General features: G+C 37.5%; 6 protein-coding genes, 2 long non-coding RNA genes and 2 pseudogenes across 21 annotated transcripts; all 10 read right to left on the reverse strand.

Moving 5' to 3' along the window:
- Positions 1 to 5269: 5269 nt before the first annotated feature.
- LOC145908733 (chymotrypsinogen A-like) lies at positions 5270 to 8912 on the reverse strand (annotated as a pseudogene).
- A 1806-nt stretch (positions 8913 to 10718) lies between these two features.
- Positions 10719 to 11822, reverse strand: LOC145909105 (uncharacterized). The gene is made up of 4 exons (XR_014403092.1): positions 11805 to 11822; positions 11485 to 11691; positions 11287 to 11380; positions 10719 to 10852 (listed from the first exon to the last, which is right to left on the reverse strand). It is a non-coding gene; the product is annotated as an uncharacterized LOC145909105 (long non-coding RNA).
- A 4296-nt stretch (positions 11823 to 16118) lies between these two features.
- LOC145909088 (chymotrypsinogen A-like) lies at positions 16119 to 20587 on the reverse strand (annotated as a pseudogene). The gene is made up of 10 exons (XR_014403062.1): positions 20458 to 20587; positions 20207 to 20349; positions 19538 to 19701; positions 19160 to 19264; positions 18966 to 19095; positions 18336 to 18454; positions 17831 to 18025; positions 17574 to 17674; positions 16888 to 17001; positions 16119 to 16548 (listed from the first exon to the last, which is right to left on the reverse strand). The product of XR_014403062.1 is annotated as a chymotrypsinogen A-like (transcript).
- Positions 20588 to 25099: 4512 nt separating this feature from the next.
- LOC145909093 (uncharacterized) lies at positions 25100 to 29380 on the reverse strand. Its single transcript, XM_082996414.1, has 7 exons — positions 28677 to 29380; positions 27308 to 27412; positions 26942 to 27031; positions 26263 to 26355; positions 25684 to 25919; positions 25337 to 25501; positions 25100 to 25251 (listed from the first exon to the last, which is right to left on the reverse strand). Exons 2-7 carry the CDS (start codon positions 27312 to 27314, stop codon positions 25186 to 25188), a joined length of 657 nt encoding a protein of 218 aa, XP_082852540.1. The 5' UTR covers positions 27315 to 27412; positions 28677 to 29380; the 3' UTR covers positions 25100 to 25185.
- A 1235-nt stretch (positions 29381 to 30615) lies between these two features.
- On the reverse strand, positions 30616 to 67249 carry LOC145908831 (NACHT, LRR and PYD domains-containing protein 1a allele 5-like). The gene is made up of 4 exons (XM_082996153.1): positions 67046 to 67249; positions 66661 to 66868; positions 30693 to 31981; positions 30616 to 30639 (listed from the first exon to the last, which is right to left on the reverse strand). The coding sequence occupies exons 1-4, from the start codon at positions 67094 to 67096 to the stop codon at positions 30616 to 30618; spliced, it is 1572 nt and encodes a 523-aa protein (XP_082852279.1). The 5' UTR covers positions 67097 to 67249.
- A 2662-nt stretch (positions 67250 to 69911) lies between these two features.
- Positions 69912 to 74425, reverse strand: LOC145909100 (uncharacterized). Of its 5 annotated transcripts, XR_014403082.1 has the most exons (6): positions 74270 to 74425; positions 73441 to 73611; positions 72954 to 73118; positions 72465 to 72655; positions 72139 to 72208; positions 70583 to 71062 (listed from the first exon to the last, which is right to left on the reverse strand). It is a non-coding gene; the product is annotated as an uncharacterized LOC145909100 (long non-coding RNA). The 5 variants fall into 5 exon arrangements; XR_014403081.1 differs by having other exon boundaries at positions 72139 to 72655; XR_014403080.1 differs by lacking the exons at positions 72139 to 72208; positions 72465 to 72655; positions 72954 to 73118; positions 73441 to 73611; positions 74270 to 74425 and adding exons at positions 69912 to 70321; positions 71715 to 72127 and having other exon boundaries at positions 70913 to 71062.
- A 320-nt stretch (positions 74426 to 74745) lies between these two features.
- LOC145909139 (uncharacterized) lies at positions 74746 to 75834 on the reverse strand. Its single transcript, XM_082996456.1, has 3 exons — positions 75623 to 75834; positions 75277 to 75441; positions 74746 to 75191 (listed from the first exon to the last, which is right to left on the reverse strand). The coding sequence occupies exons 1-3, from the start codon at positions 75785 to 75787 to the stop codon at positions 75162 to 75164; spliced, it is 360 nt and encodes a 119-aa protein (XP_082852582.1). The 5' UTR covers positions 75788 to 75834; the 3' UTR covers positions 74746 to 75161.
- Positions 75835 to 76200: 366 nt separating this feature from the next.
- Positions 76201 to 85203, reverse strand: LOC145908834 (NACHT, LRR and PYD domains-containing protein 1a allele 5-like). Its single transcript, XM_082996156.1, has 8 exons — positions 85019 to 85203; positions 82736 to 82847; positions 78740 to 80071; positions 78607 to 78669; positions 78308 to 78415; positions 77880 to 77963; positions 76770 to 76874; positions 76201 to 76298 (listed from the first exon to the last, which is right to left on the reverse strand). Exons 1-8 carry the CDS (start codon positions 85049 to 85051, stop codon positions 76201 to 76203), a joined length of 1935 nt encoding a protein of 644 aa, XP_082852282.1. The 5' UTR covers positions 85052 to 85203.
- A 128-nt stretch (positions 85204 to 85331) lies between these two features.
- Positions 85332 to 102801, reverse strand: LOC145909092 (testisin-like). 8 transcript variants are annotated; one of them, XM_082996413.1, is made up of 14 exons: positions 102571 to 102801; positions 102121 to 102283; positions 92327 to 92497; positions 91843 to 92003; positions 91024 to 91521; positions 90781 to 90926; positions 89690 to 90399; positions 89440 to 89576; positions 88123 to 89013; positions 87532 to 87714; positions 87232 to 87426; positions 86976 to 87076; positions 86287 to 86405; positions 85332 to 85952 (listed from the first exon to the last, which is right to left on the reverse strand). In XM_082996413.1, the coding sequence occupies exons 10-14, from the start codon at positions 87555 to 87557 to the stop codon at positions 85692 to 85694; spliced, it is 702 nt and encodes a 233-aa protein (XP_082852539.1). In that variant the 5' UTR covers positions 87558 to 87714; positions 88123 to 89013; positions 89440 to 89576; positions 89690 to 90399; positions 90781 to 90926; positions 91024 to 91521; positions 91843 to 92003; positions 92327 to 92497; positions 102121 to 102283; positions 102571 to 102801; the 3' UTR covers positions 85332 to 85691. The 8 variants fall into 8 exon arrangements, 1 of the variants encoding a protein (XP_082852539.1); XR_014403068.1 differs by lacking the exons at positions 85332 to 85952; positions 86287 to 86405; positions 86976 to 87076; ... (7 more) ...; positions 91843 to 92003; positions 92327 to 92497 and adding exons at positions 98408 to 99257; positions 99818 to 100055; positions 100127 to 100321; positions 100579 to 100699; positions 101104 to 101188; XR_014403067.1 differs by lacking the exons at positions 85332 to 85952; positions 86287 to 86405; positions 86976 to 87076; ... (7 more) ...; positions 91843 to 92003; positions 92327 to 92497 and adding exons at positions 98408 to 99257; positions 99818 to 100055; positions 100127 to 100321; positions 100579 to 100699; positions 101096 to 101188.
- On the reverse strand, positions 93923 to 95591 carry LOC145908935 (uncharacterized). 2 transcript variants are annotated; one of them, XM_082996256.1, is made up of 4 exons: positions 94710 to 95591; positions 94509 to 94633; positions 94164 to 94328; positions 93923 to 94078 (listed from the first exon to the last, which is right to left on the reverse strand). In XM_082996256.1, the coding sequence occupies exons 2-4, from the start codon at positions 94542 to 94544 to the stop codon at positions 94049 to 94051; spliced, it is 231 nt and encodes a 76-aa protein (XP_082852382.1). In that variant the 5' UTR covers positions 94545 to 94633; positions 94710 to 95591; the 3' UTR covers positions 93923 to 94048. The 2 variants fall into 2 exon arrangements, with proteins under 2 accessions (XP_082852382.1, XP_082852381.1); XM_082996255.1 differs by having other exon boundaries at positions 94509 to 95591.
- Positions 102802 to 121850: the final 19049 nt, after the last annotated feature.

Raw genomic sequence — 121850 nt, forward strand, 5'->3', positions numbered from 1 at the left:
TTGCCGCAACTTAGCTCTATGTTGCGGCAAGATAATTTTTTTCAAAACGGCGCCCCATACTTTATAGCCAAGTTAAATAATGTGAGTAATATTTTTCATTATTGTTGAAACTTTCTATTAGTTATGTTCCTCAATCGAAATCATAATCACTCAGCAAAACATGGTGAAACAAGTCAGGTTTTTTTACAAAGTTGTGTATTTTGTGCTTTTTCAGAGAAAGAACTCTCAGCGATTGTATGAGAGTGTTTCCGTTCCACAGTCAGCAAAAAAACTTAATCGTAGACAAACGAAGGTGTTTCAGCTCCAGTGTTTGTTTTACATGTTGGCCAAACAAGCGTGAAGAAAATTCCTCACTTTCTAAGCCCATGTGATTGGCGTGAAGATGCCTTGGACTTACAGGCACCGTAGCTTCATTTGACAGTTTGGCTTAACACTAGATACAGTAAACTGGAATCTTTTGTCCACCGTAATCCATATTGGAAATAGCTGTCCCTGTACTGTGGTATCTACCAACTGATTTAAACGTTTTCACAAACACTTTACTTCCCGTATGTTTGCTCAGTTTCGCTTGTCACAGCTACAAAAAAATGTTCCACACTTGTCCTCAAGTGGTTTGTAAAATGGTTACGTAGGTTGTTTGTGATGTCACGAGGTTATGAGTTGAGAGTTAACTATCAAAACATTAATGGCTTGATGCCACATAACCAAAATGTTTGCAGTGGCAACATATAAGCGCATGTGTAGAATGGTTTCATATCTCCGTCGAAACTATTTTATCAATTTTTCGCGGCACACAGTTTGCGAAACCTGTTAAACGCATTATTCTGACTAGCTGTAAAGTGCACTATTCGTTCAAGTAGACAAAAATGATCGCATGATCATCATGATTCTACAAGGGAAGTGAGAGCTCCCGAGCATCTGGATCCAAACACAAATTACTAAACACATTAAAGTATCTGGAAACTTTTTTACACCTTTCACGCAAAAAGGTCACGGACAGTATGGTTTCGTCCTAAATGCTGGAGTCAGACACATTCTTATTTCAATCGGAATATGGCCTTCCTTAGAAGCAGAGGTCGGTATTGTGACAACCAAGATATGCACACCCACAGCCTTCTAGTATCATGCTGAACGACAGAACTTTTTGCTCGCACTTGCATTTCGCCCCAACAACTACCGTTTGATGGTTGCGGCTGACGATGCGTAGCGGTCGCCGATTTTTCCGCGCTTTTGGAAGCGGCAAGAGGCTTTTCACTAGCAGTGCGGTTGTCGCCACCGCGGCAAATCATTTCAATATCTACAGCGTCTTTGTGTCGTAAAAACGTCAATAGGAAACTTATATGTATTATTTGGTTCGCTTTTACTGGTGGAAGAGCAAATGACTATGTTAGTGTCACTGATCTACAATATTTCGTGATCTACAATAAAAAAAAAACGTTTTCCCATGTCCAAAAATTAAATACCGCAAAATAATTTGCGCCATTTTCAACAATAAATCTTATCACCAAACACTCAATATAGGTACAAATAGAATTGTTTAAAACCACCTAAAATAAATCATAACTAGCCAAATACCGAACGAAAACAAGCTTCGGATCATTGCGGCTGACGGAAAAGTTAATCAGATTTAACTCCGCCGTCAGAGGCTTCGAGCGAGAAAATCACGCCGTCACTGCCAGTCGCGTTTGGTGTGAATCATGCTACAGACAGTCACTATCTTCGTGGTATATGTTAATTGCTCCTGCTCAGTAACTTAACACATAAAAGCCAACGATGTACATTTACATGAACTTGCGTTTCATGACATAGAACCAGATTTCCATAGCAATGCATGCATGACCTAACTGATCATTGGTAGCAAAAATGCTGGCAACCATAAACAAAAATGTAGAATTCAGTGAAACATTATCTGCAGTGACAATTTAATGTGATGATGTCCACGTCATTTAATAAGAGTCTAACTGTCCAAGTCACATAATATGTTCAATTAGATTCTATGTTGTCGTTGGGGCTAGACACAGATATTGTTAAATGAGTCGCAATTAAGCTAACAATTTTGTCGTCTCCAAATGGTCGAATATAAATGCTAAATCAGTTTGGTTTCGACTTGAATACAAGCATTTGTATTCCAACCCTTCCCAGTAAAACTCCCATACCTCGTTTTTCTTCTGATTCTGAACTGTTTGTTTTCGGAGGATGATGATGATGTACGTCACCAATATGTACGTTCTGGAATGGAACCAGGAAACGTTGGCAAACACACAAATATTAATCGTCCAAAAAGACAGCATGGTCATTGAAATATTTAAAAATCTATTACTATTTCTAAACTGCCCACATGCGTGCTTGACTTTCTCCAACCCCTACCACCAGTACAGCAAATCTTAATATTCAAGAACAACAAGCTTACCTCGGCAACAATGTTTTGTGAGCTTTCTCCTTCTGTTTGTCGTTCGGCCATTCTTGGATTAGCAGTTAGCTTCGTATCGCAAGTACAGTATAGATATATATCACACATATATACAAGCTGTGTGAAAATGTGTATACAGTTAAGATGCAACAAGGATGTAAATTGTTTCTGCTCCAGTTCATTTGTCACACAGTTGGAAATACTCATACACTTTGGTATATATACACACATATACTTATGCATGTATTTAAAACACACATACTCATGAGCATAAAAGTAAACTAATGTATTGCAGATGACAGAAAAACAACTAAAGTACACATATTTGGTCACTACAGTAAGCAGTGCCAGGCAAAGTAAGCAACAATATGGTTGATTTATTCAAGCCAGTATTGAAGATTGCAGGCAAGAAAAAACGTTTGTTTCCGCCGTTTGGCATCTTGCGTTGAAATAGCGGAACTGACTGCTTGTAACTTGCTATAGTTTTACAAATTATTCTACAAGCAACACCAGGATTTAATGTGAGTAGTTGTAACTATGGGAATTCAACTTGTGTCAGTTCTCAAAGCAGGCACCGCATGTAAGAATGGTAGATGCCCTATAACCACCATACAGACGGGCGATAGGGATTTTCCTATTTCATGCGTGGCTACTTTAAGAATGGTCCTCGTCCTTTCAAGTAATTGAGACGGGAAATGAGTCATGCGATTGGCAGCATTCAGTCAAAAGCAGTGGTGGAATTCAATTTTTTTGTCAGCCAGTTCTATCACAAAAGTTATATTTTTCAGCGGGTTCTGTTACAAAAAGTCATGTTGACAGCAACCAGTAATGCTAACCGGTTCGCTGATCTCATAAAATTTCGTGAGACGGTTCTATGAACCGGTGCGAACCGGCTGAATCCCAACACTGGTCACAAACCACAAGTAAATACATGTGGAGTTATCAGCTGTGTTGGTTGGGTAATCCCCCGCTGGAACCACGTATACAATGTCGAATAAATATTCGCAACCTGAATATTTATCACAAAATCTATTCACCAAGGTGACAACTCTATGTATTAAAACATTAACAAACTTCTGTCTACGGCACAACACATGCTTACCGACCTAAGACACCATTCGTTAACATCACAAATTCGTCCCATTCCCTAATGACGCAACAAACAAAAAACTACTGCACGCCATACGAAAACACAGCAGTGGTGACGTCACAAAGCGCTATGTTTCGCTTTCAGTTTGTCGTGATTCGAATTCCATTATGAAACTGAATCTGACGACGAAAAGAAACGAATAAATTTGATATCTTTATGCATGGACTTAAGTATAATTTATACCAAGTACTGATGGTAGTTTAGCATTAGAAATGTTTGTGCGCAATCTGTCAGGATGTTGTTGAGCTTGCATATTATAGCTGAATACTGAATTTTATACTGGCCTACCATCTGCACGGACAGTGTGAAGTTCTTAACAGTGCAATTCACAAACAACATAAATAACAAACTTACTTGTCAGCACAAGAATATCAAAAACGACTGTTAGCATAGGGTAATCATATTTGCATAAGCGCAATGTCGGACACAGTTATTTCAGTTACGTTAACAAATTTTGGCTTCAAAAACCATTTAAGACCTTTCAGATTCTCGAGCATCGCACCTAAAGAATGATACTTAGTTCAGATGTTATCATAAGAGGTTGAGAGGTGCCGTCTTAAAAATTCCGGTCATTTTCACGTACACAGGAATTAAACCGTCAATTTTCGTAAATTTCCGAACGACTGGGAACTCTAAACATACAAACACATATTACACTGTACTTTGTTATATTATTTAATAATGTTTTGAAGTAGCCTAGTTTTTGAGACGCAATCACAAACCTTTTAAACGATGGTTTGTTTAAAGTTGATATTAGAAGAGATACATTGACTTTTTGCCATTTAACTCCATCAACGCGTACTGCTCCGTTAACCTGTGTGGTATTTCCAATTACCTGTGGTGGTAAATATCCGTCAACCTGTATGCGCCCGTGCAAAACACGGAAATTACGTTTATTTTTATGTGTAAGGCAGTTTACTTGTGATGCGTCATTGCAGAACATCTACAGTGGCAGAGTTAGAAAACATATGCAATAGCACATGTAGCCGATGAACATAGTGGGCAATTCTAACGTAGGCGCCAGGATGAGGAAATCAGCCTACCAGTGGGCGTTGAAGCTATGAATGACTAAACCTGCTGGAGGCATAGCAACAAAAACAGAACTCTTTTAACAACTAATTTGTGGTGAAATAACATCACGTCCCGACCCAACACTATTGGTTCCCAGTTGCTTTGCTTGGCCATAATGTAATCTCTACTGTGGTTCGTCACCATTAGTTCCTACCTATTTTGGTCCCTAACGAATCGACGTCAAATGCAAAGAACCACAAAGTGGAAAATTTCCTGGTTAGTTAACCGGCAAGATCACATCGCAAGCTGCACTTCGGAATGGGACGATCACGCCTTGTCATGCAAGAGCATAAAGGGTTGTCTGATTACGGTTGTAGAGATCCCCTACGTCAGTGATTACCAACCTTTTTGTGGTTGCGTACCATTTTGGGGATGAAGTAACGAACATTTTGGGATCATTTACGGTTTTTTGAATTCGAACAATATCCGTAAATTGCGAAAAGGTGCTCGCGTACCACCTAGAATGCCGTCGCGTACCACTAGTGGTACTCGTACCACCGGTTGGGAAACACTGCCCTACGTATATGTGAAGGTCGTCTGGCAGTTACGCTCTAGCGCGTCAGTGCATCCTGACAACATTACGCGCGTCGGTTTCAACAAAAATTCCCCACATATATTCAGAGAACAGTTGCCGGAAAAGGAACATTACAACGAAACGGCGATAGATAGAGCACACCGGTTTAGTTGTGTCAATGCAGACAAGAAGATCCTGTTGATCCAATCTTCAACCACAAAGCTTTTGTCAATAAATTTTGAACACACGTGAATAGAAAGTGGATCCTTTGCAAATAACTTTGATTCTGATCTCACTTCATCACGGTTGTGGCTTAAACGTGTATAACACGAAATGCAAAAAAACAGGACTTAAGAGTTCGGTTTTATTCGGTAAATATTATGTCGTTGTAGCTGCCAAGAATAATATGTTTTAATTAATCTGTTCTTCTGGCACAATTAAACGTACACTTTTATTTACCGATGTTTCATCTGCTATCCAGCAAGGCTTGCTCAGGGTCAACAAAAGTTACGTTTTATTGTGCCAAGAAGAACAGATTACTAAAAAAGTAGTTTGTAAAGCACAATTAAAAATCTTTGGATGAAAGTCAAATACACGAGTACAAACGCACACAGACACAATCAGTAATGTTGGCAATATTTGTCAAGCACTCGGAAAGATCGAACGTCGCTCATAAACTGTTCATCAGTTGGTCTCAGTCGCATTTTGAGGTAAAGCCAACGAACATAGCTTGACACCCTCGTGTAAATCCCAGGTTTGTTTACGTTTCCACAACCGATTCCCCAACTTGTGATACCCCAGATAGTGTGACGTGTCGTGTTGGGGTCTAAACATGCCAAAGGACCCCCACTGTCACCCCGACACGTGTCAGTGCCATCTTTCTGGAAAACAAAAGTGCCAACAGTTTATAAAAAAATGCGATTTCTAAGTTAGAAATTTTTTTACAGTTGCCTAAAGTGTTTATATTACACGTGCGAGTCATAATAACCGAAAATGTACGTTTGGTTCAATTGCTGAACAAACAACACGAAAAATACACAAGTGTTTCTAGCAAAAAAACTACCTGTAAATGAAAAAGTTAAAACAGACATCGAACAATCGCAACAACAAACAAATTACAAAACGTTGCATTCTAAACTAAACAGGAACGCAAGAGGTGTTTGGTAAATTAACTTTAAAAGGCAGCATGGGTATTGAAAATTGTTGTTCTCACCGCAGCGCACATCATGGAGTGCTTAAGGTAGTCAACACCGAGCAGTCGGCTGCAATTCTCGTTGGGAAATATGCTCACTGGCGCCTTCTGGAGGCAGGGTGGATAATCCATGGGGTTAACTGCCGAACAACAAGCATGTTGTGATGTGATTCTTAAAGGTTGTGGTTGGCAAGACTTTTGCAAGTTTCGTCAACACCGCATCACAGTGTTCGTTGTTGTAACTGACAAATGTTATATATGCCGACCGTAGATTGAATGCGCTGTACTATGAAATTGTACCGACAGAATACAGAGGTTCATTCATAACGCGCAGGTGTTAGAGATGCTTCCATATCGGTTTGTGGAAAGATTTGGGAAAAGAAACTTGAAGTTTTCAAAAACCCTTGTCTAGGTGCAAAATACTGAAGTGAATAACCTTGAATTAGAAGCCAAAACCGAAATTGTTAAACAGACATTTGAAACACGACATGTGTTTATCATCAGTGCTGTATTACATGATTATAAGCTGCATCGAATACATCGCCTACATTGGCAGGCAGGCGGATGGAAAGGCAATTTTGAAACGTGTTTGAAAATAGTCCAGCATTCCAGTTTTTACTGTTTTATTCAAAAACCCTTATCTAATGACGTAACTGTCGATAAACATCTGATAAAGCGACTCATGCACAGAAAAACATAAAAAACTTACAGTGTCTGGGACCATGCGCCCCCACCCAGATATTCCACATCGAGATTGTGACGAAAACTGGTTTTGTCCGAGAGGCAGACATGCTGACCGCACAAATCGACTGCAACCATAGAAATAAGTTTAAAATGAAACACTGATATCTCCACATGATATTTAATAACTCCTTGCTTCGGGCGTATTACGTTTACGTTGTATAAAAACCAAGGCAATGCATTCTAATTTGGACCAGGACTCTTGTGAATTTATCTTACTTGAATGAAACGCATTGTCTCAATTTAATCAACGCCAAGTCGTTGGTTGGACTCGAATGATACGAGTAGTAAGGATGTCTGTAAACCTCTTCAATATCTAGGTCACGTGAATCCTCTACGCCCTCTGATTGGCTGAATTGGAGTCCGTCACGGTTGTAGTAATCGCCCACCCGAACGATCGTCTCATTGGTGAACCTGTAACCATGAAAATGGTTTTCATGGCAAATTAAAAGAACTTTGGAAATTACTCACGATTTCGAACTGGATTCGACACAATGTGCGGCTGTGAGGACGTAACATCTGTTGATGAGAGTCCCTCCGCAAGAGTGAGGGGTGCGGCCTCTTAATGGATACTTCTTACGTATGGAAACCTGTTAGAATGATAAAAATACCTCGTACGCTTGATGTAAACATGAAGATATTAAGCTTATAGTGGTTCTTAACCGGTGAAAAATTTACTAGTAGGGGGAAATTACGGGTTTGTATGTTGGTGATTAGTCGGCACCGAAATATACAAAAGTAGTTACAAGAGAAATATTATGATCTGTATTCACTGTGTGTCGTGTGGTTTTTGGCAATTTGTCATGCCATGCGGCCGAAAAAGTAAAAAAAGGATAACAGATATAGAGAAAAAGCAATCGTTAAATACCAGCACTATTACAGACACACGTGCACATGGAAGTAAGCTTTTATGAAAGCCGGCATCTGACTGACAGCGAATATAAGACATGGGTTTAAATGAGCTCTCCTATAATTGTACGTTTCAACATAACTTTGCAAATCTCCCATAAAATCATTTACCTGCCACGGCTGACTCCCGGGGTTGGCGTTGACCCCTTCCACTATTCTCAACCCGTCTTTGACCTCAGGACAGAAAGCCGGAACAGGAATATCGGTGGTGGCTTCACCGCAAGATTCTTCTTGCAGTTTGCTACCTGGGAATATACGAACACAAAGCACTGGCTTTAAACAACACGATCAGCCTGGATGTTGATGAGACGTTTTTTACATCATGTTATTGCTGTGTTTACTTTCAGGGAACTGATGATGCCCACAGGGCGAAACATATGTTCCTAACAACTGTGTATTGTGCGCATATTGCCTTACGGTTTTTTATTATTTGAAGTCATATGGGGATATACGACGTACACTCTACATGAATAAAAATGTTTCATGGCATAGTGATACAAGCGTTCAAATCCCTCTCGTAATTTTTAGGTTGTAATATTGTCCAAAAAATACTTTTCATGAGTTTTAATCATAAAGTTTACAACACAAATGACACGCTTGACCGAGTTGTGCATCCCCGTAATAAATTGTGGAAAACTTCGTACAACTAACCTAAATCTTAGTCAGTTAAAAGCCGAAAATGTTCCGTCCTTTGCGAGTTGTAAACAGCAATGTGGTTGGTTTCTCCAATGGAAGGCAATCTTCTCGTAATTCTGAACAGCAGAGAGAAACAACACAATTACATGAAAATCTGTTTGAAATCTCAAACTTTTACCGAACAAGTTAACATTGTTGAATCTTCATCAATTAGTATTAGAAGTATTGAATATAAATTGTCTTTACACATCACAAAGCCAGTTATCTTTTGGTAGAAAGCATTATCCATTCTTTTCTAGTTACAAATGCATTACTTTTTCGACCCAACATTTAAGCATAGGCAACACGTATATATTTTGCACTATATTGTATAGAATAACAAACTAATGTTAGCTTACGGTAAGACGTAGGTAAGAGCTCCGTTGTAATATATCATGATGGATATGGTGTGAATACGAATAATGATTTGAAACTTAGTCCCTCTGCTTAATCTTGCCCTGCCCAGACGACAAAAGGGCCTTGCACTCCATTCATTTCCAGTTGGTCCGTTCTTGATGATTAGCTGTGTGTTACATACAAAGCGAAACCATTACAACCAGCAAGTTTATTCAATTCAATGTTTTACAGTATGATAGTTTGTATTATCATAATCTCCTGATAGCAATATACCCAACAGAAACACATTCTACTTGAATAAGCTATACTTATGATGTTTAAAGCATAGGCGATATATATATTTTTGAAATATATCAATTGAAAAGCTTGTGAAATACCGACTCCGGATTTATTACAGAACTTGCTACAGTAAGTTGAAAGTTTGTTCAATTTATTGTAACCTTTTCCACCGACCAATGGCATATTAAATTAGAATGGCTTGACAGCGCCGTCTAGCGGATGAACCAAAAGAAGGCACTAAAACATATGAACTTTTAATTCTTGCTGATTCTTTTTAAAAATGGTTTGTTCATGCCAAAATAATGATTTTGTGAAGTACATTGTTAGTTATCTGACTTAATCTTGCATGCCTCGTGCTATTACACTAGTGACCTGTAGTAACCCAGACGGACTGTACTGTTAGGGAGGTGGTTTGAGTTTCTTCTCACTAAAAGATATGTTTGGGAGATAGTTTGCTTATCAAGCTATTAACGGACGTTACATCGCTGCTTTTCTATGCCGTGTAAATATGTTTTTTATGTCGTGTTATTTTATGAACAATAGTGTATATCGAACTGCTAACTCACAGCTAGGGTTGAAGCAAGGAAAATGTTTAAACCCTTCTGGACTCGTGCAAGCAAAGGAAACTTTCGGCACAGGAAATGCATGCAGAGCATAATGGATTAGCGATCCATCGTCTTAACCACTCGGCCACCTCGTCGTCCAACACCTGTTGTTAAATGAAATATTTCTGTGAGATTTGTTTGGAAAAAATATTGTCTTGTAAAAACTACTTTAGTTTGGTTTAATATTGTCGGATACGATAAATTGCACTTAAATAAACTTGATAGATGGTTTCCCACATCCTTCGATAGTTCAGTTGGTGCGGCGGTAGAGTTTATCACAAATACATCTGAAGTACACAGCATTTTAGGTAAAAGTACTTCTGAAAAAGAATGCATTAAACTAACTGGTTTTACATGGTTTCTTTCTTCCTGAGTATTACAAATGCCTTCACTATCTTTAGTAAATGGAAAGCATGGAAGCTTTCCATTCAAGGTTAGCAATTGTTACAGGCGTAAACAAATTTTTTGTGCTTTTCTGGTAAAATCTTAAAAAAGTACCTGTAGTACATAATAAACGCGCTGCGTTCAGGTCGCATTACCTCAGACAACTCGGCCATCCTGTCTATGCACTGTACTTTGTTATATTATTTAATAATGGTTACAAGTAGTTTTTAAGGCGCAATTACAAACCTTGTAAACGAAGATTTGTTTAAAATTATTTCATCCTGGTCAATTAAATGCCTTGTTGGTTTTTGAAACTATAAAACTGTCAAAATCACATGAAAAATATAAAAAAAACACACAAACCGGCGCAGTCTCAATCAATAATGTTGGTAATATTTACCAAGAATCCGATAAGATCGAACAAAGCTTGACACCCTCGTGTAAATCCCAGGTTTGTTTACGTTTCCACAACCGATGCCCCAACTTGTGATATCCCAGGTTGTGTGATGGTTTATGTTAAGGACAACACATGACAAGAACCCCCACTGTTAGTGCCATCGTTCCACTGCCAAAACAAGATTGGAAATTGTTTGTGGAAATATGTTTAGATAAGCAAGAATGACTCGATTTTACCATACAGTAACTAACAGTGGAAAAAGAAAGTTTCCACTCTTACTGCAGTAAACATTGTCAGGTTCAAACAGCCAAGTAGGCGACTGCAATTCTCATTGACGAATGTGCTCACTGGCGCCAACTGGTGGCTATTTTTTTGTAAAATAGAGATTTCTTCATTCTTATAAAAATGAAATACGATTTTCACTTTCATTACTGTTGTCATGGATAACACTTGTATCTTGTGCAGTGTTAATACATAAAGATAAAAGAAATAGGGTAAGTTTGTACAGCGCCGAAAAGTTTTCAAGTAACATGTGCTTTGTACAATTTCACCTTTTAGCATTACCACAATGAACAATTATATCCAGAAACATAGAAAACTACCTGCATCCCACATTCCTCAACCAGATATTCCATACTCATATTGTGACGAAAACTGGTTTGTCCAAGAGGCAAACATGCTGACTGCATAAATCGACTGCAAACATAGAAATAGGTTGGTAATGGAACAGAAAAGTGCATGGATTACATTTGAATAAAATTGTGATTGTTCACAAAAATCCAAGTTGACATACTGCTTACATGGGAGAATTCGGAAAAAGTGAGATCATGTGTAGAACGACATTGTCCCCGTGGACTTTCCACTTGAATGATTTGCAATAGTATATAGTTGGGAATGATCACATAGTGAGGTTTTCCTCTTCAATAATTAGGTCATGTGAATCCTTTGATTTGTAGTAACCTGTAACCACCCACCCCAGGCCCCGATCGCTGGTCTCATTGGTTAACCTGTCACCATGGAAACAGCTCAATAATACTATTTGTTGTTTTAAAAGTTTATCAGGAAAACATGAGCAAATCTATGCTCTTTATGAAACAGATTGCACACAAGAAACACTTACATTTGAGCTGAATTTAACACAATGTGAAGCTGTAAGAAGGTAATGTCAAGTGTGGGGAGTACAGCATCTTAATGGATGTCTCCAATGTATGGAAACCTGTTGAATTGAAATCATAAAAGTAAATTAGTTATCTTGATGATATGTGAATATCACATGTCTTGCACACTTGCACAGAATGTCACCATTAACTAACTTAAAAGTGTTCTTCGGTTTGACGTTGTAACACTTAAATCATTTTAACCTGTTGTCATTTTTGACAAACAAGTTGCAGATTTTAACAACTTCTTGTTGGTTTTTAAACTGGGTTAAAATATAATCAATCATATTATTCATCAATACTTCATTATTTTGTAACAATTAAATAATAATGACTTATGTCAATGGTGGGGAAGGTCAACTATAAGAACATAACCTTGTCTCAGACAATTTATAAAATTTTATTTATGCAAAACTTATTGAGTTAATTAAAAGCAATACTGCTTACCGTATGTTTGTCATCTTTCATTGTAATTTTCTGTTATGAGTAAGATTGCATTCTATCGGAGTTTAACTTCTAATATTACAATTAGTGTGTTTTTTACCCAGGATGTCCTTGCAGAGAAGTATTGGTGTTTACAACAACTCAATTATTTCCAGTCGTTATTTTCCAATACATGATTTGCACCAACGCCAATGCGCATGCGCGAGAATCGGGGTCATAGGTTAAGTTGTGCTACGCGCGTTTTGTTGTGTAGAAAATGATAGGACTTGGTTGGTAAATGTGAAGTATAACAACAGTTTTGGGGTGTTTTTAATTTTTTTTGTAGCAAAATGGAAAACAAAGACCCTAAGTATGACATAGGCGTTGCGGACGTGGATAGTTGGGAGTTTGCGCGAACATTGTAAGCTGTTTGGTTTGCAAACCAATAACAAAACAAAGTCGGAACATTTTGGTCTTTTCCTCAGATGTTATGGGTGTAAAATTAAGTTGTTAAAACCAGCAAGGGAAGTAGCCTACATAAGTATTTTATGTTTTTCTGAAAAAGAGCAACTCCTTGACCCATGTGATGGCATTGCAAAGGACAATCTGCTGTGTCTAAATGAAAACGATGTCGATTTACGTGGGCAAAAAGCTCCTAAATGTCAACCTATAAGCAGAGCATTGGAATACCTGGAGTCTCATTATATTAAACCTTAAAAATGCTGCCTATTGCTTGAGTACTGATTTTTCGCATCCAAAAGTGTACACCATCCAAAAGATTCTCCTTGCGTTAGACCATGTGGAGAAATTTTGCGGGCATTCTGCATCTGTACAGGTAAGTTGTTTGGGTAGTCCTATTAATTGTGAAGTAGCCTAAAATAGAAAATCAATATATGCCTTGAAACCATAGCATTTTTTTAGATTAAATCAAAACTGCAATCACATTGCAGCATCGAGCCGAAGCTACAGCAACAAAATTAAGAGAAATCGTGCACTTCACTTCTCTTTCAGAGGAATGTATCAAACTCAAATTTTATAGGTTCATTGAAAGCTAAAGAAATAGATTTCTAGCAATCTGGCTTAGACAAAACAAGTGATTATTTTTATATATTTAAATGCACATTGTTAAACTGCCCTTTTTATGTTGTACTTTGTTCAATGCCTTTGTTTGTTCCTTTCAGTTTACTGTCATATTACCTCGTGTAATTGAAAATTCTTGTGTTCACACAGTGGTCCTGATTTATTAATGTTATGTGCAAACATTTGTATTAACACTCAAGTACGTTTCTTTGTGACAAAAACTTTTAAGTAAGCAACAACTTAAAATAAATCATGTGAACAATTTTCTTCTGACTAAATAGTTCTGTTAGATTACACATATCATGACAATATCAGCAACAAAATAAAAAACATTTTCAACATATATACGATGATCGGCCAATTGTTTAGTTTTCCGTACTTCCTACCATGGCTTCAATAAATCACAATGTCTGACAAGAAACTCCTCACAAATGTGAAAAATCCTGTCAGCCATAACAAAGTCGCCAAACAGTGGTGTGTCGATTGCCTCTTCCATCAGAAACAAAATTTGCAATTACATTTTTAGGAGTTTCTGTACAGTCAATAATGTTTTAACTTTGTTGTAAAGAGGTTTTTGAAAAGGCTCGGATAGGTCAACATTCAAGTCAATACTATGACTTTTTAGTTGCCTCGAAATAAATTTTGTTAATGCTGTTATGATTCTTGAAACCGATGAGCAAGAAATGCCAAATCTCAGTGTTAAACATTTTTCCAACAGTTCAAATCAAAATCTCATGAATGTCATCACCAACTCATCATCAAATAACAGACATATGCAGATTTGTTTGCTTCTTGTTGCATTGAAGTTTGAATCTTTCCAGTAATTCATCCCAACAGATCTCTTATCTAGTAACTTGAAAAAATTCATTTTTTTTCAATTTTAACATCTCAAAAGATGTCAGAAAGTTAAATTCACATCGACATCATTGCAATACATTTGTTTTCGGTTTAATGAGTTCACTTACATCTGTGTAAATTAGGAAGTGCATTTTGTGTTGTTGGCCTGCCTTTAACAAAGTGTTGTTTGGAGCAATTGTGAGTCAATTTGCGTTTTTTCACGACCTTCACACAATTCACCCATCGATCATGATCTTCTTTATGTTTTGAATTCGTTGGAAACGGGTGAAGCACGAATGGAGAATCACATACGCACCGCGGCACCGACTACATTCAAGATTGCATTCATGAATTTCACCATGTCACTGTTTAGATCTCCACCGACGCAGTTTTCTTCGATTGTTATTGCAACCAATTACGCAACATCCAAGTCCTGACATTCAGTTTAGAATCAACGCCGTATAACAAACAAAATAAGTGATTATTTCCAAAACTTCCTATCACACCAAACAGCATTTCGCTCGCGTAGCACAACTTAACCCCTGACCCCGACCTGACACTAGAGGCGCTGTTTTGGTGCAAATCATGTATTCCCAGGTTGGCATCGCTATGACTCTGCAAAAACATCACAGATATTTAATGACTCTGCAAAAACATCACAGGTATTTAATGACTCTGCAAAAACATCACAGATATTTAATAACTCTGCAAAAACATCACAGGTATTTATAGGTTTCCAATCAAAAACGTTTATGTTTGTAAAAGAGTTTTAGATAAAGACATTTTTCCTGATGGTTCTTTTGCTTTTGTCAATAAATTCGAGAAACAACAACTACAGTCAGACCTTTTTAATCTAAACTGCTTCGTTTCGTCTAATATGTTCTAGTCTACATAAAAAGCCATCCAGCACATACTTTTATTAAATTCCACTTAACATTCTACTTGAATAAGATATACTTATGATGTTTAGAAGCATAGGCGATATATATATTTTTGAAATATATCAAATGAAAAGCTTGTGAAATAACGACTCCGGATTTATTACAGAACTTGCTACAGTAAGTTGAAAGTTCGTTCAATTTATTGTAACCTTTCCCATCGACCAATGGCGTATTTAAATTAGAATGGCTTGGCGGTGCCGTCTAGCGGATGAACCAAAAGAAGGCACTAAAACATACGAACTCTTAATTCTTGCTGTTTCTTTTTGAAAATGGTTTGTTGTATAGTCAGATAACTAACGTGATTAATTTACAAAACTATTGAACAATAGCGTATACCGCCACTGAACCGCAACTCACAGCTAGGTTTGAGGCAAGGAAAATGTTTAAACCCCTCCGGACTCGTGCAAGCAAAGAAAACTTTCGGAAATGCGTGCAGAGCATAATGGATTAGCGATCCATCGTCTTAACCACTCGGCCACCTCGTCGTCCAAAACCTGTTGTTAAATGAAAGATTTATGTGGGATTTGTTTGGAAAAAATATTGTCTTGTAAAAACTACTTTAGTTCGGTTTAATATTGTCAATTGCACTTACATAAACTTGATATTTAACTGGTTTGCCACATCTTTCGATAGTTCAGTTGGTGCGGCGGTAGAGTTTATTTGCTTGGCCATATGTTCACTCTACTGTGGTTCGTCTCCATTAGTTCCTACCTATTTTGGTCCCTAACGAATCGACGTCAAATGCAAAGAACCACAAAGTGGAAGATTTCCTGGTTAGTTAACCGACAAGACCATATCGCAAGCTGCACTTTGGAATGGGACGATCACGCCTTGTCACACAAGAGCATAAAGCGTTGTCTGATTACGGTTATATAGATCCCCTACGTATATGTGAAGGTCATCTTGCAAGTCGTGCGCTAGCTCACCAGTTTGACAACATTACGCGCGTCGGTTTCAACAAAAACTCTCAACATTTATTCAGAAAACAGCTGCCGGACAAGGAACATTATAACGAAACGACGCTAGTTAGTGCACACCGGTTTAGTTGTGTCAATGCAGACAAGAAGATCCTGTTGATCCAATCTTCAACCACAAAGCTTAACCATTTTGTTAATAAGTTCTGAACTTTAATTAAATTCACAAGTACAAACGCACACAGACACAATCAGTAATGTTGGCAATATTTGTCAAGCACTCGGAAAGATCGAACGTCGCTCATAAACTGTTCATCAGTTGGTCTCAGTCGCATTTTGAGGTAAAGCCAACGAACATAGCTTGACACCCTCGTGTAAATCCCAGGTTTATTTACGTTTCCACAACCGATGCCCCAACTTGTGATACCCCAGATAGTGTGACGTGCCGTGTTGGGGTCTAAACATGCCAAAGCACCCCCACTGTCACCCCGACACGTGTCAGTGCCATCTTTCTGGAATACAAAAGTGCCAACAGTTAAAAAAAAATGCTATTTCTAAGTTAGAAATTTTTTTCTGTACAGTTGCGTAAAGTGTTTATATTACACGTGCGCGAGCCACAATAACCTAAAATGTACGTTTGGTTCAATTGCTGAACAAACAACACGAAAAATACACAAGTGCTTCTGGCAAAAAAAACTACCTGTAAATGAAAAAGTTAAAACAGACATCGAACAATCGCAACAACAACAAAATTTACAAAACGGTGCATTCTAAACTAAACAGGAAAGCAAGAGGTGTTTGGTAAATTAACTTCAAAGGGCAGCATGGGTATTGAAAATTGTTGTTCTCACCGCAGCGCACATCATGGAGTGCTTAAGGTAGTCAACACCGAGCAGTCGGCTGCAATTCTCATAATATGCTCACTGGCGCCTGCTGGAGGCAGGGTGGATAATCCATGGGGTTAACTGCCGAACAACAAGCATGTTGTGATGTGATTCTTAAAGGTTGTGGTTGGCAAGACTTTTGCAAGTTTCGTCAACACCGCATCACAGTGTTCGTTGTTGTAACTGACAAATGTTATATATGCCGACCGTAGATTGAATGCGCTGTACTATGAAATTGTACCGACAGAATACAGAAGTTAATTCATAACGCGCAGGTGTTAGAGATGCTTCCATATCGGTTTGTGGATTTGGGAACAGGAACTTGAAGTTTTCAAAAACCCTTGTTTAGGTGCAAAATACTGAAGTGAATAACCTTGAATTAGAAACCAAAACCTAAATTGTTAAACAGACATTTTAAACACGACATGTTTTTTTATCATCAGTGCTGCATTACATGATTATAAGCTGCATCGAATACATCGCCTATATTCACAGGCTGGCAGGCGGATGGAAAGGCAATTTTGAAACGTGTTTGAAAAAAAGTACAGCATTCCAGTTTTTACCGTTTTATTCAAAAACCCTTATCTAATGACGTAACTGTCGATAAACATCTGATAAAGCGACTCATGCACAGAAAAACATAAAAAACTTACAGTGTCTGGGACCATGCGCCCCCCACCCAGATATTCCACATCGAGATTGTGACGAAAACTGGTTTTGTCCGAGAGGCAAACATGCTGGTCGCACAAATCGACTGCAACCATAGAAATAAGTTTAAAATGAAACACTGATATCTCCACATGATATTTAATAACTCCTTGCTTCGGGCGTATTACGTTTACGTTGTGTAAAAACCAAGGTAATGCATCCTAATTTGGAATGTACCAGGTCCCTTGTGAATTTATCTTACTTAAATGAAACGCATTGTCTCAATTTAATCAACGCCAAGTCGTTGGTTGGACTCGAATGATACGAGTAGTAAGGATGTCTGTAAACCTCTTCAATATCTAGGTCACGTGAATCCTCTACGCCCTCTGATTGGCTGAATTGGAGTCCGTCACGGTTGTAGTAATCGCCCACCCGAACGATCGTCTCATTGGTGAACCTGTAACCATGGAAATGGTTCCCACGGTAATTTGTTTTAACTCTATGGCACTCCATACCAACAATGAAATTTTTCAAGACCTTATTTCGTGATATCCTTATGTACAAAATGAACTTGATAGCTGAAAGCATTATTGTTCATAGGAGTCCTGTGGACCCCAAGTGGAAAACCTTGTCGTAGAAAATCAAACTTAAAATCGACACCAAATTCACACAACGTGCACCGAAATGCAAACTTTTTACGAGCCTGAATCTGTCTGGAACTTTGTGCTAATTTATTCCATCACGAAAGAACTTCGGAAATTACTCACGATTTCGAACTGGATTCGACACAATGTGCGGCTGTGAGGACGTAACATCTGTTGATGAGAGTTCCTCCGCAAGAGTGAGGGGTGCGGCCTCTTAATGGATACTTCTTACGCATGGAAACCTGTTAGAATGACAAAAATACCTCGTACACTTGATGCAAACATGAAGATATTAAGCTTATAGTGGTTCTTAACCGGTGAAAAATTTACTAGTAGGGGGAAATTATGGGTTTGTGGGTTAATAGTCGGCACCGAAATATACAAAAGTAGTTACAAGAGAAATATTATCATCTGTATTCACTGTGTGTCGTGTGGTTTTTGGCAATTGGTCATGCCATGCGGCCGAAAAAGTAAAAAAGGATAACAGATATAGAGAAAAAGCAATCATTAAATTCTACATTTAAATATTTGAATACTGGTGGGAAGTAGGGATTCCGATTAAATTTAAGATAGGAAATGAGATGAAAAATGGTTAAGAACCAGCACTGTTACAGACACACGTGCACATGGAAGCAAGCTTTTATGAAAGCCGGCATCTGACTGACAGCGAATATAAGACATGGATTTAAATTGAGCTCTCCTATAATTGTACGTTTCAACATAACTTTGCAAATCTCCCATAAAATCATTTACCTGCCACGGCTGACTCCCGGGGTTGGCGTTGACCCCTTCCACTATTCTCAATCTGTCTTTGACCTCAGGACAGAAAGCCGGAACAGAAATGTCGGTGGTGGCTTCACCGCAAGATTCTTCTTGCAGTTTGCTACCTGGGAATATACTACCGAGTTGTGCATCCCCGTAATAAATTGTGAAAAACTTCGTACAACTAACCTAAATCTTGGTCAGTTAAAAGCCGAAAATGTTCCGTCCTTTGCGAGTTGTAAACAGCAATGTGGTTGGTTTCTCCAATGGAAGGCAATCTTCTCGTAATTCTAAACAGCAGAGAGAAACAACACAATTACATGAAAATCTGTTTGAAATCTCAAACTTTTACCGAACAAGTTAACATTGTTGAATCTTCAGCAATTAGTATTAGAAGTATTGAATATAAATTGTCTTTACACATCACAAAGCCAGTTATCTTTGCTTAGGAAGCATTATCCATTCTTTTCTAGTTACAAATGCTTTTACGACTAAAAACAACATTTAAGCATAGTCAATACATATTTATTTTGCACTACAATAACGAAATAACGTAAGCTTACGGTAAGACGTAGGTAAGAGCTCCGTTATAATATATCATGATGGATATGGTGTGAATACGAATAATGATTTGAAACTTAGTCCCTCTGCTTAATCTTGCCCTGCCCAGACGACAAAAGGGCCTTGCACTCCATTCATTTCCAGTTGGTCCGTTCTTGATGATTAGCTGTGTGTTACATACAAAGCAAAACCATTACAACCAGCAAGTTTATTCCCTTTAATGTTTTACAGTATGATAGTTTGTATAATTAAAATCTCCTGATAGCAATAAACCCAACAGAAACACATTCTACTTGAATAAGCTATACTTATGATGTTTAGAAGCATAGGCGATACATATACATATGAAATATATCAATGAAAAACTTGTGAAATAACGACTCCGGATTTATTACAGAACTTGCTACAGTAAGTTGAAAGTTCGTTCAATTTATTGTAACCTTTCCCACCGACCAATGGCATATTAAGTTTAGAATGGCTTGACAGCGCCGTCTAGCGGATAAACCAACAGATGACACTAAAACATACGAACTTTTAATTTTTTTTAAAACTTTTTGTTTTAAATGGTTTGTTCATGCCAAAGTAACGTTTTTGTGAAGTACATTGTTACAAGCGATAGATATCAAAAACTATTGAACAGTAGCGTATACCGCCACTGAACCGCTACTCACAGCTAGGTTTGAAGCAAGGAAAATGTTTAAACCCCTCTGGACTCGTGCAAGCAAAGGAAACTTTCGGCACAGGAAATGCGTGCAGAGCATAATGGATTAGCGATCCATCGTCTTAACCACTAGGCCACCTCGTCGTCCAAAACCTGTAGTTAAACGAAATATTTATGTAAGATTTGTTTGGAAAAAGTATTGTCTTGTAGAAACTACTTTAGTTTGGTTTAATATTGTCAGATACGATAAATTGCACTTACATAAACTTGTTAGATGGTTTGCCACATCCTTCGATAGTTCAGTTGGTGCGGCGGTAGAGTTTATCACAAATACATCTGAAGTACACAGCATTTTAGCTAAAAGTACTTTGAAAAAGAATGCATTAAACTAACTGGTTTTACATGGTTTCTTCCTAAGTATTACAAATGCCTTCACTATATTTTGTAAATGGAAAGCATGAAAGCTTTTCCATTCAAGGTTAGCAATTGTTACAGATGTAAACAAATTTTCTGTGCTGTTTTGGTAAACTTTGCCCATCTTAAAAAAGTACAGTACATAATAAACATGCTGTGTTCAGGTTGCAGTACTTTAGACAATCCTGTCTATACACTGTACTTTGTTATATTATTTAGTAATGTTTAAGTAGTTTTAAGGCCCAATTACAAGCTTTGTTAAATGATGATTTGTTTAAAATTATTTCATCCCGTTCAATTAAATGCCATGTTGGTTTTGGACACTATAAAACTGCTAAAATCACTTCAAAAAAAACCGTGCAGTCTCAATCATTAATGTTGGTAATATTTACGAAGAACTTTACCAAGAAAGATCGAACAAAGCTTGACACCCTCGTGTAAATCCCAGGTTTGTTTACGTTTCCACAACCGATGCCCCAACTTGTGATATCCCAGATTGTGTGATGGTTTATGTTAAGGTCAACGCATGACAAGAACCCCCACTGTTAGTGCCGTCGTTCTGAAAAACAAGATTGGAAATTATTTGTGAAAATATTTTTAGATAAGCAAGAATGACTCGATTTTTTGCCATACAGTAGCTAACAATGGAAAAAGAAAATTTCCACTCTTACTGCAGTAAACATTGTCAAGCTCAAACAGCCAAGTAGGCGACTGCAATTCTCATTGACGAATATGCTCACTGGCACCAACTGGTGGCCATTTATTGGAAAATAGTGATTTGTTTATTTTTGTTAAAATTTGTTCATTCTTATAAAAATGAAATACGATTTTCCCTTTCATTACTGTTGTCATGGATGTCACTTGCAGCTTGTGCAGTGTTAATACATAAAGATAAAAGAAATAGGGTAAGTTTGTACCACACCGAAAAGTTTTCAAGTAACATGTGCTTCGTATAATTTCACCTTTTAGCATTACCCCAATAAACAATTATATCCAAAAACATAGAAAACTTCCTGCACCCCGCATTCCCCAACCAGATATTCCATACTCACATTGTGATGAAACCTGGTTTTGTCCAAGAGGCAAACATGTTGACTGCATAAATCGACTGCAAACATAGAAATAGGTTAGTAATGGGACAGAAAAGTACATGGATTACATTTGAATAAAATTGTGATTCTGTACTAAAATCCAAGCTGACATACTGATTATATAGAGAGAATATTCAAATTTAGAAAAAGTGAGATCTTGTGTAGAACGACATTGTCCCCGTAGACTTTCCACTTGAATGATTTGCAACAGTATATAGTTGGGAATGATCACATAGTGAGGTTTTCCTCTTCAATAATTAGGTCATGTGAATCCTTTGATTTGTAGTAACCTGTAACCACCCACCCTGGACCCCGATCGCTGGTCTCATTGGTTAACCTGTCACCATGGAAACAGCTTAATAATACTATTTGTTGTTTCAAAAGATAATCAAAAAAATATCAGCAAATCAATGTTCTTTATGAAACAGATTGCAGACAAGAAACACTTACATTTGAGCTGAATTTAACACCATGTGAAGCTGTAAGAAGGTAATATCAAGTTTGGGGTTTACAGCATGTTAGTGGATGTCTCCAATGTGTGGAAACCTGTTGAAATCACAAAAGTAAACTAGTTTTCTTGATGTTATGTGAATATCACATATCTTGCACACTTGCACAGAATGTCACCATTAACTAACTTAAAAGTGTTTCTTCGGTTTGACGTTGTAACACTTACATCATTTTAACCTGTTGTCATTTTTGACAAACAAGTTGCAGATTTTGACAACTTTTTGTTAGTTTTTAAACTGGGTTAAAATATAATCAATCATATTACTCATCAATACTTCATTATTTTGTAACAATTAAATAACAATGACTTATATCAATGGTGGGGAAGGTCAACTATAAAAACAACATAACCTTGTCTCAGACAATTCATAAAATATCATTTATGCAAAAGTTTTTGTGTTGATTAAAAGCAATACTGCTTACCGTATGTTTGTCATCTTTCATTGTCATTTTCTGTTATGAGTAAGATTGCATTCTATCAGAGTGTGTTTAACTTCTAATATTACAATTTGGGTGTTTTTTACCCAGGATGACTTTGCAGAGAAGTATTGGTGTTTACAACAACTAAATTATTTCCAGTCGTTATTTTTCAATCCTCAGGTTGGCATCGCTATGACTCTGCAAAAACAACACTGGTATTTAATGACTTTGCAATTAAAAGCACCAATGTTTGTAAATGAGTTTTAGATAAAGACGTTTTTCTTTATGGTTCTTTTGCTTTTGTCAATAAATTCGAGAAACAACAACTACAGTCAGACCTTTTTAATTTAAACTGCTTTTTTCATCTAATATGTTTTAGTCTTCATAAAGAGCCATCCAGCACATACTTTTATTAAATTCCACTTAACAAATGTAGAGGTCAACATAAAATCAAAAATGGGTTTGCTCTTTCTTTATTAACAAAGTCAATCTAACCTTTTTTGCACCAACTACAAGGATTCAATGTAGGGCAGGCATGTTGTTGGTGACCTTGTGAAAATTAGAGGTCATGACATTTATTTTTCTGTTTGTTTTGACCACACAGGGATTTGAATATTCTTGACGTTGCCTTGGTGATGTTTTATTCTTCAGTGCAACCAGATGGATAAATGAAAAATGTAAGGTTTTGGGACCACTGGCGACCCGCAACTAGAGTACCACTTCAACTTGGCAAATCTAAAACAAATGCATAATTATGACAGCCAAACATAACATGGTTTTAATGTAATAAAACAAAAAAAATAGTTGTCTAATAATGCTACAAGAAATTACTGTTGTAAAGTTTATACAGCAAAATAATGTTATATAGGCATAGTTACGCACACTTGTGATAATATAGCAATATCAATACCAAGGAAAAAGTATCACATAAGTTTTCAGTATTTCTTTCAATGAAATTTACATACAACAAAGTTAAATACCGCTTGTGGGAACCCAACTTTTTTGAATGTGACCTCTTTTTTTAGATCAAAATTTCCTGGGATTCGTTGTGTTGGTCAATCATCTGATTCAGTGACTCTAGACCTCTTTGTCCTGGCATATAAAGCTGTCAGAAAAGTCATTGACCTCTTTGATGTTTTGATAAATCTGTTCCTGCCAAGATTAAAGTATGGGGTGAAAGTCATAATGTGTTTTCCATATAACCAGGTTGTTACTTGCTTCTACTGTTTTACATATATCCATGCTCATATTGTAAACTGCACAAACATTTTATGAAAAATAGGGGTTTATAAATCACTTAGAGTGAGTATTTAGAGGTTGTGGCAGACTCCCTGACAACACTCTTTGAGGGATCGGCAACCCCTGGCACACGAGGTTAATATTCATGGCATGCCAAGTGATTTATCAGTTCATACTTCAGTACTTTTACATGCGTTCGGAATTGGCTTGCGTTGCAAATATTTGTCAAAAAGATAAATGCCGAAGAATTACACAAATTTACACAATAAAATTTATATAATGATATAAGTAATGAGGCGGTGGCAACACAGTGGTAACACGATAAGGACAACATACTCTGGTTTGCACGTACATAATTTAAAAACACACATGTAATGTTTAAAACGTTGCTGCACTGACACTGGTTAAGGACCACTGGTCTAAGTTTAAAATTTCCCAAAAAATTTAGCTGTGACATAGGGTTTTCACCTCGATTGGCTTCAGAGGTTTGCACCCAGTTTTTGTGAAAATCTTCGACTGGTTGTTTGGCGAGAAAGATTGTCACGAGCCAACATCAAGCTGCACTGATGAGATCTAACAGATCAAAACATTCGCCCAGTCGTCCAGTCTGCAACTCATTTAATATGATTTCTGTTGACAAAAGTTACGAATCAATTTAGTTTGGGGTCAGCATGATGACTAGGACTAATTTCAACAACAATTCATTGTGTGGATTAGTGATGTTGTTGGAGCTGACAAGATTGGTCTTACTAATGTTTTGTATTCAAATTTACAACAAAATTTATTCTGGGATTATATTTTTTATTTGGATTGACTCGAGGATTCATTTAAAATAAACCCAGCAACTAACTTTTAAACAGAGCCCAACTAAATTGCAAGTAAGTACTTGTGTACAACAGACCAATACAAGACATACACTTACTTCATTAACCAACATATTCTCTTGTAACTTGATTCATGGGCGTTGTCAGTTTGTGGGAGTTTCACTCTTCATTTGCAATGAGATTTCTTGCATTTAAAACCAATACATTTAAAAATAAGATATTTTGAGACAGTTGAAGTTTTAATTTTATTCCAAGACGAAGTAGATCCGTCTGTTACATTCCTACATGACAACATTCTATTCCACAAACAACCCCTGGTATTCTTTCTTCTGAAAACTGGAATAAAAATGTCGGAAAACTTTCGTCTCACTTTCTGCTCCAGACATATTTCACTTTATATATTTCGTAGCAATTTTATTTACAGTAAAAAACATTTATTTTGAACAAATCACAAAAAAACACAAATAATTCTGGAAGTCTCACGTTTTGTTTTAATCCGAACCACAGGAGTCTTTATCGGATGCGAGGAACTGACGATCCAAACCCAGAACTATCGGCTGAAAAAAAATCACAAAACTTTTAATTTCATTAAAATTAACAAAACCATGTTTTAATGTAAATATAAATTAAACAAATTCTTACCGGGTTTTTCAGTTTTTTAATCTCTTCTTCCAAGACTCGAATAGATTCGGAATCCAATCCGCATCCACTCAGCCCCAACCACTCATCCACTTTAGGGAGAATCCGACAAATATTTCCAACATCTTTTCGTTCCAACTTGTTGGAACTCAGGTAGAGTTTTCTCAACTATTTAAAATATAAAAATTGGTCGGAAATCTTTGTTTCAAACTTTTTTTAAAACAGATTTTTTTTCTTTAAACCGGATTAAAATTAACTCCATGTTTTCACTTTTGATTAAAAAAAGTAAGTTTTTACAAAAATATCATGGATTTAAACAAATATTTATTCTCAAAATAATGAAAACCAACCTTGGGTTCCATCTTCATAATCGCTTCAAAGATCATGTTTAAAGTTTCGGAATTAAGTCCGCATTTCTGCAACCACAGCCACAAACCGGGTTCTCGAATCCGTGGGAGGAAATCCGCGAGAGCGAAAACATCCGAAATCTTCAGTGGGATTCTGTCTAAATCCAACCTCCAAGGACAAGAGAGGGCGATTTCATCTCTAACTATTTCGTCAACTTCCTGTAAATCTACAAGGAAATCTGAAACAGGGACAAGTTTATTAAAACAAACATGGCGGAAGTTTTATTAAATCACCAAAACTTTTTATTGCAAACTTCAAACAAGATTTCTTCACTTTTAATCGGATTTAAACAAGACAAGATCCAACAAATTAATCAAATACAAAAACATTAACTTACTGGAAGGAAAATATAAACTTTATCCGACAAAAAATATGCGACCTTCCTTTAAAACTTTCAACCTGAACATTTTTATTCCATTCTCTTCTATAAGAACAATGGAATTGCGACGTCACAATACTTACTGTGACGTAACAGTTACGTTTACAAACACGCATCACACAGACTGGAAATAAATACTAACCTCGTAACTCGTATCTACTTAAATTGTATCCATCAGGCCTTTTTTCCCGCAGGTATTTCGAAAGTTTATTCAACAACTTTTTCGCATGTTTGTCTGAAAATAACAAGATCAACATTTACGGCAAAAATAGAAGCCATGTATTTGGATGGGAGAATTATTTAAACTCCCAATGTGCGTTTTCCACAAATATAACCTGCGTATATTAGATGCGTAATGAGATGTGAGACTTTCTAAACCACGATGCCTGTTTACCCAATATAATGGTAACTTGTAGTGGAAAGTATGTGAAAGTTTAACAGCAAGCTTTTCGCGTAAAGCAACGTTGTGTAACAAATTGTAAACATGGTTTTGCAAATCGTTCAGGGCCGGTCAATGCAGACAATCCTTTGTATTACTTTGCTGGTAAAAATTATTACAGCAGAATGATTTTCTTATGATTAGATGAGAAAAAAAAGGGGTCACAGTTATTACACTTGCAGTTGATCCTAAATTTGCATCATTTTTTCAGAGCAATTTAGGCGACCCCTCCCTAGGACATTTCATAACAATGATAAAACGATGCAGTGGCAGAATATTTTCCATCGCACTAGCGTGCTTTTGTCTGGAGCAAGTTTATCTTCTCGTCCAGCGCATGGAATTGCCATTAATGCATCATAATGAATTTTGGATAGTAGCAAACCTTGTCCTGCATGTTTTGGTTGTTTGTGAAAAAGATCTAAAAACAGCTTCATTAATCCTCTGGGTTTTTCTGTGGTGGAATTAGAAGCAACTGAAAAGTAAAATTATGTTGTTTCAAATGTTTGTGTTCATTATCAGTGCAAGACTGACTAATTGCAAGAAAGGCAGGCAGGGTCAGTCAATGCAGACAAGTGCAACAAAACAAATATGTTAAATAACAGCAGCATCTTAACTTTGGCATCAATTAGATGGTCCCAGATTTTTACACTTAAATGCCTTGTATTACTTTACAGGTTACAAATGTTACTGCAAAGTTTTTTTTTCTTTTTGGATTAGAAAAAAGATTGTTTTTATTGTAACTGACTACCATGCATTTGTTCCTCATTGTTAAGTGTGGAGGATGCTGGATCACTGGAGTCAGTCTTGACTGAGGTTGATGGCAAGGTTTTTAGACTGGAACCACTTCCATCACCTGTAAAAAACAATCAAGGTGATAACTGTAATTTAATGGCACTTATGTACACCATAAGGGTTAACCAAATACGAAGGCCTCATTTGATAATTTTGACAATAAATAAATTAGGTTACAGGCCGCAACTCTGTATTTCTGTGGAAAGGAGTTTCTTGGTTGGGAAATGCAATGGGTCATGCATGGGTGCCAGTGTTTTGGATGAATGAGCGCAAATGAACAGGTTGTTGCCAGGGCGATTTTCAGCGTGTTTGGGGGCAGTTTTACTATGGTTTTCAGGGTTATTAGTCAGGCAATAAATTGGTAGAGGGTGCTGTTGAACATGTAGCTGAAAAACTACCCAAATATTGAGGTCGATTTTGTGGAAAAATGAATCACAGAAAGTATGCTCAGTTTGTGATTTTCTGTTAGTCCCGACCCTTGTCTAAATTCTGGTCAAAATTATATTCGAGATAACTACTTTAACCACTCCCCCAGGGGCATTTTGTCCCCCTGTTGGCCATTATTTTGGCTAAAAAAGCAGAAAAAAAGTGTAGGTTTGTTTTGTGAAAAAATGAATCACAGAAAGTACCCTCCATTTGCGATTAAGTGAAGTCACCAACCCTACTCTACACAATTCATTAAGAATTAGATGTCTTGTAACTGTCTTGGGGGCCACTAGGGCTGTTTGTACACCCCCTAGGACTGGCAGTTTAGCAGTTAGCCTTTGCAAAACCACCCATGTGTCTTAATGCATCTCTAATCATTTTTTTTCTGTTCAGCAATTGCAGTCTTCCTTCATGAGTCATCAGACCTGGTAATTGTTTTTGACAAACAAGAGAAACTGTCACCAGGTGAACAAAGGCAAATGACCTTTAAAACTCAATTTCTAGGATTTAATTGTGAGTTACGGCCTACAGTGGCTGAACAACCAAGCTGGGCCTGGGCATTCCAGGCCACTGCTCTGTCTGTGGGAGTTTGCCAGTTAGACTTTACAGCAGGGATTCACCACACGAATGTCATATTTGGAAATCAGTGTGACTGCTAGTGTAAAAGCTAGCAGTCAACAACTGCACTGATGAGACCTCATAGGTTGAAATGTTTGCATTTGTGAAATAATGTAATATTCATACCATTGGACAATTAATTTAGGTGCCCAAATCCACAGGTTTATGTGAAACAATGGATATAATATATACCAATGGATATATGTGTTACAAAAATGGTATACTTCGGTACTTGCGATAAAAAGCACTTTAGCAGCGTGTGTATATAGGGCAGAACTTACTTTTTACATGTCCTAGCTCACCACCATCTATTTGATGTATTCTGGTTGCCTCAAGTTCAGCTGCAGCAGTGGAGGCTTCACCAGCTGTAGAAACAGGTGTTAAATTTACATGAACAATACATGAATGTTTAAATTAACACAACAAATGGATTGAGCTACTGTCGCATGCTTACAGCACTAAAACGTTGCACACCAAGTAACAGCGGCATCACAGCCAAGACTGGTAAAGCTTCTTTTCCTGACAGCTCAAGATATAAAAAAGCACTGGAGTTTGAACTTATAACCCTGGTCATTAGGAACCATAGTTCTTCCAGCTAAGGTATGAGAGTTCAACAAATTGACTGCGATGTCACTGCCGAGAAGCAGGGAAATAAAATTCAAAAATTTAACCTTTTCCTGCATGTTTTGGATGTTTCTTTGAACGTCTTGAAAAAAGTCTCGCAAAAAAACCTGTTTGTTTTTTTGTGGCAGAATTGGAAGAAACTAAACAAAAATACTGAGTTTATCAAGTCAAGCATAATAATGCTATGACACATAATACACTGTTAAATCTTATGAAGCCCAGTTTAAAAAAGAAAGGATTGTTGTTATGTTATGTTATCTGCTTTGTATATATTTATCACCATTATCCAGCGACTGTTTTGAATGTTGGGCCTTGGAAGTTGTTGCGCCACCTAATGTTTTGGATGAAGACGATTCGATATTTGTTGAAGCCAAACCATCCCTGAAAGCTTTAAAACAATGTGTTGAAATATATAGTCTAGCATATATATATATATCATTTATTTCCATTTTTTGTAGACTTTAGTGAAGTGTTTTAATATTCATACCATTTAACAATTAATTTATGTGCCTTAAACCACAGGTTTATGTAAAACATTGATTATAATAAATAACAAGGAATATATGAATGCAAAACATGGTGGCAACATTACACTCCAGTTTGTGACGTAAAAATGTTATACTTCGTTACTTGCACTAAAAATCAGTTAAGCAACATGTGTATATAGGGCAGAACTTACTTTTTACATGTCCTAGTTCACCACCATCTATTTGAGGTATTCTGGTTGCCTCAAGTTCAGCTGCAGCAGTGGAGGTTTCACCAGCTGTAGAAACATATGTATTACAAATCATAAACAAGATATAATAGGATACCATTTGTTTACAAGTGCCTTGATGAAACAGCCAACAAACATTGGTTGAAATTCTAGTAAAATTTTAAATAATTGTTCCAGTGGTTCTCAACATGTAAGGGGTTTTTAAGTGGTGTGCATAAAAAATTGCAACATAGACAAATTCCATCCAAAAATGCCAATCGTTGTGAAATTGCATGCTGCGACATGTGTCATGAACTTTCAATGGGCATTAAATCCTGTTTCTGGTTGTTAATTGGCATTTTGATATTCAGTTAAATTACAACACAACCATGCTTTAACACATAATACACTGTCAAATCTTGTGCAGCACAGTTTAAAAATGAAAGCATTGTTGTTGGATATGTTTCACTCAAATAGTTTTCCGCTTCAAAAACATTTACCACCATTTTCTGGCGACTGTTTTGAAAGTTGGGCCTTGGAATTTGTTGCGCCATCTAATGTTTTTGATGAAGTAGATTTTACATTTGTTGAAGCCAAACCTTCTCTGCAGGCTGTAAAACAATGAGTCACAATATATAGTATAGCATATATCTTTCTTTTTCTATCAACTACATTTTAAGTTCATTGCTAAGTAATCAGAAAAGTTTTGTCAGCAAAAAAGATAACAGAAACACATTTTTAATACACAAATACCAAATAAATATAGTACTGACGGATTTTATGCATCTTGGAAATTGTCGTACCGCTGACAGCACTATTGACAGGATCAGATTCTGAACTGGTTTCATTACGTCCACTTCCAGAGGCTTTGATTGAAAATTATAAAATAAAAATAATGGTCATTAAAGCACAAACTTTCCAATGCGCTGCACATACCTGGTTTGTGTCCGAGCAAAAGGCCACACACAAAACGACGAACCATTGCCCAATGGGGTTCATTAATCAAATCGTCCACGATTTGATCAAATTCTTCATCTGACATGAACATAGAAATGTAGTATGCACCAAACATTTCCTGCAGAACTTGATGAAGGTAGTAGAAGAGAGCATCTCTCCCATCAAAGATTCTACGACTGGGAAACCGGGAGAACTTTGCCATTTTGAACACTACATCCTGTACTTTTACATCTTCTAAACCTACTTTTTGAAGGTCATCATGTGTGAACACAACGGTTTTACGAACCATGCCTTCATATGCCATTTGGCTAAGTGGCAACTTGAGGTTTTCTAAATTCTCTCCTTTTGCATGCTCAGAATGACCAAGTTGTTGCAAAACTTCATCAAATACATTAGTTATGGTGGAAATACTGTGCACCTCACCAAATAATCCAGCATAAACAATAAATTGTAAAAGCATTGGATTGCGGCATAAATCAAGCAATTGTGGAGATTTAGTTGCAAGTTTGTTCCACAGTTCATTTGCTTTATCACCTGAGTAGCTATCAAACAGTGTCTTTGCATCCTTAGGAGAAAGATCACTGACATAAAGTGTTGGCTTAGGTCGGAGTCCTAATGGTATTGATAGCAATGAGTGGGGTCGAGAAGTAAAAATCAATGTAGATTTTGGAAAAAATTGCCTGCTGCAAAGGTTTGCAACAAGCTGTTGTACTGGCAAGGGAGTGTGATACTTCTCATTTACAGGTGCCATGTTTTCTAGTGTCCAGGTTGCCTGATCTAATCCATCAAAAATAAAAGCACACTTTTCTGGGTTCTTTATCATCCACTGGAAAACCAAACTGAGTGTTTCCTGTGAAGCATGGTTGAACTGGTTATCCAGCAGAAGCTCCTGCAAAGTAAGCTTTCTATCGCCGTAGTTTAAATACATGAACCGAAGATGAAGCACTAAGTGATCTTCTGTTCCTAGTTGCCTGCATAATCTCTTTGAAAGAGTAGATTTGCCACATCCAGCCGGCCCAAGAAAAGCTAGAAATATGCCTTGCTGGTTGTGTTCTTTGAAGCTTGAAACTAGTTGCTGAAATTTGATGTGTTCACCAACAAATCGATCATTGCCTTGCTTGCTTGTTGATGGCTGAAACTCATTTTTCATTTGAGGATGAAATCCTTTGTAAATATCAGTATCTATCAGTGTTGGTTGAACCTCTGGTATTTCAACCTTTTGCAACACTTCACTGTAAGGGACAACATCTGGATCAAGATTTTCAAGCTGATACTTTTTGATTTCATCAACTGCCTGTTGCAAATTTTCTTCTGCAAATTTTAAACAGGTTTTTCAGATAATAAATCTATGTTACTGTGGTTTTTAGACAAAACAGTGAGCTCTAGCATCTATGTTTGGCTGGTTTATTTTTAGTGCAGCATGCTGCATAACCACAACGTAAATTGAGGATAAGCATTTATCAGTAAAATTATATTGTGATGGTAACGTCTAATGCCACAGAAAAATGATAAAATCCCAAGTACAAAAACGGGAAAAATTTGTTCTGCTGTTTAGTTTTTTAGCCATCCGTATTATGTATCATCATATTTTCTTTTCAAATGCTTGTTTCCAAAGTTTTAGTTGATGGAACTTCTTTTCTTCGGAGTAGGAACAAACATAATTTCAGATGACATCAATAAACATCACAGAGTATATTTAGTTGCAACAGGCAAATTTCACCACCGTCATTTCGGCGAAATGAAATTTGGTTAAAACCGAAATTATTTCACGCATGAATGAACACGGCTTCAAACAATTGTGTTCACACAAAATAAGCATTAACTCACGAAAAAAACAAAAATGAGTTGTAATAACAAACATTTCAATCAGCAAGGTGTCCAATATTTGCAAAACAATATCTACACTTTAAAATTGCAATTTTTGAACACCTATAAAGTATATAACAACGAAATGGGTTTGACTGCGGTGTCGCTGTGTGAATCCCAGCATTCGCGTATTTTCGGCGCTGCATACAAGTGCCAATTTAATGATGTTCCGGGCCATAGGATTTTTTATAAATTGGTGTAGAATAGGCTCAGAACATGTAGATCACATTACAGTAGCGTTTTTTGAACACCTATAAAGTATATCGCAACGAAATGGGTTTGACTGCGGTCACGATGTGTGAATCCCAGCGATCGCGTATTTTCGGCGCTGCATACAAGTGCTAATTTAATGATGTTCCGGGCCATAGGATTTTTTAAAAATTGGTGTAGAATAGGCTTAGAACATGTAGATCACATTACAATAGCGTTTTTTGAACACCTATAAAGTATATCGCAACGAAATGGGTTTGACTGCGGTCACGCTGTGTGAATCCCAGTATTAGCGTATTTTCGGCGCTGCATACAAGTGCCAATTTAATAATGTTCCGGGCCATAGGATTTTTCAAAAATTGGTGTAGAATAGGCTTAGAACATGTAGATCACATTACAATAGCGTTTTTTGAACACCTATAAAGTATATCGCAACGAAATGGGTTTGACTGCGGTCACGCTGTGTGAATCCCAGCATGCATGCGCATTGTTCGTCAAAGGCTTTGACTCAAACAGAAGGCAGTGAGCATTTGCGGCGCTGCATACAAGTGCCAATCTAATAATGTTCCGGGCCATAGAATTTTTTAAAAATTGGTGTAGAATAGGCTCAGAGCATGTAGATCACATTACAATAGCGTTTTTTGAACACCTATAAAGTATATCGCAACGAAATGGGTTTGACTGCGGTCACGCTGTGTGAATCCCAGTATTAGCGTATTTTCGGCGCTGCATACAAGTGCCAATTTAATAATGTTCCGGGCCATAGGATTTTTTAAAAATTGGTGTAGAATAGGCTCTGAGCATGTAGATCACATTACAATAGCGTTTTTTGAACACCTATAAAGTATATCGCAACGAAATGGGTTTGACTGCGGTCACGCTGTGTGAATCCCAGCATGCATGCGCATTGTTCGTCAAAGGCTTTGACTCAAACAGAAGGCAGTGAGCATTTGCGGCGCTGCATACAAGTGCCAATTTAATAATGTTCCGGGCCATAGAATTTTTTAAAAATTGGTGTAGAATAGGCTTGGAACATGTAGATCACATTACAATAGCGTTTTTTGAACACCTATAAAGTATATCGCAACGAAATGGGTTTGACTGCGGTCACGCTGTGTGAATCCCAGTATTCGCGTATTTTCGACGCTGCATACAAGTGCCAATTTAATAATGTTCCGGGCCATAGGATTTTTTAAAAATTGGTGTAGAATAGGCTGAGAACATGAAGATCACATTACAATAGCGTTTTTTGAACACCTATAAAGTATATCGCAACGAAATGGGTTTGACTGCGGTCACGCTGTGTGAATCCCAGCGATCGCGTATTTTCGGCGCTGCATACAAGTGCCAATTTAATAATGTTCCGGGCCATAGGATTTTTTAAAAATTGGTGTAGAATAGGCTGAGAACATGAAGATCACATTACAATAGCGTTTTTTGAACACCTATAAAGTATATCGCAACGAAATGGGTTTGACTGCGGTCACGCTGTGTGAATCCCAGTATTCGCGTATTTTCGACGCTGCATACAAGTGCCAATTTAATAATGTTCCGGGCCATAGGATTTTTTAAAAATTGGTGTAGAATAGGCTGAGAACATGAAGATCACATTACAATAGCGTTTTTTGAACACCTATAAAGTATATCGCAACGAAATGGGTTTGACTGCGGTCACGCTGTGTGAATCCCAGTATTCGCGTATTTTCGGCGCTGCATACAAGTGCCAATTTAATAATGTTCCGGGCCATAGAATTTTTTAAAAATTGGTGTAGAATAGGCTTGGAACATGTAGATCACATTACAATAGCGTTTTTTGAACACCTATAAAGTATATCGCAACGAAATGGGTTTGACTGCGGTCACGCTGTGTGAATCCCAGTATTCGCGTATTTTCGACGCTGCATACAAGTGCCAATTTAATAATGTTCCGGGCCATAGGATTTTTTAAAAATTGGTGTAGAATAGGCTGAGAACATGAAGATCACATTACAATAGCGTTTTTTGAACACCTATAAAGTATATCGCAACGAAATGGGTTTGACTGCGGTCACGCTGTGTGAATCCCAGTGATCGCGTATTTTCGGCGCTGCATACAAGTGCCAATTTGATGATGTTCCGGGCCATAGAATTTTTTATAAATTGGTGTAGAATAGGCTTGGAACATGTAGATCACATTACAATAGCGTTTTTTGAACACCTATAAAGTATATCGCAACGAAATGGGTTTGACTGCGGTCACGCTGTGTGAATCCCAATATTAGCGTATTTTCGGCGCTGCATACAAGTGCCAATTTAATGATGTTCCGGGCCATAGATTTTTTATAAATTGGTGTAGAATAGGCTTGGAGCATGTAGATCACATTACAATAGCGTTTTTTGAACACCTATAAAGTATATCGCAACGAAATGGGTTTGACTGCGGTCACGCTGTGTGAATCCCAGCATGCATGCGCATTGTTCGTCAAAGGCTTTGACTCAAACAGAAGGCAGTGAGCATTTGCGGCGCTGCATACAAGTGCCAATTTAATAATGTTCCGGGCCATAGAATTTTTTAAAAATTGGTGTAGAATAGGCTTGGAACATGTAGATCACATTACAATAGCGTTTTTTGAACACCTATAAAGTATATAACAACGAAATGGGTTTGACTGCGGTCACGCTGTGTGAATCCCAGCGATCGCGTATTTTCGGCGCTGCATACAAGTGCCAATTTAATGATGTTCCGGGCCATAGGATTTTTTAAAAAATGGTGTAGAATAGGCTCAGAACATGAAGATCACATTACAATAGCGTTTTTTGAACACCTATAAAGTATATCGCAACGAAATGGGTTTGACTGCGGTCACGCTGTGTGAATCCCAGCGATCGCGTATTTTCGGCGCTGCATACAAGTGCCAATTTAATGATGTTCCGGGCCATAGAATTTTTTAAAAATTGGTGTAGAATAGGCTCAGAGCATGTAGATCACATTACAATAGCGTTTTTTGAACACCTATAAAGTATATCGCAACGAAATGGGTTTGACTGCGGTCACGCTGTGTGAATCCCAGCATGCATGCGCATTGTTCGTCAAAGGCTTTGACTCAAACAGAAGGCAGTGAGCATTTGCGGCGCTGCATACAAGTGCCAATTTAATAATGTTCCGGGCCATAGAATTTTTTAAAAATTGGTGTAGAATAGGCTTGGAACATGTAGATCACATTACAATAGCGTTTTTTGAACACCTATAAAGTATATCGCAACGAAATGGGTTTGACTGCGGTCACGCTGTGTGAATCCCAGTATTCGCGTATTTTCGACGCTGCATACAAGTGCCAATTTAATAATGTTCCGGGCCATAGGATTTTTTAAAAATTGGTGTAGAATAGGCTCAGAACATGAAGATCACATTACAATAGCGTTTTTTGAACACCTATAAAGTATATCGCAACGAAATGGGTTTGACTGCGGTCACGCTGTGTGAATCCCAGCGATCGCGTATTTTCGGCGCTGCATACAAGTGCCAATTTGATGATGTTCCGGGCCATAGAATTTTTTATAAATTGGTGTAGAATAGGCTTGGAACATGTAGATCACATTACAATAGCGTTTTTTGAACACCTATAAAGTATATCGCAACGAAATGGGTTTGACTGCGGTCACGCTGTGTGAATCCCAATATTAGCGTATTTTCGGCGCTGCATACAAGTGCCAATTTAATGATGTTCCGGGCCATAGAATTTTTTATAAATTGGTGTAGAATAGGCTTGGAACATGTAGATCACATTACAATAGCGTTTTTTGAACACCTATAAAGTATATCGCAACGAAATGGGTTTGACTGCGGTCACGCTGTGTGAATCCCAGTATTAGCGTATTTTCGGCGCTGCATACAAGTGCCAATTTAATGATGTTCCGGGCCATAGGATTTTTTATAAATTGGTGTAGAATAGGCTTGGAACATGTAGATCACATTACAATAGCGTTTTTTGAACACCTATAAAGTATATCGCAACGAAATGGGTTTGACTGCGGTCACGCTGTGTGAATCCCAGTATTAGAGTATTTTCGGCGCTGCATACAAGTGCCAATTTAATAATGTTCCGGGCCATAGGATTTTTTAAAAATTGGTTTAGAATAGGCTCAGAACATGTAGATCACATTACAATATCGTTTTTTGAACACCTATAAAGTATATCGCAACGAAATAGGTTTGACTGCGGTCACGCTGTGTGAATCCCAGCATGCATGCGCATTGTTCGTCAAAGGCTTTGACTCAAACAGAACAGAAGGCAGTGAGCATTTGCGGCGCTGCATACAAGTGCCAATCTAATAATGTTCCGGGCCATAGAATTTTTTAAAAATTGGTGTAGAATAGGCTCAGAGCATGTAGATCACATTACAATAGCGTTTTTTGAACACCTATAAAGTATATCGCAACGAAATGGGTTTGACTGCGGTCACGCTGTGTGAATCCCAGTATTAGCGTATTTTCGGCGCTGCATACAAGTGCCAATTTAATAATGTTCCGGGCCATAGGATTTTTTAAAAATTGGTGTAGAATAGGCTCAGAGCATGTAGATCACATTACAATAACGTTTTTTGAACACCTATAAAGTATATCGCAACGAAATGGGTTTGACTGCGGTCACGCTGTGTGAATCCCAGCGATCGCGTATTTTCGGCGCTGCATACAAGTGCCAATTTAATGATGTTCCGGGCCATAGAATTTTTTAAAAATTGGTGTAGAATAGGCTCAGAGCATGTAGATCACATTACAATAGCGTTTTTTGAACACCTATAAAGTATATCGCAACGAAATGGGTTTGACTGCGGTCACGCTGTGTGAATCCCAGCATGCATGCGCATTGTTCGTCAAAGGCTTTGACTCAAACAGAAGGCAGTGAGCATTTGCGGCGCTGCATACAAGTGCCAATTTAATAATGTTCCGGGCCATAGAATTTTTTAAAAATTGGTGTAGAATAGGCTTGGAACATGTAGATCACATTACAATAGCGTTTTTTGAACACCTATAAAGTATATCGCAACGAAATGGGTTTGACTGCGGTCACGCTGTGTGAATCCCAGTATTCGCGTATTTTCGACGCTGCATACAAGTGCCAATTTAATAATGTTCCGGGCCATAGGATTTTTTAAAAATTGGTGTAGAATAGGCTCAGAACATGAAGATCACATTACAATAGCGTTTTTTGAACACCTATAAAGTATATCGCAACGAAATGGGTTTGACTGCGGTCACGCTGTGTGAATCCCAGCGATCGCGTATTTTCGGCGCTGCATACAAGTGCCAATTTGATGATGTTCCGGGCCATAGAATTTTTTATAAATTGGTGTAGAATAGGCTTGGAACATGTAGATCACATTACAATAGCGTTTTTTGAACACCTATAAAGTATATCGCAACGAAATGGGTTTGACTGCGGTCACGCTGTGTGAATCCCAGTATTAGAGTATTTTCGGCGCTGCATACAAGTGCCAATTTAATAATGTTCCGGGCCATAGGATTTTTTAAAAATTGGTTTAGAATAGGCTCAGAACATGTAGATCACATTACAATATCGTTTTTTGAACACCTATAAAGTATATCGCAACGAAATGGGTTTGACTGCGGTCACGCTGTGTGAATCCCAGCATGCATGCGCATTGTTCGTCAAAGGCTTTGACTCAAACAGAACAGAAGGCAGTGAGCATTTGTGGCGCTGCATACAAGTGCCAATCTAATAATGTTCCGGGCCATAGAATTTTTCAAAAATTGGTGTAGAATAGGCTCAGAGCATGTAGATCACATTACAATAGCGTTTTTTGAACACCTATAAAGTATATCGCAACGAAATGGGTTTGACTGCGGTCACGCTGTGTGAATCCCAGTATTAGCGTATTTTCGGCGCTGCATACAAGTGCCAATTTAATAATGTTCCGGGCCATAGGATTTTTTAAAAATTGGTGTAGAATAGGCTCAGAGCATGTAGATCACATTACAATAACGTTTTTTGAACACCTATAAAGTATATCGCAACGAAATGGGTTTGACTGCGGTCACGCTGTGTGAATCCCAGCATGCATGCGCATTGTTCGTCAAAGGCTTTGACTCAAACAGAAGGCAGTGAGCATTTGCGGCGCTGCATACAAGTGCCAATTTAATAATGTTCCGGGCCATAGAATTTTTTAAAAATTGGTGTAGAATAGGCTTGGAACATGTAGATCACATTACAATAGCGTTTTTTGAACACCTATAAAGTATATCGCAACGAAATGGGTTTGACTGCGGTCACGCTGTGTGAATCCCAGTATTCGCGTATTTTCGACGCTGCATACAAGTGCCAATTTAATAATGTTCCGGGCCATAGGATTTTTTAAAAATTGGTGTAGAATAGGCTCAGAACATGAAGATCACATTACAATAGCGTTTTTTGAACACCTATAAAGTATATCGCAACGAAATGGGTTTGACTGCGGTCACGCTGTGTGAATCCCAGCGATCGCGTATTTTCGGCGCTGCATACAAGTGCCAATTTGATGATGTTCCGGGCCATAGAATTTTTTATAAATTGGTGTAGAATAGGCTTGGAACATGTAGATCACATTACAATAGCGTTTTTTGAACACCTATAAAGTATATCGCAACGAAATGGGTTTGACTGCGGTCACGCTGTGTGAATCCCAGTATTAGCGTATTTTCGGCGCTGCATACAAGTGCCAATTTAATGATGTTCCGGGCCATAGAATTTTTTATAAATTGGTGTAGAATAGGCTTGGAACATGTAGATCACATTACAATAGCGTTTTTTGAACACCTATAAAGTATATCGCAACGAAATGGGTTTGACTGCGGTCACGCTGTGTGAATCCCAGTATTAGAGTATTTTCGGCGCTGCATACAAGTGCCAATTTAATAATGTTCCGGGCCATAGGATTTTTTAAAAATTGGTTTAGAATAGGCTCAGAACATGTAGATCACATTACAATATCGTTTTTTGAACACCTATAAAGTATATCGCAACGAAATGGGTTTGACTGCGGTCACGCTGTGTGAATCCCAGTATTCGCGTATTTTCGACGCTGCATACAAGTGCCAATTTAATAATGTTCCGGGCCATAGGATTTTTTAAAAATTGGTGTAGAATAGGCTCAGAACATGAAGATCACATTACAATAGCGTTTTTTGAACACCTATAAAGTATATCGCAACGAAATGGGTTTGACTGCGGTCACGCTGTGTGAATCCCAGCGATCGCTTGAAGTTGTTGGTTTGGTCGCAGTCAGTGTAGTCAGTACAAGCCCATTCTGTAATATATGCGAAGCCGTTTGTATAACACTATGCATTTGTTACAAAATGACGTCAGGTTGTGCTGGTAAGACATCATATATATATTGGTTGTGACCACATCGCTCAACGTTCAACATGGCTAGCGGCCAGTCACGCGTGTCTATCTAAGCGACTGACGTAAGTAAGCCTTTCTTGCCTGGTTCCTCTTCATTTAGTAAATTTCTCGTTTGTGCATAGTTTTGAATCCACACTATACCTAATAAACGCGACGTAATATAGACAAATATTTGGATCAATAACATGAATTGTACTATTAGAACTAGTTTGACGTGATAGAGGTTGTCTTTGTCGAGTATGATTATGCTTCCACTGTGACGTAATAATGAGCATCTGAACTAATATTGCGATGAATGTTGCTTCGTGGGTCGTTCGAACTCTGGTAATTTACTTCATGCGATGCAGAGCGTTACATACACGTCAACTATGATATTACACCAGAGGTTTGGAACCATCATATCGTTCGTTGAGTCCATACTTCGCATTTCTACTTGAAATATATTTCTTGAATGTTGGGGAGCACAGATTGAAAGTATTCGTATGTTGTCCCTGGTTAGAGTGGGTTTGCTGGGTTATGCTTCAGTGGGTGAGGTACCGTATTTACTCGATTGTAAGCCGCCCTCGAATGTAATCCGCCCTCGAATGTAAGCCGCATTTGATTGTAAGCCGCACGGTAATGTTAAAGACAAAGTTAGGTGCCCTACAACAATAATTGTCAACAAATCTGTCGTTTAAAATAGTCAGATACGCTGACAACCTTGGGCTATAAAACATATTGGTACGATGGAGCGAGTTGATGGTAAATTTCTTTAAAAAACAGAGCGCAGACAAAATATCGGCGTGACATTAAATAATGTAAGCCGCCCTCGAATATAAGCCGCCCTCGCCATATCGTATTTGTAAGTGTCGGTTTTACTGACGACTAGCTAACCGTGACGTCGTTACTCTGTGCAGATTTCCACTGCAGCGACGTTAGTAGATGCCGATATGAGCTTGGGTTTACACATTGGTGTAAGAAAGTTACAGCATCGAACGAGCTATTTATGTTCAACTAAGCAAAAAATAAATATAATAAAATGGAACGATGCTTTACGTCTATTGCGAAGGCAAAATGTTATGTTTGTTTTTGGTGATATTTAGTTTATTCTAAACGAAACATGCTAAAATAAAAGAGACTTATATAATTTTGGTATCGTTAGAAAGGTCAGCCTATGAACTATAATGCGTTACAAAAATCATGGCGATACCTCGTGAGGTGGCCGAGTAACCCGGGTCCGAAGTTTTGTTAACTTTCTTCTTACGTTGCTGATTCCCTCTGGTAACAATTGCGTTTGGATTTGGCTAATCGCAATAAACTCTTCACGTAATGAATTTACCATGGGTATTTATGAAAACAGGAGATCTGTCTAAAGAGCTCAAAATTTATTCAACAATGTATTATTGGGTTAAGATACTTCGTTACGTTGGTTACAGGAAACACGCTACAGTCAGCGCTTAGAAACAGCTTTTGAGTCGTATCACAGAAAGGTTCAATTTGTCAGTTGTTTCAATCCGAGAAAAAATTGAGCCTGCCCACGTCGATGAAGTAAGGCAAACGTTCAAGTTGTGAAAGCGACAATTTGGGCGTGAATAGGTTTACTTTGAATTATAGATTATTGCTGAACCAACAAGGTTTTATCTTAAGTTGCGCGATTAAATATACATATTTTGTGTTTAGGGTAACAATAAGATGTTTGGAATATCAAATCAGAAAAATGGGTAAATAAATTTTGTCAGAAGTCTGCTGTCTGGCCTGCCAATTCACTGTACTATCAGTGAAGTTAAAGGGTTATGCGATCGAAGTCTGCGGGAAGAAAAAAAATAATCCTTGCCAAACCAAAGGGAGCAATTGTTCAATCGATTCATCGCTTCCATTGTTTTTGTTGACGGGTTTCAAATTTGGTTTTCATTTAGTCGCCTGTCTGACAATATAGAAGACATCGAAAAGTCCAAGTTTCTCAGCAAAATTTCAGAAAAATACATCTAGGACAAGTTCATTTCGTTGCGATATACTTTATAGGTGTTCAAAAAACGCTATTGTAATGTGATCTACATGTTCTGAGCCTATTCTACACCAATTTTTAAAAACTCCTATGGCCCGGAACATCATTAAATTGGCACTTGTATGCAGCGCCGAAAATACGCGATCGCTGGGATTCACACAGCGTGACCGCAGTCAAACCCATTTCGTTGCGATATACTTTAAAGGTGTTCAAAAAACGCTATTGTAATGTGATCTTCATGTTCTGAGCCTATTCTACACCAATTTTTAAAAATCCTATGGCCCGGAACATCATTAAATTGGCACTTGTATGCAGCGCCGAAAATACGCGATCGCTGGGATTCACACAGCGTGACCGCAGTCAAACCCATTTCGTTGCGATATACTTTAAAGGTGTTCAAAAAACGCTATTGTAATGTGATCTTCATGTTCTGAGCCTATTTTACACCAATTTTTAAAAATCCTATGGCCCGGAACATTATTAAATTGGCACTTGTATGCAGCGCCGAAAATACGCTAATACAGGATATGGTGGCCTATACATTTTTCCATCAGAAAAAAAAATTCGTTTCGAATTTCGTTTTCCCGAAACAAATTTTGTTTTGAAATTATCAATTTTGTTTCCAAAAGCAAAATTCGAAACAGAGTTCAAAACGAATTTGAGAAAAGGTGGATATGGTGGCCTATACATTTTTCCATAAGAAAAAAAAATTCGTTTCGAATTTCGTTTTCCCGAAACAAATTTTGTTTTGAAATAATCAATTTTGTTTCCAAAAGCAAAATTCGAAACAGAGTTCAAAACGAATTTCAGAAAAGGTGGTTATGGTCAAAAACGAAATTCGAAACAAATTTTTTGGAAAAACTTTTTTTTAAAAGTGAATATCGCTTGATGGAAACAAAGAGCTGATATTTAATATAATGACGTCAGTATTCAAAAACATATTTTTGTAAACAAATTTTGTTAACAAATCAAAGACCGTTTTGAAATGCCCAAATTTTGAAGTATCAAAAATGAAACTGTGAAAACAAAATTTGTTTTCGAAACAAAATTCGTTTACAAATGCCTTTAGTACGTTACTCACTATGTTGTAAACAGTGGGAAACAAATTATGTTTTCGAAACAAAATTTGTTTACAAATGCCTTTGGATCGTTAGTATCTATGTTGCCCATAGCGGAAAACAAAATTCGTTTCCGAAACAAAATGCGTTTAAAAATGCCTTTGGATCGTTACTATCTATGTTGCCCACAGCGGAAACAAAATTTGTTTTCGAAACAAAATTCGTTTACAAATGCCTTTGGATCGTTACTATCTATGTTGCCCATAGCAGGAAACAAAATTTGTTTTCGAAACAAAATTCGTTTACAAATTCCTTTGGATAGTTACTATCTATATTGCCCATAGCGGGAAACAAAATTCCTTTTCGGAACAAAATTCGTTTACAAATGCCTTTGGTTCGTTACTCACCATGATGTCTATACCGGGAAACAAAAATTCGTTTTCGAAACAAAATTCGTTTACAAACGCCTTTGGATCGTTACTATATATGTTGCCAATAGCGGGAAACAAAATTCGTTTTCGAAAAAAAATTCGTTTACAACTACCTGTGGATCGTTAGTATCTATGTTGCCCATAGCGGGAAACAAAATTCGTTTTCGAAACAAAATTCGTTTACAAATGCCTTTGTATCGTTACTATCTATGTTGCCCATAGCGGGAAACAAAATTCGTTTTCGAAACAAAATTCGTTTACAAATGCCTTTGGATCGTTGCTATCTATGTTGCCCATAGCGGGAAACAAAATTTTTTTGCGAAACAAAATTCGTTTACAAATGCCTTTGTATCGTTACTATCTATGTTGCCCATAGCGGGAAACAAAATTCGTTTTCGAAACAAAATTCGTTTACAAATGCCTTTGGATCGTTTCTATCTATGTTGCCCATAGCGGGAAACAAAATTCCTTTTCGAAACAAAATTCGTTTACAAATGCCTTTGGATCGTTACTATCTATGTTGCCCATAGCGGGAAACAAAATTCGTTTTCGAAACAAAATTCGTTTACAAATGCCTTTGGATCGTTGCTATCTATGTTGCCCATAGCTGGAAACAAAATTCGTTTTCGAAACAAAATTCGTTTACAAATGCTTTTGGATCGTTACTATCTATGTTGCCCATAGCGGGAAACAAAATTCGTTTTCGAAACAAAATTCGTTTACAAATGCCTTTGGATCGTTACTATCAATGTTGCCCATAGCGGGAAACAAAATTCGTTTTCGAAACAAAATTCGTTTACAAATGCCTTTGGATCGTTGCTATCTATGTTGCCCATAGCTGGAAACAAAATTCGTTTTCGAAACAAAATTCGTTTACAAATGCTTTTGGATCGTTACTATCTATGTTGCCCATAGCGGGAAACAAAATTCGTTTTCGAAACAAAATTCGTTTACAAATGCCTTTGGATCGTTACTATCAATGTTGCCCATAGCGGGAAACAAAATTCGTTTTCGAAACAAAATTCGTTTACAAATGCCTTTGGATCGTTACTATCTATGTTGCCCATAGCGGGAAACAAAATTCGTTTTCGAAACAAAATTCGTTTACAAATGCCTTTGGATCGTTACTATCTATGTTGCCCATAGCGGGAAACAAAATTCGTTTTCGAAACAAAATTCGTTTACAAATGCCTTTGGATCGTTACTATCTATGTTGCCCATAGCGGGAAACAAAATTCGTTTTCGAAACAAAATTCGTTCACAAATGCCTTTGGATCGTTACTATCTATGTTGCCCATAGCGGGAAACAAAATTCGTTTTCGAAACAAAATTCGTTTACAAATGCCTTTGGATCGTTACTATCTATGTTGCCCATAGCGGGAAACAAAATTCGTTTTCGAAACAAAATTCGTTTACAAATGCCTTTGTGTCGTTACTATCTATGTTGCCCATAGCGGGAAACAAAATTTGTTTTCGAAACAAAATTCGTTTACAAATGCCTTTGGATCGTTACTATCTATGTTGCCCATAACGGGAAACAAAATTCGTTTTCGAAACAAAATTCGTTTACAAATGCCTTTGGATCGTTACTATCTATGTTGCCCATAGCGGGAAACAAAATTCGTTTTCGAAACAAAATTCGTTTACAAATGCCTTTGGATCGTTTCTATCTATGTTGCCCATAGCGGGAAACAAAATTCGTTTTCGAAACAAAATTCGTTTACAAATGCCTTTGGATCGTTAGTATCTATGTTGCCCATAGCGGAAAACAAAATTCGTTTCCGAAACAAAATGCGTTTACAAATGCCTTTGGATCGTTACTATCTATGTTGCCCACAGCGGAAACAAAATTTGTTTTCGAAACAAAATTCGTTTACAAATGCCTTTGGATCGTTACTATCTATGTTGCCCATAGCAGGAAACAAAATTTGTTTTCGAAACAAAATTCGTTTACAAATTCCTTTGGATAGTTACTATCTATATTGCCCATAGCGGGAAACAAAATTCCTTTTCGGAACAAAATTCGTTTACAAATGCCTTTGGTTCGTTACTCACCATGATGTCTATACCGGGAAACAAAAATTCGTTTTCGAAACAAAATTCGTTTACAAACGCCTTTGGATCGTTACTATATATGTTGCCCATAGCGGGAAACAAAATTCGTTTTCGAAAAAAAATTCGTTTACAACTACCTTTGGATCGTTAGTATCTATGTTGCCCATAGCGGGAAACAAAATTCGTTTTCGAAACAAAATTCGTTTACAAATGCCTTTGTATCGTTACTATCTATGTTGCCCATAGCGGGAAACAAAATTCGTTTTCGAAACAAAATTCGTTTACAAATGCCTTTGGATCGTTGCTATCTATGTTGCCCATAGCGGGAAACAAAATTTTTTTGCGAAACAAAATTCGTTTACAAATGCCTTTGTATCGTTACTATCTATGTTGCCCATAGCGGGAAACAAAATTCGTTTTCGAAACAAAATTCGTTTACAAATGCCTTTGGATCGTTTCTATCTATGTTGCCCATAGCGGGAAACAAAATTCGTTTTCGAAACAAAATTCGTTTACAAATGCCTTTGGATCGTTACTATCTATGTTGCCCATAGCGGGAAACAAAATTCGTTTTCGAAACAAAATTCGTTTACAAATGCCTTTGGATCGTTGCTATCTATGTTGCCCATAGCTGGAAACAAAATTCGTTTTCGAAACAAAATTCGTTTACAAATGCTTTTGGATCGTTACTATCTATGTTGCCCATAGCGGGAAACAAAATTCGTTTTCGAAACAAAATTCGTTTACAAATGCCTTTGGATCGTTACTATCAATGTTGCCCATAGCGGGAAACAAAATTCGTTTTCGAAACAAAATTCGTTTACAAATGCCTTTGGATCGTTGCTATCTATGTTGCCCATAGCTGGAAACAAAATTCGTTTTCGAAACAAAATTCGTTTACAAATGCTTTTGGATCGTTACTATCTATGTTGCCCATAGCGGGAAACAAAATTCGTTTTCGAAACAAAATTCGTTTACAAATGCCTTTGGATCGTTACTATCTATGTTGCCCATAGCGGGAAACAAAATTCGTTTTCGAAACAAAATTCGTTTACAAATGCTTTTGGATCGTTACTATCTATGTTGCCCATAGCGGGAAACAAAATTCGTTTTCGAAACAAAATTCGTTTACAAATGCCTTTGGATCGTTACTATCTATGTTGCCCATAGCGGGAAACAAAATTCGTTTTCGAAACAAAATTCGTTTACAAATGCTTTTGGATCGTTACTATCTATGTTGCCCATAGCGGGAAACAAAATTCGTTTTCGAAACAAAATTCGTTTACAAATGCCTTTGGATCGTTACTATCAATGTTGCCCATAGCGGGAAACAAAATTCGTTTTCGAAACAAAATTCGTTTACAAATGCCTTTGGATCGTTACTATCTATGTTGCCCATAGCGGGAAACAAAATTCGTTTTCGAAACAAAATTCGTTTACAAATGCCTTTGGATCGTTACTATCTATGTTGCCCATAGCGGGAAACAAAATTCGTTTTCGAAACAAAATTCGTTTACAAATGCCTTTGGATCGTTACTATCTATGTTGCCCATAGCGGGAAACAAAATTCGTTTTCGAAACAAAATTCGTTTACAAATGCCTTTGGATCGTTACTATCTATGTTGCCCATAGCGGGAAACAAAATTCGTTTTCGAAACAAAATTCGTTCACAAATGCCTTTGGATCGTTACTATCTATGTTGCCCATAGCGGGAAACAAAATTCGTTTTCGAAACAAAATTCGTTTACAAATGCCTTTGGATCGTTACTATCTATGTTGCCCATAGCGGGAAACAAAATTCGTTTTCGAAACAAAATTCGTTTACAAATGCCTTTGTGTCGTTACTATCTATGTTGCCCATAGCGGGAAACAAAATTTGTTTTCGAAACAAAATTCGTTTACAAATGCCTTTGGATCGTTACTATCTATGTTGCCCATAACGGGAAACAAAATTCGTTTTCGAAACAAAATTCGTTTACAAATGCCTTTGTATCGTTACTATCTATGTTGCCCATAGCGGGAAACAAAATTCGTTTACAAATGCCTTTGGATCGTTACTATCTATGTTGCCCATAGCAGGAAACAAAATTTGTTTTCGAAACAAAATTCGTTTACAAATGCCTTTGTATCGTTACTATCTATGTTGCCCATAGCGGGAAACAAAATTTGTTTTCGAAACGAAATTCGTTTACAAATGCCTTTGTATCGTTACTATCTATGTTGCCCATAACGGGAAACAAAATTCGTTTACAAATGCCTTTGTATCGTTACTATCTATGTTGCCCATAGCGGGAAACAAAATTCGTTTACAAATGCCTTTGTATCGTTACTATCTATGTTGCCCATAGCGGGAAACAAAATTCGTTTACAAATGCCTTTGGATCGTTACTATCTATGTTGCCCATAGCAGGAAACAAAATTTGTTTTCGAAACAAAATTCGTTTACAAATGCCTTTGGATCGTTACTATCTATGTTGCCCATAGCAGGAAACATAATTTGTTTTCGAAACAAAATTCGTTTACAAATGCCTTTGGTTCGTTACTCACCATGATGTCTATACCGGGAAACAAAAATTCGTTTTCGAAATTAATTTCGTTTTCAAATGCTTTGGTTCGTTACTCACCATGTTGTACATAGTGGGAAACATAATTTGTTTTCGAAACAAAATTCGTTTTCAAAGGATTTTGATCCGTTACTCGCTATAGTGACCATAGTGGGAAACCAAATTTGTATTTGTGTTTAAAACTTCACGTCAATTGACTTCAAAATAAAGCAAAGGTAGGCGGCCAACCATCAGAATTTGACAGTAGCCATCATGCCTTAGCAGTTTTCACTGCTCGTTTTGTTCTGGCATCTAGTATTTGTGTGCAAAACTTCAAGTCCCCTGATATTAAAATGTTCAAATCACAGGCGGGCAACTCTCAAAATTACATAATTCCGCCGAACCTTAGCCACCGTAGTGCCAAACATGCGTTTTCGTTCGCGAATAAAAAACTAAAGGACATAGGCCAATTTGGTTCTTATTGTTCGTTTTGCACTGGCATCTAATATTTGTGTGCAAAATTTCAAGTCGCTTGATATAAAATTGTTCAAATCACAGGCGGGCAACTCTCAAAATTACGTAATTCCGCCGAACCTTAGCCACCGTAGTGCCAAACATGCGTTTTCCTTCGCGAATAAAAAACTGAAAGACATAGGCCAATTTGGTTTTCACTGCTTGTTTTGTACTGGCATCTAGTATTTGTGTGCAAAATTTCAAGTCGCTTGATATAAAATTGTTCAAATCACAGGCGGGCAACTCTCAAAATTACGTAATTCCGCCGAACCTTAGCCACCGTAGTGCCAAACATGCGTTTTCCTTCGCGAATAAAAAACTGAAAGACATAGGCCAATTTGGTTTTCACTGTTCGTTTTCTACTGGCATTTACTATTTGTGTGCAAAATTTCAAGTCGCCTGATATAAAAATGTTCAAATCGAAGGCGGGAAGATCTCCAAATCAGTTAATTCCGCCGAACCTTAGCCAGCATTATAGTTTGAGCATGCGTTGTTGTTCACCAACAAATTTCCAAAGGACATAGGCTAATTTGGTTTCCACCGCTCACTTTGTATTGGCATCTAGTATTTGTGTCCTTAAGAATTTTATTGGTGAACGAAAACGTATGTTCGAAACTATGGTGGCTAAGAATCGTCGAAAATAAGTCAAATTGACAGCTGCCCGCCACCAATTTGAACATTTTTATATCGAGCGACTTGAAATTTTGCACACAAATACTAGATGCCAGTATACAAAACGAGCAGTGAAAACCAAATTGGCCTATGTGTTTTAGAATTTTATGGTGAACGAAAACGCATGTTTGAGACTATATGGTGGCTAAAGTTCGGCGGAATAAATTGATTTTAATAGTTGACCTCCTGCGATTTAAACAGTTTTATATCAAGCGACTTGAAATTTTGCACACAAATACTAGATGCCACTACCAAACGAGCAGTGAAAACCAAATTGGCCTATATCTTTTAGTTTTTTATTCGCGAAACGCATGTTTCACACTATGGTGGCTAAGGTTCGTCGAAATTAACTCAAATTGACAGTTGCCCGCTTGCAATTTGAACATTTTTATATCAAGCGACTTGAAATTTTGCACACAAATACTAGATGCCAGAACAAAACGAGCAGAGCAAACCAAATTGGGCTATATCCTTTAGTTTTTTATTCGCGACCGAAAACGCATGTTTGGCACTATGTTTGCCAAGGATCGGCGAAATTAACTCAAATTGAGAGTTGCCCGCCTGCAATTTGAACATTTTTATATCAAGCGACTTGAAATTTTGCACATAAATACTAGATGCCAGTGCAAAACGAGCAGTGAAAACCAAATTGGCCAATGTCCTTTAGCTTTTTATTCGCGACCGAAAACGCATGTTTGACTGTATGGTGGCTAAGGTTCGTCGAATTTAACTCAAATTGACAGTTGCCCGCTTGTAATTTGAACATTTTTATATCAAGCGACTTGAAATTTTGCACACAAATACTAGATGCCAGTGCAAAACGAACAATAAAAACCAAATTGGCCTATGTCTTTTAGTTTTTTATTCGCTACCGAAAACGCATGTTTGACACTATGGTGGCTAAGGTTCGTCGAAATTTACTCAAATTGACAGTTGCCCGCCTGCAATTTGAACATTTTTATATTAAGCAACCTGAAATTTTGCACACAAATACTAGATGCCAGTGCAAAACGAACAAGAAAAACCAAATTGGCCTATGTCTTTTAGTTTTATATTCGCGATCGAAAACGCATGTTTGACACTATGGTGGCTAAGGTTCGTCGAAATTAACACAAATTGACAGTTGCCTGCCTGCAATTTGAACATTTTTATATCAAGCGACTTGAAATTTTGCACACAAATACTAGATGCCAGTACAAAACGAGCAGTGAAAACCAAATTGGCCTATATCTTTTAGTTTTTTCTTCGCGAAGGAAAACGCATGTTTCACACTATGGTGGCTAAGGTTCGTCGAAATTAACTCAAATTGACAGTTGCCCGCTTGCAATTTGAACATTTTTATATCAAGCGACTTGAAATTTTGCACACAAATACTAGATGCCAGTGCAAAACGAGCAGTGAAAACCAAATTGGCCTATGTCCTTTAGCTTTTTATTCGCGACCGAAAACGCATGTTTGACTGTATGGTGGCTAAGGTTCGTCGAATTTAACTCAAATTGACAGTTGCCCGCTTGTAATTTGAACATTTTTATATCAAGCGACTTGAAATTTTGCACACAAATACTAGATGCCAGTGCAAAACGAACAATAAAAACCAAATTGGCCTATGTCTTTTAGTTTTTTATTCGCTACCGAAAACGCATGTTTGACACTATGGTGGCTAAGGTTCGTCGAAATTTACTCAAATTGACAGTTGCCCGCCTGCAATTTGAACATTTTTATATCAAGCAACCTGAAATTTTGAACACAAATACTAGATGCCAGTGCAAAACGAACAAGAAAAACCAAATTGGCCTATGTCTTTTAGTTTTATATTCGCCACCGAAAACGCATGTTTGACACTATGGTGGCTAAGGTTCGTCGAAATTAACACAAATTGACAGTTGCCTGCCTGCAATTTGAACATTTTTATATCAAGCGACTTGAAATTTTGCACACAAATACTAGATGCCAGTAAAAAACGAGCAGTGAAAACCAAATTGGCCTATGTGTTTTAGAATTTTATGGTGAACGAAAACGCATGTTTGAGACTATATGGTGGCTAAAGTTCGGCGGAATAAATTGATTTTAATAGTTGACCTCCTGCGATTTAAACAGTTTTATATCAAGCGACTTGAAATTTTGCACACAAATACTAGATGCCACTACCAAACGAGCAGTGAAAACCAAATTGGCCTATATCTTTTAGTTTTTTATTCGCGAAACGCATGTTTCACACTACGGTGGCTAAGGTTCGTCGAAATTAACTCAAATTGACAGTTGCCCGCTTGCAATTTGAACATTTTTATATCAAGCGACTTGAAATTTTGCACACAAATACTAGATGCCAGAACAAAACGAGCAGAGCAAACCAAATTGGCCTATATCCTTTAGTTTTTTATTCGCGACCGAAAACGCATGTTTGGCAGTATGTTTGCCAAGGATCGGCGAAATTAACTCAAATTGAGAGTTGCCCGCCTGCAATTTGAACATTTTTATATCAAGCGACTTGAAATTTTGCACATAAATACTAGATGCCAGTGCAAAACGAGCAGTGAAAACCAAATTGGCCAATGTCCTTTAGCTTTTTATTCGCGACCGAAAACGCATGTTTGACTGTATGGTAGCTAAGGTTCGTCGAATTTAACTCAAATTGACAGTTGCCCGCTTGTAATTTGAACATTTTTGTATCAAGCGACTTGAAATTTTGCACACAAATACTAGATGCCAGTGCAAAACGAACAATAAAAACCAAATTGGCCTATGTCCTTTAGTTTTTTATTCGCTACCGAAAACGCATGTTTGACACTATGGTGGCTAAGGTTCGTCGAAATTTACTCAAATTGACAGTTGCCCGCCTGCAATTTGAACATTTTTATATTAAGCAACCTGAAATTTTGCACACAAATACTAGATGCCAGTGCAAAACGAACAATAAAAACCAAATTGGCCTATGTCCTTTAGTTTTATATTCGCGATCGAAAACGCATGTTTGACACTATGGTGGCTAAGGTTCGTCGAAATTAACACAAATTGACAGTTGCCTGCCTGCAATTTGAACATTTTTATATCAAGCGACTTGAAATTTTGCACACAAATACTAGATGCCAGTACAAAACGAGCAGAGCAAACCAAATTGGCCTATATCCTTTAGTTTTTTATTCGCGACCGAAAACGCATGTTTGGCACTATGGTTGCCAAGGATCGGCGAAATTAACTCAAATTGAGAGTTGCCCGCCTGCAATTTGAACATTTTTATATCAAGCGACTTGAAATTTTGCACACAAATACTAGATGCCAGTACAAAACGAGCAGTGAAAACCAAATTGGCCTATATCTTTCAGTTTTTTCTTCGCGAAGGAAAACGCATGTTTCACACTATGGTGGCTAAGGTTCGTCGAAATTAACTCAAATTGACAGTTGCCCGCTTGCAATTTGAACATTTTTATATCAAGCGACTTGAAATTTTGCACACAAATACTAGATGCCAGTACAAAACGAGCAGAGCAAACCAAATTGGCCTATATCCTTTAGTTTTTTATTCGCGACCGAAAACGCATGTTTGGCACTATGGTTGCCAAGGATCGGCGAAATTAACTCAAATTGAGAGTTGCCCGCCTGCAATTTGAACATTTTTATATCAAGCGATTTGAAATTTTGCACATAAATACTAGATGCCAGTGCAAAACGAACAATAAAAACCAAATTGGCCTATGTCTTTTAGTTTTTTATTCGCTACCGAAAACGCATGTTTGACACTATGGTGGCTAAGGTTCGTCGAAATTTACTCAAATTGACAGTTGCCCGCCTGCAATTTGAACATTTTTATATCAAGCAACCTGAAATTTTGAACACAAATACAAGATGCCAGTGCAAAACGAGAAGTGAAAACCAAATTGGCCTATGTCCTTTAGTTTTTTTTTCGCGAACGAAAACGCATGTTTGACACTATGGTGGCTAAGGTTCGTCGAAATTAACTCAAATTGACAGTTGCCTGCCTGCAATTTGAACATTTTTATATCAAGCGTCTTGAAATTTTGCACACAAATACTAGATGCCAGTACAAAACGAGCAGTGAAAACCAAATTGGCCTATGTCCTTTAGTTTTTTATTCGCGACCGAAAACGCATGTTTGACACTATGGTGGCTAAGGATCGGCGAAATTAACACAAATTGACAGTTGCCTGCCTGCAATTTGAACATTTTTTTATCAAGCGACTTGAAATTTTGCACACAAATACTAGATGCCAGTACAAAACGAGCAGTGAAAACCAAATTGGCCTCTGTCCTTTAGTTTTTTATTCGCGACCGAAAACGCATGTTTGACACTATGATGGCTAAGGTTCGTCGAAATTAACACAAATTGACAGTTGCCCGCTTGCAATTTGAACATTTTTATATCAAGCGACTTGAAATTTTGCACACAAATACTAGATGCCAGTACAAAACGAACAAGAAAAACCAAATTGGCCTATATCCTTTAGTTTTTTATTCGCGACCGAAAACGCATGTTTGGCACTATGGTTGCCAAGGAGCGGCGAAATTAACTCAAATTGAGAGTTGCCCGCCTGCAATTTGAACATTTTTATATCAAGCGACTTGAAATTTTGCACATAAATACTAGATGCCAGTATACAAAACGAGCAGTGAAAACCAAATTGGCCTATGTCCTTTAGCTTTTTATTCGCGACCGAAAACGCATGTTTGACACTATGGTGGCTAAGGATAGGCGAAATTAACACAAATTGACAGTTGCCTGCCTGCAATTTGAACATTTTTATATCAAGCGACTTGAAATTTTGCACACAAATACTAGATGCCAGTACAAAACGAGCAGTGAAAACCAAATTGGCCTATGTCCTTTAGTTTTATATTCGCGACCGAAAACGCATGTTTGACTCTATGGTGGCTTAGGTTCGTCGAAATTTACTCAAATTGACAGTTGCCCGCTTGCAATTTGAACATTTTTATATCAAGCAACTTGAAATTTTGCACACAAATACTACATGCCAGTACAAAACGAGCAGTGAAAACCAAATTGGCCTATGTCCTTTAGCTTTATATTCGCGACCGAAAACGCATGTTTGACTCTATGGTTGTTAAGGTTTGTCGAATTTAACTCAAATTGACAGTTGCCCGCTTGTAATTTGAACATTTTTATATGAAGCGACTTGAAATTTTGCACACAAATACTAGATGCCAGTGCAAAACGAACAATAAAAACCAAATTGGCCTATGTCTTTTAGTTTTTTATTCGCGACCGAAAACGCATGTTTGACACTATGGTGGCTAAGGATCGGCGAAATTAACACAAATTGACAGTTGCCTGCCTGCAATTTGAACATTTTTATATCAAGCGACTTGAAATTATGCACACAAATATTACATGTCAGTACAAAACGATCAGTGAAAACCAAATTGGCCTATGTCCTTTAGTTTTTTATTCGCGACCCAAAACGCATGTTTGACGCTATGGTGGCTAAGGTTCGGCGAAATTAACTAAAATTGACAGTTGACCGCCTGCAATTTGAACATTTTTATATCAAGCGACTTGAAATTTTGCACACAAATACTAAATGCCAGTACAAAACAAGCAGTGAAAACCAAATTGGCCTATGTCCTTTAGTTTTTTATTCGCGACCCAAAACGCATGTTTGACGCTATGGTGGCTAAGTTTCAGCGAAATTTACTCAAATTGACAGTTGCCCGCTTGCAATTTGAACATTTTTATATCAAGCGACTTGAAATTTTGCAAACAAATACTAGATGCCAGTACAAAACGAACAAGAAAAACCAAATTGGCCTATGTTCTTTAGTTTTATATTCGCGACCGAAAACGCATGTTTGACACTATGGTGGTTAAGGTTCGTCGAAATTAACACAAATTGACAGTTGCCTTTTTGTAATTTGAATATTTTTATATCAAGCGACTTGAAATTTTGCACACAAATACTAGATGCCAGTACAAAACGAGCAGTGAAAACCAAATTGGCCTATGTCCTTTAGTTTTATATTCGCGACCGAAAACGCATGTTTGACGCTATGGTGGCTAAGGTTCGGCGAAATTTACTCAAATTGACAGTTGCCCGCTTGCAATTTGAACATTTTTATATCAAGCGTCTTGAAATTTTGCACACAAATACTAGATGCCAGTACAAAACGAGCAGTGAAAACCACATTGGCCTATGTCCTTTAGTTTTATATTCGCGACCGAAAACGCATGTTTGACACTATGGTGGCTAAGGATCGGCGAAATTAACTCAAATTGACAGTTGCCCGCTTGCAATTTGAACATTTCTGTATCAAGCGACTTGAAATTTTGCACACAAATACTAGATGCCAGTACAAAACGAGCAGTGAAAACCAAATTGGCCTATGTCCTTTAGTTTTTTATTCGCGACCGAAAACGCATGTTTGACACTATGGTGGCTAAGGTTCGTCGAAATTTACTCAAATTGACAGTTGCCCGCCTGCAATTTGAACATTTTTATATCAAGCGACTTGAAATTTTGCACACAAATACTAGATGCCAGTGCAAAACGAACAATAAAAACCAAATTGGCCTATGTCCTTTAGTTTTTTATTCGCTACCGAAAACGCATGTTTGACACTATGGTGGCTAAGGTTCGTCGAAATTTACTCAAATTGACAGTTGCCCGTCTGCAATTTGAACATTTTTATATCAAGCGACTTGAAATTTTGCACACAAATACTAGATGCCAGTACAAAACGAGCAGTGGAAACCAAATTGGCCTATGTCCTTTAGTTTTTTATTCTCGAACGAAAACGCATGTTTGACACTATGGTGGCTAAGGATAGGCGAAATTAACACAAATTGACAGTTGCCTGCCTGCAATTTGAACATTTTTTTATCAAGCGACTTGAAATTTTGCACACAAATACTAGATGCCAGTGCAAAACGAGCAGTGAAAACCAAATTGGCCTATGTCCTTTAGTTTTTTTTTCGCGACCGAAAACGCATGTTTGACTCTATGGTGGCTAAGGTTCGTCGAAATTAACTCAAATTGACAGTTGCCCGCTTGCAATTTGAACATTTTTATATCAAGCGACTTGAAATTTTGCACACAAATACTAGATGCCAGTACAAAACGAGCAGTGAAAACCAAATTGGCCTTTGCCCTTTAGTTTTTTATTCGCGACCGAAAACGCATGTTTGACGCTATGGTGGCTAAGGTTCGGCGAAATTTACTCAAATTGACAGTTGCCCGCTTGCAATTTGAACATTTTTATATCAAGCGACTTGAAATTTTGCACACAAATACTAGATGCTAGTACAAAACGAGCAGTGAAAACCAAATTGTCCTATGTCCTTTAGTTTTATATTCGCGACCGAAAACGCATGTTTGACTCTATAGTGGCTAAGGTTCGTCGAATTTAACTCAAATTGATAGTTGCCCGCTTGCAATTTGAACATTTTTATATCAAGCGACTTGAAATTTTACAAACAAATACTAGATGCCAGTACAAAACGAGCAGTGAAAACCAAATTGGCCTATGTCCTTTAGTTTTTTATTCGCGACCGAAAACGCATGTTTGACACTATGGGGGCTAAGGTTCGGCGAAATTTACTCAAATTGACAGTTGCCCGCTTGCAATTTGAACATTTTTATATCAAGCGACTTGAAATTTTGCACACAAATACTACATGCCAGTACAAAACGAGCAGTGAAAACCAAATTGGCCTTTGTCCTTTAGTTTTTTATTCGCGACCGAAAACGCATGTTTGACGCTATGGTGGCTAAGGTTCGTCGAAATTAACTCAAATTGACAGTTGCCCGCTTGCAATTTGAACATTTTTATATCAAGCGACTTGAAATTTTGCACACAAATACTACATGCCAGTACAAAACGAGCAGTGAAAACCAAATTGGCCTTTGTCCTTTAGTTTTTTATTCGCGACCGAAAACGCATGTTTGACGCTATGGTGGCTAAGGTTCGTCGAAATTAACTCAAATTGACAGTTGCCCGCTTGCAATTTGAACATTTTTATATCAAGCGACTTGAAATTTTGCACACAAATACTACATGCCAGTACAAAACGAGCAGTGAAAACCAAATTGGCCTTTGTCCTTTAGTTTTTTATTCGCGACCGAAAACGCATGTTTGACGCTATGGTGGCTAAGGTTCGTCGAAATTAACTCAAATTGACAGTTGCCCGCTTGCAATTTGAACATTTTTATATCAAGCGACTTGAAATTTTGCACACAAATACTAGATGCCAGTACAAAACGAGCAGTGAAAACCAAATTGGCCTTTGTCCTTTAGTTTTTTATTCGCGACCGAAAACGCATGTTTGACGCTATGGTGGCTAAGGTTCGGCGAAATTAACTCAAATTGACATTTGCCCGCTTGCAATTTGAACATTTTTATATCAAGCGACTTGAAATTTTGCACACAAATACTAGATGCCAGTACAAAACGAGCAGTGAAAACCAAATTGGCCTTTGCCCTTTAGTTTTTTATTCGCGACCGAAAACGCATGTTTGACGCTATGGTGGCTAAGGTTCGGCGAAATTTACTCAAATTGACAGTTGCCCGCTTGCAATTTGAACATTTTTATATCAAGCAACTTGAAATTTTGCACACAAATACTAGATGCTAGTACAAAACGAGCAGTGAAAACCAAATTGTCCTATGTCCTTTAGTTTTATATTCGCGACCGAAAACGCATGTTTGACTCTATAGTGGCTAAGGTTCGTCGAATTTAACTCAAATTGATAGTTGCCCGCTTGCAATTTGAACATTTTTATATCAAGCGACTTGAAATTTTACAAACAAATACTAGATGCCAGTACAAAACGAGCAGTGAAAACCAAATTGGCCTATGTCCTTTAGTTTTTTATTCGCGACCGAAAACGCATGTTTGACACTATGGGGGCTAAGGTTCGGCGAAATTTACTCAAATTGACAGTTGCCCGCTTGCAATTTGAACATTTTTATATCAAGCGACTTGAAATTTTGCACACAAATACTACATGCCAGTACAAAACGAGCAGTGAAAACCAAATTGGCCTTTGTCCTTTAGTTTTTTATTCGCGACCGAAAACGCATGCTTGACGCTATGGTGGCTAAGGTTCGTCGAAATTAACTCAAATTGACAGTTGCCCGCTTGCAATTTGAACATTTTTATATCAAGCGACTTGAAATTTTGCACACAAATACTAGATGCCAGTACAAAACGAGCAGTGAAAACCAAATTGGCCTTTGTCCTTTAGTTTTTTATTCGCGACCGAAAACGCATGTTTGACGCTATGGTGGCTAAGGTTCGTCGAAATTTACTCAAATTGACAGTTGCCCGCTTGCAATTTGAACATTTTTATATCAAGCGACTTGAAATTTTGCACACAAATACTAGATGCCAGTACAAAACGAGCAGTGAAAACCAAATTGGCCTTTGTCCTTTAGTTTTTTATTCGCGACCGAAAACGCATGTTTGACGCTATGGTGGCTAAGGTTCGTCGAAATTTACTCAAATTGACAGTTGCCCGCTTGCAATTTGAACATTTTTATATCAAGCGACTTGAAATTTTGCACACAAATACTAGATGCCAGTACAAAACGAGCAGTGAAAACCAAATTGGCCTTTGTCCTTTAGTTTTTTATTCGCGACCGAAAACGCATGTTTGACGCTATGGTGGCTAAGGTTCGGCGAAATTAACTCAAATTGACATTTGCCCGCTTGCAATTTGAACATTTTTATATCAAGCGACTTGAAATTTTGCACACAAATACTAGATGCCAGTACAAAACGAGCAGTGAAAACCAAATTGGCCTATGTCCTTTAGTTTTTTATTCGCGACCGAAAACGCATGTTTCACACTATGGTGGCTAAGGATCGGCGAAATTAACACAAATTGACAGTTGCCCGCTTGCAATTTGAACATTTTTGCATCATGCGACTTGAAATTTTGCACACAAATACTAGATGCCAGTGCAAAACGAGCAGTGAAAACCAAATTGGCTATGTCCTTTAGTTTTTTATTCGCGACCGAAAACGCATGTTTGACTCTATGGTGGCTAAGGTTCGTCGAAATTAACTCAAATTGACAGTTGCCCGCTTGCAATTTGAACATTTTTTTATCAAGCGACTTGAAATTTTGCACACAAATACTAGATGCCAGTGCAAAACGAGCAGTGAAAACCAAATTGGCCTATGTCCTTTAGTTTTTTATTTGCGACCCAAAACGCATGTTTGACTCTATGGTGGCTAAGGTTCGTCGAAATTAACTCAAATTGACAGTTGCCCGCTTGCAATTTGAACGTTTTTGTATCAAGCGACTTGAAATTTTGCGCACAAATACTAGATGCCAGTACAAATCGAGCAGTGAAAATCAAACTGGCCTATGTCCTTTAGAATTTTGTTGCTGAACGAAAACGCATGTTTGAGACTATGGTGGCTAAGGTTCGGCGGAAATAATTGATTTTGAGAGACCGCCTGCGAAAGTGGTCGAAAAATTTTTTGACATTTTTAAATCAAGTGACTTTGAACTTCACACACAAATTACCGATTCTGTTTCCACTATGAACAACATATTTGTGTCGGACTAATGGTATTACAACACAGTGATTAATGGATCAACGGCATTTGTAATCGAAATTTGTTTCAAAAAAAAATTTTGTTTCCCACTATGTACAACACAGTGATTAACGGTTTAAATTCATTTATAAACGAATTTTGTTTCGAAAACAAATTTTGTTTCCCACTCTATACAACACAGTGATTAACGGATCAAAAGCATTTGTAATCGAATTTTGTTTCGAAAACAAATTATAATTCATGCTTTGTTCATGATATTTTTGTGCAACTTTTTGCATTTTTGAATAGATAAAATCAGTTATCACAGTATATATAGACGTAAGTTATACTTACTGAGGCGTTTCAACTTTAAATTAAGAAACGTTTTGCTTCAACATATGCCCTACTCACACATATTTCGCACAGCGTTTGTTTCGTGTGATAGTGGATGAAAATCTAGTTTGTTTTGGATTAATTCGTATGACATGTTCCAACAGATTAGTTTGATAAATTAGTTGAAAAAGATTTCTGATTTAAGAACAATCCTTAACCCCGGCCCCATTATCTCACGTTTGGACCAACATTGTCCAATTTATCCGATAGTGTTGATTTAAATAGCTCATTTGACACTTATATAACCTCGCATTTTTATTCCATAATATGTTACAGCACGTTTGCGTAACGCTTCTAATTTCAAGTATGGCCCTCTACCCCCATCATGTGGCCAGTCGTCGTCAAGAATTTTGTTCACAAAATTCGTTCACAAAATTCGTTTACAAAATTTCAATTTTGTTTCCCACCATTACATAGGGATTCACACAGCGTGACCGCAGTCAAACCCATTTCGTTGCGATATACTTTATAGGTGTTCAAAAAACGCTATTGTAATGTGATCTACATGTTCTGAGCCTATTCTACACCAATTTTTAAAAACTCCTATGGCCCGGAACATCATTAAATTGGCACTTGTATGCAGCGCCGAAAATACGCGATCGCTGGGATTCACACAGCGTGACCGCAGTCAAACCCATTTCGTTGCGATATACTTTAAAGGTGTTCAAAAAACGCTATTGTAATGTGATCTTCATGTTCTGAGCCTATTCTACACCAATTTTTAAAAATCCTATGGCCCGGAACATTATTAAATTGGCACTTGTATGCAGCGCCGAAAATACGCTAATACAGGGATTCACACAGCGTGACCGCAGTCAAACCCATTTCGTTGCGATATACTTTATAGGTGTTCAAAAAACGCTATTGTAATGTGATCTACATGTTCTAAGCCTATTCTCCACCAATTTTCAAAAAATCCTATGGCCCGGAACATCATTAAATTGGCACTTGTATGCAGCGCCGAAAATACGCGATCGCTGGGATTCACACAGCGTGACCGCAGTCAAACCCATTTCGTTGCGATATACTTTATAGGTGTTCAAAAAACGCTATTGTAATGTGATCTACATGCTCTGAGCCTATTCTCCACCAATTTTTAAAAAATTCTATGGCCCGGAACATTATTAAATTGGCACTTGTATGCATCGTCGAAAATACGCGAATACTGGGATTCACACAGCGTGACCGCAGTCAAACCCATTTCGTTGCGATATACTTTATAGGTGTTCAAAAAACGCTATTGTAATGTGATCTACATGTTCCAAGCCTATTCTACACCAATTTTTAAAAAATTCTATGGCCCGGAACATTATTAAATTGGCACTTGTATGCAGCGCCGCAAATGCTCACTGCCTTCTGTTTGAGTCAAAGCCTTTGACGAACAATGCGCATGCATGCTGGGATTCACACAGCGTGACCGCATTCAAACCCATTTCGTTGCGATATACTTTATAGGTGTTCAAAAAACGCTATTGTAATGTGATCTACATGCTCTGAGCCTATTCTACACCAATTTTTAAAAAATCCTATGGCCCGGAACATTTTTAAATTGGCACTTGTATGCAGCGCCGAAAATACGCTAATACTGGGATTCACACAGCGTGACCGCAGTCAAACCCATTTCGTTGCGATATACTTTATTGGTGTTCAAAAAACGCTATTGGAATGTGATCTACATGTTCTAAGCCTATTCTACACCAATTTTTAAAAAATCCTATGGCCCGGAACATCATTAAATTAGCACTTGTATGCAGCGCCGAAAATACGCGATCGCTGGGATTCACACAGCGTGACCGCAGTCAAACCCATTTCGTTGCGATATACTTTATAGGTGTTCAAAAAACGCTATTGTAATGTGACATATATGTTCTGTGCCTATTCTCCACCAATTTTTAAAAAATTCTATGGCCCGGAACATCATTAAATTGGCACTTGTATGCAGCGCCGAAAATACGCGATCGCTGGGATTCACACAGCGTGACCGCAGTCAAACCCATTTCGTTGCGATATACTTTATAGGTGTTCAAAAAACGCTATTGTAATGTGATCTACATGCTCTGAGCCTATTCTGCACCAATTTTTAAAAAATTCTATGGCCCGGAACATTATTAAATTGGCACTTGTATGCAGCGCCGCAAATGCTCACTGCCTTCTGTTTGAGTCAAAGCCTTTGACGAACAATGCGCATGCATGCTGGGATTCACACAGCGTGACCGCAGTCAAACCCATTTCGTTGCGATATACTTCAAAGGTGTTCAAAAAACGCTATTGTAATGTGATCTACATGCTCTGAGCCTATTCTACACCAATTTTTAAAAAATTCTATGGCCCGGAACATTATTAAATTGGCACTTGTATGCAGCGCCAAAAATACGCTAATACTGGGATTCACACAGCGTGACCGCAGTCAAACACATTTCGTTGCGATATACTTTATAGGTGTTCAAAAAACGCTATTGTAATGTGATCTACATGCTCTGAGCCTATTCTACACCAATTTTTATAAAATTCTATGGCCCGGAACATTATTAAATTGGCACTTGTATGCAGCGCCGCAAATGCTCACTGCCTTCTGTTTGAGTCAAAGCCATTTCGTTGCGATATACTTTATAGGTGTTCAAAAGACGCTATTGTAATGTGATCTACATGCTCTGAGCCTATTCTACACCAATTTTTAAAAAATCCTATGGCCCGGAACATTATTAAATTGGCACTTGTATGCAGCGCCGAAAATACGCTAATACTGGGATTCACACAGCGTGACCGCAGTCAAACCCATTTCGTTGCGATATACTTTATAGGTGTTCAAAAAACGCTATTGTAATGTGATCTACATGTTCTAAGCCTATTCTACACCAATTTTTAAAAAATCCTATGGCCCGGAACATCATTAAATTAGCACTTGTATGCAGCGCCGAAAATACGCGATCGCTGGGATTCACACATCGTGACCGCAGTCAAACCCATTTCGTTGCGATATACTTTATAGGTGTTCAAATAACGCTACTGTAATGTGATCTACATGTTCTGAGCCTATTCTCCACCAATTTATAAAAGATCCTATGGCCCGGAACATCATTAAATTGGCACTTGTATGCAGCGCCGAAAATACGCGAATGCTGGGATTCACACAGCGACACTGCAGTCAAACCCATTTCGTTGTTATATACTTTATAGGTGTTCAAAAATTGCAATTTTAAAGTGTACATATTGTTTTGCAAATATTGGACACCTTGCTGATTGAAATGTTTGTTATTACAACTCATTTTTGTTTTTTTCGTGAGTTAATGCTTATTTTGTGTGAACACAATTGTTTGAAGCCGTGTTCATTCATGCGTGAAATAATTTCGGTTTTAACCAAATTCCATTTCGCCGAAATGACGGTGGTCAAATTTCAAGTTGTAACTCTCTGATTGGTTGTATGTTTACCCACAATGCAGTACACTTTATGGAGGATAAAACAAAATCTGCTAAAAGACGCATATTGGAATCTTCTATTAAAATAAATTTGGTGGCGGAAAATTTCCACCTTGTATTTGATCCTCTGTTACAATAGAAGGAGGACGTTACAAAGCAATCAGTGAAGCAATGGGGTCAATTTTACGGTTGAGTGAGCACGTATGCATGTGCTGTTGCTTGGGCGAATTTGAGCCTGTTTTGGGCAGTTTTAAGTAGAGTTTTGGGCGTGTTAATTCAGGTAGCTACGTGGTAACGTGTGCTGTATAAAATTGAGCCAAAAAGGCGGTTTAAACTTGAGGTTATATCTGCAGAATAATTAAAGACTTATGTTTGCGTTGAACGGCAAAAAAAAAGTAGATTTTCTACTAGTTATGTTCCCAGTTCTAAACCCTCCGACCTGGCGAAACCTAGTGTGAAGAAAGTATGCAGAAAAAGTGGACGCGAACACATGAGCGGGAAGTAAATCAATCGAAATCATAATCACTCAGCAAAACATGGGAAACAAGCCAGGTTTTTTAACAAAGTTGTATATTTTCTGTTTTTTTCAGAGAAAGAACTTTTAGCGATTGTACGAGAGTGTTTCCGTTCCACAGTCAGCAAAAAAAGCTTCATCGTAGATAGACGTATGGCTTTTTAGCTAAAGTGTTTGTTTTACATGTTGGCCAAACAAGCGTGAAGAAAATTCCTTACTTTCTAAGCCCATGTGATTGGCGTGAAGATGCCTTGGTAACTTACTGGCACCGTTGCTTCATTTGACAGTTTGGCTCAACACTAGATACGGTAAACTGGAATCTTCTGTCCACCGTAATCCATATTGGAAATAGCTGTCCCTGTACTGTCGTATCTACCAACTGATTTAAACGTTTTCACAAACAATTTTACTTCCCATATGTTTGCACAGTTTCGCTTGTCACTGCTACCGAAATATTCCAACACTTGTCCTCAAGTGGTTTGTAAAATGGTTACGTAGGTTATTTGTGATGTCACGAGGTTACGAGTTGTGAGCAAACTATTGAAACAATTCATGGCTTGATGCCACATTATCAATATGTTTGCAGTGGCAACATATAAGCGCATGTGTAGAATGGTTTCATATCTCCGTCGAAACTCTTTCATAAATTTTTCGCGGCACACACAGTTTGCGAAACCTGTTAAATGCATTATTCTGACAAGCTGTAAAGTGCACTATTCGTTCAAGTAGACAAAAATGATCGCATTCTCATCGTCATTCTACAAGGGAAGTGAGAGCTCCCGAGCATCTGGATCCAAACACAAATTATTAAACACATAATAGTGCCTGAAAACGATTTTACACCTTTCACGCAAAAAGGTCACGGACAGCATGTTTTCAACTTAAATGCTGAAGTCAGACACATTCTTATTTCAATCGGAATATGACTTTCCTAAAAGGCAGAGGTCGGTGCTATGACAACCAAGACATGCACGCCCACAGCCCCCAACAACTACCGTAAATGGAACTTAGACAGTCTCTATCTCAATGGTATATATGTTAATTGCTCTTGCTCAGTCGCTCTTTCTTAAGGACTCGGTTACCCAGTTTTAAATTCCATTGATATGACGCTTGTATTATAATTCGTAAACGCATTCTGTTCACAGAGTAAAATTAGTTATCGTTAAGAACACACCCCAGAAGACGTTCACAATGATGCGTCTGACCCATGCTCCGCAGGTGTTTGATAATTTTAGGTGTTTGATAATTTTAGGTGTTTGATAATTTCCGAAATTACATAAACTCATTACATAAAACCCAAACATGTACAAGAACTTGCATTCCCAGACATAGCACCAGATTTCCATAGCAATGCATCATGTATAGCAACCTAACTGATCATTGGTAGCAAAATTGCTGACAACCATATACAAAGAATAGATTCAAGGAAAACATTATCTGCAGTAACAATTTTGAAGTGATGATGTCCACGCAGTGCCGGATCTAGGGGGTGTTTTGGTTTCAGAATGCACCCCTCAGCATTTTGGCACATTGTTTTGTGCGGTGTGAAAGTGCGGTTAATTTCCCGCTAAGCAGGAACGAACACAACGACCAAGTGTTCGTCTCCGCAGTTGCTTTGTTTCTCGGTCGCGCGCGCTGCATTCACGGGGCAATGACCACAAATAAAACAATCGTTTGTCGTGCCGTTGGTCAATAAACCTTTTTTGAAACCGCGATCTTATCAATTGATTCATTTCTTCTACAATTTCTATACACAAGCTGCACGCTGTAAGAGTTTCAATTGTATAACAAGATTGCACCAAAATATATGTAGCTAAACGTATGTTTTTAACACATTTCGCAAATATTTATCTACCACTGAAACATCGATGTTAGTGGCGCAAGATCATGTCCTGGACCATTACAGATTTGACACCGCAACACTCGACACTCGTCGAACATACAGATATAAACACATTGTTTCGTAACATAGACTTTGTTTTTGCGTTTTTCGTTAAACTGGACAAGCGCACATGCACCAAAGCAACTAAAAAGTATTGGGTTTCGCAGAAGTTGTTCGATATTTCGCTTAACTACTGCAATGCGCTAAAGGTGTTTTTAAAGCTGAATTTTCATAGTAAATGTCCGAAAAAAAATTACAACCGCATCTAACGGTTTCATTAATTAGATACCGAAACCGAACAACACCCTCAAATTTCTTCTAGATCTGTCAATGTGTCCACGTCCTTTAATCAGAGTTTAACGGTCTAAGTCACATAATATGTTGAATTGGATTCTATGTTGTCGCTGGGGTAAGACACAGATATTAGTAAATGAGTCGCATTAAGATAATAATTTTGTCATCTCCAAATGGTCGAATATAAATGCTAAATCAGTTGGGTTTCGACTTAAATACAAGCATTTGTATTCCAAACTTCCCTAGTAAAACTTCCCTACCTCGTTTGTCTTCTGCTTCTGTAATGGTTGATTCATGATAATGGGCATGATGGTGATGATGTTCTTCCACAGTCTGATGCAGATGTTCTTCAACAGTCTGATGCAGATGTTCTTCCACAGTCTGATGCAGATGTTCTTCTACAGTCTGATGCAGATGTTCTTCCACAGTCTGATGGTGATGTACGTCACCAGTATGTAGGTGTAGGTTCTGCAATGGAACCAGCAAAAGTAACCAAACACACAAATATTAATCGTCCAAAAAGACAGCATGGTCATTGAAATATTCTGAAATCAAAAACTGTTTCTAAACTGCCCACATGCGCGATTGAATTTCTTCAACCTCAGCAGTACAGCAAATCTTAATCATCAAGAACAACAAGCTTACCTCGGCAACAATGTTTTGTGGGTTTCCTCCTTCTGTTTGTTGTTCGGCCATTCTTGGATTAGCAGATGTAGCTTTGTATTGCAAGTACAGTATAGAAATATATCACACACATATAGCCTACAAACTGCGTGAAACCCGATCAGTGTTGCCAGATTTTTTACCAAAGGCCCCAATTTTTTGTTTCAACACGCCCCAAAAGCGCCAATTTCTGCAAAAACAAAACGCCCAAATGCGCCCAATGTTAATGAAGTTTACACATATCAGTTACGTACACCAATCTTCATTTCATACCCATGGTTGACTGCACTCATCTACCAAGAAACACTTTAACGGAAAACTAAGTCCGTGAACAGGACACCAGACCTGTAAAACTGCATTATTTTCACCACAGTCGTCAATACAATATGATTATGACGTCATATTTCGTTGCGTGGTCAGATTGTAGTATTCAATAGAAATAAGACTGAGACAGCATTTTCTTACATAATTAATGAACAAACAATCGAATTTTTGAATTTCCAAAACACGCCCAAAGCGCAAGGTGCAACAAAATAGCGCATACGCCCAACACAACAGGCTCAATTGGGCGTAAAAAGCGCCCAACAACTGAAGCGGATCCTTGTTGCTGCCGTGCGACTTTCTTTTCTGGCCCTTTTCTGTTTCGCGCATCACTTGTCATTTGTTCCGCATTATTGCTTTTCTGTTATAATTTCTATAGTTTTTACTTTCGAGGGCAACGTCTGTGTATATAAACGCGAACTTTTCCTCTTTTTTCATTTCATTTCGTAAAAGTTTGAAGGATATTGCTACTGTATCGCTGTATGCAGTGGTGGGATTCAAGTATTTTAGCAACCGGTTCTCTCACTAGCGACATGCCATAGTAACCGTGGGAATACAGAGTGTTTATTTTCTATTAATTTTGTAACGGTGTTTAATTTTTATTTTTCAGTTACCACATTTCTCACGAATATTACAAACAATTTGGTGAAGAGATTTGTGCGTTTAAAGCAGACTGCCGTTGATAAAAATCAGTAATTGTTTATTTATCTCCTGTGGCAGGCGGCCTTCCGGTTGTGTTGCGCTGCTGCCGCAACAATTTGTATGCAGTGAAGGCCGCATCCCTGTATTTCTATGGAAAAGACTTTCTTGGTTGGGAAATGCCCTTCTCGAACTCTGGCATAATAGAGTAAAATTATGTGTAACAATGCAATGGGTCATGCATGGGCGCCGGTGTTTTGGTTGAATGAGCTCAGATGAACAGGCTGTTGCCAGGGCGATTTTCAGCGTGTTTGGGGGCAGTTTTACTATGGTTTTCAGGGTTATTAGTCAGGCAGTAAATTGACACAGGATGCTGTTGAACATGTAGCTGAAAAACTACCCAAATATTGAGGTTGATTTTGTGGAAAAATGAATCACAGAAAGTATGGTCAATTTGTGATTTTCTGTTAGTCCCGACCCTTGTCTAAATTCTGGTCAAAATTATATTCGAGATAACTACTTTAACCACTCCCCCGGGGGCATTTTGACCCTCTGTTGGCCAAAAAAGCAAAAAAAAATGCAGGTTTGTTTTGTGAAAAAAATGAATCACAGAAAGTTACCTTCATTTGCGATTAAGTGAAGCCACCAACCCTCCTCTACACGATTCATTAAGAATTAGATGTCTTGTAACTTTTTTGGTGGCCCCCCAGGGCTGTTTTTTTTTTCTGTAACCAGGTGCACGAAGGCAAATGACCTCTAAAACTCAATTTATAGGATTTAATTGTGATATGCGGCCTTAAGATGCAATGAGGGTTTAAATTGTTTTTGCTCCAGTTCATTGTTTACATTCTGGAATTGGCATGGGTTCATTTGACATCTCAGTCAGCAGGATGGTATTTTTTTTTCTGTCACCTAGTTGGAAATACTCATACACTTTGGTATATATACACACATATACTTATGCATGTATTTAAAAACATAAAAGTGAACTAAAGTATTGTAGATGACAGAAAAAAATACTGAAGTACACATATGTGGTCACTACAGTAAGCAGTGCCAGGCAAAGTAAGCAACACTATGGTTAATTTATTCCAGCCAATATTGAAGAATGCAGACAAGAAAAAACTTTTGTTTCCGCCGTTTGGCATCATGCGTTGAAATGATGCAACTGACGTCTTGTATGAAATTCCTGTTGCTGCCAGGCATATTGCAATTTAATATGTACTGATCTTCTGGCCTAAAGAAGATCAGTACATTTTGAATTGACTGCTTGTAACTTAATTGCTATGGTTTTACAAATTTGTATCAGTTCTCAAAGCAGGCACCGCATGTGAGAATAGCCCAACATCACCAAATTACCCCACCAACCCCATATCACACTGGTTCACGCACAACCTACACTCACCAACACCTAAAACTGTCCAGACACAGAACGAGCCAGGTAGCGGAAGTTTAAAACCCCACGGTTCATTAGAACCTTTCCCACCGACCAATGGCAAATTTAAAATGGTTTGGCAGCGCCGTCTAGCGGATGAACCTAGAAATAACACTAAAACATCTATTTCGCCTGGGTATTCACTAGTTTTGACGTCAACACAATGTATCGTTGTTACGTCACACAAGCCTTTGTCCCTGTTTTCGTCTTAGTTAGTTGCCATGTACTGCTGTCGGTTGCTAAACCTTATTTTTTTCAAAATGAATATGGACAATTTTAGGCAAATTTAATGGCCAGTTGTTTTTTGCTGCCTACGATTTCACGGTAAGCTGGCATTATTTATTGTTCTGTATTACTTCTTGGTAAATAACGTTAACCTTGTTTACGGTGATAAAAAAAGATGATTTGTTGGAAAACTCTGATCTCATAGTAGTTCAGTAAAGACCATTGTGTATTTAATTTCTTTGTATTTTTGGTCGCTGTTCCTACGCATGTGAAGAAACCACAGCGCCTTCGGAATAAAGTTTATCGGTTTCTGTTGACCGGAGCGCTTTGTGACTTACGGACTATTGTAGAAATTCCCGCCTGGTGCTCTGTCCGGGACCAAAGGGTCACGCCCGCCGAACTGCCAAGGGCACCGCAACACTGGTTAACACCTAAAGATATTGAAGGGTTCGGATGGTTTGACGGAGTTGCATCTCCGCGAATCCAGCATCAAGTCTGTCAAGAAATTTTCGGTCTGACACCATGCTGGCTGCAGTTCCCGTCAACGATGGTCTTTGTTCTTGGACTAAGTTCGGTCTGTGACCAAAACCAAGATCTGGGGCCGAAAACCATGATGTAAGGAAACCACATGTTGGGATCTAGGAGACAAAATGTTGTAACCAATGAGCTCACATTGCGATCTGAGTTAGACCGAACATTAGGATCTCTGAGACCAAATCTCTTTGTTTGCAGGAAAAGTCGCAAATATGTCGGGCGATATCAGAGTCGAGGCATGAACAAAGAGATAATTGCTGCGATTACGCGACAAAGTAGACTTCGAAGAAGTAGCGCAAGTTGAAAGACGGGGTGTAAATGTAAAAGCTGTTTCGAATGACCAAGTTAAAAATATGACAATAAAAAATCCCTACAATATGTATTTGGTCACAAAAATTGCCATCGTAATGTAAGTTGATGTTCAATGTTTAACAATATATAAGAAAGAAATCTTCCTTATCCTTTCAGTTAAACGAGAGAGGAACGAGTCGTTCGATTGCCAACATCCACTCACAAGTACATGTGGAATTATCAGCTGCTGTAAAGCAGAAAACCCACAAGCTTTTTTCATAAATAAGGGGCTTTTGTAGTTGCGCGAGCACAGCGAAAGAAACTGTTTCATCGCCAACACGTAAAACTGCCAAGCGCATGTGTTTTCATTATTTGTAACCCAGAATATAGCTGGTCGGTGTTACCTATGCACCCTGTTACTTATCAGGGAAACGAATCGGCCCCGACCGCATCTTGCTGCTGTAGCTTCCGCCATATGTAGCAAACTGTTTTACTTGTGGGACAAAACGTCCCGTACGAATTTCCTGGTTGATACAGGGGCTGGAATGAGCATTCTGCAATGAAATAAGTGGGTTTAAAACTACAATTTTGTTATTCATACCTTCAGCAGTGACGTTTAGTTAAAATAGATTTGAGCAGCAGCCTGATATTTAAAAATAGGCTACGCTTTTAAGGCGCAATCAGAAATCTTGAAAACGATGCTTTGTTTGAAATGATTTCATCCCGTTCAATTAAATGCCTTGTTGGTTTTCTAAACTATAAAATTGTCGTCGTTCTGAAAAACAAGATTGGAAATTGTTTGTGGAAATATTTTCAGATAAACAAGAATGACTCGATTTAACCATACAGTAACTAAAGTGGAAAAAGAAAATTTCCACTCTTACTGCAGTAAACATTGTCAGGTTCAAACAGCCAAGTAGGCGACTGCAATTCTCATTAACGAATATGCTCACTGGCACCAACTAGTGGCAATCTTTTTGTAAAATAGAGATTTGTTCATTCTTATAAAAATGAAATACGATTTTCCCTTTCATTACTGTTGTCATGGATGTCACTTGTATCTTGTGCAGTGTTAATACATAAAGATAAAAGAAATAGGGTAAGTTTGTACCACACCGAAAAGTTTTCAAGTAACATGTGCTTTGTATAATTTTTCCTTTAACATTACCCCAATGAACAATTATATCCAGAAACATAGAAAACTACCTGCACCCCGCATTCCCCAACCAGATATTCCATACTCATATTGTGACAAAAACTGTTTTTGTCCAATAGGCAAACATTTCATTTGAATAAAATTGTGATTCTGTACTAAAATCCAAGCTGACATACTGATTATATGGGAGAATTTGGAAAAAGTGAGATCTTGTGTAGAACGACACTGTCCCCGTGGACTTTCCACTTGAATGATTTGCAATAGTATAGTTGGGAATGATCACATAGTGAGGTTTTCCTCTTCAATAATTATGTCATGTGAATCCTTTGATTTGTAGTAACCTGTAACATCCCACCCCAGGCCCCGATCGCTGGTCTCATTGGTTAACCTGTCACCATGGAAACAGCTCTATTTGTAATACTATTTGCAAATCAATGCTCTTTATGAAACAGATTGCAGACAAGAAACACTTACAAGCTGTAAGAAGGTAATGTCAAGTGTGGGGTTTACAGCATGTTAGTGGATGTCTCCAATGTATGGAAACCTGTTGAAATCAAAAAAGTAAATTAGTTTTCTTGATGTTATGTGAATATCACATATCTTGCACACTTGCACAGAATGTCAAAATATAATCAATAATATTATTAATTAATACTTCATTATTTTGTAACAATTAAATAACAATGACCTATATCAATGGTGGGGAAGGTCAACTATAAAAACATAACCTTGTCGCAGACAATTTACAAAATATCATTTATGCAAAAGTTTTTGCATTGATTAAAAGCAATACTGCTTACCGTATGTTTGTCATCTTTCATTGTCATTTTCTGTTATGAGTAAGATTGCATTCTATCGGAGTTTAACTTCTAATATTACATTTTAGGTGTTTTTTACCCAGGATATCCTTGCAGAGAAGTATTGGTGTTTACAACAACTCCATTATTTCCAGGCGTTATTTTCCAATCGTCAGGTTGGCATCGCTATGACTCTGCAAAAACAGAAATGGTATTTAATGACTTTGCAATTAAAAGCATCAATGTTTGTAAACGAGTTTTAGATAAAGATCTTTTTTTTGATGGTTCTTTTGCTTTTGTCAATAAATTCGAGAAACAACAACTACAGTCAGACCTTTTTAATCTAAACTGCTTGGTTTCATCTAATATGTTTTAGTCTGCATAAAGAGCCATCCAGCACATACTTTTATTAAATTCCACTCAACAAATGTAGGGGTCAACATAAAATCAAAAATGTGTTTGCTCTTTCTTTATCAACAAAGTCGATCTAACCTTTTTTGCACCAACTACAAGGATTCAATGTAGGGCAGACATGTTGTTGGTGACCTTGTGAAAATTAGAGGTCATGATATTTTTTTTTTGTCTGCTTGTTTTGACCACACAGGGATTTGAATATTCTTGATGTTGCCTTGGTGATGTTTTATTCTTCAGTGCAACCTGGTGGATAAATGAAAATGAAAGGTTTTGGGACCACTGTCGACCTGCAACTAGAGTACCACTGAAACTTGGCAAATCTCAAACAAATGCATAATTATGACAGCCAAACATAACATGGTTATAATGTAATAAAACAAAAAAAATAGTTGTCTAATAATGCTACAAGAAATTATTGTTGTAAAGTTTATGCAGCAAAATAATGTTATATAGGCATAGTTACACACACACGTGATAATATAGCAATATCAATACCAAGGAAAAAGTATCACATAAGTTTTCTGTATATCGTTCATTGAAATTTACATACAACAAAGTTAAATACCGCTTGTGGGAACCCAACTTTTTTGAATGCGACCTCTTGTTCACATCAAAATTTCCTGGGATTCGTTGTGTTGGTCAATCATCTAATTCAGTGACTCTAGACCTCTTAGTCCTGGCACATAAAGCAGTCAGAAAAGTCATTGACATCTTTGATGTTTTGATAAATCTGTTCCTGTCAAGATTAAAGTACGGGGTGAAATTCACAATGTGTTTTCCATATAACCAGGTTGTTACTTGCTTCTACTGTTTTACATACATCTATGCTCATATTGTAAACTGCACAAACATTTTATGAAAAATAGGGGTTTATAAATCACTTAGAGTGAGTATTTAGAGGTTGTGGCAGACTCCCTGACAACGCTCTATGGAGGGGGTCGGCAACCCCTGGCACATGAGGTTAATATTCATGGCATGCCAAGTGATTTATCAGTTCATACTTCAGTACTTTTACATGCGTTCGGGATTGGCTTGCGTCGCAAAGATACGTCAAAAAGATAAATGCCAAAGAATTGCACAAATTTACACAATAAAATTTATATAATGATATAAGTAATGAGGTGGTGGCAACACAGTGGTAACAAGATAAGGGCAACATACTCTGGTTTGCACGTACATAATTTATAAACACACGCGTAATGTTGAAAATGTTGCTGGCCCCTGCTGCACTGACACTGGTTAAGAACCACTGGTATAAGCTTAAATTCCCCAAAAAATTCAACTATCTTTTCCAGAAAATTTCACAAGCCCTGCATATATATATATAATTTACTGTGACATGGAGCCCGACGGCACCACTGGTTTTAGCTTTTACATGGACATAGGGTTTTCACCTCGATTGTCATCGGAGGTTTGCATCCAGTGTTTGTGGAAATCTTTGACTGGTTGTTTGGCGAGAAAAATTGTCACGAGCCAACATCAAGTTGCACTGATGTGACCTAACAGATCAAAACATTGACCCAGTCGTCCAGTCTGCAACTCACTTAATATGATTTCTGTTGACAAAAGTTACAAATTAATTTAGTTTGGGGTCAGCATGATGACTAGGACTTCTTCCAGCAACAATTCATTGTGTGGATTAGTGATGGTTTTTGGAGCCGACAATTTGTTCTCATTAATTTTTTTATTCAGATTTTAGGTAAAATTTCTTCTATGATTCTCTCTTATCTGGATTGACTCGAGGATTCATTTTTAAATAAACCCAGCAACCAACATTAACACAGCGCACAACTAAATTGCAAGTAAGTATTTGTGTACAACAGACCAATACAAGACATACACTTACTTCATTAACCAACATATTCTCTTGTAACTTGATTCATGGACGTTGTCAGTTTGTGGGAATTTCACTCTTCATTTGCAATGAGATTTCTTGCATTTAAAACCAATTCATTCAAAAATAAGATATTTTGAGACAGTTGAAGTTTTAATTTTATTCCAAGACCAAGTAGATCCGTCTGTTACGTTCCTACATGACAACATTCTATTCTACAAACAACCCCTGGTATTCTTTCTTCTGAAAACTGGAATAAAAATGTCGGAAAGCTTTCGTCTCACTTTCTGCTCCAGACATATTTCACTTTATATATTTCGCAGCAATTTTATTTACAGTAAAAAACATTTATTTTGAACAAATCACAAAAAACACACAAATAATTCTGGAAGTCTCGTGTTTTGTTTCAATCCGGACCACTGAAGTCTCCATCGGATGCGAGGAAGGAATATTTACTGACGATCCAAACCCTCAACTCTCGGCTGAAAAAAAATTACAAAACTTTTAATTTCATCAAAATTAACAAAACCATGTTTTAATGCAAATATAAATTAAACAAATTCTTACCGGGTTTTCCAGTTTTTTAATCTCTTCTTCCAAGACTCGAATAGATTCGGAATCGAATCCGCATCCACGCAGCCACAACTTCTCATCCACTTTAGGGAGAATCCGACAAATATTTCCAACATCTTTTCGTTCAAACTTGTTGAATCTCAGGTCGAGATTTCCCAACTATTTAAAATATAAAAATTGGTCGGAAATCTTTGTTTCAAACTTTTTTTAAAACAGATTTTTTTTCTTAAAACCGGATTAAAATTAACTCCATGTTTTCACTTTTGATTAAAAAAAATAAGTTTCATAAAAATAGCATGGATTTAAACAAATATTTATTCTCAAAATAATGAAAACCAACCTTGGGTTCCATCTTCATAATCGCTTCACAGATCATGTTTAAAGTTTCGGAATTAAGTTCGCATCCATGCAACGTCAGCCCAAAACCGGGTTCTCGAATCCGTGGGAGGAAATCCGCGAGAGCGAAAACATCCGAAATCTTCAGTGGGATTCTGCTTAAACTCATCCCCGGAGGACAAGAGAGGGCGATTTCATCTCTAAATATTTTGTCAACTTCCTGTAAATCTACGAGGAAATCTGAAACAGGGACAAGTTTATTAAAACAAACATGGCGGAAGTTTTATTAAATCACTAAAACTTTTTTTGCAAACTTCAAACAAGATTTCTTCACTTTTAATCGGATTTAAACAAGACAAGATCCAACAAATTAATCAAATACAAAAACATTAACTTTCTGGAAGGAAAACATAAACTTTATCCGACAAAAAATATGCGACCTTCCTTTAAAACTTTCAACCTCAACAAAACATTTTTATTCCATTCTCTTCTATAAGAACAATGGAATTGCGACGTCACAATGCTTACTGTGACGTAATAGTTACGTTTACAAACACGCATCACACAGACTGGAAATAAATATTAACCTCGTAACTCGTATCCATGTAAATACCTTCCACGGGGTCTTTCTTCCCGCAGGTGTTTCGAAAGTTTCTTCAACAACTTTTTAGCACGTTTGTCTGAAAATAACAAGATCAACATTTACGGCAAAAATAGAAGCCATGTATTTGGATGGGAGAATTATTTAAACTCCCAATGTGCGTTTTCCACAAATATAACCTGCGTATATTAGATGCGTAATGAGATGTGAGACTTTCGAAACCACGATGCCCGTTTACCCAATATAATGGTAACTTGTAGTGGAAAGTATGTAAAAGTTTAACAGCAAGCTTTTCGCGTAAAGCAACGTTGTGTAACAAATTGTAAACATTTTTTTGCAAATCGTTCAGGGCCTGTCAATGCAGACAAGTGCAACAAAACAAATATGTTACATAACAGCAGCATCTTAACTTTAGCAATAGTTTCTTTGTCCGAACTTTTTGCACCTAAATGCCTTGTATTACTTTGCTGGTTACAATTATTACAGCCGAATGATTTTCTTATGTTTAGATGAGAAAAAAGAAAAGATTGTTTTTAATGTAACTGACTACCATGCATTTGTTCCTCATTGTTAAGTGTGGAGGATGCTGGATCACTGGAAGCAGTCTTGACGGAGGTTGATGGCAAGGTTTCTGGACTGGAATCACTTCCATCACCTGTAAAAAACAATGAAGGTAATAACTGCAATTTAATGGCACTTATGTACACCATAAGTGTTACCCCAATGCGAAGGCCTTACTTGATAATTTTGACAATAAATAAAGTAGGTTACAGTGGCTTAACAACCAAGCTGGACCTGGGCATTCTAGGCCACTGCTCTGTCTGTGGGAGTTCGCCAGTTGGACTTTACAGCAGGGATGCATACAACACGAATGTCATATTTGGTTTGCCAGTGGTTTTTGATATGACTTTGCAAACAGGTTTTAACATTAAAAAAATTCATTAATCCTTAAATTGTGCATCCTGCTTTACTAGGAAAATGGAATTAATTCAGCTATGCTGTATTCATGGGCTAACCACTGCTTTAAGCCACACCAGGAGTCCATTTCAAGAGCAAATAAAAAAGAGGCATTTTTGGAGCCATTGAGATCAATAAATATTCTTACTGACTGTTTCAAGTACAGCAACAGCAAAATGTTTAAAAAAAGCCATAATAATTGAGAGCTGCAGACAGGGTGTACACGCACTGTTTCGGCCTATGAGGTCTCATCAGTGCAGCTGTTGACTGTGGCACTGTGCTAGCTTTTACACAAGCAGTCACACTGATTTTCCAAACCACCAGTGGTTTGTCTATTTTGTTTGGTACCCAGTATAAGGTACCCAATGGATCGACGTTGACCAAAAGGTACCACAAAGTGGAAATCAGTGTGCCCGCTAGTGTAAAAGCTAGCACAGTGCCACAGTCAACAGCTGCACTGACGAGACATCATAGGTCGAAACAGTGCATGTACACCCTGTCTGCAGCTCTCAAAATGTTTACATATGTGAAATGTTGTAATATTCATACCATTTGACAATTAATTTAAGTGCCCAAAACCACAGGTTTATGCAAAACAATGGATATAATAAATACGAAAGTATTTTGTGTTACAAAAATGGAATAATTCAGTACTTGCACTAAAAATCAATTAAGCAATGTCGGTATATAGGGCAGAACTTACTTTCTAAATGTCCCAGTTCACCACCATCTATTTGAGGTTTTGTGGTTACCTCAAGTTCAGCTGCAGCAGTGGAGGTTTCACCAGCTGTAGAAACATGTGTATTACAAATCATTAACAAGATATACTGGGCTACCATCTGCTTACAGGTGCCTTGATGAAACAGCGTACAAATATTTGTTGAAATTCTAGTAAAATTTTTAAATAATTGTTCCAGTGGTTCTCAGCCTGTAAGGGCTTTTTGAGTGGTGTGCACAAAAAATTGCAACATAGACAAATTCCATCTAAAAAATGCCAATTAAACCTGTGGTTTGCTAGCATCGTTATGAAATTGCATGCTACGGCATATGCCTTGAACAGTTCCAAAAAGGAAGAAATATTGATATGTTATGTTTCACTCAAACAGTTTTATGCCTTGAAAACTTTCCCACCATTTTCCAGCGACTGTTTTGAATGTTGGGCCTTGGAAGTTGTTGCGCCATCCAATGTTTTGGATGAAGTAGATTTTACATTTGTTGAATCCAAACCTCCTGTGCAAGCTGTAAAACAATGAGTCACAATATATGGTATAGCATATATCTTTCTTTTTCTATCAGTTATATTTAAGTTCAATGCTATGCAATCGGCTAAGTTTTGTCAGCAAAAAAGATAACAGAAACACATTTTTGATACACAAATACCAAATAAATACAGTACTGACGGATTTTATGTATCTTGGAAATTGTCATACCGCTGACAGCACTATTTACAGGATCAGATTCTGAACTGGTTTCACTACGTCCACTTCCAGAGTCTTTGATTGAAAATTATAAAATAAAAATAATGGTCATTAAAGCACAAACTTTCCAATGTGCTGCACATACCTGGTTTGTGTCCGAGCAAAAGGCCACACACAAAACGACGAACCATTGCCCAATGGGGTTTGTAAATCAAATCGTCTACGATTTGATCAAATTCTTCATCTGACATGAACATAGAAATGTAGTATGCACCAAACATTTCCTGCAGAACTTGATGAAGGTAGTAGAAGAGAACATCTCTCCCATCAAAGACTCTACGACTGGGAAACCAGGAGAACTTTGCCATTTTGAACACTACATCCTGTACTTTTACATCTTCTAAACCTACTTTTTGAAGGTCATCATGTGTGAACACAACGGTTTTACGAACCATTCCTTCATATGCCATTTGGCTAAGTGGCAACTTAAGGTTTTCTAATTTCTCTCCTTTTGCTTGCTCAGAGTGGCCAAGTTGTTGCAAAACAACATCAAATACATTAGTTATAGTGGAAACACTGTGCACCTCACCAAATAACCCAGCATAAACAATAAATTGTAAAAGCATCGGATTGCGACATAAATCAAGCAATTGTGGAGATTTAGTCGCAAGTTTGCTCCACAGTTCCTTTGCTTTATCACCAGAGTAACTATCAAACACTGTCTTTGCATCCTCAGGAGAAAGATCACTGACATAAATTGTTGGCTTAGGTCGGAGTCGTAATGGTATTGATAGCAATGAGTGGGGTCGAGAAGTAAAAATCAATTTAGATTTTGGAAAAAATTGCCTGCTGCAAAGGTTTGCAACAAGCTGTTGTACTGGCAAGGGAGTGTGATACTTCTCATTTACAGGTGCCATGTTTTCTAGTGTCCAGGTTGCTTGATCTAATCCATCAAAAATAAAAGCACACTTTTCTGGGTTCTTTATCATCCATTGGAAAACCAAACTGAGTGTTTCCTGTGAAGCATGGTTGAACTGGTTATCCAGCAGAAGCTCCTGCAAAGTAAGCTTTCTATCGCCGTAGTTTAAATACATGAACTGAAGATGAAGCACTAAGTGATCTTCTGTTTCTAGTTGCCTGCATAATCTCTTTGAAAGAGTGGTTTTGCCGCATCCAGCCGGTCCAAGAAAAGCTAGAAATATGCCTTGCTTTTTTTGTTCTTTAAAGCTTGAAACTAGTTGGGGAAATTTGATGTGTTCACCAACAAATCGATCATTGTCCCCCTTGCTTGTCGATGGCTGAAACTCATTTTCCTTTTGAGGATCAATTCCTTTGTAAATATTAATATCTATCAGTGTTGGTTGAACCTCTGGTATTTCAACCTTTTTCAACTCTTCACTGTAAGGGACAACATCTGGATCAAGATTTTCAAGCTGATATTTTTTGATTTCATCAAATGCCTGTTGCAACTTTTCTTCTGCAAATTTTTAAACAGGTTTTTCATATAATGAATGCATGTTACAGTGGTTTTTTACACAAAACAGTGGGCTCTAGCATCTATGTTTGGCTGGTTTAATTTTGGTGCAGCATGCTGCATAACCACAACGCAAATTGAGGATTAGTGTTTATCTGTCAAATTATATTGTAATGGTAACGTCTAATGCCACAGAAAAGTGATAAAATCACCAAGTACAAAAACGGGAAAAAAATTGTCTGCTGTTTAGTTTTTTAGCCAACCGTATAATGTATCATTATATTTTCATTTCAAATGCTCATTTCCAAAGTTTTAGTTGATCTAACTCTTATTTTAGGTCAATTTATGGAACTTCTCTGCTTCGTAGGGGTAGGAACAAACATAATTTCAGATGACATCGACAAACATCACAGAGTGTATTTAGTTGTTACCGGCAAATTTCGAGTTGTGACTCCCTGATTTGTTGTATGTTTACCCACAATGCAGTACACTTTATGGAGGATAAAAAAACAAAATCCGCTAAAGGACGCATATTGGAATTTCTATCAAAATAAATTTGGCGGCGGAAAATTTCCACCTTGTATTTAATCCCCTGTTACCACAGAAGGAGGACGTCACAAAGCAATCAGTGAAGCATTGGGGTCAATTTTACGGTTGAGTGAGCACGTATGCATGTGTTGTTGCTTGGGGGAATTTGAGCCAGTTTTTGGTAGTTTTAAGTAGAGTTTTGGGCGTGTTAAGTCAGGTAGCTACGTGGTAACGTGTGCTGTATAAAATTGAGCTAAAAAGGCGGTTTAAACTTCAGGTTATATCTGCAGAATAATTGAAGACTTATGTCTGCGTCGAACGGCAAAAAAATTCTGGTTTTCTACTAGTTATGTTCCCAGTTCTAAACTGTCCGGCCTGGCGAAACCTAGTGTGAAGAAAGTGTGCAGAAAAAGTGGACGCGAACATATGAGCGGGAAGTAAATCAATCGAAATCATAATCACTCAGCAAAACATGGGAAACAAGCCAGATTTTTTTAACAAAGTTGTGTATTTTGTGTTTTTTCAGAGAAAGAACTTTTGGTGATTGTATGAGAGTGTTTCCGTTCCACAGTCAGCAAAAAAAGCTTCATCGTAGACAAACGTAGGTGTTTTAGCTACAGTGTTTGTTTTACATGTTGGCCAAACAAGCGTGAAAAGTAATCCTCACTTTCTAAGCCCATGTGATCGGTGTGAAGATGCCTTGGTAACTTACTGGCACCGTAGCTTCATTTGACAGTTTGGCTTAACACTAGATACGGTAAACTGGAATCTTCTGTCCACCGTAATCCATATTGGAAATAGCTGTCCCTGTACTGTCGTATCTACCAACTGATTTAAACGTTTTCACAAACACTTTTACTTCCCGTATGTTTGCACAGTTTCGCTTGTCACTGCTACCGAAATATTCCAACACTTGTCCTCAAGTGGTTTGTAAAATGGTTACGTAGGTTATTTGTGATGTCACGAGGTTATGAGTTGTGAGCAAACTATTGAAACAATTCATGGTTTGATGCCACATAACCAGAATGTTTGCAGTGGCAACATATAAGCGCATGTGTAGAATGGTTTCATATCTCCGTCGAAACTCTTTCATCTATTTTTCGCGGCACACACAGTTTGCGAAACCTGTTAAATGCATTATTCTGACAAGCTGTAAAGTGCACTATTCGTTCAAGTAGACAAAAATGATCGCATTCTCATCATGATTCTACAAGGGAAGTGAGAGCTCCCGAGCATCTGGATCCAAACACAAATTACTAAACACATAATAGTGCCTGAAAACTTTTTTACACCTTTCACGCAAAAAGGTCACGGACAGCATGTTTTCAACTTAAATGCTGAAGTCAGACACATTCTTATTTCAATCGGAATATGACTTTCCTAAAAGGCAGAGGTCGGTGCTATGACAACCAAGACATGCACGCCCACAGCCCCCAACATCTACCGTTACTGGAACTCAGACAGTCTCTATCTAAGTGGTATATATGTTAATTGCTCTTGCTCAGTCGCACTATCTTACGGACTCGTTTACCCAGTTTTAAATTCCATTGATATGACTCTTGTGCTATAATTCGTAAACGCATTCTGTTCACGGAGTAAAATTAGTTATCGTTAAGAACACGCCCCAGAAGATCAGGACTTAGTTAAAACAGCCAAATTCACACCTCTGCGTCTGACCCATGCTCCGCAATGGAGTTTTAGGTGCTTGACAATTTCAGAAATTACATAAACCCATTACATGAAAGCAAACGATGTACATTTACATGAATTTGCGTTCCACGAGATAGCACCAGATTTCCATTGCAATGTATCATGCATGGCAACCTAACTGTTCATTGGTAGCAAAATTGCTGGCAACCATAAACAAAAATGTAGAATTCAGTGAAAAATAATCTGCAGTGACAATTTAATGTGATGATGTCCACGTTGTTTAATCAGAGTCTAACGGTCTAAGTCACATAATATGGTCAATCCGATTCTATGTTGTCGCTGGGGTAAGACACAGATATTGTTAAATGAGTCGCATTAAGCTAATAATTTTGTCATCTCCAAATGGTCGAATACAAATGCCAAATCAGTTGGGTTTCGACTTGAATACAAGCATTTGTATTCCAAACTTCCCTAGTAAAACTCTCATACCTCGTTTATCTTCTGATTCTTCAATTGTTGATTCATGATAATGGGCGTGATGGTGATGATGTTCTTCCACAGTCTGATGGTGATGTACGTCACCAGTATGTAGGTGCAGGTTCTGGAATGGAACTAACAAAAGTTACCAAACACACTAATATTAATTGTCCAAAAAGACAGCATGGTCGTTGAAATATTCTGAAACCAAAACTGCTCTAAGCTGCCCACATGTGTTTCGTTACGTGTAAATAAAACCTGTCACTCACAAATGATTTTCTCCAACCTCTACCACCAGTACAGCAAATCTCAATATTCAAGAACAACAAGCTTACCTCGGCAACAATGTTTTGTGAGTTTTCTCCTTCTGTTTGTTGTTCGTTTCTACCGTAGTTTATTGTTTGCAAGTAATTACACGCTGCAAAGGAGGATCGTAGATATACAACACTCTGTGTTACATCACCACGTTGTAATTGATAGTGGCGTAACAATGATCTTAATGCGTAACACTTCTTTTCGAATGCCATTGTTGCTTGTTACTGTTGGTAGGGTAAAATACTGGTTTGCGTCAGTTATATTGTTTATTTACCAGTTTCAGGAGATAATTTTAGCTTAAATGTTAATGTTCTTTTGTTGGCTACAAATTAAGCTGTCATAAGGAAACGTGACCAGCTAAAAAAACGGTTGGTAAGTGGTTGCTAACGTTCATTGTTGGCTGTGTTGTTGATCGCAGAATTTCTATAGAAAACTGTCGTTACTGCCTGTGACGTCAAAGGAAAAAGGAGTGTTTCAACAAAAGTAGGCTCTACCCTTTACTTAGCCCTCGCAGGCATAGGCGTCGATTTAGGGGTGACTGGGGTGACATGTCACCCCTCACCAACAAACAGGGGTGACAACATATGCATTGTTACCCCTGGATTTCGTTTAAATTCAAAATTGTTGTCAGAAAAACCACATGCATTATACTATGCGTTAAGCTAGTTTCAAACGACCTGTATTATCACCGTCACAATCATGACAAACACAAGTGCCTCGTGGATTGTTGCATAGCGCAGCAACTGTTGTAGCATAATGGTAAGAATCGGCATTGTTACGTAATAGGTTTATAAGTTTGCAAGCTGCAGACAGGGTGTGTACAAGCACACACTATTTTTTACTTCTTTTGCACATAGGTTTATAAGTCATTTTATAATTACTACATCTGCATTAGACCGAGTGAAACAAAATGTGCCGCTTTCAGTAAGGGGTCCGTAATTAGTGCTTAAAACTTGCTACAACAACATGATTCGGTGTAAAAATAAAGTGACACGAAACGGAATTTGCGTCGTTTGCCGATGTTTAAGGCGATACGACTGACGAAATGTTTTTTTCGTGTTTCTAAAACCTGGAAAAGTTACCCTTAATATTTTACAAAACGTTAAAAAATCGACGCCTATGCTCGCAGGCCAGGAGTTCAGAGTCTACACTCCCATGCAAAATGTTCCATACATGTGTGCTTTGAGCAAACCTTGTTTACCCATGCGAACGGTTAAGTTCCTGTCCATATTATTCCGCAATAGACATCAAACATCGCTACATACACGTGCCAGTAAACAATATTACTAAAAGTAGACAAGACATTTGCAAAAGTTTTCCGAAAAAGCAGTCATGGCCTAGGGGAGCTAGGTAGTTGTCTAGCAAATACCTATGCAAGGCGACCAATGTGCTTGGAAATTTATATCACATTGGAAACGAAATCGAATCGCGTGAGAAAACAATTGGCAGCATCTGTGTACTTTGAAATGAGATACATCGCCCTAAACAAAAAGGTAAAGCAGGGTTCCGAACGTCAATCACGTGATCTGACTGTTTCTGTTCCAAATATGCCATGTCACGTAGCTGCGTAACAGATGTGTAGGTTTTTTTTCCAGTAGAAAACATTCCTGTCAAATGTTCTCGCGTGCGCCTGGATGCCTTTCGTGTACTATTGTGGTTCGCGCACCACTGGTTGGGAACCACTGGCGTAGATGAACCGCGAGAATAACAAAAAAAAACTTAAATGAGAAAATGTCCTGATGTTCATTTTTTCCACAAAATTTCCCTCAATATTTTGTTACTTTTTCAGCAAATTTCCAACAACACTCACCAACACCAACTGACTTGCAGACTAAAAACCCTGAAACATACTAAAACTGCCTGAAGGTCGCTCAAATTTGCCTTAGCAACAGATCGTACATCTATGCTTATTCAACCTTAACATTGCCACCCATGCATAAGTAATTGCATTCGCATGAGGTTATAGTGCAAACTGCTCACCTCCGCACTAATAATGTTTGAATCTTCAGCCATTCTTGCTTTACATTCCAAGTTCAAAGTAAAAATATATTACAGACATACAAGATTAAAAGTAATCCAAACTGTATGCAGAAATCGGCCACTGTTATATGTTTGTTAAAGAAGTAAGCATTTCCAACAACCGATCTGTCGTCACAAAAGATCTGATGGAAACGTATTCCACGCCAGTGAACCGTTGCTAGGCAACAGTAATTTACGGAACAAGGACCTTAGGGAATTGGACACTGATTTGCGGCAAAAGAAATGCTGAAAGCCTTGCCGCTTGTTTTTAGCTATTGGGTACCTTTTTGTGTTGTTTACATAGGCTGTAAACATTTCATTATATAATCACTTCACATTTTAATCAGGTTTTGTGTAGTCATGCTCGTGTCCAAACTATTTTGTCAGCACGACTGATTTATGCTCATGTTTTTTGATGGAGATTTTGGTCAAGATTTATTCACGTATGATCAATAGTAATTTACATATTTTCTTGGATTTGGTCGAGTATAAAAACAACTTTCGAACATTAGTTATTGATGTTTTCATCTTAATGCCAGGTTTCAAAAAAAATATCACGCGTGATGTACATGCTTTAGTTTTTGAAGCACAAATAAAAATCGTAATACAAGAATAGCAACGCACACAGACACAGTCAGTAATGTTGGCAATATTTGTCAAGCACTCGGAAAGATCGAACGTCGCTCATAAACTGTTCATCAGTTGGTCTCAGTCGCATTTTGAGGTAAAGCCAACGAACATAGCTCGATACCCTCGTGTAAATCCCAGGTTTGTTTACGTTTCCACAACCGATACCCCAACTTGTGATACCCCAGATACTGTAACGTGTCGTGTTGGGGTCTAAACATGCCAAAGGACCCCCACTGTCACCCCGACACGTGTCAGTGCCATCTTTCTGGAATATAAAAGTGCCAACAGTTTATAAAAAAATGCGATTTCTAAGTTGGAAATTTTTTTTACAGTTGCCTAAAGTGTTTATATTACACGTTCGAGTCATAATAACCGAAAATGTACGTTTGGTTCAATTGCTGAACAAACAAAACGAAAAATACACAAGTGCTTCTGGCAAAAAAACTACCTGCAAATGCAAAAGTTAAAACAGACATCGAACAATCGCAACAACAACAAAAATTACAAAACGTTGCATTCTAAACTAAACAGGAAAGCAAGAGGTGTTTGATAGATTAACTTTAAAAGGCAGCATGGGTATTGAAAATTGTTGTTCTCACCGCAGCGCACATCATGGAGTGCTTAAGGTAGTCAACACCGAGCAGTCGGCTGCAATTCTCATTGGGAAATATGCTCACTGGCGCCTGCTGGAGGCAGGGTGGATAATCCATGGGGTTAACTGCCGAACAACAAGCATGTTGTGATGTGATTCTTAAAGGTTGTGGTTGGCAAGACTTTTGCAAGTTTCGTCAACACCGCATCACAGTGTTCGTTGTTGTAACTGACAAATGTTATATATACCGACCGTAGATTGAATGCGCTGTACTATGAAATTGTACCGACAGAATACAAATTTTAATTCACAACGCGCAGGTGTTAGAGAGGCTTCCGTATCGGTTTGAGGAAAGATTTGGGAAAAGGAACTTGAAGATTTCAAAAACCTTTGGCAAGGTGCAAAATAATGAAGTGAATAACCTTGAATTAGAAGCCAAAACCTAAATTGTTAAACAGACATTTCAAACACGACATGTGTTTATCATCAGTGCTGCATTACATGATTATAAGCTGCATCGAATGCATCGCCTACATTTGCAGGCAGGCGGATGGAAAGGCAATTTTGAAACATGTTTGAAAAAAAGTCCAGCATTCCAGTTTTTACCGTTTTATTCAAAAACCCTTATCTAATGACGTAACTGTCGATAAACATCTGATAAAGCGACTCATGCACAGAAAAACAAAAAAAACTTACAGTGTCTGGGACCATGCGCCCCCCACCCAGATATTCCACATCGAGATTGTGACGAAAACTGGTTTTGCCCGAGAGGCAGACATGCTGGTCGCACAAATCGACTGCAACCATAGAAATAAGTTTAAAATGAAACACTGATATCTCCACATGATATTTAATAACTCCTTGCTTCGGGCGTATTACGTTTACGTTGTGTAAAACCAAGGCAATGCATTCTAATTTGGAATGTACCAGGTCCCTTGTGAATTTATCTTACTTGAATGAAACGCATTGTCTCAATTTAATCAACGCCAAGTCGTTGGTTGGACTCGAATGATACGAGTAGTAAGGATGTCTGTAAACCTCTTCAATATCTAGGTCACGTGAATCCTCTACGCCCTCTGATTGGCTGAATTGGAGTCCGTCACGGTTGTAGTAATCGCCCACCCGAACGATCGTCTCATTGGTGAACCTGTAACCATGGAAATGGTTCCCATGGTAATTTGTTTTAACTCTATGGCACTCTATACCAACAATTAAATTTTTGAAGACCATATTTCGTGATATCCTTACGTACAAAATGAACTTGATAGCTGGAAGCATTATTGTTCATAGGAGGTCTGTGGACCCCAAGGCTGACTCCCGGGGTTAGCGTTGACCCCTTCCACTATTCTCAATCCGTCTTTGACCTCAGGACAGAAAGCCGGAACAGGAATGTCGGTGTTGGCTTCACCGCAAGATTCTTCTTGCAGTTTTCTACCTGGGAATATACGAACACAAAGCACTGGCTTTAAACAACACGATCAGCCTGGATGTCGATGAGACGTTTTTTACATCATGTTATTGCTGTGTTTACTTTCAGGGAACTGATGATGCCCACAGGGCGAAACATATATTCCTAACAACTGTGTATTGTGTGCATATTGCCTTACGTTTTTTTTAGTATTTGAAGTCATATGGGGATATACGACGTATACTCTACATGAATAAAAATGTTTCATGGCATAGTGATACAAGCGTTCAAATCCCTCTCGTAATTTTTAGGTTGTAATATTGTCCAAAAAAATACTTTTCATGAGTTTTGATCATAAAGTTTACAACACAAATGACACGCTTGACCGAGTTGTGCATCCCCGTGATAAATTGTGGAAAACTTCGTACAACTAACCTAAATCTTGGTCAGTTAAAAGCCGAAAATGTTCCGTCCTTTGCGAGTTGTAAAGAGCAATGTGGTTGGTTTCTCCAATGGAAGGCAATCTTCTCGTAATTTTAAATGCAAGAGAGCAACTACATGAAAATCTATTAAAATCTCCAACTTTTTCCGAAAAGAGTTAACATTGTTGAATATTCAGCAATTAGTATTAGAAGTATTGAATATAAATTGTCTTTACACATCACAAAGCCAGTTATCTTTTGGTAGAAAGCATTATCCATTCTTTTCTAGTTACAAATGCATTACTTTTTCGACCCAACATTTAGGCATAGGCAATACATATATATTTTGCACTATATTGTATACAATAACAAAATAACGTAAGCTTACGGTAAGACGTAGGTAAGAGCTCCGTTGTAATATATCATGATGGATATGGTGTGAATACGAATAATGATTTGAAACTTAGTCCCTCTGCTTAATCTTGCCCTACCCAGACGACAAAAGGGCCTTGCACTCCATTCATTTCCAGTTGGTCCGTTCTTGATGATTAGCTGTGTGTTACATACAAAGCGAAACCATTACAACCAGCAAGTTTATTCAATTCAATGTTTTGCAGTATGATAGTTTGTAATATGATAATCTCCTGATAGCAATATACCCAACAGAAACACATTCTACTTGAATAAGCTATACTGATGATGTTTAGAAGCATAGGCGATACATATACATAAGAATATATCGATTGAAAAGCTTGTGAAATACCGACTCCGGATTTATTACAGAACTTGCTGCAGTAAGTTGAAAGTTCGTTCAATTTATTGTAACCTTTCCCATCGACCAATGGCACATTTAAATTTGGAATGGTTTGACAGCGCCGTCTAGCGGATGAACCAAAAGAAGGCACTAAAACATACGAACTTTTGATTCTTGCTGATTCTTTTTGAAAATGGTTTGTTCATGCCAAAATAATGTTTTTGTGAAGTACATTGTTAGTTATCTGACTTAATCTTGCATGCCTCGTGTTATTACACTAGTGACCTGTAGTAACCCAGACGGACTGTACTGTTATGGAGGTGGTTTGAGTTTCTTCCTACTAAAATATATGTTTGGGTGATAGTTTGCTTATCAAGCTATTAACGGTCGTTATATCGCTGCTTTTCTATGCTGTGTAAATATGTTTTCTATGTCGCTTGATTAATTTACTAGTGTAATAACACGAGGCATGCAAGATTAAGTCAGATAACTAACTATGTATTGTCAGATAACTAACGTGATTAATTCACAAAACTATTGAACAATAACGTATACCGCCACTGAACTGCAACTCACAGCTAGGGTTGAGGCAAGGAAAATGTTTAAACCCCTCCGGACTCGTGCAAGCAAAGAAAACTTTTGGAAATGCGTGCACAGCATAATGGATTAGTGATCCATCGCCTTAACCACTTGGCCACCTCGTCGTCCAAAACCTGTAGGTAAAGGAAATATTTACGTGAGATTTGTTTGAAAAAAATATTGTCTTGTAAAAACTACTTTAGTTTGGTTTAATATTGTATTGTCAGATATGATAAATTGCACTTACATAAACATGTTAGATGGTTTGCCACATCCTTCGATAGTTCAGTTGGTGCGGTGGTAGAGTTTATCACAAATACATCTGAAGAACATAGCATTTTAGGTAAAAGGACTTTTGAAAAAGAATGCATTAAAGTAACTGGTTTTACAGGATTTCTTTCTTCCTGAGTATTACAAATGCCTTCACTATATTTAGTAAATGGAAAGCATGAAAGCTTTTCCATTCAAGGTTAGCAATTGTTACAGGCGTAAACAAATTTATTGTGCTGTTTTGGTAAACTTTCCCCATCTCAAATAAGTACAGTACATAATAAACGTGCTGTGTTCAGGTCGCAGTACTTTAGACAACTCGGCCATCCTGTCTATACACTGTACTTTGTTATATTATTTAGAAATGTTTAGAAGTAGTTTTTGGGGCGCAATTACAAACCTTGTAAACGATGATTTGTTCAAAATTATTTCATCCTGGTCAATTAAATGCCTTGTTGGTTTTTTGAACTATAAAACTGTCAAAATCACAACAAAAAATCCAAAAAAACACACAAAAACCGGCGCAGTCTCAATCAATAATGTTGGTAATATTAACCAAGAATCCGATAAGATCGAACAAAGCTTGACACCCTCGTGTAAATCCCAGGTTTGTTTACGTTTCCACAACCGATGCCCCAACTTGTAATTTCCCAGATTGTGTGATGGTTTATGTTAAGTGCCGTCGTTCTGAAAAACAAGATTGGAAATTGTTTGTGGAAATATGTTTAGATAAGCAAGAATGACTCGATTTAACCATACAGTAGCTAACAGTGGAAAAAGAAAATTTCCACTCTTACTGCAGTAAACATTGTCAGGCTCAAACAGCCAAGTAGGCGACTGCAATTCTCATGGACGAATATGCTCATTGGCGCCACTGGTGGCTATTTTTTTGGAAAATAGTGATTAGTTTATTTTTGTAAAAATGAAATACGATTTTCACTTTCATTACTGTTGTCATGGATGTCACTTGTATCTTGTGCAGTGTTAATACATAAAGATAAAAGAAATAGGGTAAGTTTGTACCACACCGAAAAGTTTTCAAGTAACATGTGCTTTGTATAATTTCACCTTTTAGCATTACCCCAATAAACAATTATGTCCAGAAACATAGAAAACTTCCTGCATCCCGCATGCGCCAACCAGATATTCCATACTCACATTGTGATGAAAACTGGTTTTGTCCAAAAGGCAAACACGTTGACTGCATAAATTGACTGCAAACATAGAAATAGGTTAGTAATGGAACAGGAAAGTACATGGATTACATTTGAATAAAATTGTGATTGTGTACTAAAATCCAAGCTGACATACTGATTATTTGGGAGAATATTCAAATTTAGAAAAGTGAGATCCTGTGTAGAACGACATTGTCCCCGTAGACTTTCCACTTGAATGATTTGCAACAGTATAGTTGGGAATGATCACATAGTGAGGTTTCCCTCTTCAATAATTAGGTCGTGTCAATCCTTTGATTTGTAGTAACCTGTAACCACCCACCCCAGGCCCCGATCGCTGGTCTCATTGGTTAACCTGTCACCATGGAAACAGCTCAATAATACTATTTGTTGTTTTAAAAGTTAATCAAGAAAACATGAGCGAATCAATCCTCTTTATGAAACAGATTGCACACAAGAAACACTTACATTTGAGCTGAATTTAACACAATGTGAAGCTGTAAGAAGGTAATGTCAAGTGTGGGGTTTACAGCATGTTAGTGGATGTCTCCAATGTATGGAAACCTGTTGAAATTGAAAAAGTGAACAGTAACCTGTGTTATTTTCCAATCCTTAGGTTGGCATCGCTATGACTCTGCAAAAACAGCACAGGTATTTAATGACTCTGCAAAAACATCACAGGTATTTACAGGTTTGCATTCAAAAATGTTTGTAGAAGAGTTTTAGATAAAGACGTTTTTCTTGATGGTTCTTTTGCTTTTGTCAATAAATTCGAGAAACAACAACTACAGTCAGACCTTTTTAATCTAAACTGCTTGGTTTCATCTAATATGTTTTAGTCTGCATAAAGAGCCATCCAGCACATACTTTTATTAAATTCCACTTAACAAATGTAGGGGTCAACACAAAATCAAAAATGTGTTTGCTCTTTCTTTATTAACAAAGTCGTTCTAACCTTTTTTGCACCAACTACAAGGATTCAATGTAGGGCAGGCATGTTGTTGGTGACCTTGTGAAAATTAGAGGTCATGACATTTTTTGTGTGTTTGTTTTGACCACACAGGGATTTGAATATTGTTGATGTTGCCTTGGTGATGTTTTATTCTTCAGTGCAACCTGGTGGATAAATGAAAAATGAAAGGTTTTGTGACCACTGGCAACCCGCAACTAGAGTACCACTGAAACTTGGCAAATCTCAAACAAATGCATGATTATGACTGCCAAACATAACATGGTTTTAATGTAATAAAACAAAAAAAATAGTTGTCTAATAATGCTACAAGAAATTACTGTTGTAAAGTTTATGCAGCAAAATAATGTTATATAGGCAAAGTTACACACACTTGTGATAATATAGCAATATCAATACCAAGGAAAAAGTATCACATAAGTTTTCAGTATTTCTTTCATTGAAATTTACGTACAACAAAGTTAAATACCGCTTGTGGCAACCCAACTTTTTTGAATGCGACCTCTTGTTCAGATCAAAATTTCCTGGGATTCGTTGTGCTGGTCAATCATCTAATTCAGTGACTCTAGACCTCTTTGTCCTGGCATATAAAGCAGTCAGAAAAGTCATTGACCTCTTTGATGTTTTGATAAATCTGTTCCTGCCAAGATTAAAATATGGGGTAAAAGTCACAATGTGTTTTCCATATAACCAGGTTGTTACTTGCTTCTACTGTTTTACATATATCCATGCTCATATTGTAAACTGCACAAACATTTTTTGAAAAATAGGGGTTTATAAATCACTTAGAGTGAGTATTTAGAGGTTGTGGCAGACTCCCTGACAACGCTCTATGGAGGGGGTCGGCAACCCCTGGCACATGAGGTTAATATTCATGGCATGCCAAGTGATTTATCAGTGCATACTTCAGTACTTTTACATGCGTTCGGGATTGGCTTGCGTCGCAAAGATACGTCAAAAAGATAAATGCCAAAGAATTGCACAAATTTACACAATAAAATTTATATAATGATATAAGTAATGAGGTGGTGGCAACACAGCGGTAACAAGATAAGGGCAACATACTCTGGTTTGCACGTACATAATTTATAAACACACGCGTAATGTTGAAAATGTTGCTGGCCCCTGCTGCACTGACACTGGTTAAGAACCACTGGTATAAGCTTAAATTCCCCAAAAAATTCAACTATCTTTTCCAGAAAATTTCACAAGCCCTGCATATATATATATAATTTACTGTGACATGGAGCCCGACGGCACCACTGGTTTTAGCTTTTACATGGACATAGGGTTTTCACCTCGATTGTCTTCAGAGGTTTGCATCCAGATTTTGTGGAAATCTTCGACTGGTTGTTTGGCGAGAAAGATTGTCACGAGCCAACATCAAGCTGCACTGATGAGACCTAACAGATCAAAACATTCGCCCAGTCGTCCAGTCTGCAACTCACTTAATATGATTTCTGTTGACAAAAGTTACAAATTAATTTAGTTTGGGGTCAGCATGATGACTAGGACTTCTTCCAGCAACAATTCATTGTGTGGATTAGTGATGGTTTTTGGAGCCGACAATTTGTTCTCATTAATTTTTTTATTCAGATTTTAGGTAAAATTTCTTCTATGATTTTCTCTTATCTGGATTGACTCGAGGATTCATTTTTAAATAAACCCAGCAACCAACATTAACACAGCGCACAACTAAACTGCAAGTAATTATTTGTGTACAACAGACCAATACAAGACATATACACTTACTTCATTAACCAACCTATTCTCTTGTAACTTGATTCATGGACGTTGTCAGTTTGTGGGAATTTCACTCTTCATTTGCAATGAGATTTCTTGCATTTAAAACCAATTCATTCAAAAATAAGATATTTTGAGACAGTTGAAGTTTTAATTTTATTCCAAGACCAAGTAGATCCGTCTGTTACGTTCCTACATGACAACATTCTATTCTACAAACAACCCCTGGTATTCTTTCTTCTGAAAACTGGAATAAAAATGTCGGAAAGCTTTCGTCTCACTTTCTGCTCCAGACATATTTCACTTTATATATTTCGCAGCAATTTTATTTACAGTAAAAAACATTTATTTTGAACAAATCACAAAAAAACACAAATAATTATGAAAGTCTCGTGTTTTGTTTCAATCCGGACCACTGGAGTCTCCATCGGATGCGAGGAAGGAATATTTACTGACGATCCAAACCCTCAACTTCCGGCTGAAAAAAAATCACAAAACTTTTAATTTCATCAAAATTAACAAAACCATGTTTTAATGCAAATATAAATTAAACAAATTCTTACCGGGTTTTTCAGTTTTTTAATCTCTTCTCTCAAGACTCGAATAGATTCGGAATCGAATCCGCATCCATCCAGCCACAACTTCTCATCCACTTTAGGGAGAATCCGACAAATATTTCCAACATCTTTTCGTTCAAACTTGTTTCCACTCAGGTCGAGATTTCCCAACTATTGAAAATATAAAAACTGATCGGAAATCTTTGTTTCAAACTTTTTTGAAACAGATTTTGTTTCTTAAAACCGGATTAAAATTAACTCTATGTTTTCACTTTTGATTAAAAAAAGTAAGTTTTATAAAATTATCATGGATTTAAACAAATATTTTTTCTTAAAATAATGAAAAGCAACCTTGGGTCCCATCTTCATAATCGCTTCACAGATCATGTTTAAAGTTTCGGAATTAAATCCGCATTCCTTCAACCTCAGCCCCAAACCGGGTTCTCGAATCCGTGGGAGGAAATCAAGTCTGCTGTCTGCAAAAGTAACCACTTCGTTTAGAAATCTTTCACATTTACCGTAAACTTTTCTCAAGTAGGCAAACGGACATACCTCGAACATATTTGCTCTATTCACACCAAACTTTACACAAGCGTCCAAAAATGCATTAATATTGTCCATTTGCAGGTAAGAAATTGCCCATATTAAACAGAAAATACTGGCCGTTATAAACGTGGCAAATGACAGTAACACATCGTGAACAACGTTTACCACAGTGCTGATTTCTTTGACAGAGTTTGGCTGCAATTCATTTATCAATTTACATAAAACTGTCCCGTCTTTGAGCCATGCTTGTATTCCCTGCAAGTGTAGTGTTAACAACATATTGAACGTAAATTGATGCCTTAGTAAACGGTATATCACGTGAACGGATATAACCGCACCCAGCATAATCTATTCGAACTAGCAAAAGCGGAACCATCAACAATATGTATCACACAAGAATACCAGACAATATTCTTTGTAGTTTCACAAGTTACGCTAATTAATATGTCATAACTTGGTATTATTACGTCATGCAGGTCGCGGGGCCTTAAATGAAATACAAACAAAAATATTAATTGTATATTGTACGGATTAAGTCGGCTAGTTTATCAAATTATTTAAAAATCTATTGTACATGCATGGGCATCAATAGTTTCTTCTTCAAATATATTCATATATCAAGTCATTGGTTGGTTGGCTGGCCTGATATATATAATGCCCGCAACCCTTAACGAGTCCTCTGGCATAAATAGTATGGAGTTGCCCTAATGACAGTAAAAATTTATTTGGACTTTTGTTGTAACAACGGAAAAAAAACTTGCTTCAACTCCTGCTTCTGGACAAGTTAATTTGGTGTTGTATTCAATCCATTCCCGAACTTCTTTTTCTATCTCATTGCTGCTTGCCATTTTACCAAGAGTGTTTGAGGATGTTATGTTTAATAATACTTCCCCTGTTACAAATAAAAACAAGCTCTTACATATATACTAATACAAAACGCTCATACTGCAAGAAACATGCATAAAATTACGCGCAACACACACAGCATCCCCGCAAAGGAAGAACTGATCAGCAGCAAAATGCGGAAATTTATCACATTAAAACTCTAAACTACAGGTTATAGAATGCCATTACTATCTAGCGCATGGCTAAAGGTACAAATGAGTCGGTTGCTACAGATAAGGTAGCTGCATTAATCCCTGGCTTGAATTTCCAGAATGGCATGCACAACAACTGTGATTACAGTAGTCAGACAATGCGAAGCCCGGTAAATGTGTAATTATCAGTAATAATCATCAGTTTAATTATGTATGAAGTGGCATCAGAGCACAGTAGTGTTTGTAACGTGTGCATTAGTATGATTATCTTTGGCTTTTTCGACTAGTTAACTCCAAGCATTTCGCACTTAACGAAACATGTCAAGCATAAAATTAAATTCAAAGGTTACAGGCAGCGTTAAACCCAACTCTAGACCAACACTAACCCTAATCTAAGCCCCAACCTAAACCATCGCAATTTCTCCCCAAAAAATGCTTCGGGTGTGGCACTTGACCGTGAAGGGATTGGCTAAAAGCGGTCACATGTCTCAACCGTGAAGGGATTGGCGAAAATCGGTCACATGTCTCAACCGTGATGGGATTGGCTAAAATCGGTCACATGTCTCAACCGTGAAGGGATTGGCTAAAATCGGTCACATGTGGTTTATGACGTCAGAAAGATGTAATCTGGAAGTTTATGCGGGCGTATGAAATGTGATAAAACATAAGCTAAGAATGCGAGAATATTTTGTGATATTTAATGTCAATCCACTGCGGCAATACATGGGAAATTACTGTTTGTTAATTTTTTCTTTCTAAACGTTGAAATGGACTAAGTTGGCGTGCAATTCACACAAGCATTTTAATGGAGGACCGGGGCTGGAAACACCCTTTTCGAAACCTGGTTAACATATGGGTTATGCATGGGTGCCAGTGTTAAGGTTGAATGAGCACTGATACACAAAATGTTGCGAAGGCGATATTGAGCTTTGGGCAATTTTAGAATGATTTCCAGTTTTTTAAGTCAGAAAGGTGCTGGGTGTTGTTGAAATTTGTTGGATATTGTTTGCTTTAAAAAGTAAGAAAGCATTGAGGCAGGTTTGGAATAAGGAAATGCTATTAATTTGTAATGAAATATCACAACTGTAAATCTTGTAACATATACGTCAGAGAAACCACTACTTTTATTGCGTAATGTTTTGTGTGCAGCATTCTATTTCATTTGTAGCTTTGCACAAGCATTTGCAAGCCCCGTTACCAGATGCATTGGATATTTCGCAACTTCCAAGTGTAAACATAACCATATAATGTGACCTAAATGATTAATCAATAGACTGTTCTTGAGTAAAGTGATTCATTCAACATCCTGTTTGCCACATAAAATGTTCTCTTATGCTTATGTCACATCACACCTATGTTCTTGTATTATATTACTTCAAGCGGCTCATGATATCACATGACATTATTGACCAATCAGCTCACAGGATGGAGAGCTTTAAAAGGCCCAATTAACAGGCGCACATGACTATTTAAACTTGGGTTATCGGAAGCTTATTGGTTAGTTTAGTCACGAGCCGTTACACATCACTTGGGTTAGTATCTGACAAGAACATAGGTGTAGTGTTACATAAGCATAGGAGAACATTTTATGTGGTAAACAGGATGTGGAATGAATAACTTTACTCAATCGACGGTTAATCATGTGGGTCACATTATGGGATTATGTTTACACTTGGGTCGGAAGCTGCGAAACATTCAATGCATCTGGTAACGGGGCTTTCAAATGCTTGTGCAAAGCTGAACATAATAGATTACGCAATACTTGTGCAATGCTGCACACAAAACATTGCGCAATACAATTACTGATGGTTTCTCTGACATATGTTACAATGTACAATATGCATTTGATGCAGTTGTTTATTTTTTCCGTAAAATTCACCTCAATATTTTGTTGCTGTTTTAAGCAGTTACAACAAAATCCATTGACTAGCTAACTAAAACTCCCCAAAACCACATAGAAACTGCCAAAAGAACACTCAAAATCGCCATAGCAACAACTCGTATATCTGTGCTCATTCAACCTTAACACTGGCACCCATGCATAACCAATTGCAATTCCGCCTTTTCTTCATAGAAATACAGACATTTTTCCTTCATCATTTTTAAGGCAAAGCCAACTCTTGTGCAAATTCCTTGTTGGTTTTATTCCCACAACCGATGTCCCAGATATGTTATGGTTCATGTTGGGGTCAACACATGCGATTCCCACATATGTCAGTGCCGTTGCTGTAGAATTCAACGGCTGTTATTGTTTATTGACAATGCGATGTGGTCATTCAATACGCATTACTTTCCGAGCAGTTATACAAATTATGTTTTGAGCGAAATGTAGCTTGTTCATATTTATGAACTGAACGGATAGAAATGAGAGTAAGCTTGTGATCGATTGATTTTGTACCTTTTACATTTCCCTACAAAAGAATTATATTCAATGACCCAACGACAGCTAATCTTCTTCTCGTGTCATACCACGCCACTGATTCACACATGTTTTGGAGCAGTGGTTCTTAACCTTTTTTATTTTATTTCCCACCAGTTAAGAAACACTTTTCTGGAGTGTTTGACACACTTGCCCGTCTCAAGGATGCAAGTTAGCAGGTGTTGCATTTGTGAGCTCCTCGCCACATTCCCATTAGCTCTTCCTTAGTCACCACTTTTCCATCATCACCCTACATTGACCAATCTCCGGCCACAGTCGGTTTAAAGCAGATCTGAAAGGGTCGCTTCTCATAAGAACTGGGTGGTAGTGACTACTCTTAGAGAACGGTAAATTTATATTTAAATCATGTGCATTTCACGCTTAAACAACCTCGCAGATGAACAATACACAAAAGAAATAGAAAGGTATGGGCACTGATAAAACCGCAAAGATTATCGAGTCAGTGGCCATAATCCGCTGTTTCCGAGATTTCTTTTAGAACTTTAGACAGCTAATAAACCAACTTACACACACAATGTTATGCCCCAACAAGATACACCATACAATCGGATTGTGAAGAAAACGTTTTGATTTTGAGATTGTGCGATATAAAATCCTAGCTGGCCTATTGCTTTCATAGCATTCTATTTTAAAAAATGCCAAAATTTGTGCAGAATGAAATGTTTCCACAACTGAAGATTTTTACCCAAATGATTGCCCAGTTTATAAAGATAGGTTCAATAGTAAGGGTGATCTCTTCCATAATTAGGTTATACCAAGCTTTTGCATCCTCCGATTGGGTGAATTGGAGGCTAACATGGATTTGATAACCACCCACCCCTGGACAATTAATCTTATTGGTTAAAAAAACTTCGGGGACTTCATCACCAAATCAATGCTGAGGCTAGCTTATGTAAGGAAATGCATAACTGGGGGGTACGATATTTAACTGATGTCACAAATTACAATGTTACAGAGAAAAGTGCAGTTACGAACAAACATGCAATAGGAAAGTGGTTTGTTGTAGAAATGCGTGGTTGAAGCAGAAAAATCCAGAATTCAAGATGGAAAATGAGCAACTTTAATCTTGATGAAGATCTGCAAAAATATCTGGATTATTTGAAGCTTTTGTTAAGGCCGCATATCTGATTTTCTATGAAAATAAGTTTTGTTTGTGGGAAATGCCCACCCTTGTTTGCCTCTGTCACAATACAAAGATTACATAATAAAGCACTGGGGATCAATGTTTTGGGTAAATGAGCATGTATGCACTGCTGCTAGGGTGAAGTTAAGCATGTTTCGGACAGTTCAGTGTGGTTTGGGGTGTTTTAAGTCAGGTAGTTACTTGGTGCTGATGGGTGTTAAAAAACATTGCAACTAAACGCAGCTGAAACTTGGCTGTATTTACAGCCAAATGAATGGTCCAGATCTACACATTCTGGTCAAATTGGTTGCTGGACACGTGTTTTGGTGAACGTCAACATTTGTGCGGAGAATTGTTTTGTATTATTTAATGTTTTTGCCTCCATGTCTGATAAGTTTTATTCCATGGGCATAGCATTTTTACTATCTGGCCCTAACTTAATTTTTGTACTGGACAAAACCAAATTTTAAATTCGCATTTCTGTAAACCAGAGTAATACAAGACATACACTTACTTCATTAACCAACATATTCTCTTGTAACTTGATTCATGGACGTTGTCAGTTTGTGGGAATTTCACTCTTCATTTGCAATGAGATTTCTTGCATTCAAAACCAATACATTTGAAAATAAGATATTTTGCGACAGTTGAAGTTTTAATTTCATTCCAAGACAAAGTAGATCCGTCTTTCACATTCCTACATGACAACATTCTATTCTAGAAACAACCCCTGGTATTCTTTCATCTGAAAACTGGAACAAAAATTTCGTGAACTTATAAAATAGTATAACTTTTTGTGTTGATTAAAAGCAATACTGCTTACCGCATGTTTGTCATCTTTCATTATCATATTCTGTTATGAGTAAGATTGCATTCTATCAGAGTGTGTTTAACTTCTAATATTACAATTTGGGTGTTTTTTACCCAGGATATCCTTGCAGAGAAGTATTTGTGTTTACAACAACTCCATTATTTCCAGTCGTTATTTTCCAATCCTCAAGTTGGCATCGCTATGACTCTGCAAAAACAACACTGGTATTTAATGACTTTGCAATCAAAAGCATCCATGTTTGTAAAACAGTTTTAGAAAAAACGTTTTTTTCTTAGATATTTTGCTTTTGAACACTTTTGTGTATTTCTTGCAATAAATTTGTGAAACAACAACTGCAGTCAGACCTTTTTAATCTAAATCGTCACATCTAATATGTTTTAGTCTGTATAAAGAACCAATCAAAAATGGGTTTGCTCTTTCTTTATTAACAAAGTCAATCTAACCTTTTTTGCATCAACTACAAGGATTCAATGTAGGGCAGGCATGTTGTTGGTGACCTTGTGAAAATTAGAGGTCATGATATTTCTGATGTTGCCTTGTTGATGTTTTACTCTTCACTGCAACCTGGTGGATAAATGAAAAAGGATTTTTCAAAAAAAAATGAAAACAATGATATTTTGACAAAGGTTTGGGAGCACTGGCGACCAGTAACTAGAGTACCACCAAAACTCGGCAAATCTCAAACAAATGCATAATAATGACAGCCAAACATAACATGGTTTTAATGTAATGAAACGAGAAACATTTGCTGTCTTTATAATGCTACAAGAAATTAGGCTAGTACTTGTGTTAATATAAGAAAAGTTTATGCAGCAAAATAATGGTATAAGGGCATAGTTACACACACTTGTGATAATATAGCAATATCAACATCTAGGTAAAAATATCACAGAAGTTTTCTGTATATCGTTCATTTAAATTTATATGCAACAAAGTTAAATACAGATTGTGGGACCCAACTTGTTTACTTGCGACATCTTTTTCAGATCAAAATTTCCTGGGATTCGTTGTGTTGGTCAATCATCTAATTCAGTGACTCTAGACCTCTTTGTCCTGGCATACAAAGCAGTCAGTAAAGTCATTGACCTCTTTGATGTTTTGATAAAATCTGGCCCTGCCAAGATTAAAGTATGGGGTGAAAGTAACAATGTGTTTTCCATATAACCAGGTTGTTACTTGCTTCTACTGTTTTGCATATATCCATGCTCATATTGTAAACAGAACAAACATTTGATTAAAAATAAGGGTTTATAAATCACATAGAGTGAGTATTGTAGGTTTTGTGCTATGTTTTACTCAGAGGTAACACAAAACCTAACTATAACTCCAAAAAGACTCCAACACTGTGCAATTAGTAATTACTGGGTTGTATTAAAATTAGTAAGACATTCGAATACTCACAATAAAAGATGCAATTTCAATGACGAAGGTCGAGTAAATCCAATTGGCGTTGAGACAGTACAAATGTTCAATGTTACGATTTTAGAAACTGTCTGGCTTTACAGCCCAAGCGGTCAATTATATCGAATAACTTTCAGGCGTGTTGACCGGGTAAAAATGTCATAAACAAACGTAGATTATATAAAAATCATAAGGCTTTGGTCAGCGGAAACGTCCGCTGCTACTAAGCTGGCCAAGATGAATTTGTCTCACGTGCTAGAGCGGGCTTATCAGATTTATAACGCACGAGTATCATGACTTGGCGAATTAAAGAGTGACGTGCATTAATGAACGAATGTTGGTTAAACAAACAAAAGCGATAACATACAATTTTCATTATCTTCTACAGTATTTAGAGGTTGTGGCAGATTCCCTGGCAACGCTCTATGGAGGGGTCAGCAACCCCTGGCACATGAAGTTAATATTCATGGCATGCCAAGTGATCATAAGTTCATACTTCAGTAGTTTTACATGCGTTCGGGATTGGTTTGCGTCGCAAAGACAGCACCACTGGTTTCAGCTTTTACATGGACATGGGGTTTCACCTTGATTGTCTTTGGAGGTTTGCACCCATTTTTTTGTGGAAATCTTCGACTGGTTGTTTGGCGAGCAAGATTGTCATAAGCCAACATCAAGCTGCACTGATGAGACCTAACAGATCATCACATTGGCCCAGTCGTCCAGTCTGCAACTCACTTAATATGATTTCTGTTGAAAAAATTTATACAATAATTTAGTTTGGGGTCAGCATGATGACGAGAACTTCTTCCAGCAACAATTCATTGCGTGGATTAGTGATGTTTTTCGGAGCCAATAAATTGTTCTCATTATTTTTTTATTTGGATTTTGAATAAAATTTATTCTAGGATTTTTTTTTATTTGCTTTGACTCGAGGATTCATTTAAAAATAAACCCAACGACTAACTTTTAAACAGCACAACTAAACTGCAAATAAGTATTTGTGTACAACAGACCAATACAAGACATACACTTACTTCATTAACCAACCTATTCTCTTGGAACTTGATTCATGGGCGTTGTCAGTTTGTGGGAATTTCACTCTTCATTTGCAATGAGATTTCTTCCATTTAAAACCAATACATTCAAAAATAAGACATTTTGAGACAGTTGAAGTTTTAATTTTATTCCAAGACCAAGTAGATCCGTCTGTTACGTTCCTACATGACAACATTCTATTCTACAAACAACCCCTGGTATTCTTTCTTCTGAAAACTGGAATAAAAATGTCGGAAAACTTTCGTCTCACTTTCTGCTCCAGACATATTTCACTTTATGTATTTCGCAGCAATTTTATTTACAGTAAAAAACATTTATTTTGAACAAATCACAAAAAAACAAATAATTCTGGAAGTCTCGTGTTTCGTTTCAATCCGGACCACTGGAGTCTTCGGATGAGAGGAAGGAATATTTACTGACGATGCAAACCCTCAACTTTCGGCTGAAAAAAATCGCAAAACTTTCAATTTCATCAAAATTAACAAAACCATGTTTTAAAGCAAATTTAAATTAAACAAATTCTTACCGGGTTTTTCAGTTTTTTAATCTCTTCTCTCAAGACTTGAATAGATTCGGAATCGAATCCGCATCGAAACAGCACCAACTCCTCATCCACTTTAGGGAGAATCCGACAAATATTTCCAACATCTTTTCGTTCAAACTTGTTGGAAGTCAGGACGAGTTTTCTCAACTATTTAAAATATAAAAGTTGGTCGGAAATCTTTGTTTCAAACTTTTTTCAAACAGATTTTTTTTCTTAAAACCGGATTAAAATTAACTCCATGTTTTCACTTTTGATTAAAAAAAGTAAGTTTTATAAAAATATCATGGATTTAAACAAATATTTATTCTCAAAATAATGAAAACCAACCTTGGGTCCCATCTTCAAAATCGCTTCAAAGATCATGTTGAAAGTTTCGGAATTAAGTTCGCATCCCAGCAACCCCAGCAACAAACCGGGTTCTCGAATCCGTGGGAGGAAATCCGCGAGAGCGAAAACATCCGAAATCTTCAGTGGGGTTTGGTTGAAATCCAACACCCGAGGACAAGAGAGGGCGATTTCATCTCTAAATATTTCGTCAACTTCCTGTAAATCTACGAGGAAATCTGAAACAGGGACAAGTTTATTAAAACAAACATGGCGGAAGTTTTCTTAAATCACTAAAACTTTTTATTGGAAACTTCAAACAAGATTTCTTCACTTTTAACCGGATTTAAACAAGAAAAGATCCAACAAATTAATCAAATACAAAAACATTAACTTACTGGAAGGAAAACATAAACTTTATCCGACAAAAAATATGCGACCTTTCTTTAAAACTTTCAACCTGAATTAAACATTTTTATTCCATTCTCTTCTATAAGAACAATGGAATTGCGACGTCACAATACTTACTGTGACGTAACAGTTACGTTTACAAACACGCATCACACAGACTGGAAATAAATACTAACCTCGTAACTCGTGTTTACGTAAATATAATCCATTAAGCCTTTTTTCTTGCAGGTATTTCGAAAGTTTCTTCAACTTTTTCTTACGTTTGTCTGAAAATAACAAGATCAACATTTACGGCAAAAATAGAAGCCATGTATTTGGATGGGAGAATTATTTAAACTCCCAATGTGCGTTTTCCACAAATATAACCTGCGTATGTTAGATGCGTAATGAGATGTGAGACTTTCTAAAGGCCGCATCTCTCAATTAAATCCCAAAAATTGAGTTTTAGAAGTCATTTGTTATTGTGCACCTGGTTACAGTTTCTCTTGTTTGCCAAAAACAATTGCCGGGTCTGATGACTCATGAAGGGGGACTACTATTGCTGAACAGAAAAAAAATTGATTGCAGCTGCATTAAGACAGCACATTGGGGGGGTTTGCAAAGGCTAACTGCTAAATTGTCAGTCCTAGGGGGTGTACAAACAGCCCCGGTGGGGCCCCAAGACAATTACAAGACATCTAATTCTTCATGAATTGTGTAGAGGAGGGTTGGTGGCTTCACTTAATCGCAAATGGAGGTAACTTTCTGTGATTCATTTTTTCACAAAACAAACCTACACTTTTTTCTGCTTTTTTGACCAAAATAATGGCCAACAGAGGGTCAAAATGCCCCCGGGGGAGCAGTTTAACTAGTTATTTCGATTATAAATTTGGCCACAATTCCTTGCCAAGGGTCCGCACTGACAGAAAATCACAAATTGAACATACTTTCTGTGATTCATTTTTTCACAAAATCAACCTCAATATTTGGGTAGTTTTTCAGCTACATGTACAACAGCACCCTCTACCAATTTACTGCCTGACTAATAACCCTGAAAAACAAACTAAAACTGCCCCAAACACGCTGAAAATCGCCCTGGCAACAGCCTGTTCATCTGCGCTCATTCAACCAAAACACTGGCGCTCATGCATGACCCATTGCATTGTTACACATAATTTTACTCTGTTACGCAGGACAGAGTTCGAGAAGGGCAATTCCCAACCGGGAAAGTCTTTTCCATAGAAATACAGAGATGCGGCCTAAACCACGATGCCCGTTTACCCAATATAATGTTAACTTGCAGTGGAAACTGTGTGAAAGTTTAACAGCAAGCTTTTCGCGCAAAGCAACGTTGTGTAACAAATTGTAAACATGTTTTTGCAAATCGTTTAGGGCCTGTCAATGCAGACAAGTGCAACAAAACAAATATGTTAAATAACAGCAGCATCTTAACTTTGCCAATAGTTTCTTTGTCCCAGCTTTTTACACCTAAATGCCTTGCATTACTTTGCTGGTTACAATTATTACAGCAGAATAATTTTCATATTTTTAGATGAGAAAAAAGAAAAGATTGTTTTTAATGTAACTGACTACCATGCATTTGTTCCTCATTGTTAAGTGTGGAGGATGCTGGATCACTGGAGTCAGTCTTGACTGAGGTTGATGGCAAGATTTTTAGACTAGAACCACTTCCATCACCTGTAAAAAACAATCAAGGTGATAACTGCAATTTAATGGCACTTATGTACACTGTAAGGGTTAACCCAATACGAAGGCCTTACTTGATAATTTTGACAATAAATAAATTAGTTTACAGTGGCCTAACAACCAAGCTGGACCTGGGCATTCTAGGCCACTGCTCTGTCTGTGGGAGTTCGCCAGTTGGACTTTAGAGCAGGGATGCACAACTCAAATGTCAAATTTGGCTTGCCAGTGGTTTTTGCCTGTTTTACTGGGAAAAGGGGATTTAATTCAGCTATGCTGTATTCATAGGCTAATCACTGCTTTAAACCACACCAGGAGTCCATTTCAAGAGCAAATAAAAAAGAGACATTTTTGGAGCCATTGAGATCTATAAATATTCATACTGACTGCTTCAGGTACAGCAACAGCAAAATGTTTAAAAAAAGCCAAAATAATTGAGAGCTGCAGACAGGGTGTACATGCACCAGCTACACTGGTGAGACATCATAGGTCGAAACAGTGCATGTACACCCTGTCTGCAGCTCTGAAATGTTTACACATGTGAAATGTTGTAATATTCATACCATTTGACAATTAATTTAAGTGCCCAAAACCACAGGTTTATGCAAAACAATGGATATAATAAATACCAAAGAATTTTTGTGTTACAAAAATGGTAAACTTCAGTACTTGCACTAAAAATCAATTAAGCAGCGTGTGTGCATAGGGCAGAACTTACTTTTGACATGTCCTAGCTCAACACCATCTATTTGAGGTATTCTGGATGCCTCAAGTTCAGCTGCAGCAGTGGAAGTTTCACCAGCTGTAGAAACATGTGCATTACAAAGCAGAAACAAAATACACTGGGATACCATCTGCTTACAGGTACCTTGATGAAACAGCGTACAAACATTTGTTGAAATTACGGTAATATTTTAAATAATTGTCCAGTGGTTTCAACCTGTAAGGGCTGTTTAAGTGGTGTGCAAAAAATGCAAGATAGACAAATTCGATCCAAAAATGCAAATCAAAACTATGTTTTGTCGTATTGATATTGCATGCTGGGACATGTGTCATGAACTTTCAATGGGCATTAAATCCTGTTTCTGGTTGTTATTTTGCATTTTTATATTCAGTTCATAGCACAACAAAACCATACTTTAACACATAATACACTGTCAAATCTTGTGCACCACAGTTTAAAAAAGGGAGCATTGTTGTTTTAACAGGTTATGTTTTACTCAAACAGTTTTCTGCTTCGAAAACATTTCCCACCATATTCCGGCGACTGTTTTGAAAGTTGGGCCTTGGAATTTGTTGCGCCACCCAATGTTTTGGATGAAGTAGATTTTACATTTGTTGAAGCCAAACCTCCTCTGCAAGCTGTAAAACATCAAGTCACAATATATAGTATAGCATATATCTTTCTTTTTCTATCAGTTATATTTAAGTTCAATGCTAAGTTTTGTCAGCAAAAAATATAACAGAAACATTTTTAATACACAAAGACCAAATAAATATAGTACTGACGGATTTTATGCATCTTGGAAATTGTCGTACCGCTGACAGCACTATTGACAGGATCAGATTCTGAACTGGTTTCACTACATCCACTTCCAGAGGCTTGGATAGAAAATTGTAAAATAAAAATAATGGTCATTAAAGCACAAACTTTCCAATGCACTGCACATACCTGGTTTGTGTCCGAGCAAAAAACCACACACAAAACGACGAACCATTGCCCAATGGGGTTTGTAAATCAAATCGTCAACGATTTGATCAAATTCTTCATCTGACATGAACATAGAAATGTAGTATGCACCAAACATTTCCTGCAGAACTTGATGAAGGTAGTAGAAGAGAACATCTCTCCCATCAAAGACTCTACGACTGGGAAACCAGGAGAACTTTGCCATTTTGAACACTACATCCTGTACTTTCACATCTTCTAAACCTACTTTTTGAAGGTCAATATGTGTGAACACAACGGTTTTACGAACCATGCCTTCATATGCCATTTGGCCAAGTGGCAATTTGAGGTTTTCTAATTTCTCTCCTTTTGCATGCTCAGATTGACCAAGATGTTGCAAAACAACATCAAATACATTAGTTATGGTGGAAATACTCTGTACTTCACCAAATAACCCAGCATAAACAATAAATTGTAAAAGCATTGGATTGCGGCATAAATCAAGCAATTGTGGAGATTTAGTTGCAAGTTTGCTCCACAATTGTTTTGCTTTATCACCCGAGTAACCATCAAACAGTGTCTTTGCATCCTCAGGAGAAAGATCACTGACATAAATTGTTGGCTTAGGTCGGAGTCCTAATGGTATTAATAGCAATGAGTGGGGTCGAGAAGTAAAAATCAATGTAGATTTTGGAAAAAAATGCCTGCTGCAAAGGTTAGCAACAAGCTGTTGTACTGGCAAGGGAGTGCCATACTTCTCATTTACAGGTGCCATGTTTTCTAGTGTCCAGGTTGCCTGATCTAATCCATCAAATATAAAAGCACACTTTTCTGGGTTGTCTTTCATCCACTGGAAAACCATATTGAGTGTTTCCTGTGAAGCATGGTTGAACTGGTTATCCAGCAGAAGCTCCTGCAAAGTAAGCTTTCTATCACCGTAGTTTAAATACATGAACCGAAGATGAAGCACTAAGTGATCTTCTGTTTCTAATTGCCTGCATAATCTCTTTGAAAGAGTGGTTTTGCCGCATCCAGCCGGTCCAAGAAAAGCTAGAAATAAGCCTTGCTTTTTGTGTTCTTTGAAGCTTGAAACTAGTTGAGGAAATTTGATGTGTTCACCAACAAATCGATCATTGTCCCCCTTGCTTGTTGATGGCTGAAACTCATTTTCCTTTTCAGGATCAATTCCTTTGTAAATATCAGTATCTATCAGTGTTGGTTGAACCTCTGCTATTTTAACCTTTTGCAACTCTTCACTGTAAGGGACAACATCGGGATCAAGATTTTCAAGCTGATACTTTTTGATTTCATCAACTGCCTGTTGCAACTTTTCTTCTGCAAATTTTAAACAGGTTTTTCAGATAATAAATCCACGTTACTGTGGTTTTTAGACAAAACAGTGGGCTCTAGCATCTATGTTTGGCTGGTTTATTTTTAGTGTAGCATGCTGCATAACCACAACCCAAATTGAGGATTAGCGTTTATCAGTAAAATTATATTGTAATGGTAACGTCAAATGCCACAGAAAAATGATAAAATCCCCAAGTACAAAAACGGGAAAAATTGTCTGCTGTTTAGTTTTTTAGCCAACCGTATAATGTATCATCATATTTTCATTTCAAATGCTAATTTACAAAGTTTTAGTTGATCTAACTCTTATTTTACGTCAATTTATGGAACTACTTTGCTTCGTAGTAGTAGGAACAAACATAATTTCAGATGACATCAGTAAACATCACAGAGTATATTTAGTTGTAACAGGCAAATTTCGAGTTGTAACTCTCTGATTGGTTGGATTTTTACCCACAATGCAGTATACTTAATGGAGATTAAAAAAATCTGCTAAAGGACGCATATTGGTATTTCTACTAAAATAAGTTTGGCGGCGGAAAATTTGCACCTCGTATTTAATCCTCTGTCACCAAAGAAGGACGCCACAAAGCAATGAGTGATGTATGGGAGTCAATTTTACGGTTGAGTGAGCACATATGTATGTGCGGTTACTAGGACGAATTTAAGCCAGTTTTGGGCAGTTTTAAGTAGAGTTTTGGGCGTTTTAAGTCATGTAGTTACGTGGTAACGGGTGCTATATAAAATTTAGCTAAAAAGGCGGTTCAAACTCCAGGCTATATCTGCGGGACGCATATTGATATTTCTATGAAAATAAGTTTTGGTGCTGGGAAATGCCCACCGTGTAGACCTGTTTCAAAATAGAAATTCATGCATTACCAAGCAAAGTAGTGATGCATTTAAGTTAAATTTAAGGTTGAATGAGCGCACTTGTGCGTGCTGTTGTCATGGCGAATTTTAGGGTGTTTGGGGCAGTTTTAGTGGGGTTTTGAGCTATTTCAATTAGATAGTTACTTGCTGGTTTGTGCTGCTGAAAATTATGTTGAAAATGGAGCAAAAAAATCAGGCTGTATTTGTGGAAAAATGAATCGTTTAAGTGTCTAATCATTCGTGATTTTACGAAAGATCTATCTCATATCTACAAATTTTGATCAAAATTAGTCTCCGAAAAAATGGTTTAGCACCCCCCTGCCCCCCTGGTTACTCAGTATTTTGGTTAAAAGAGCAACAAAAAATGGAACTGGATTTTGCAGAAAAATAGATCGTTCAACTACCCACTCATTTGCATTTTTTTGTAACTTCCAACTCTTTCTCTATGCAATGGCATCAAATTTAGTAGTTGAAAAAGTGTAAAAGCCCTCCCCCCCAGGGCTGTTTATATCCCCTTGTTGGTCATATGATCTTCCAGGAGGCCCAACAAGTCCTTGCTCTGTACAGTCTCATCCAGAAGCAAAATTTTTTTTTCAACTTTGAAGAATTTTAGGTCCCTATGTAAGTCACAAGACCCATCAACGGACATTGGGAAACAAGCGGAACAGTCGCTAGATGCATTAAAGCCGAGGGCCTTGAACACAGGATTTCTCCAATTTAATACCCATACAGGTCTTGCAGAATAATTAAAAATTTATGTCTGCGTTGAATTACAAAAAAATTCTGGTCCAAGAACAGACCACCGGTGACGGGACCTGCAGCCAACATGGTGTCTGACGGAAGTCAATGTTCATAACGACAGTGATGTTTCAATCCTGCTATAACTGACAAATCGCATCCTAAAAGCATGAGCAATCAGTCATGTTGTGTAGCAGCCTACTGTTAATGCCACAGTTCTAACCCGCTTTTTTGCCAAGTTAAATAATGTGAGTGATATTTTTTATTATTGTTGAAACTTTCTATTAGTTATGTTCGCAGTTCTAAACTATCCGGCCTGGCGAAACCTAGTGTGAAGAAAGTGGGCAGAAAAAGTGGACGCGAACACATGAGCGGGAAGTAAATCCATCGAAATCATAATCACTCAGCAAAACATGGGAAACAAGCCAGGTTTTGTTAACAAAGTTGTATATTTTGTGTGTTTTCAGAGGACGAACTTTCAGCGATTGTATGAGAGTGTTTCCGTTCCACAGTCAGCAAAAAAAGCTTCATCGTAGATAAACGTATGGTGTTTCAGCTACAGTGTTTGTTTTACATGTTGGCCAAACAAGCGTGAAGAAAATTCCTCACTTTCTAAGCCCATGTGATCGGCGTGAAGATGCCTTGGACTTACTGGCACCGTAGCTTCATTTGACAGTTTGGCTTAACACAAGATGCGGTAAACTGGAATCTTCTGTCCACCGTAATCCATATTGGAAATAGCTGTCCCTGTACTGTCGTATCTACCAACTGATTTAAACGTTTTCACAAACACTTTTACTTCCCGTATGTTTGCACAGTTTCGCTTGTCACTGCTACCGAAATATTCCAACACTTGTCCTCAAGTGGTTTGTAAAATGGTTACGTAGGTTATTTGTGATGTCACAAGGTTATAATTTGTGATATTTTATCAATTTTTCACCGCACACACAGTTTGCGAAATCTGTTAAATGCAGTATTCTGACAAGCTGTAAAGTGCACTATTCGTTCAAGTAGACAAAATGATCCCAACTCATGATTCTACAAGGGAAGTGAGATCTCCCGAGCATCTGGATCCCAACACAAATTACTAAACACATAAAAGTATCTGAAAACTTTTTTACACCTTTCACGCAAAAAAGGTCACGGACAGAATGCTTTCAACTTAAATGCTGAAGTCAGACAAATTCTTATTTCAATCAGAATATTGATTTCCTTAGAAGCAGAGGTCGGTGCTATGACAACCAAGACACGCACGCCCACAGCCACCAACAATTACCGTAACTGGAATTTAAGGGCACCAGAGGCGGTTGATGGTTGCGCCTGACGAAACAATTTCCGTGCTTTTGGAAGCGGCTATCCCAACGAAAACAAGCTTCGGGTCATTGCGACTGACGGAAAAGTTAAATCAGATTTAACTCCGCCGTCAGACGTTTCGAGCGAGAAAATCAAGGCCATCACGGCTATGGCCGTGTTTAGTGTGAATCCTGCTTTAGGCAGTCACTATCTCCGTGGTATATGTTAATTGCTCCTGCTCAGTAACTTAATACATGAAGGCCAACGATGAACATTTACAAGAACTTGCGTTCCATGAGATAGCACCAGATTTCCATAGCAATGCATCATGCATGGCAACCTAACTGATCATTGGTAGCAAAATTGCTGACAACCATAAACAAAAATGTAGAATTCGGTAAAAACATCATCTGCAGTGACAATTTTAATGTGATGATGTCCACGTCATTTAATCAGTGTCTAACGGTCTAAGTCACGTAATATGTTGAATTGGATTCTATGTTGTCGTTGGGGCAAGACACAGATATTAGTAAATGAGTCGCATTAAGCTAATAATTTTGTCATCTCCAAATGGTCGAACACAAATGCTAAATCAGTTGGGGTTCGACTTGAATACAAGCATTTGTATTCCAAACTTCCCTAGTAAAACTCTCATACCTCGTTTATCTTCTGCTTCTGTTATGGTTGATTCATGATAATGGGCGTGATGGTGATGTTCTTCCACTGTCTGATGATGATGTTCTTCCACAGTCTGATGCAGATGTTGTTCCACAGTCTGATGCAGATGTTGTTCCACAGTCTGAAGCAGATGTTCTTCCACAGTCTGATGCAGATGTTCTTCCACAGTCTGATGCAGATGTTCTTCCACAGTCTGATGCAGATGTTCGTCACCAGTATGTAGGTGTAGGTTCTGGAATAAAACCAGAATAGTTAAACAACAACAAGGCGGTTTTCTTTTTGGAGTATCTTCACTAAACTAGTGATCGCCAATTTTGGTTGTTCGAAGGAAAGTAATAATTAACTGCATTTGTAAACGTCACAAAGAGACCACTATGCGTCATAATAATAATTATATTGAAGTGTGATATCTTTGATGTAATACAGCAGATCACTATAAAGTGAATAATCAACAAAAACCTTTACTATCAAGAATAAAATCTTTACATTCAAGCTTACCTCGGCAACAATGTTTTGTGGGTTTTCTCCTTCTGTTTGTTGTTCGGCCATTCTTGGATTAGCAGGAGTAGTTTTGTATTGCAAGTACAGTATAGATATATATTACACATATATATACAAGCTGTGTAAAAATTTTGTATGCAGTTATGATGCAACAATGATGTAAATTGTTTCTAATCCAATGTTTTCATTCTGAAATACAAATATTTTATCTCAAACTAATCACGAAATTCGCCTAAGTCAGAATTTCGTAAAATTTTTGGGCTGCAGGCCTTTTGTATTGAAATTGTTCTCGGCCCGCAATCTTATGTTCCATGAATTTTTCCGCTTTCTCAGCGTGGAAGGCAAAAGAAAGCAAAAATAAATAACGTAACAGCCTGGATTTAAAATTGCAAGATCTTACGAAACACAAATTTTGCCATAGCGTTGCAAACTGGTGGTTCTCAGTTTAGCAAACGTCGTATCAAGCTAAGCCTAATTTACCGAGTGTTGTTTGCTTGAAACTCGTAAATGCTTCGGTGATGAAGTTTCAATATTATGTTAAGGTTTAACAACGATTTCGTCCTTGCACGAAAAGTTTGTTCAGTAAACAATAAATCGGTTCAATTGTTACAAGCAGAGAAAGTCGGCCATTATTGTTGACAATCTTTTTGAATTTTTTATACATTTTTTACTTGATTTGGCACCGATAAAACCATGGTGTTAAAGAAGCAAACACTTGTGGAAAATTATATTCCGACACGGAGAATCACGTTTTGCGTATATAATCACAGCAACATAACCAGTGTGGTTACAATGGGGTTTGTATGTGGATGTGGTCGAAACAAAATGGCGGCCGCGTATCGCTTGTTGATAATTACATATTGTTGATAATGTCACGTAACAATTTTCAGAAATGGAATATAACATTTGAAGTTGTCCTTAATTCGAACCTGTCTTTGTCGTGACTTGTACTGAACACGTGACGTCAGCGCTGTAGTTAAAATTTTCCAGTAGGACGAAGTTACGATTAAACAACCATGTTTTCAAACGTACGGGATGTACGAAGTTACCAAACACCGTTCCCTGTTCAAACCTCGTTTACAAATCTCTTAAATCTCGACGAGCATTGTTCGTTAAACGGGAAGAGGATTTGAACTCTCGTAAAGCTGTAACAGAAAGATTACTTACATGTTTTCTATCATCTGCACCCGCGGTAACATGGACTTTTTTAAAAACGGGAAAGAATTAAATATCTTAAACCGTAAATGCAATCTGTAGACTTCAAAAAAAACTCATTTAGCGATCTGGTAGGATAATGTGACAATTTTGAATTTTGTTCACAATATACGGCGAGATTTAAACACGTTTTATGCAACTTATGGATCCAAACAAGCTACAATAGGAAAAGATTGGGAACCACTAATTTAGGCGATCTTAATCAACAGGAGCGCGACGAGGGTGGCGTCATCCAGTGTACAAAGAAATTCAACAAAGCGTGATCTCGCTCTCACTCTGTTTTACGATCACAGCCAGTTTTACGTCAGTCGGTAAGTTGAATTTACTGCCTAACGAATCGTAAACTGACCCAACTTAAAGCTCATAGGAAGCTGACGACCGCAAACTTTACCAACGCCCATGCACTCTATAATTTGGTGTGTTGGCGACAGATGAGTGAGTTTTTATTTCTCGCAGATGTTTCCCGAAAAATATGCCGGAAAACATCGATGAAGCGTGAAATAATTTTCAATAAATTTAATTTTGTAGCGCTAGCCGCAATACGCACCCACACATCGAGCGTACAACAAAATGTGTTTTCGTATTCCACACTTTTTAACAGAGTCATTGCTCTGTTGTACTAAAATCGTCAGTAAGGTGATTAGTATTTTCTGTCACAAAGTTGAGAATACTCAAACACTCGTGTATATATAAACACATATACTCCTGTATACATAAACACACATACTCCTGTATATATAAACACATATACTCCTGTATATATAAACACATATACTCCTGTATATATAAACACATATACTCCTGTATATATAAACAGATATACTCCTGTATATATAAACACATATACTCCTGTATATATAAACACATATACTCCTGTATATATAAACACATATACTCCTGTATATATAAACACATATACTCCTGTATATATAAACACATATACTCCTGTATATATAAACACATATACTCATGTATATATAAACACATATACTCCTGTATATATAAACACATATACTCATGTATGTAAAAAGCAAAGGGAACAAATAAAAACAAGTAAGAGACCAAGAAACCGTGTATGCTTTGAAGTAATCTAAACTATTCAGTGCCAGACAAAGTAAGCAACACTATGGTTAATTTGTTCAAGCCAGTATTAAACCTTGCAGACAAGAAACAACTTCTGTTTTCGCCGTTTTGGCATCTTGCGTTGAAATGATGGAACTGACTGCTTGTAACTTGCTATAGTTTTACAAGTTATTCTACAAGCAAAACCAGGATTTAATATAACCTAGTTGTAACAAATATGAGAATACAACTTGTATCAGTTCTCAAAGCAGGGACCGCATGTGAGAATAGCCCAACATCACCAAATCACCCCACCACCCCCATATCACACCGGTTCACGCACAAACTACTCTCACCAACACCTAAAACTGTCCAGACACAAAACGAGCCAGGTAGCGGAAGTATTTCATTAGAATCTTTCCCACCGACCAAGGGTATATATTTAATTTAAAATAGCTTGACAGCGCCGTCTAGCGGATGAATCACCAGATGGCACGAACTTTTGTTCTTGTTGAATCTTTTGAAAATGGTTTGTTTATGTAAAAATATTGATTTTGTGAAGTACATTGTTGGTTATCTGTTGCTCTGTCCGGACCCAAAGAGTCATTCCCGCCGGACTGCCAAGGACATCGTTTAACACCGAAAGATATTGAAGGGTTTGGATAGTTTGAAGGAAAAAGAGAATCAGGTTTTGCGGGTATAATCGCAGCAACTTAACCAGTGTGGTTACAATGGGGTTTGTATGCGGATCTGGTCGGAACAAAATGGCGGCCGCGTATCGCTTGTTGATAATCACATATTGTTGATAATGTCACGTAACAATTTTCAGAAATGGAATATAACATTTGAAGTTGTCCTTAATTCGAACCTGACTTTGTCGTGACTTGTACTGAACACGTGACGTGAGCGCTGTAGTTCGGGAACGTTCGGGATTTACGAGGGTACCAAACACCGTTCCCTGTTCAAACCTCATTTACAAATCTCGTCAGCGCTGTAGTTCGGGAACGTTCGGGATTTACGAGGTTGCCAAACACCGTTCCCTGTTCAAACCTCGTTTACAAATCTCGTCAGCGCTGTAGTTCGGGAACGTTCGGGATTTACGAGGTTGCCAAACACCGTTCCCTGTTTAAACCTCGTTTACAAATCTCGTCAGCGCTGTAGTTCGGGAACGTTCGGGATTTACGAGGGTACCAAGCACCGTTCCCTGTTCAAACCTCGTTTACAAATCTCGTCAGCGCTGTAGTTCGGGAACGTTCGGGATTTACGAGGGTACGAAACACCGTTCCCTGTTCAAACTTCGTTAGCGCTGTAGTTCGGGAACGTTCGGGATTTACGAGGTTGCGAAACACCGTTCCCTGTTCAAACCTCGTTTACAAATCTCGTCAGCGCTGTAGTTCGGGAACGTTCGGGATTTACGAGGTTGCCAATCACCGTTCCCTGTTCAAACCTCGTTTACAAATCTGTTAAACTTCGACGAGCATTGTTCATTAAGTGGGGAGAGGATTTAAACTCTCGTAAATCTGTAACAGAAAGGTTGCGTACATGTTTTTTATCATCTACACACACGGTAACATGGACTTGAAGTTTTTTTAAAACGGAAAGAATTAAAAATCTTAATCCGTAAATGCAAACTGTAGCCTTTAAAACAAAGTCATTTAGCGATCTGGTAGGCTAATACAGCATTTTTGAATTTTGTTCACAATATACGGCGAGATTAAAACACATTTTATGCAACTTAGGGATCCAAACAAGCTAAAAGAGGAAAAGATTGGGAACCACTAATTTGGGCGATCTTAATCAACAGGAGCGCGACGAGGGTCGCTTCATCCAGTGTACAAAGAAATTCAACAAAGCGTGATCTCGCTCTCACTCTGTTTTACGATCACAGCCAGTTTTACGTCAGTCGGTAAGTTGAATTTACTGCCTAACGAATCGTAAACTAACCTAACTTGAAGCTTATCGGAAGCTGACGACCGCAAACTTTACCAACGCCCATGGACTCGGTAATTTGGTGTGTTGGCTACAGATGAGTGAGTTTTTATTTTCCGCAGATGTTCCCTGAAAAATATGCCGGAAAACATCGATGAAGCGTGAAATAATTTTCTATAAATTTAATTTTGTAGCGCTGGCCGCAATACGCACCAGGGTTGCCATTTGGCCGTCTTCACGGCCAAATTCCAGAAATTTGGCCGTTTGAAAATCGGCCTGGCCGCGAAAAAATCGTTTGGCTGTAAGGCAGATATTTGGCCGAATTTGGCCGAATTTCACTTGGTACTATATAAATCCACAAAAGGCATTGCTGGTTTCAGGTTATCAACAGATTTGTGGACGATTGTGTTGTCATAAATATGTCTCCGAAAAATTGTTACGTCATAAACTAATCTTGACTGAGTTGGCAAAGAATTATGCTGCACTCGTAATGCTTTAGCAACATAACCGGTTTTGAAACCACTGATAAGCATATAGATAACAGTGTTTTGAACATACAATTTACGAATTTATTTCCGGCTATGTAGTCGTTTTTGTAGAAATCATCAAACTTATAACGTGATTTGGCCGAATTTTGACCGTAAGAGAAAAAAAATATCAAAAACGTGATTTGGCCGAATTTTGGCCGTAAGAAAAAAAAAATTGGCCGTCAAGTGTTTTAACCATCTGGCAGCCCTGATACGCACCCACAAATCGGGAGTATGGCAAAATGTGTTTTCGTATTCCACACATTTTAACCGAGTTATTGCTCTGGTGTATTAAAATCGTCAGTAAGGTGATTAGTATTTTCTGTCACAAAGTTGAAAATACTCAAACACTCATGTATATATAAACACATACACTCCTGTATATATAAACACATATACTCCTGTATATATAAACACATATACTCCTGTATATATAAACACATATACTTCTGTATATAAAAACACATATACTCCTGTATATATAAACACATATACTCCTGTATATATAAACACATGTACTTCTGTACATAAAAACACATATACTCCTGTATATATAAACACATATACTCCTGTATATATAAACACATATACTCATGTATATAAAAAGCAAAGGGAACAAATAAAAGCAAATAAGAGACCAAGCAACCGTGTATGCTTTGAAGTAATGTAAACTATTCAGTGCCAGACAAAGTAAGCAACACTATGGTTAATTTGTTCAAGCCAGTATTAAACCTTGCAGACAAGAAACAACTTTTGTTTGCGCCGTTTGGCATCTTGCGTTGAAATAGCGGAACTGACTGCTTGTAACTTGCTATAGTTTTACAAGTTATTCTACAAGCAAAACCAGGATTTAATATAACCTAGTTGTAACAAATATGAGAATTCAACTTGCGTCAGTTCTCAAGGACGGCGCTCTGGATTGGCGATGTGTTTTAAGCGCAATTATAAACTAAGTAAACGGCAAGTTAAGCGAGCACAATATGAAATATGAAGATTAATTACACGAGCAAACAGTGCGAACTGTCATAAGCCGAGTTCTGCCATTAGTTAATGTTTGCTTGTGATAAAACGAGGTGTTCAAAGATCCTGCTTACGTTATATTGCGTGACTATAGGTCGTGGCTGAAGCGAACTTTGTTTATATTGCATGTTGATATGGAGGAAAGTGCTCTGTGTTATAATTCCAATGTCGTTGCACTGAAAGTGTGGATTTACCAACATGTCTAGCGATTTGCACACATGCGTTGCCATGCAACGAATGACGTTGCTCTGATTTCCATGCCACAGTGAGATATAATGATCACGCATTTTACATCATACAACCAGAAGTCAACATGCGTTAATTTAAACTTACTACGTTTAAATAGGAGACTAAAAATAACCACGTGATTTAACAGCCGAATCTACCAGAAACATATTTTCCAAAGATAAATATAAGTCATATTTTTTTAATGTATTATTCAAACCAATAATTAAACGTATTTTTTGGTAAAGGTATTGTCGTGACAATACCAGCTAAAAAATTATAACAAACAAGCTTCGGTGACAAAGCCAACACAGAACGAACCAAATATTACGTTAACTTACAGCAAATCTGTGCACGAAAGTCTATGAAACATCGACCACCGACATATTTTAATTTCCCAAAGTGAACAATTGAATCTATACAGAAAAGTCGCAACCACAACCGATATTGTGGTTGGTAAACATTCTTAACTATGCACCTTCACTTAATCTAAAATATCACTTGAACGATCGAAATCGAAATTGTCGCCAACTTATAGAGAAATTACGCAAAGCCGACAAAAACGACGACGGTGTTAAGTTGTGATTTATGCATCGGAAGCCTAGCGGCATAGGTTCTTGGGTGGGCAAACAAGTTATTACACCTCCAGCCGAATATTGACCTATAATATTTGTTTGCGATAAGACGAAACACCTGAAGTGCTTTGTTCAAATTAGGGCAGACTTTAAACAGCGCTTATACGTGAGACAAACTTGTTGTTTCATGGCAGGCCTGGTGGAACGGTTGATCACCACGAATATCAGAAGCCGAACTTTGCCCGTAATTAACGATATGCTTGTGATAAAACTGAACTATTGCCCTCTTGCAAAACATTCCACAACACTTCCAAAAAACTGCAAACCCAAGACCAATCACACCCACACATTGTAATATTTTTCTGCATCTTCTGTTTTTTTATCTCCGTCGTTTTCTGTATTTTAGCTACCTTTAGTGTAGAAACATCACACGATTTTCCGCACTGCACAGTAGTAAAGTCGCTCGGTAACATATGTTCACTCATTGGTTCAATATTGAGCATCTTGAAACCTTGATACCACGCAAGCTCGGTTTCAATGATGCTTCTATGCCAAGGAACACTGAGGTTTCTTCAAGTGCACGGGGTTTCGAATCCACTTTTGTAAAAACGGAACCATCAGGGCGCGCAACTGGCAACGTCGGTTAAAGTCATTGGGGTTTGTTTTACAAAAAATGCAACACCTTAAATAAATGCTTGCCACATACACAAAAAGATTATTCCGCTTTCGATTTCATAGCTGGTCGGTTCTCATTAACTTTGTGGAAACATTTCACAAAATTGTACTTGCCATTGAGACGAGGAATAAATTAAATTATGGATTATTCCAAACACTCTTTTTAAGCGCTGCAAACCAAGCTTAAAGTTAAATTAGTAACAAACACGTTTAAGATTGGACAAACAACAACTTTATCGAGGGAAATTGATTCAATAACTTAAGTGTGAATTTTGCATTTTTATTGTGTTTGAACCACAGGCACTCGCCAAATTCATATATCATAGTGATGGTTTTCAACAATTGAATTCGTAAGAGTGTCGCGCTGGATTGGCGATGTGTTTTAAGCGCAATAAAAACTAAGTAAACGGCAAGTTAAGCGAGCACAATATGAAATATGAAGATTAATTACACGAGCAAACAGTGCGTACTGTCATAAGCCGAGCTCGGCCATTAATTAATGTTTACTTGTGATAAACGAGGTGTTCAAAGATCCTGCTTACGTCATAGTGCGTGACTAGGTCGTGGCTGAAGCGAACTTTGTTCATCATATTGCATGATATTATGGAGGAAAGTGCTCTATGTTACATTTAGGAGTCCGTTGTACTGAAAGTTTAGATTTAACAACTAATTGAGCGATTTGCACAAATGACATTTTTTTAGTCATTTATTATTCAAACCATTAATTAAATGTATTATTTGGTAAAGGTTTTTGCGTGACAAAACCAGATAAAAAATAATAATAAACATTGGAAGCTTCGGTGACAAGGCCGACACAGAACGAACCAAATATTACAACAACAAATCTGCGCACAAATGTCATTGATACAACGACCACCGACATATTTTAATTTCCTGAAGTAAACAATTGAATCTACACAGAAAAGTCGTAATCACAACCGATATTGTAGTTGGTAAACATTCTTAACTATGCACCTTCACTTAATCTAAAATATCGCTTGAATGATCGAAATCGAAATTATCGGCAACTTATAGGGAAATTACGCAAAGGCGACAAAAACGACGACGGTGTTAAGTTGTGATTTATGCATCGGAAGCCTAGCGGTATAAGTTCTTGCGTGGACAAGCAAGTCGATAGCGCTTCGAGTCGAACATTGGAATAATAATATTTGTTTTTGATAAGACGAAACACCTGAAGTGCTTTGTTCAAATTAGGGCAGACTTTAAACAGCGCTAATACGTGAGACAAACTTGTTGTTTCATGGCAGGCCTGGTGGAACGGTTGATCACCACGAATATCAGAAGCCGAACTTTGCCCATAATTAACGATATGCTTGTGATAAAACTAAACTATTGCCCTCTTGCAAAACAATCCACAACACTTCCAAAAAACTGCAAACCCAAGACCAATCACACCTACACATTGTAGTGTTTTCTGCATATTCTTTTTTTTATCCGTTGTTTCCTGTATTTTAGCTACCTTTAATGTAGAAACATAACACGATTTTCTGCACTGCACAGTAGTAAAGTCGCTCGGTAACATATGTTAACTTATTGGTTCAATAGTGAGCATCTTGAAACCTTGATACCACGCACGCTCGGTTTCAATGATGCTTCTATGCCAAGGAACACTGCGGTTTCTTCAAGTGCACGGGGTTTCGAATCCACTTATGAAAAACGGAACCATCAGGGCGCGCAACTGGCAACGTCGGTTAAAGTCATTGGGGTTTGTTTTACAAAAAAATGCAACACTTTAAATAAATGCTTGCCACATACACAAAAAGATTATTCCGCCTTTGATTTCATGTCGGTTCTCATTAACTTTGTGGAAACATTTCACAAAATTGTACTTGCCATTGAGACGAGAAATAAATTAAATTATCGCTTATTCCAAACACTCTTTTTAAGCGCTGCAAACTAAGCTTAAAGTTAAATTAGTAACAAACACGTTTAAGATTGGGCAAACAAC

The sequence above is a fragment of the Ascidia mentula genome, chromosome 7, assembly GCF_947561715.1.
Source record: "Ascidia mentula chromosome 7, kaAscMent1.1, whole genome shotgun sequence".
NCBI lineage: Eukaryota > Metazoa > Chordata > Ascidiacea > Phlebobranchia > Ascidiidae > Ascidia > Ascidia mentula.

Bases quoted from the DNA above. Each gene is read 5' to 3' on its own strand.
- LOC145909093 (XM_082996414.1), bottom strand. The intron at 26,356-26,941 runs GTTTGCTACTAT...TGTTATTTTCAG, and splicing joins ACCAAAACATGCAGGACAAG to ACAAACATGCGAAAAAGTTG. The intron at 25,252-25,336 runs GTAAGAATTTGT...ATTTTTTTTCAG, and splicing joins TTAAAAAACTGAAAAACCCG to CCGATAGTTCTGGGTTTGGA.
- LOC145908831 (XM_082996153.1), bottom strand. From the start codon at position 67,096: ATGGCCGAACAACAAACAGAAGGAGGAAACCCACAAAACATTGTTGCC. The intron at 31,982-66,660 runs GTAGGGAAGTTT...TAAAATTTGCAG, and splicing joins AGAAGCAGAAGACAAACGAG to AAGAAAATTTGCAACAGGCA. The intron at 30,640-30,692 runs GTTCGTCGTTTT...AGGTATGTGCAG, and splicing joins ATGAACCCCATTGGGCAATG to CGCATTGGAAAGTTTGTGCT.
- LOC145909139 (XM_082996456.1), bottom strand. From the start codon at position 75,787: ATGAGTTTAAGCAGAATCCCACTGAAGATTTCGGATGTTTTCGCTCTC. The intron at 75,442-75,622 runs GTTGGTTTTCAT...TATTTTAAATAG, and splicing joins TTATGAAGATGGAACCCAAG to TTGGGAAATCTCGACCTGAG. The intron at 75,192-75,276 runs GTAAGAATTTGT...ATTTTTTTTCAG, and splicing joins TTAAAAAACTGGAAAACCCG to CCGAGAGTTGAGGGTTTGGA.
- LOC145908834 (XM_082996156.1), bottom strand. From the start codon at position 85,051: ATGGCTGAAGATTCAAACATTATTAGTGCGGAG. The intron at 78,670-78,739 runs GTATGTGCAGCA...TTTCAATCAAAG, and splicing joins TTTGCTCGGACACAAACCAG to ACTCTGGAAGTGGACGTAGT. The intron at 78,416-78,606 runs GTATGACAATTT...ATTGTTTTACAG, and splicing joins TGTAAATAGTGCTGTCAGCG to CTTGCACAGGAGGTTTGGAT.
- LOC145909092 (XM_082996413.1), bottom strand. From the start codon at position 87,557: ATGCTTCCAGCTATCAAGTTCATTTT. The intron at 87,077-87,231 runs GTAAGATAAATT...CTATGGTTGCAG, and splicing joins AGACAATGCGTTTCATTCAA to TCGATTTGTGCGACCAGCAT. The intron at 86,406-86,975 runs GTAAGTTTTTTT...GTTGTTCGGCAG, and splicing joins GGCGCATGGTCCCAGACACT to TTAACCCCATGGATTATCCA.
- LOC145908935 (XM_082996255.1), bottom strand. From the start codon at position 95,048: ATGCTGGGTGCGGTTATATCCGTTCACGTGATATACCGTTTACTAAGG. The intron at 94,329-94,508 runs GTTGCTTTTCAT...TATTTTCAATAG, and splicing joins TTATGAAGATGGGACCCAAG to TTGGGAAATCTCGACCTGAG. The intron at 94,079-94,163 runs GTAAGAATTTGT...ATTTTTTTTCAG, and splicing joins TTAAAAAACTGAAAAACCCG to CCGGAAGTTGAGGGTTTGGA.